Source organism: Cryptomeria japonica, chromosome 9, assembly GCF_030272615.1.
Source record: "Cryptomeria japonica chromosome 9, Sugi_1.0, whole genome shotgun sequence".
In the NCBI taxonomy this organism is placed as follows: Eukaryota; Viridiplantae; Streptophyta; class Pinopsida; order Cupressales; family Cupressaceae; genus Cryptomeria; species Cryptomeria japonica.
Window position 1 is genome coordinate 336,035,892 of NC_081413.1, and position 144,179 is coordinate 336,180,070.

General features: G+C 35.9%; 2 protein-coding genes across 3 annotated transcripts; one reads left to right on the forward strand and one right to left on the reverse strand.

Annotated features, from left to right (window-relative positions):
* Window positions 1-39,552: 39,552 nt before the first annotated feature.
* LOC131029721 (uncharacterized) lies at window positions 39,553-115,228 on the reverse strand. 2 transcript variants are annotated; one of them, XM_057960343.2, is made up of 5 exons: window positions 114,967-115,228; window positions 114,800-114,899; window positions 113,460-113,580; window positions 40,494-41,519; window positions 39,553-40,259 (listed from the first exon to the last, which is right to left on the reverse strand). In XM_057960343.2, exons 1-5 carry the CDS (start codon window positions 115,064-115,066, stop codon window positions 39,837-39,839), a joined length of 1,770 nt encoding a protein of 589 aa, XP_057816326.2. In that variant the 5' UTR covers window positions 115,067-115,228; the 3' UTR covers window positions 39,553-39,836. The 2 variants fall into 2 exon arrangements, with proteins under 2 accessions (XP_057816326.2, XP_057816327.2); XM_057960344.2 differs by having other exon boundaries at window positions 40,494-41,504; window positions 114,967-115,181.
* LOC131029722 (uncharacterized) lies at window positions 79,165-79,962 on the forward strand. The gene is made up of 2 exons (XM_057960345.2): window positions 79,165-79,477; window positions 79,587-79,962. Exons 1-2 carry the CDS (start codon window positions 79,216-79,218, stop codon window positions 79,886-79,888), a joined length of 564 nt encoding a protein of 187 aa, XP_057816328.2. The 5' UTR covers window positions 79,165-79,215; the 3' UTR covers window positions 79,889-79,962.
* Window positions 115,229-144,179: the final 28,951 nt, after the last annotated feature.

Sequence of the window (144,179 nt, forward strand, 5' to 3'; positions counted from 1 at the left end):
TGACACTTATTTTAGAGGTGTTTGGTATTATGTCTTGGTTTACTCTTGATTCTATATTTTAGTATTGGCATGATACAAGTTCTCTTGAAAATAAGTTACGTGCAATCATGCATGTGATTTCCTATGAGAATATGATAGATCATGATGTCATGATATATTCCTAATTCTATAATTTTAACTTTAACATCGGTCTTGTTTTTTATTAAGGATAAACAAGTTTTGAGGGGACCTAAAACCCCAAACAACACATTTTGAAGGGACCCAAAACCCTCAAATTTTACCAGGATCTAGAACCCACAGTACAATGCTTCTCAAAGGAATAATTATCAGAAAACGATCATCCCAACCACAGCTGAGACTGAAAAGACCAACCCCTAATACATGCACAAGGGTTTTACTAAGGCTCCCTTAACCTTCAAATGACACCATGGGTGTTTCCCAGCACCCATAACCTTCAAAGACACCAGATTGCAACAGGTAGGCATGCATTCACAATCTAGACTCAAAGGGTTTTGAAAGGCTCCCCTAACTTCAACCAGGGTTTTGAACTGGCCCCCAAAACCAACAAAGAAGGGTTTTCCCAGGCTCCCTTATCCTGCAACATAGACCTCATATCTCCAAAAGAAAAACCCATCCTTAACCAAAAACAAAAACAACAACTGGCCAAGTTGGGCCCTTGAAAACTACTAGCATCCAGCCTGCTTATGGGTTTTACAAGGATCCCACAACCTAAACCAGGTATCAAAAACATAAACAAAGAGCAAAAGCCAAAAGGGGATTTTGAAAGGCATCCCGAACCTTCAAAATGGGTTTTAAAATGGATCCCATAACCAGCAGAAGGATACCCATCACCACCCATCATCTAATCAGAGCCCACCTGCAATGTCCCGCCAAGAAACCCTAAAGGATTAAACTAAAACACTTGAAAAGAGTGAAAATGATTATTTTTTAAACATTACTAATCTAAAAGATGCATTAAGATAAACAATGCATTTAAATTGCACAAATAGAAGACTTAACTTAAAGCCCTAAAGGGTTTCCCAACATGGATTACTTAATTAAACTAAACATTACTAAAGGTCAACTTAGATATTTTAATTACTAAAAGGTAAAAATGACTTTCTCCTCTCTTTTTTGTTTTAATAAACAAAACACAATATACATCTACTATGTGATAAATCTTAAACAATTAATTTAACTAAACAACTAAGAATAATTGATTTATTTATTAACCATAAAAAGTGCCTATAATACTTTATTCTTAATTTAATTTATAAAATAAATACTCATTAATTATTAATAATCATAAGGTATTAATAATTAATTTCTCATTGAATAACATAAGAAGAGAATTAATAAAGTCACAAAACGCATAACACGCAAACTCAACTATACAAAGCAAAGACACGACCCACATACCAACATTGGGAAGGTTGATAGACAACTGACAAAGTCCACTATCGAGCAAGGCTAGGGATTATATTTAGGGATTTAAGACTATCTTCTCCACTTTCATCGGGTTAATTAGGTACGCTCAGCCCTGTGGAACCAAGTGAAGTCAGTACATGTACCTGCAATTCCTGTATCACCGAACCACACATACACACACACACACACACACGCACACATATACAAACACGGTAAACAAATTGATGAAGGAGAATCATGACTTTCCATGTCTCACCAAAGTGAGTGACGAGAAATCATCTCCTCGCACCCCATACAATTTCCAAACATACATGAAGACATATACATAAAGCATCTCATGCATAAGGTAAATGTGTTAGCCCATGGTCAATAACATATAATAAAATTAACATCTAATCATTCATAAATAAATGATGCATAACCAACATTCACTGAATCTCAAATCAAGGCAGAATCCAACATAGCATTATATCTGAATAAAACATCACCACATAATGTATCCACGATATCCACTGAAAAGTCAACCATGGTCAAAATAAATATCGAAAAAGTCTAATTGAGGGAGGGGTACTACACCACCTTCCAGTACAGCACCTCTCCACCTCTATAGGACAAGGAACCACCTCAATAGGAACTGGAAGGAAAGAGACCATTCGTAGAGAGAACCAAGCTTCTAACCAAAAAATATAGTCCAACAACCAACAAGTAATCTCATGATGCTTAGCTGGATGGAAGAGTTTTGAAAAGGCTCTCAAAACCTTGAACAGAAAGAGAAGCTAGCACCAGAAAGACTCTATACCAACAAGCTTCACCAAAATCTCCACCTCTATATGAGAAAAGGGAAAGAAACCCAACAACAAAGAGATAATCACAAGAGCACATCCAACCTCAAAAAATAGGGTATCCAATACCCCCAGCAAGAGCCATCCCACAAAACTCAACCCACAACTCTTCCCCTCTATAGAAGAGTGCTCCACCTCAATAGGATAGAGTGAGAGAAATGTAAAGAAGACAGCATGTGAAATACCAGAAAATCTCTTGAAATGAGTAGATCCATAAAAGAAATCACAATCTGCAAGAGAAAACTTTGAAAAACCACACCAAAAAGATGCAGGGACCTCCCAGATAGAGACCCCCATCCACACCAAATCTTTTCCAAAGGCCAAACAATAACCCATGGGGAGAAGGGACTCCAAGAAAACACAAACTCCACCCGAATCCAAAACAACCCCCTCACACCAAGGCTCAACCAGGAAAGAACAATCAATGGACAGAGCGCAGACCACCGTAGCCACCATATAAACCTTCCTGCGTAGCATAATGGCCAGCATCTTCATCTTCACCTCACAGACCCACTAGGTCCAAAAGAAAGCCCATCCTAGATCCAGAGCCAAGAAACCATAGCACCAATGTCCACCATAGATAGCATGGATAGGAAGAGAAGCCGAGAGGATAGGGCAGAGAACCCCATCAACATGCACAGCCTCATCCGCACCCACAACGCCCACTGCATAAAGCACCATTGGTTGAAAAAGTCTTACATCGACCACAATGTCACAACCCATGGGCAAAGAAGAGTTTGTGTCAGTAGAAGACACCTTTAGACACAAAGAAACACCACCCCCTCCTACCAAACAAAGAGTCAAACCACCAATTTGACACCAGCCGAGCACGAGCAATCCACGAGGCACAACACCATTGAACCAAGGGGCATAGCAAACAACATGAAAGTCTCAGCATGCAACCGATGAAAAGGGAAAACCCACACAATGTTGAGCATCTCCAAAAGACTCCACACTCTGCAGTCCTCTCATCGTCATTTTCGCTTTCATCTTCACTCCCCTCATATGTAGCCTCTCCTACCTTGCCATGGCCTCCAAAAACCCTAATGCCACTACCGCTAATTCTCCTGCCCATTTCCCAGAATGAAAAATAAGTAGATGACAATTATTGAGTTCTTTGGATTTACAAAATTGCTTTATCAAAGTTAGTAGCTTAGTTTGGAAATTAGTTGAACTGTTGAGGTTCCAATATTTTAACATCGCTCTTGTTGGCTCTCTTTGGATTTGAGTATTAATCATCTACTTGGAGGTTCATTTTGTTGAAAGGTTGAATTTAAAGTTGGTATGGATTGATTGGTTGATGGTCATGGATACTAGGGGGACTTGGGTGAGGCTAAGAGATCTCTTATGTTTAGAGATCATGTGTTGATATGGTTACTCTTTGATTAGATTCCAATAGAAAGATTGAGGAGCCTATACCTAGTTATGAAAGTGAGTTTTGTATGGACTTGAAGAGAATATCTCCCTTTATTGTAAGCTTGTATTTCTTAGTATTGTGTGCATAGGACAATCTTGTATCCTACTCTTGGTCCACTTGGTATGTGAATGATTTGATAGGTGTTTTCTTCCTGAATATCAAATGCATTCTTTAATTTGTATCTTGTATTCTAATATGAGTTATTCTTTTTTAAGGGATTTGTTAAAAAAGATGCATGAATTTAATGGATTTTTCATTTTTATTGTCATTTATGATCCTAAGCTATGAAACTAGTTCTGAGGACTTATTTAGAGAGCTATATGAAATAGTATGTGGCTTTGGGAATATTTGCCTTTTTTGTGGTAATGATTGGTTTGTTTGATATACCTTTGGTATGAGATGTTCACACCAAACGTTGCCATGTTTTCTTCATAATTTTAAAGTTATATGTTGATATTCTTTTAGTTCAAAAATAGTGACAAAAATATTACTTTACACAAATTGGTACCTGTTAGTGTGGTACAAGGATATGTTTTGAATTGTAGGTGAACTCTCTTCTTGAAAGATTTTTTAATAGATTGGTAATGTGTAGTGTCTCTCCTAGACTTGCATTTTGATTTGCATACTGATAGACTTATTTAGACTTATGATGGTTATTTGGATGGATGTTCATGACTCTTCTGCTATTTTGAGATGGTATATGTGATACTATGACCTAATGTGGACTCATGATATTTATGATGACTCTTTATGATTGGTTACTTTTATGATTGGTGATGTGAGACATATTATATGATATTAGATTCTTATGGATGTTGATTTGGTATCTCCTAGATGGATGGATTTATGACTCATGGATTTAAATATCATTATTGTTTATATAGATTATGAGATTAATGATGATACTAACCCTACTTCATGGTGATGATTCAATGCGTTGTTTTGATATTATATTGTGTGACTGTCTTTGTGAGTAGAGACGATGCCATATCACTCATTGCGAGCGAGATATGTCGCCGTGATTATCTATCACTTGTCTATTTTGTAAGGTATATGCATTGAATATGTCATGTTGGCTTTTGATGCAGGTTTGCAGGTACCAGACATCAACTCCACTTGGCTCCACAGGTCTAAGCGTGTCTTTATCCCAATGGCAAGTTGTCAGAGATGGCATAGTTTCCCTCACACACTCTTGGTCTAAGATGTATACCTTGTTAACTTATCTTGATGTTCTTTCTTGGTTGATCTTCCTTTAGGGTCAACTAAGAGATGTGGTGTATTGGTTAAGTCTCTTCTATCTTGTTTCATAGGTCATGAGGTCAAATCTCTCTAGCTTCTTATTTTGATCAGCCGTGGCTTGATTATTGGCTTTATTTCATGATTGGATTATTTATTTTAATTAATAATTTAATTTAGTGATTAATCTATTTAATTTAATTTATTGATATTTAATTGAGCTTTATTTATTGTTTAAATATTTAATTTGTTTAACTTATTGTTAAGATGACTTTTATTTATTTATTTTTAATTTAATTATTTATTTGAGTTCTATTTATTGTACTTTATTTTATTTTATTTATTTATTTATTGTTGTTGATATTAATAATGATAATTTTTTATAATTCATTATGTGGGAATTATTTAATAAAGTATGGGTCAATAATATTATTATTACCTACTGTCTAATTTTGAGGAAATATTTGTAATTCCCAATTAATTGTCATATATGTACTAAGTAATTGAATTTGATTTATTTCTACCTACCTTTATTTTTTATTGTAGAATTTTTCTTTTGGTCGAGAAAACTATAGTCTTAAATTTAATTTTTCTATTTATTTTGGCTTGTTGGTTTGTGCACGGGTTAATCATCTGGTAGATCTTTGCAAGAGGAATTTGGATTGCGATTTGGATTTTGGAAGGCTTGGCATTTTCAGATTTCTTCTTCAATCTTAGTTTTGCGAATTGCGGGTTGGTGGCTATTACTTTTGTGTTTTCTTTCCAGAAAATTTTGTCTTCTCCATGTCTGAAATTCTTGAATTTGATTTTCTCTTGGAGTTTGATTTGATTGTGGAAATGATCTTCATTAGTGAGTTTGAGTTGCTATGTAAGTTTGGAATGGGGGAAGTGCAAATTTGGCTTTCTCGGTTCCTTGTGAATTACAGTGTTTTCACTGTGACTGTTATGTGGAAGTGTGGATCTTTCATTTCACTTATCTTACATGTTTTCGGACCTTGTCTATCTTGTTTGAGTTCCTTCTTGATGTTGGTTACCTTCCTCTCTCTCTCCTTTATGGTTTTGGCTCCCATTTCTCAGTTTTTTATCAGTGGGAGAGAGATTTTCTTGTGCATCCTTTTACCAGGAAGCATGAGATGAATATGTTGATGGTCTATGATGACATTTTGATGTATCAGACCTCTTGTGTTGGTATGAGGATCGTTTTATACCCCTGAGTCTTCCTGAGACCCCTCCTAAGTCATATGCCTTTGTAATGAATTGATCTTTGCACTTTTACTAGAAACTCCATGGAAACACCCAAAAACAACATGCAAACTACCAAAAACACCACCCACCATAAATGCCAGGAACGCCACTTCTTGTACCATATGCTCAGTCAATTTGACTAGGAGAGTTGAGGTCCTAATTTGCAGATTCAATCATATTGACCAAAAATGCCATCATCTTGACCAAGAACACCATCATACATGCCAGAAACATTACCATACCTACCAAGAACTCTACCCTAGGTTTCAAGAATGCTAAGTTGTCTCGGGGGTCTCCGGAAGTCAGTTTTTAGCTTGTTTGAGTGCATCTTTGGTCTGTGTGAGTACTCCAAAGGCTTGTGCAGTTTGTATTGACATTTTCATAGTTGATTATGATTATTTTTTATCCCTTGTGTTGTTTCATGTTCTCCAGTAAGAAGGTTCATGCCTTATTGATGAGGTGATTCCTATGCGATTTGACGCTCCGACGAGAAGGAGAATACCTCGTTGTTGAGGGATTGATTTTATGACTCCAGTGGGATGTTATATGCCTCACTATTGAGGATTTGATGTTATTTGTACCTCTTTTATTATTTTCATCCATGATTGTCTTATGTTGATGTTGCATTTGTGAAGGTCTCCTTCTTTGAGTTGACCCTTGAGTCCTTGGTGCTCGGTTTGTATTTAGTTGTTGTTGCCGCTATTGTACCTTCTTGAGAATTCATGATGGTGTTATTTGTTCATTTAATTTGTATATTTACCCTATGTCCTTGGTTCATGGATGGGGGAGTGGGCTCTTGCATGTGTTGGTTCTAGGTTGAGAGTACTAGACCTTTAGAAAGGGGGTCTAAACCTAGGAAACCACATGAAGAGTTGATGTTATGATTGAAAATGATAACATAATAATAATTGATTAGAGGGTTGGCTATTAGGAATACATCTAATCAAGATAAATAATTTGATATTGTATGCCCCAATTGGACGGACCCAGGGAGATGTTTTTGGGATCCTAGGTTGGGAAGACCATTGGAGCAATATACCCGATCTCCCTTGAAATACTCCAAGGTGGAGATGAATGCCACATGAGGTTAGTATGTGATGACACTCTGCCCCACATGTATCCATTGTCCATATGCCTTGTTTTATTGATTTTCCTTTGGAGGATGATTGCATTGATTTAGCACTTGTTGTACTTCGGTATTGTATCCTTATGTTTGGGTCTCGTGAAGTCATGTTGTATCCTTTGGTCGATAGGTGTCAGTTTAGGTCTCGAGAGTGAATTGGAACCTTTGTCATAGCCTGCACGGGGGGTGGTTCCACATGGTTAGGTGGTTGATTGCCTTCTTCCATTTGGATGCTCTCCTGGGTGTTGCGTGCATGGATTAGATTCTTCATGAGATTGCACTAATGGATTCCCATGATTCATGAAAAGAAGACAATGTATCATAATGCAATATGCATGTAGAATAGATGATGTATTCTTATATTGTACTAACATGTATTTGAGAAAGAAGTTGTAAATGGACTTGTTGTTAGAATAAGTATTGATCTATGGACAATTCATGTTGTAGTAGATGCTTGTAGGAGTTTAAAAGTAATCATGTAAATGCATTGGTTTATTTGTACTTGAGATGTATTACATTCATGTGATGGATAGTATTATGTTATTAAATTAATGATAGTTAGATGAAATGGATAGCATTGATCTATACTTGAGTAACTAGATGATCATGGATACTAAAGGTTAAATGATTTGTGTAATATTATGTGTTTGGGACTTTGTATAAGATAATAATGATTATTTGATTATGTAAGAGATTATGCATTCTTGGTGATAGGTTTCTATATATAAATGTAGAAGGATATGTTGTGGAGGTTAGGAAGAATGCTTCAATGTCTCTTTAATGTATAGAATGATTAATACGTAAAAAGTGCTTATGGAATCTATGTGATTGTGAAATGGAGTAAACATGTGATTTTGTGTTGTATATATATATATATATATATATATATATATTCATGCTTTGAAGATTGAGTTATGTCATGCCTTAGAATGATTGATGGAAAGAATAGAGTAGTTGCATTGAATCTTCACTTGAGTAATTAGGAATTTGATCCTCTTGATAAATGGATATTATGATAGAATGTTTCTAGGTAGTGTCGTTAAGATACCCTAGGGAATAATTGTGTTGCAAGAGTATATTTGAAATATGATTGTGATAGAAAGTTTATTCCACTTGCATAGAATGTGTTTACAATGTTCTTTTTTATGTTACATGTGTTGTTGCAATTGGATAATGTTGTATCGATGTATGTTAACGTTGGAATAATGTAATGGATGTTTAAAAAAAAAATTGTTAGTAGTTTTTTAGTTTATTTCTCTAGGGTATTTTGGTGGGAATTACATAATGAGAGATGTTTTATGGATATCATTATATGGCTCTTTAGCACTATATAATAGAGTACTTAACCACATCCTTATGTGAAGTATTATAGGCATACTTGGTATGACTTAATCTACTTTCATATTTGACATTGACCATGCAATGGGAATTTTTGTATATATATATATCTTAGTTTACAAGGTACTAATTTCATAAGGATTTTGCATGATTCATTTGTTTGAGATCTTCAAGTTATGTAGGTTGTGGATTGGCTACCCATTTTCTTGGACTAGGATGACTCGTATGTGGATTGTTTATATCCACGTCTTTTTATTGGTGTTCTAAATTCAATTAGTTGGCCTTAATTGTTATCATCTGTGCATCAGTATGTTGCATTTGAGATAGAAGGATATGTAAGAAAATATTTGATTGCATTTTGGGTTGATATGATGATGGCATGAAGAATCATCTATGATGGTTTTTTAATCCTATTTTTTGAGGTATGGTTAGATTGAATGAGCTATCACCTTGTTGTGGTTGATATTACAAATTGGCATGAGTAAAGCAACTACTCAAAGCCTTTGTTATCATTTGAATTTAATTCTTATGTTTACATATATATATTGATGTAGAATTCAATAAAAATTGGTATACTTCACCTTGGCATGATGCTTTTTTCTTCCATAAGTGGCATGTCAGAGGATGTTACGAGTTCTTTCTTGATTGTGGTTACCTTGGCTGCTATCACAAGTATCTAGTTGGAGCATAAAAGAAGGTTGCAAAATTAATTAGTAAATGTGTGGCTAAGGGATGTATTTCCCTTGTTTGTGAAAGAATCCCACGGGCTATTATTATAATTTTAATATTATTTATGTTTCCTTATTTTTATAATTGCAATGTATAATATCAAGTGGGAGAATGTTATGATAAGGTGACATTTACCTTGCAAAATTTATGTCATTTTCATGTATCGTCGTGTTCCTTGGAAGGTGTATTTGGATGCTTAAGGACATGCTGGAAAAATACTTTGTAACTATTTATTTATTATATGTAATTACACATATAAGATGGGCACGGTCAGTGGTGATCGGGATAAGAGATTCTGGCAAAATGTTCTACCTAGGCATCCATTTTGGTGATGGAGCCACTTGGATTTGCATATCATTTCATGTCATTTGCATGTTATCCGTAGTGGGGTATCAATAGTCTTGTCAATTATTGGATCCATTGAGAATAATGTAGCCCTTGGAGTTAACTAATTCTAATTGGATATGGGTTGAGAATCCATGTGGAGCCCATGTTATAGTTTATTATGTTTTACTATCTTTACAAGTTGACCACTAGAGAGGGTATATGGTTTTGATGTGGTTTTTGTCTCTTGTTTTAAGATATACATTAGTATTTTGACCCCAAATTTCTCGTAAATTGGCATATTCAAATAGTAGTGCAGTATCATTGTTTGTGGGTAATGAAGTGTTGTCAAATTGATGATACAAAAGGAGTGATGAAAGCAGTTGTATTGTAGTCTCATATATTTGAATATAATAAATACTTGGCCTCTCTTCTTGGTGGATTTTTTTTCTCGCAAGTGTTTCTCCACACATATCCTATGTTGTGATATTTTTGTGTGTTGTGTAGTGCCACTCATTTCTATCTTATGGTGATACAATCTTTGATTTATCTAGTTTTTACATTCATATAAGCTTTATTAATCATGCTAAAGTGCTTGATTTAAGCATGAAAAAGAAGATGTATATCTATATGGCTTTTCCATATCAAGGCAACTTAATTTCATTTTTGTATACAATCAAATATTTTCATAGTGTGTGCTCTAAGCTTTGTATCTTAACCAATCTAATATTGGGTTAAAGATCACTATATTGTTCCAACCATATTTTCCTCTTTTCTCAACATGGTCAACATCACAATAGAAAAGAAAATGGTAAAATGTTGATCCAAATACTAAGTGCCAATACAATTGACAAGAATTCTCATAATGTGAATATCATCACAGATCATAGTCAAGCATAAGGGCAACAAAATATCAGCATTATTGATACCATACTTACATATCTCTAAAAATATACTGGGAAGGTTTCATTCAACATCAAAATCCATAAACCATAATGATGAACTCCTTAATTTGCAATGTGATAAACCACTTTGTTGGCCTCTTTATAGGTCTATATAATATTTTTTCTCTTGCTAGAAATAATCAATGGATTCCTTAATCAAACCTTCAATAGTCCAACTAATTTGATATTTCTTATTTAATAAATTTAGGATGTTCGTTGAATCACCATATAGAATTAGGAACTAAACTCCAATATGTTTAGTCATATTGAGGGAATTATAGGTTCTTATAGCTTCAATAAAATGATTGGTTTGATATTGGGATTGATTTTTAAAAGCTACAAAAAACCCTCATGTAGTACGCTTCCCCCACCAACAAGGCTCAGGTTTCCTTTGGATGCAGTATTGAACATCAACATAAATTAGTTAAGAGGAGGAAGGAACTGATTCATATTTTGACTTTGAGATTTACCACCTTGGATAGAAGATATATCAAATTCTAACTTCCATGTTGAGGCCACCTCCATCTCCACCTTAGAGAACCCCTCCTTAGAATTAGAGGAGACCTACTCCTTAATAGCTAGTAAGAAATTATCCTTTATGGAAAAGACTAATTTTAACACTTTTCCATTGTTAGAACTCTACTCCCAAATATTATGTTGTTCCTTCTATTATCCCTACATAATGTGAGGTAAATAAATGCCCTAAAAAAGTTGTAAATTTTTGAAAGGGATATGGCCATTATTAAATTAACCCTTGAAAACTAGCAAAGAAAACCCAACTTCACTTAAAGTCAAACAACAAAAAGCCTTAAACCTCTAAAGAAATGGGGGAAATCTACTATCAAATTAAGATAAACTTGTCAATTAATTCATATATACACCTATTAGGCATAGAAAAACCCCTTTTAGATAAATTTGCAAGCATCAAGATCTTCTTATGAGAAATCAACCAGACAAAAATGTGAATTTTTAGAAGTAGGAAGGGATGTCATAGCTTTGACCAAAGAGGAGAAGGGCTTTGACTAGCTAACAAAGTGAAAGTTGAAGCAACCAAAAAGGAATGTGGCAACTGCATCCCAAACCAATTAATCTATATTATTAAGCTTGAGGAATATAACACTTGATTGTAACAAGATATCTAATCTAAGCAAGGCATAAATATAGGAGAAGTAAAGCCCATGCGTTAATATAACTTTCAACTTTGTTTCCAAAATCAATTTTACATAGGTCAATAATGAAAGTTATATGTTCATCTTCAATTAAAGGAGAATTTAGCAACCAAGTATCCTCCTAAAATTTTGTGTTTCTACAATTACCAAGTTTTCAATTAGTTCTATTGTTGAGGATAAATCTATTAGAAATCATACTTTATAAAATGGTAGATCCATGAGGTACCTCATTACTAGTTGAAATGTCTCTATTTTTTCACTTGGGTACTTTTAGAAATAATGAAAATCCATTACTTCTCTTCATTTAGCATCTTCAAGAAATTTTGGCATCTACCACAATGTGAAAAAATATTTAATTCTCCTTAAACTTAACCCACCTTTACTTTTGGGTAGACAAATTGAATCTCGAGCCATGAGAAGGATACAAGTTCTCTCTTTTGAACCAAACCATATAAATGTTCTCTAAATACTTTTCACCTTATCAACAAATTTGGCAAAAAATTCGAGAAAACATGGGCTATCAAACAAAATATTTTATATAGAGGCCTTAATAAACTAAACCTTACCAACTTTCATAAAGAGAGAACCTTTCTACCAAACAAGTTTCCATTGAAACCAATCCAATAGTCCATTCCAAAAGGAATTACAGAAAAACACCTTGAATAGAGGAAAACTCATCTAATAAGAAGAGAACCAATTTGACAATCTACAAAATTTAAAATTTTCCATTGACTCACTAGAGGATTATTGAGGAAGATGGAGGTGCACTTAGGTAAGTTTATTATAGTAACAAATCTTTCTTATGATTGGAAATAATTTGTAACTTATTAGCTTTAGAAGCCAAGGCTTCACCTATGATAATGGTAGGCTTATCACCTTGAGAAGGAAAAACAAGATGTTGTAGGTTTAACATCTTGATTCTAAATATAGATATCTTATTCTAGAGACCTTTTCCCAAGGATTTTTCCATAAACTAGAATAGAGTTAGAAGGCTCCCTTGATGGATTTATCTATATCCTTTAAAGAAACCTAAAGGGATTCTATTAATGATGATTGAGAACTTCATAGGAGAGAAAAATTTCAAAATAAGTTTTAATAAACACCCCCCCCCCCCCTCTCACCCCCACCCACACAAAAAAAGAGAGACGGAAAAACAAATTCAATGACTTTAGTAAGAAAATCTCAAGAAACATGGTCATATGTATATATCAAGTTCAACTTCAAAATAAACAAGTCTTTTTGAAATCAACATCCAACCAATGGAGCACTTCACGACTGAAGATGATGAAATCATAAATTTACCTTCCATATACAAATTTGCTTTGCTATTGGAATTCAACTTAGGGAGAAATTGTTACACTCTAAAAGTGATGACTCTAGAAAAAAGTTATACACCAAATTGTAAAGGCTTATAGGTCAAAACTGAGAAAACATGGCAACACCAACCTTCTCAAGAATATGTACAACATAAGTAGAATCAACTTCCTTTAACAACCTTCCATTGAACTAGAAAAAAACATTAGTGGCCTCAACAAAATTAGTAGCAACAATCTCTCAAAATATTTGGAAGATTAAATGGGGGAAACCATTAATTATAGGAGCATTATTTCCCTCAAATACAAAGATAGTTGATTTTACATCTTCCATTTATAAAGAATTTAGAAAGTCTAAGTTATCCTAAACATTAATGATATTATAGTTAGGATCCAAGAAATCTTGCTAAAAAACAAAGTTTAACACATTGTTGATAAAAAGCATATTGCAAGAGAAATCAACATCTTTAATCCTTATGGAATATTCATCCTAGATACATCTATCATCCATCAAAAATTTCTTAACTATGTTATAAGTGAATATTCTTTATAATAGTCATGTGGAATTTTTTGGTATTCATATCACCCTGCTTAAACCACACCTCCCTTGATATCTATCTCCAAAATCCCTCTTCTTTAGCTAATAGAGAATGGAGATCACACAATATATGTCTTCCCTTAAACACTAATTCTTGATTCGTATATCCAAATTCTATATATATTTCTACATATTATCTCACTAGGATGCCAGTTTAGATTTTTTTAAATGTTGTCAAAAGATATCTTATTTTATTTTCTAACATTAATTTTGACATCATTGAGCTTCTTGGCAATCCAAAACATAGTTGAACAATCCAATTCAATGCTCCACCACTCCATAATTATTTCTTTCAAGTATGGGTGATGAGTCCACAATTTTTCAAAGTGAAAATGAATTCCTCTTCTTTTCCCCAACTTTTCAACATATACAACAATCAAAGAATGATCTAAATCAATCCTAGTTAAAGTATAATACAAGTTTAACCAATCAGGAGAAATAGGGGCACAATAAAATCTTACTAAGATCATAAAAGAGTCAATAATTCAGTTTGACCAAGTGAAGTTCGCACCCATGAGCTCTAAATCCATCAAAGCATTTTGATATATGAATTCAAGGGCCTCCCTACTTTCTGTCAAAGTTTTATATTCCCCTTTCTTCTCACTTCAATTTAAGGGAGAATTGAAATCCCCATAATCATCCATTGCATATTTGTGTGGATTATTCTTATTTGTTGTTATTTTCATGTTACTCTTCATTTATGTTATATGATCTATCATATGTACTATAATTAAAACCAATTGCTACATGTTAATGTTTATATTACATTATTTAACCAGTTAATCAACATGTTCATTGCATATAGTATCAAGGAAATAATATTTTCCCGAACATGGTAATAAGATGGTGATGAGGCCCTCAATGGCCAAACAAACATATGCAAGTATGTAGACTACTAGAGTGACATCTACTATTGCGGTGGAATCCAAGAGCACAAGCACATAATGGTGTAAGGAAATAAGTACCATGTGAATAAGGAGGACAAGGTAACATGTAGAGGAAGGCATGATGCCCCTAGTATTTAGAAACATATGATAAAAAATGTTCCAGGGAATGATGCTCTAATGTAAGAATGCACCGAATATAGAGGGAAAGCATGAATCCCCAAATGTAAGGATGTAATTGTGAAGATGCAAAGTATATAGAAGGAAGGCATGAAGCTCCATAATATGAGAATGAAACCATAAAGTTCAAAGTATAAAGAGGGAAGGGATGATTCTATACAATGATGTTGGCAACAAGGCAGCAAACTGAGAGGGGGGTGAATCAGTTTGCACAAAAACTTTACTCAACTTAAACACCAATTCAAATCTGATAATTAACAATGAAAGCATAAATCAACACCGCATCAATAACACACATAACACCAAGATTTTTGATGTGGAAAACCCGGTTAAGGGAAAACCCATGATGGGAACCTACCCACAATATGATGATACCCTGTTAGAAGTATATGGAATATTACAATGGGGAATGCACATGTATTTAGGAACATTGCCTAGAGCTCACTACTCAAACACAATAACAAAGAGGGATACAACCCTTGGGAAGACTCACTGTCTTACAAAAAGATTCGGATTACATCCAGAAGATCATGAACTAATAGAATAACATCTCCTCATGTCTAGTTACAGTTCTGGTTAAGCTCATATATTGATCTGCTACACTTCTTCTCTACTATGGAAATATTAAAGCATTATTCACTCATTACACACACTCACTAATATCGCAGGCACATCCACAACAAGACATTACATCAATTTATACATATCATCAACCTATATTTCAAGGCTGGCTAAACCCACAACACAAATTATAAAATATAATCATACATGCTACAATATTACATGCTAACCAAAACAATGTTGGCTAAGACATAGTTTGGACCCAAATCAACTCCTTGAACATGAAACACCTCCAAGAATTACACCTCGAACATTCGCAACACGCTACAATCAACATGTCGAACAAGAACATGAAGAACACCACCAGAATAAGGAAAATCATCAATAACACACACAACGATCAATGTGGACCATCAACATAAATAGGGCACAATCTAGAAACATCCACAAGCAACATGAATTACCACAACAACAATCACAACATCACCACTTACTAGAATCTCCATCAGCATTATATCAAACCTTAAGAACACTAACTGAATTGACTATCAAACTGAAAGATTCACTTGTAGACCTCCAAATCATGAACCATCTAAATTGAGAACACACCAGAACGTCTCAAACACACTACCAAATCCGTAAACCAAGATATTGTAATTCTGGAGCAATGCGAAGAAAAATCCAGAACATTGATCAACACTAAACAACTGAAAAACCAACCTCAATACTAGACCTCATAACCTGAACAAATCACCATGCGGACCACTAAAAATTTTGTTGAATCAACTAGAGATACTTATCACAAAACCCTTTAATCCGCAACAACTCATCTGCAATGCATTGGCCAAACAAACTTACTCAATTTGACTGCAACATTAAAACACATAGAGGAATATGTTGAGATCAATGACAACAACACATTCCAACAAACTTCTCAATAATATCCAACAATCTCCCCCTTTGGCATTGATGGCAACATATGAATGTGAAAAAAAATCAAAGCAAAGAAAGAAAACAACTACCAACAATCTCCCCTTACAATATAAATGTTCTCTCTCCCCCTTAGGATATTACACAATTTTTCACATGACTCTCTCTCCCTTTGACATCAATGCGAAAGGCACATACTACACAAATCTCTTAACAACATCCACAGTTGAAGATAAAACCCAACAAATTTGAACCTCTAAACCACAACACTGACTACTCCCCCTGAGTAGCAGCCACCACACATCAATCCGGAAGACAAGATATCTCTATGAAATCCACCAAACCAATGCAACTAAATGCATCTTAGTTCTCGCCAGGAGGGGCAATTATCCCTAGCTTCTCTTTGAGATACTCAAAAGTATCTTTAGGCAAAGGCTTCGAGAAGATATCTGCAATTCGCTCCTTTTTAGACACATAATCCAACCTGACTTCCTTCTCATTCACCTTCTCTCTCAAGAAATGAAACTTGATTGATATATGCTTAGTCTTGGAATGCAATACCCAATTCTTATAAATATTGATAGCACTTCAATTATCAAAATATATAGAAATAGGCACATCATAAACAACTCTGATATCCTTTAACATCTCCTTCATCCAAATTACCTGAGTATAGTTGCTAGGAGCAACAATGTATTCAGCCTCTGCAGTAGATAAAGAAATAGCATTTTTCTTCTTACTCATCAAAAGAAACCAATCTCTTTCCTAAGACAAATGCACCACAACTAGTACTCTTTCGGTCATCAACATCACCTGCCCAATCAACATTAATAAAAACACTCAAAGTAAAATCATCATCTTTAGGATACCACAAACCAAAATCAACTATCCCTTTCAAATATCTAAAAATCCTCTTCACAGCTAAAACATGAGATTCATTAGGATCATCTTAAAATCTAGCAACAAGACATACAACATTCATTATATCTGACCTAGTCTGAGTCAAATATAGCAGTCCACCAATCATAGACCTGAATCTAGTCTAATTTGCTTTCAGAGAATCATCATCCTTAGTCAACTTACATCCAATCACCATAGGAGTACCGACTGGCTTTGCATCATCCAAACCAAACTTCTTCAACAATTCCTTCACATATTTAGATTGAGATATAAAAATACCTTTATTTGACTGAGAAATTTGCAGTCCCAAAAAGAATTTCATCTCACTAATCAAAGACATTTCAAACTCATTTTGCATAACATCAGCAAACATCTTGCACAAGCTATCATCTCCACCAAAAATAATATCATCAACAAATACCTCAACAATCAAAACGTTATCATGATCAATCTTGAAATACAAATTACTATCAGCGGTACCTTTATTAATTCAAGCTTCATCAAATACCTATCCAATCTAGCATACCAATCTCTTGGGGCTTGCTTGAGTCCATACAGTGCTTTCTTCAATCTGCAAACCATATATTTTTCATTTGTCAACTAAAATCCATCTGGTTGCTCAATTAAACTTCTTCCAACTCACCATTAAGAAAGGTTAACTTGACATCCATCTAATAAACTTTGAAATCTCTGTAAGCATCATAAGCAAGAAATAATCTAATAGCTTCAATTCTAGCTATTGGAGAAAAAGTCTCCTCAAAATCAATTACTTCCATCTAAGAATATCCCTTACAAACAAATCTATCTTTATTCCTAACAACTTCACCTTGTTCATTCAATTTATTCCGGAAGACCCATTTAGTTCCAATCACATTCTTATCCTTAGGTCTGGGAACAAGAATCCATGTATTATTCTTTTCAATCTTATTAAATTCTTCTTCTATTGCTTTAACTCAATTTTCATCTTTACTTGCTTCATCAACATCCTTAGGTTCAATCTTAGAAATCAATCAATACTCTTCAACAATTATTATTCTAGTCATCACACCTTTATTCTTATCATATATGATCTGATTCTCTAAATCATTCAATCTTACATACCTGGGAGTCTTATGACTTTCTTGATTTCTGGACTCTTGAGCTCTTTCTTCTACACTAGCACCTGCACCTTATCCTTCATTCGTAGGCTTTTCCGAAACAATCTGAATTTGATTCTGGGTCTACACTTGCTTTCCTTTATCTGAACTAACATCCTAATAATCTGAATCATATCTGCAAGATTTGATTTGTCTTTCATTGCATTCATCAACTTTCACATTAGCACTCTCAACTATCTTCCTCAATCTCTTGTTATAACACCGGTAAGCCTTGCTTTTAGTAGAATAACCAAGAAACAATTTCTTCATCACATCTAGCATCAAATTTTCCTAAATCTTCATCTCTTCTAATATAGCATTTACTTCCAAAAATTTTAAAATATCTAACTATAGGAGCATGACCAAACCATAAGTCATAAGGAGTCTTACCGGTATCACCTTTGATATGCTCCTGGTTAAGAGTATACACAACAATACTCACAACTTATCTCTAGTTGATATGCGGAACATTTCCTTCAATCATCATGGTTCTAGCAGCTTCCTAAATTGTCATGTTCTTCCTCTCCACATCACCATTCTGTTGAGGGGTCTGCGTGTAGTAACCCACTTACTTAATCCAAAAACTCAACTAATTTTCTTTTTTTTTAATGTATAAAAATATTGATTTCTTATTCTTACTTATTCTTATTTATTTTTGATTCAATCACATACTCAGGTACATCTATCCAAACGAGATAGGCATCCATCCAACCAGGATGGGCATCTAACCATACGGGTTAGGCATCTATCCATACGGGACTAGACATCTAACCATACGGGTTAGGCATCTAGCCATATGGGTTAGGAATATGTCCATACGGGACAAGAGGTTTCATCTATCCAATCTGGGATAGGCATCTATTCATAAGAATAGGATATGCTCTAGCCAGAGACTTTAGACTCATCGGGACCATCCGGGTCCTAAGCCACTCTCTAAAGACTACACTCCCCTACTAGGAGTGCACCGAGGTCATCGTCCTTAGGAGTATAAAAAATAATTACATTAACAAGCTTGAGTTCTGCCTCGGAATTCAGCCTAAAGCCTCGAGAAGTCAAGCGAACTCATACGGGATTACTTCTGAGTATGCATTGAATTAATTTTAACATTTCAATTATTATTTGCACCATTTGATTTAAAAGATCAAGGAGCTTCAAGAACCAACTACTCACCCATAACCAAATCCTAACCCCCATCCCCGAACGCCTGAGTACAAGGGACAACTCCATCCCTAGACTGCCTACATACCCGTTTCGGCATAGGATCAAGGCGTAAAGTATGTAGTTCTGGTTTCTAACTATGGTTTAATGTAAATTGTTTGGTGGGTACGCAACCCTTTCTAGGGTCAATGTCTCAGACAGTTTCTCTGCGGTTGCTACCCACGATGGTAGCTCTATAGCAAAAAGGCTCAAGGTGACCTCATGCTTGTGGCCTAAAACAACTAGGTCCTATTTTCTATTAAATACGTCACCCTTAATCCATTATCATACTTTGAAAAAAAATCATCAAGATAGATAAATTCCAAATTATCACACACCGCCAAACCCTAATGGGGTTTTCTAAGGTTTAATTGAGCGTATGTAAATTCATTTAAAAATTAATCTTTTTAGATTATCGATCCAAGGGGGATTACCCGCCCCTTGGATTTTAGCTTCCAAATGACCCTTATTTCTCCCCGGCGATTTAGAGGGACGATGCCACAGACATCATTATTGCAGCTTTATTAGGAGTTAAGTGCAGTAGTTCAACACGATGGCATTACCCGTAAGTGTGACCCAAAGGCACCATAGATACCGAACGCCGCTAATTTTTGGTTTCAACTCCTCTTGTTTAGTTATCTAACTAGGAATTTAACTTTGAATTCATGAATCCTAAAAGAAGCAATATACCAATACAATTATGAAAAAGAAACTATTATATACAAGGAATTATCGCTTGAATTTAAAAACTAAACTATGAATTTTACGTAATTGAAAGAAACATAAACAAATCGACTACTTGGAATAGTATTTTCTCCGAAGGAAAGTTATGATAATTAAAAATTCGAAAACTTAAACTAAATACATGAAATTACTAATTGCTTGGAAACCATGATACTTTCAAAGATAACCTATGAAAAAGATTTGAATTACTTGCAAGATATAATTGTTTTGGACAAACCATTACATAATAAGTATGAATCCTAGTACTGATTTGCTTGAAAAAAATTAAATGATTGAATAGCAAGAATTTGGAAATGAATTTTAACACCTACTTGTTTGAAGTGAAAAGTACTTAATAATAATCCCAACTAATTCTCCCATATGAAGTAATACAAATTTCATCTACAAATGATAACACTACTTTAAATGTGAATCCTAATACTTGAAAGGTACTAAATTGCTTGAAATAGAATTTAAATTATCAAATAATTATATTTTGGAAATGAATTTAATACTCACTTGTTGAAGGGAAAAGGAAACAACTATTCAACAATAAGCTTCAAATTAACCACATTATTCTTAGTTACTAATTGTTTGAAAAAGAGATTAGACACGAGTGTAAACACTTGCTAGTTAACCAAGTAAATAATACTAAGTTTCCTAATAAACAATTTCAATCAATAAACTTCTAGTTGCTTTTGAACTAATACCTTTGCAAGATTATAAAGTGATAACTAATTACTCCTTCCACTTGAAGTAACGTTAACTTTATTGTTGGATACATTCTACAAATAATAGTTCTTTATCAATTTCAAATACTTCAAAGGGAGCTAATGTTTGCTCCTTAAATTACCCTCAATTAGAATTGTTATTTAATTTTCTAAGTGATCACGGAATAGGTTTCTTGAAACTCATTTGCTAAAACAATTTCGGTTTTGAATAAACTCTCTTTGCATCCTAATTAATACTATTACCATATGAATATTTAACTATGCAATTTACCTCTAATTTTAATGTTAATTAAATTTATCCTTACTAATTACTTGTATTATTAAGTGTAACTTTTCCTTTTTACTAGTCTTGTGTTTCTTTTAGCTAGAAGGTAAATGGTTTTAACTATTAAAAGAAGTGACTATTCGCAATGCTTTATATACTCATATCTTGGAATCTAATAAAGAAACAAATCAAATAATCAACCTTTCAAATTGAGGCAAAAATTTGTCTAACATTAACTCATATTGCTGAAATACCTAAAAGGGTTACTATGAATCTAAACACATCTACTTGTTAGGTAAACTCCTTTAACATTTGATGCTTGTACTAATTGAAATATACAAAAGATAGTTTGGAGTCCAAAAATTAAAAATAAATAAATAAAGAACTTAGATATTTGAAATGTATTAAATGTCTTGGGAAAATCTACTTACTACTAGGTACAATTTGAGACTAAATAGAGACACTTGAAGAAGAAAAAAAAAATACTATAGAATAAGTGTATCATTAGTGAAATATCATTTTTCCCCCTAAGGGATTAATCACCTCTTAAATTTTTCTTTAATAAACAAACTTTACTATACACTAAAGAATAAATCTCTTCTTATAAGAGTAGGTTATAAATTAAAGTTCAACTATATTGACATAAATAAATTTTAATTACCAAATTCTAATGAATAAATTTTAACTAAATAAACCCCTTAGTATATATACATAAAATAAATTTTAATTGTAAATCCTAATTGTATTTTACTTTTAATAAGGCCAAAATTCATTCATTCAACAATTAATAAATTATAATTTAATTCACTCAACTCGAATCAATGCAAATCAATTTAACATTAACAAGATGTTATTTATAATCAATTAGTACCAATTTTAAGAAAACATATACCAATATTATTTTATATCCTAAATTTATTATAGTCAACTATATATAATATATCAATTATATTAATAATTTATTAATAACTAAATTAAAAACAAGATTATAAAAATAACAGCAGTAATAACAATTGATATAACATGGATACTTATATTTTTTTTTAATGTATTTATCTATATATATTGATTTGATCTGAGTTTATAAAAAAAAAAACAGAGATATACTTGGGAATTAAATAATATATTCACTAAAAGATATAATTAATTCATAGAGAACAATAAGTGAAAGAAAATAAATAAGTAAATAAATAAATTTATCTCTGATGCATTCTAAGATGGGTAAAAGAAAAAATTTAAGTTTGTCAGAGAAGTGATATTATTCAAGGAGAAAGAAAAACACATGTTCCCAGGGAGCTGCAAATTTTTCTGAATAGATGAACAAGTATATGTTCATAGAAAAATAATTAAATTAATTCGCAGAAAGAGTAAAATTTATTTACAGGGAAGGAAAGATTATATTCACAGATGTTTACACAGAGGAACAATTTTATGCTTTATGCTCACAAAAAGAGTAAAACAAGATCTATACACAAATGAATAAATTTATATTCACAGAGAATATTTATTCACGGAAAAATAATAAATAAGAGAAGTAATATTTATACACAAGTAATCATATGCTCACAGAAATAAGTTTATTCACATGAAAGTAATAAAATAAATAAATTAAGGATTTATACACAGATGATCAACATATATTCACAGAAAGATAAGTTTATTCACATGGAGATAATTACATATGGAAAATAAGATTTATTTTTTTTACAAAGATCTTTTCTAGATTTTAAAATTCAAGAAAGCAAAAGCAAAGATTTGATTTTTCTTTCTTTTTCTCTAAAACAGATTAAATATATAAAAAGAACATTCATATGCATTTTTTTGAAAAAGAACTTTTATCTGTGCATTACTTTTTTTTATTTAGTTATTTTTATTTATAATGAAAGTAGATTTTCTTTTGATTAATCTTTCTAAACAATTAAGATGAGCACTTTTTTTTTTATATATAAATGAAGATTCCAGAGAGATAAAATCTATATATAAAAAAAAATACAAATTTTTCACATGTAAATGAGAGAATGCAAGGGACGAGAACCTGGATTGTCGAAGCTTGATGTTGATTCCAATCTTCCAGCTATCCTTCTTAGATCCTTCCTTGTAGCTTCATGAAAAATTCTTCAACCAAACTTAAAAGAAACCTACTATACAAGTGACTACCAAAATCTACTTCTACCAACAAGAACAAGAACTCTAGAAAATTTCTTTCCATTCCCAAACTATGAACTCTTTTTTTGAAAGATTTGCATACATTATATAGAAAAGATGCACCAATTCCACTATCAAGATAATTAATTGAAAATGGAGGTTCTTTTCTAAAATTGGTTTCATGCAAAATTGATTGATCACTTGGTGGAGGAGTTACATGCAAGAATATGCAATTTGAATTTTACCTCTAGAAGCTTCTATTTCCTCCTACGACATGTGCTAAATTAACATATTGAGAAAATAAGAATTTTCAAAATTAATTTCATGCAAAATGATTGTTGTCATAGTGGGGGTTACACTTGACCATGCATTTGAAACTCAAATTTGAATTCTCCCCCAAAAATGCATTTTGTAACTCCTTTGTCATAAAAATGCCATGAATAGAGTTATTCTTGTCATAGAATAATTTTGTAACTCCCATGTCATATATTTGCTAAATATAATATTTATTCTTTAATATTTTAAATTTTAAATTTATTTTCTAGAATCTTCTTATTTCTCCTACACCATGTGCTCAATTAGGATATTGAGAAAATAAGCAATTTTCAAATAAATTATGACCTCATGTGTGTGTCACCACTTAAATTCCTTTTTATTTAAAAACTTCAACCTCATTTCAATTTATCTTTTCTTTCTAACATTACTCATAAAATTAATATTATAATAGTAGTAGTAGTAGTAGTAGTAGTAGTAGTAGTAGTAGTAGTAGTAGTAGTAGTAGTAGTAGTAGTAGTAGTAGTAGTAGTAGTAGTAGTAGTAGTAGTAGTAGTAGTAGTAGTAGTAGTAGTAGTAGTAATAATAACAATAATAATAATAATAATAACAATAATAATAATAATAATAACAATAATAATAATAATATTATTATTATTATTATTATTAATAACAAGTCATATCAAGGTCCAAAAAGAGGGTTATGACACTGCGGAGAAGATAACTGTCTCTTCACCCCATGCTCTTCACAAAATGCATTGAACTCACTGGAAGTGAATTCACCACCTCTGTCAGATCTCAGACACTTCAGCTTCAACCCAGTCTCAGCCTCAACCATAGCTTTGAAAATATTGAACTTCTCCAATGCTTCAAATTTATCCCTTAAGAAAGTAACCCACGTCATTCTTGAATAGTCATCAATCAACAACATGAAATACATGTCTCCCTACAAGCTTCTCACTCTAGAAGGACCACACAAATCAATATGCACAAGATCCAATAATCCATTAGAACATAAATGTTTTCTCTTGAAAGTAACTCGTGTATGCTTCCCTAACTGACATTCCTTACATATTGGATTAGAAGGCTTTACCAACTTAGGCATATCTCTTACTGCTTGAGTAGAAATTATCTTAACCATGCAATCAAAATTTACATGACACATCCTTCTATGTCATAACCAACTTTCATCAACCTAGGAAATCAAACAACTCTTACCACCAGCATTCAATTAAAAGATATTACCTTTAGTCTTAGTACCTGATGCAATCTCAATTCTGGAACCACTCAAGATTTTACACTTGTCATTCTTGAATTAAAAAACATATCCCTTGTCAACCATCTATCCAACACTCAAAAAATTATGCTTTAAACCTTCAACATATAAGACATCATCAATATTATGCTTACCATCAAGAGAAATAGAACCTCTACCATGGATTATACCAGCTTTATCATCACCAAATCTTACTACACCACCATCATACTTTTCCATACTCACAAACTTACTCTTATCATCTATCATATGATGAGAACAACCACTGTCAATAACCCATTCATCTTTCTCTTCAACTTTAGCAGTCAATGCTTTCTCCTCATTAATGCAGCTTGTAGAATCAATAGTCATCGGAACATCTTCCTTGATAGCAATAAACAATCACTCATCTTCTGAATTTCCTTTCTTAGACTCATCATCTGTCACACCTTCATCAGCAGCATAATAACACTTCTTTTGATACTTAAACTTGTAAGGCTTAAATTGCTTCTTAGGAACTCTTTCTAAACACCTTGAAGCAAAATGTCCTATCTTATTACATGAAAAGCATTTAAGAGGCAATTTTCCTTCATACTTACCGACGCCTTTAGGCAATCTTCTAGTAATCAGGGGTTCAAGATCCTCAAGCTCTTTTTCTTCTTCTTCAAGTTCTCTCAACTCCTTCTCATATTTGCACACCCTTGTAGAACTTTCTCCCAGATCATATTTTTGCTTCCTAGATACAGTAGATTTGAATGCAGATTCATATTTAGGAAGAGATTCACCAAATCCGCTCAACTCAAAGGTAGCGAGCTTTCCAATCAGCATGTCTCTAGTCACATCAGTAATCATCTGAATCTCCTCAATAGCAGCAACTTATTGTTTGTAAGCAGGAGGAAAGGATATCAACACCTTAGCTACAATCTCTAATTCTTCCAATACTACACTGGCACATCTAATATTCAACACAAGCTCATTCACTTTCTACATAAAAGGAGGTAATATTCTCATCTATGCCCATCCTCGACATCTCGTATTTTCCCTTTGGGCTCTACAACTTAGCAACTTTCACATGACTGACACCTTCATACAAAGTCTCAATCTTCTTCCAGATCTCATGAGCGGTCTACAAATCCATCACATTACTCATCTCAAAATCAGTCAAGGCACTCAACAATGCTTCCTTCGCCCTAATACTGAAATCAGTTTCCTTTATCTCATTCGAAGATGTAGGACCATCATGAGGAACATTATACAAATTCTTAGTAATCTTCATCGATGCATCTCAAGTAACACTCCATCCAGTTGTTTCAAAGAGAGTAGTTGTTCCATCAAATCTCAGACTATCCTTCTTGTAAGTATAGGTTGCCATCCCGAATCACCTCAAGTAGTCAAGCTTCTTTCGGAGGATCTAGCTTTGATACCAATTGTTGGAAAAAAGGCAATAGACTAAGAGGGGGGGTGAATCATTTTGCACAAAAACTTTACTCAACTTAAACACCAATTCAGATCTGATAGATAATAATGAAAGCATAAATCAACACCACATCAACAACACACATAACACCAAGATTTTTGACGTGGAAAACCCGGTTAAGGGAAAAACCACAGTGGGAACCTACCCATAGTATGATCATACCTTGTTAGAAGTATATGAGATATTACAATGGGGAATGCACATGCATTTAAGCACATTGCCTAGAGCTCACTGCTCAAACACAATACCAAAGAGGGCTACAACCCTTGGGAAGACTCACTATCTTACAAAAATATTTAGATTATATCTGGAAGATCATGAATTGATAGAATAGCATCTCCTCATTCCTGGTTAAAGTTCTAGTTAAGCTCATATACTACTTTGCTACACTTCTTCACACTTCTTCTCTGCTATCGAAAGATTAAAGCATTATTCACTCATTACACACACTCATTGATATCGCAGACACGTGTGCAACAAGATATTAGATCAATTTATACATATCATCAACCTATATTTCAAGGTCAACTCAACCCACAACACAAATTACAAAATATAACCATACACGCAACATACTTACATGCAGACCAAAACAATGTCGGCTAAGACATAGTCTGGACCCAAATCAACTCCTTGAACATGAAACACCTCCAAGAATTACGCCTCGAACATCCTCAACGTGCTACAATCAACATGTTGGCCAAGAACATGAAGAACACCACCAGAATAAGGAAAATCAATAATAACGCACACAACGATCCATCCAGACCATCAGCACAAATAGGACATGATCTAGAAACATCCACAAGCAACATGAATTACCGAACCTTAAGAATACTAACTGAACTGACTGTCAAACTGAAAGATTCACTTATGGACCTCCAAATCATGAACCATCTAAATTGAGGACACACTAGAATGTCCCAAACACACTGCCAAATCCGCAAACCAAGATATTGCAATTCCAAAGCAATGCGAAGCAAAAACCAGTACATTGATCAACACTGAACATCTGAAAAACCAACATCAATACCGGACCTCATAACCCAAACAAATCACCATGCGGAGCACTGAAAATTCGTTTGAATCAACTAGAGATACTTATCACAAAACCCTTTAATCCACAACAACTCATCTGCAACACTAACCAAACAAACTTACTTAATCTAATTGCAACACTAAAGCACACAAAGGAATATGTTGACATCAATGACAACAACACATTCCAATAAACTTCTCAACAATATCCAACAAATGTAAGGATGTAACATGGTTAGCTAGCATTTAATATAGGAAGGCATGATGCCTCCATAATAATAGTAACTCTAAGAATATGATATCGCAAAGTATAATAAAAAATTAAGCTCTAGCATGACATAACAAGCTAAGATCAACAAGGAATTCTAGAAGTATGTATTATCAATGTACGATCAATATGTAAATGTTTAAGAAGAAAGATGTATCAACATAAGATCCATTTTCAAGATCTAGTAACTATGATTTTTCAATGTAAGATCATTATAGAATCTCTAATAAGAATGATAAACAATATGAGATTGATAGGAAATGCATAGTGATGACAAAACTAATGAAAAAGCATAAAAACAAAGCAAGAAATAGATTTATAAAAGAGAAACGGCTATAAAAGTATTAATAAGAAAAAAATGATAAGAAAAAGAAAGCGAAATAAAATCATAAGGTATAGGTAAGTAAAACTAAGCATAGAGAGTGCAGACAACAATAAGAAACCAAAACCAAAAAGATCCCCAAATTGGGGGAGGATAATCTTGGAAACAAATATAGAAGGTGAAATGAGTAGAAATGTAACAACCCACCCTTTTTTGTAATATAAAGACAAATATGCAATGTATTCAACACTTTTTTATCACCTAGATCCTAGAGTGGACAAGGTGAGAAAATGTGGTGTTTCCAACCAAACAAATAATGTAAATGAATGCAATTATAAATAATATGGTGGAAATTCAAACATAACACATAGACAAAAGAGCCAACCTAACCAACATCTCTTTGATGGATTTCATAAATGACACACAAGTAAAAAAGTTAGCATTAGCTCTTTAGCAGATTGCATGCATACAATGCAAGCCACTATAAGAATGTTTAAGTTGTATACAGACCAAATGGGTATTAATGTCAAATTGTTCAATGTGAAAATGGGTTGAATGAAATACTAAGTTGATTAGTGGTAAAATGTCTAATCTTATAATATGAAATGCATTACAAATTAATAATTCATGAAGTAAATTATTCTCATTAAAATTGATATATTATAAAATCGAACTACAACAATATCCAAATAAGGCCAATTAAGTTTGATTAACAATATAATCATGTGACTACTGAAGAATACCTTATAAGGGTGATGTAAGGGGATGATTTTGGTCTAATAACACTCTAATACTACTATCACACTATCAAATCAACTCTAATAAAAACTAAAACATGTTGTAAACACAACTATATCTTAAAGTAACAACCTCAAAATGAAGGAAACATGCCCCAAATTGAAACACATAGATTCATCCAAAACTTAAATATAACATTGTGAAATCCCTCTATGATTGATAATTATTGAATAATGGGTCTAACCATCACAAATAACACTCTAAAATCTTGCAAAGAGTATGCCCAACACACTACTCAACATACATAAACTAAAAACTACTCCAAAACAGACTAAAACTAAACTCAAAGCACCATGAAAACAATGGACATCAAACATATGAGAAATCAATTACTTTTTAGGTTTGAAATTGAACTCATTGTTTCTAGTACAACAAGTATATTAGACAAAATCCACATAAATCACTAAAAATAACAAACCCCAACTCCCCAAAAAGTATGAGAATCTATACTACTAAAACAAATTATATACTAATCCCAAACACATGAAAATCCCAGGTTGACAGATTGGGATAATACTCAAATCAGCTAGAAGTTTGAAATACAATATTTATGCTTACAGTATAATAGGCACAACTACTATAAAATTCTTAGAGATCACAAAAGTTCACCTTATTTTTCTTGGTTTTAAGAAGATGACTCTTTCAATCACTTCACAGGCCTACAAACTTCTTAAATTTGTATCATAAATCCTTTCATGTCAAAAAAACAATCAAAGCACATCTAAAATCTCCATTGAAACACAACTTAAAATATAACTTAACCTTATAGAACAAATTTGAATATCCTTACTTTCAACACCAAGGCAATCTTTGTATGAAATTGATCCAATGGATGTTGAGGTTTTTTGTCCTCAAAACCCAATATCTTATGCACACATGTGACTTCTAGATGCAATCATTTTTCCCAACGAAGAGGGGTTTTATCCCTAAAACTAGTATTTCAAGATTTCTTTGTCCTCGGTAAATTTGAGAACTCGTGTTCTTACTCAAAGCAAATAGACAATACAATATTCAATCTAATCTTTCTTCTTTATGCAACTCTTTCTTAATTAAGCACTTTTAGAGAAACTTTAGGACAATCAAATTAAAAAAATCACTTTATTTTTTAATTGTTGATTTCAATGTCACTCTTAAACAATAAATTTTTAAGTCATTTATACCCCATTCCTAGTGCTAACATCTTTTGACCCTCTTTTAAAAAAAAAAATTTAAGCCACCCTTATTTAATATAAATAAATAAGTAAACATAATGTTCCTTTCTAATATAAATTCATCTTAAGACAAGTTGAACTATTTATTATATATTTTATCCTTGCATCCCAAAGTCTTAGGAAAGTTGGTGCTCTCTAGGGATGTTGGAAATATCCAACAAGTGTGGAATGCTTCTTGAAAGTCGGTTCTACACTTGAAAAATATATTGTATTCGTTTTGATGCTTGGAACACTCTACCATTATTAGAAAATTATTTCGATAAAATTGATTCTCTCCAAGAATCTTGAAACTTTCCATGAATGTTGAAATGGATCAAAAAGAAGAACATTACAAATCATCCTTCCCAAAATCGCTTGTCCTCAAGCGATTCATTTTCAACCACTATTCATTCCTTGAATAATCAATGTGGCTCTAAGATCCCAAGTCAATCTAAGAGGTTTGTGAGTTCTATTTGATATACTATGTTGTTTTGCACCTACATAATTAGCCTCCTAAAAGTACAACAATATTTTACAAGAATTTGGTATATCCTCTAGAAAATGGTTTTCTCTACCATGTTCTTGTTGCACAAATCTAATAAAATTTGATAAATTTGTGCAATTATTATTTTTTCACTATGAAAACTTCTACATAATAGTCACAATTGTGCAAAAATTTACTATCTTGAGTTATTCTCAAAGACAAATTACTAAATCCACAACACATACCTTCGTAAGATGATCTTCATTAATAATTTTCTTGACTACTCCTTCCAAGATAGGGCTCAAATCAGATTTTTTACTAGCTGAAAATAAATATAGACAATTTTTTCCATCCAAATTGAGGCTATGTTGACTGAAATATGCATTATATTCAGCTGAAAATTTGTTTTCCATCATTCTCTAATGCAATCATAACCTCAAGAAGATTAAATTCATTGCTACTCAAGTCTAAAACTTTCATCTTAAAAATTTATTTTATCAAGTTTAGCAATCTAGTAGTGGAAGAGTAGCAACAAAAATTAATTCTCCTTGCACTAGTAAGAAATATAAGCATTTTAATGACTAAAAAAACCATTCTAATGTTTAAAATTCCTGCCCAAAATTCATTAATTAAAAAATGGTTCATTCATTGACTAAAATTACTTGTCAATCTACCTAAATGTATATAACTAAAGTCAAGTGATGGTTGATTGGGATGATAACAATTGCACAAAATTTGAAATTGGAACCCATGATCCTACATAGTATATTCCTTTTGTCACCATAAACCTCCAACAAAATTCATTGGTGAACTCTTGCATGAATACCTATTGATGAAGTAGCTCCATCATGCTTGTGCTGTGCTACTCCAATAATAACGAGAACTTGTAAAGATCTCATTGTGGTGCTTAAGACATCTACAATAGGAACAATGCTTTCCAAACAACCAATCTTTGACTCATGGTTATATCCATCTCTTTGTAGTGATTTTGTAAATGCAAATTCTATCACCAAATCATTTTGATCCAAAGTAAGAAACTTACCATCATGAGAAAATATATTCTCTAGCTCTAGTTTTTTTCACTCTTGATGCACTTTCCAACTGTTATCAACATATTGAACCATCATAGAACTAAGAATACTATACTCACTTTGCATTTTTTCATCTTTTTTGAATTCCTCTTCATGATTCCAAGGGTATTGTGGCTACAAATTAGAGTTCTTTAGGATCTCATCAAATCCTTCAATTATTTTCTTAATCTCCATAATTCTAGTGTCAACTTCTTGCTTCTTGGGCATGGTTGTGACAAATGACTTACCTTTAGCTTTATTGATTGCGAAGTGGGCTAAACTTAGCTATAGGTTAACCCCATCAACCTCCTTCTCCTTCTCTTTGTATGCGTCAAAGATATCTTATGCAAACTTGATGGCACTATCTCGATCTAAAAGAAAATACAAGTAATGTGATTTTATCATCTCAAGTGCATCTTTCAACCCTTTATGCCTTTATGTAGCTCCTCAACTTGAGCCTTCCAAAATAGGTCTTCAATGAATCTATGTGTGCTATCAATTCTTGTTAAAGCTTGCACCATTTCCTCTTTTGAAGACCAATAATTGTTTTTTCATTACCTGCAATTCCTCAAACCTTTGTTCTAAATCAACAAAGCAACCTTTCTCTCCACTCAACAAAATTTCTTATGTGCCTCCAATTTTAGGAGTAGCATGACTTTCAAAATTAATGATCTCTTAAAAAAATTCCTTTCAATCCTCTTGAGTAAGTGGTAGTACAATACTATCATCAAGTAACTCAATTGTTTGTTCTTTACTAATTGATATTTTTAAAAACTTTATCATTCTAAAAATCAACATGTTCTACTAAATTTTTTGAAAGGGCAAACTACCAACTTCTTCAAAGCTCATTTCCACTACACTTCTTTTTCTTGAAATTTTTCTTCTTCTCTTGTAGGTGCTTCTAAAGTTTCTTCTTTAGTTGTTCTTTCAATTAAGAGGTGTGGTCTCAAATTTTGCTCACGTTGTTTAGCAATATTTACAACGATCTCATATACCAAAAATCTATATCATTCTCTACATGACATATTAACAATAGTTTATAAATGCCAAAACATTTTAAGAATAATATCTTCACAATCAAGATCTATCATTAGAACACGTGATCTAGCTCTTGAAACTATTTCAATAATTTTTACCCTCTTAGCAAAAGAAGGGTTTCTTGTATCATCCAAACATCAATTTTTTTTTACAATCAACTAAAATGCTTCCCTCATGATGTCATCATTGTATGAAACTTTAGGAGTTGTTATTCTTGTAAATTCACTTATGCAAATGGTGACTACAAGTTTCACATCGTTATTTGGATGTTTCATAAGTTTTGGCTTAACCAAATAATTACCATGGACCATGCCAATTTGCATCTCCACAGATTCAATATGGTGTACCTTAGATAAACAATTCTCCACTTCTTCCAAAATAAGAAGTTGGTCATCTTTTGATTAAGGTGGGTAATCAAGTCTCTTATTTGCTCTATAAAGTTTCTTTTACAAAATTTACTAAATGATGCCATTATTCACAAACTAGAAGAATCAAGTTGTTGACAAACCTCTGAAACTCAATTGTTGAAACTAATATGTGATTGCAACAATTGAAGGCTCTGTCATGCAAGTGAAAATATGTAGTAGAGATTAAACACCAACAAGCTAGCAAGACCACCAAATTTGATATAATTGTAACAACCCACCCTACTTTTTTTGCAATATAAAGATGAATATGCAATGTTTTCAATACTTTTTGCTCACCTAGATCCCAAAGTGGGCAAGGTAAGAGTATATACTTCTTCCAACCATACAACTCTTCTAAATGATTTCAGGTACAAATGATATGGAAGCAAGACAAATAGAAAAAACAAGCACCAGAGCCAACCTAATTAGCACCTCTTCAAAAGGCTATGTAAAATCACACACACACACACACACACACACACACACAACAAAGCTAGTCTAATCGACACCTCTTTGATGGACTACACACATGGAATATAAGCCACTAACAAAAAGTCTAAGCTTTATTAAGGCCAAATTGGAAGATAATGTTAGCTTGCTCAATGCCAAAATGGGCTAAAGTGTCCAAACTCATAATATGAAATGCATACAAAGAAATCCTTTGACGATACTTCCATCTCAGGTTTACAAGATTAATATGAAATGCATTATAAATTAACAATTGATGAACTATTTTTTTTGTTGTTGAACCAATATAAAGTTTTGATTATAAATTTCAACAATATCCAAAACAAGGGCAATAAATATCGATAAACAATATAATCATATATCTAACTAAAGAATACTTTATAAGAACAATGTAAGGGGTTGATTCAAGTTTGATAACGCTTATAGTGATACGACACTATCAAATCACGTCAAATACAAATTTAAACACATTGTGCGTACTACTAAATGTTGATAGAACAACCTCAAAATAAAGGAAACACGCCCAAAATGGAAAGAATAGTTGATGCAAGCAACATAAATTTATCCTTAACTTAAATACAACACAATGAACACCCTTTGTAATTGACAGACATTGAATAATAGTTTTGATTGACACTAATAACACTTTGAAATATTGCAAAGAGCATACCCAACACTCTAATAACACTTTTTGGCCCTCTTTGATAACTAAACATAAGTTGCTTTTATAATATTAAGTAACATTAAGACAAATTACTTATTTAATTGATTTTATCCATACATCCTAAGGTCTTAGGTAAGTTACTACTCTCCAAGGATGTTGAAAATTTTCAACATGTATGGAATCCTTCCTAGAAGTTAGATTTGCACTAAAAAAACCATTGTATTCATATTGACCCCTAGAAGACACTACCATTGTCAAAAAATTGTTTCAATAAAACCATTTCTTACGCATTCTTTATTCTTAACTTATGGTTGTGGTGGAATGCTAGACATTTGTTGCAACATGACAAATCCTTTAATTTTTGAGTAGTCATTGGGAATGAAATTCAAGTACTTGTTGTGTTACTTATTTATTGCCATTATTTTGTTCCTATTGGATGTTTTCTTTCTTTGGCTCTTCCTTTTTCTATTTTGGTACATGATGTTCAAATCCAAGCTCTTGTAGTTTTGGTTGTCATTTCTTTTTTTTTTGTTCTCTTTGTTCTTGAAACATGTATTAAGATGCTTTATGAATACCCTATTCATCTTCATATGGATTTTGTTCTACACTTGGTATGTATGTATCTAATGTAAAATAACTCAACTCCAATAATTTGTTTGGCCATATCTCTTTTGATCCTTATAAACCTTCCTTCGTGAACAAATTTAACATGCAATTGTACCATTAAAGAATTTTTTAAGAATATTCTAACCACGATCAAAGTAATGTAGAGAACCAATCCATAGAAATGATGGCATAGTTTTATTGTTTTTGGTCTTAACTCAAGTGGTAAGATGATACAACCCAAATTCTTAAGAACATTATGGATCTCCCATTCGCATCTTTCATATGATGTACACTTGTCCATAATAATTTTTTGTGGGATCTCCTCCCCATAAAATGAAATAAGTGAATTATGAGAATAAGAATATGTAGCATTAGGCTCAACATTTCCCACAAAAGTTTTCTCTTCTAATAGATCGTATAAGGGGGTGATCCATTTAGAGCACAATGACTCAAACCAAATAACACAATCACTAATGTGTTCATATTTTGTTCTTGTGCACACTCAAATAGATCGGTAATTGTTGCTCTTAAGGACCAGAGTAACTTTGAAATTTTTTAGAAACACTTTAATGAGATCTATAAATAAACTTATAGATCCCTAAGGAAGTAAACAAGAACCGCTCAATAGCATAATCCTTTAAAGTGTTTGAAAATGGATTTGTTAACAACTTATCCTCATAAATAAAATCTAAATGTGCATGCTCTAAGACGTGTTTTAAGGTCACCTTTTCCATCATACATTAAAAATTAGGGTGAGACAAAACCCCTTAGGAATGGATATGTCACAATATCACAAGATAGTGGTGTATTGTCCATTTGGATTTGCATCCACTCTCTATTCTTCTTGATCTATTTTGTGAAATAGTGCATCTTGAGTGGAGGGAATGGTAACTAATAAGGATTGGGAATCTCTATTATATGTATCAACATAGATGGGCCTAGGTATGAGAGGTAAGAGGGTTGGATGGAGCGATGAATTGCAATTATGACATGAAAAAAGAAAGGTATTTAATGGTGTATAGGTTAGATAACAATAGGCCAAACAATGTTGGATTAAAGAGGCATGGAGGTGTGGTGCATCATTTGGGTAGTGGGTATCTTGAGAAGGGTATGAATGCGAGCTAGGTTATAATAAAGAGGGTAAGTTGAAAAGGGACATGTACTTAATGGTGGTACATTAGCAACCGTGGTACTATTGGGATGAGTAGTGGTGATAGTAGTAATGGTAGAAGATGCATTTACATATACAATTATAGGTTGGAAGTAGATTCACTCATCACAATAGATGAAGTAAAATTTGCATAAACTACTTGCAAAATCTCTAATCCATATGGCTTATTAGAAAACACATTATGAGCATCAAAATAAACTACATTCTTAACGGTTTGGCTCATGTTAGGGTTTAGACAAGCACTCCTTTATATTGCAATTTCGTAATCTTGAGCAAATCATAAAATAAATAAATGATAGGAAAAATAAAGCTTAAAAACACACTTTCAAATTGGAAAATTAGAAATATTAGTGAGGTATTAGATCTTAAATTGAAACCCTCATGTTATAGCCAAAGGTGGGTAAAGTAGATGAAAAATATATCACAATAAAGTTTGCAAACCCTGACTAAAAAAGATTTAACAATGTTAAAGCAATGAAGCTGTGAGAAAACAAAATGATTATATTTGAAAATAAGGTATAAATATCATATAAGAGTAGTTGTAGGAAACTCTCATATAAACAAGAAACCTTAGAAATAAACTAGGTCGTTGAAGGGTTGTTGAGGTTTAGAAAAAATGTAAAGGAACATAGACATTCCTTGGAGTCGACCTAGGCTAATTAGACTTTCCTTGGAGTTAACCTAGGCTAATTAAGCAAATGCAAGCAATCAATCACAAATAACCCAGATTAACTTTCAATGATAGTAGTTGGTGTTGATAATTGAATAGTAGTTGGACTCGCTATTTTAGGAAAGAAAATGTGGAGGATGAAGAATTACCTCTAAGTTTGATGACGACCAATTTAGATGTGATAATGGGATTAAGCTAATATTTATTATGAAATTAAAGCCTCTCTAACAAGGAAATGCTTATGGGTATGCATTGGAATGCACTATGTCAAAGATCAAGTTTGTGGATCTAGATAAGTCTATAGGTTTGGATCAAACACACTATTGTGGATTCATCCCCTATGTCTAGATTCAACTCTATGCATTACATAGTTCTACTATATTGTTTGCCTAAATGATATTTATCTACTTCACTTCTCCCTAATACTTAAGGGATGGGAGAATTTTGAAATATCTATGAAAATCTATCATTATGTCACAAGAAGACAAACCCTCTAAGGTCAATTCATAGAAATGTATAAAAGTTTGAGGATAACAAGCAAGGGCCCTAGAATGATGTATGCAAGCCCCAAAACCAAGTGTGTTGCTATTGATTGCTCTTTTAATGATCTAGAATGAAAAGATTTTAATAATTTGTAAAATGAATGCAATTAAATCTCTTTAAATAACATCAAATTGTGTTGAATGTATACTTAGCTTAGGACAAGAAAATGAATTAGTTCAATTGATCAAAACTTGATTTTGGATTTTAAAAAGGGTCAAGTTTGTGACCAAGGTGTTGAAATGTGGCGACTAGTCAGAAAAGTACTGTACACTCGACACGTATCCTCGCCGAGGTCTGGGGGTTCATGAATTTTTTGGGGTATTTTTTTTTATGAAAACCGACATTATAATAAAACCCTAAAAAGGCCGACTTTGTTTTTGCCCTAAAAACGCATGTTATAAGCGGCTGGGATGCTTAAGGCATTGTAAGGTTGATGTACTATTTTTGCTGGATAATAAGAAAGATTGGACGGTTGTGTATGGTGGACGTAACCCATTTTGGGTGAACCACGTTAAATCTCTCTGTTATCTGTGTCTTGTTTTATTCCTTTATCTTTTGTATTTAAATCTGCATATAATTGTTAGTTCATATTTGCTTCGGATCTGCTTGAAACCCTAACACAAGGATGGGGTCAAACTTGCAATTACAAAAATGACCTAGGTGAATAAATGATCAAATGTAGGTGACTAACAACTAAATCAAAGTAGTTGTATAATAAATGCATAGATAAAATAAATGTATATAGATGCATGTAAAGATAAATTAAGAGCTATGTGCATAAGAATACATGTATGGTTGATGTCTTTGAAATATCAAATACGATTTAATTAATATAGTTTAAACTTTTGCATGGCATTGTTCAAAACTTTTCAAATCTTTGGAGACGATAGTATGTAGAATGTGGCGGCATGGTAGTATTTGGATTTTTAAATTCTAATAACATCCATTGCATTATAATTTAATGTACTCTAAATGTCAATGCCTAAGAGTTGGCCTTGCTACCTATTTGGTTTCTTTGTTTCCCTCTGTTAGTTGTTCATCTTGTTTTCTTACTATTGTTCAATGTTGTCTTAAATTATATACATCTTATTTTGAGCTTAATTCAATATAAAAAATTACCATAAAAATTAAATAGCTTCTATACCTTCACAATAATATAATATATAAAGATGTCTAGAGTGTTGAGCTTTCATTCATTATGATCTATATTAAGGTGGGCAAATGTCATGCATATGGCAATAGTATTGGTGTTTCAAATTTGAAGTAGAACCCAACTTCTTTTGTGGGATTGCATGTTTATCCCTTGTTCTATATACACACTACTGTATCCATGTGCCATTCCTATTCTAATTTCTTTACTTTGGGATGTTTGGAGGAAAAAGAGAATCTTAAGAAGTTGGAAAGCTTTAAGGTTGTAGGAAAAAGAGAATGTTGGCAGGCTGGAAAGCTTTATATGCTCTCTAAAATAGATGTAGAGAGGTAGATTTATGAGTTCGGAAAACCATTCAATTCTTTTTGAGCTTTCAGTGCTTCCAATGGTGCTCTCTGGATGTGAATTGCAAGCTAGCAATACATCAAACTCTATGTGGAAACAAATTGAGAGAGTTCAAAAGTGTTTGATCACAAGCAAGTTCAAAATAAAAGATTCAATTCCACATGAGATTATGCTAAGTGAAATGTAGGTTGCGTCATTGAAGTGATTGCAATGTGTGTCTCATAAGTTATTTAAAAAGAATTGAACAAACGTAAAAGGTTGTAGATGAAACAAAATAGCAATTAGATGAAAAAATAGAATATTTATTTGAATGCTTGTCCTAAAAATAACAAAGATTAAAAAGATTTTGTTGTAGACAAGTTCCACAAGCATACATGGAATAAAGTGCTAGGGAGAAATAAACAAAGTATCATCTTGAAGAGTTCAATTCCGCATGTGAACATCAACAAAAAGTGCACATAAGGAGCTAATATTCCATGGAGAGCCAAGATTCATATTGCTCAATTAAAAATCAACTCTCATCAACTCCAATGTGAAATGGGGAGGTGGAAAAGACCTAAAGAAGCATGGGAAGAAAGGGTGTGTATTTTTTGCAATACTAAGGTATTGGAATACAAAAAAACACTTTATTATGGAATGTGATGCCTTTAAAGACATTGGAGACAAGCATGCCAATTTAATCACAACTGTTTTTTGGCACAATTTATTCAGCAAGAAGACCATTAAGAAGATGGGGATGCTTATCATGTCCTTGAATAAAAAATGGATTGAAATGTAGAAATTCAATAGGATAAAACTGGATGTCCCATAGACTATTTTTAACCGCATGAAAGTTAAATGATTGATCCATCTATTTACTTCATTTTAATAAATAAAAAATAAAAAATAAAAAATATCATATCGGCAAAAACCATTAAAGCAGCAACTTCGCTTCACCTTAAACTGCTTACATATACGTAGAGGAAGTTGAAGCGATTGGATGCTGGAAATCAACCAACCAAATTCTTATTACCTGAAAACTGCTACATGGATCCATCTATATTACCACTTATTTAAACCAATCATCAAATGCTCCACATTGACATTTCTGCAGCATTCAATCAGCAGCCACGAAATTTCAACAACGTTTGAGATTGTTTGACAGATTTCTCAGTCAGGCAATAGCGCTTTCACTTAATTGTTATGATACAACGGCATTATGTGCCTCTAGAAAGCTCCCAAATCTTCAAAATTTCCCCTGCTTATCTCACCCTTTTGTGTAATGAATCTGCACCCTTGCCTGTTCTAAGAGTAAAAGCATCAAACGACTCGTCAAACCTTTCAAATAATAGTGCCTGATCAAATTTATCCCCTCCATTCGTAGGGCCATGCAACCAGTTTGTGCTCAATTCATCTCCCTTGAAGAGAATTGATTCATGCTGACTGAGTGGAGAGAATATATTTTCTCTCTCTCCGAGAGTTTGAAAATCGTCCAACGTATTCCCTTGAGGATAAGGAGCAATCTTTGTGCTACGATCTGAACTGGCACTGCTGTTGGTAGCAATTGGTGACTCGGAAATTTTTGTGGCCTTGCTTTTAGTAGACCCCAACCGGACGCTATACAAATCAGATGTAGGGAAGTTGGTGAGGGGACGTGTATTGCTGGGCGCACTTTGCCGTATATCCTGCAAAGCAAGGAATGCCATCATTATTCAATACAGCAAGCCTCACAAATCTGAGCACAAATGTGTTTAAGTTTTCTTGTAAAACATTTTATTGATAATCTCAAGGGACAAAGAAGCAGCTTAGTAGACAAAAAACTTTAGTTAGCACACATTAACCGGATCGAAAACAGAGTCTTAGCAGTTTGCTACGGGCCATTAAACAAAAGTGAAGTCTATAGATTAAGAAGAACATACCATGTGTCTCAAGGCCATATCTAAGGATTTCTTTGAAATCGTTCTCCCAAAACCAGAGCTATCGGGAACTGATGTCGACTTCACCTGCCGCCTGGACTGCAAGTTGGAGATATTACTTCTAGGGCTTGGTTGGTCTTCATGTCCTTTGGTAGCAGATAATTTATCCACCATTTTGCTGCTAAGTAAAACTGGCATTGTGACTTCAGCCCCATTGATGTGCGGCTTAGTAGCTTGCAAATTAGGCTTGCCATTGCTATGCCTCTCACTCGAGATTCTCCCTCTCGTAACAATTGGAGAGCAAGACTTTCCTCTCGGCCTGCCGCTTGCACTGGGTATTTCTGTAGGAGGTCGTACAGAGCTGGGAGCTCCAGGTCTACTTCTCATAGCTGAGATTGGCCTATCGTGCATTGTGGTCCTTAAATTAGGTGGAGCATCAAGAGAAAAACCAGGCAACACTAAAGGTGGAGACGGTCGCGACATTTGGGCGGGAGAGGTTCCTCGTGAGGCTGGTGGATTTCTAGAGAGCATAGAGGAGATATTACTGGCGGGAAAAGATCGACTGGGAGGAACACAACTGCCATGTATAAGAGTTGGAGTTGATTGTTGTCTTGTTGGTGTTGATGGCCTGGATAATGACTTTGATGTTGGCATTGTAGACCTTGGTGTAGGTGCTGTAGATCTTGTTGCAGGTGTCAACGGCTTTGGTGAAGTTGGAATTGTAGATCGCGTAGTGGGAGTTGATGGTCTTGATGATGTTGGAACTGTGGTTCGTGTACTGGGAGTTGACGACCTTGATGAAGCTGGAATTGTAGAACGTGGAACGGGTGTCGATGACCGTACTGAGGCAGGCACTCTAGACCTTGTAGGGGTAGATGACCTTGATGGTGTGGGACCTGTGCTTGCCAGCATCGAAGACCTCACACTCCCAATATTCATCGAGTTATTCAACCCAGAGGAGATCATTTGACGAGATGTTAAATTGCCTCTCATAATCTTCGATGAGGAATCAGTCTGAGTATTAGAAAGCTGTCAGTGATAGAGCACCTATATCAGTAACACGTACTTCAAGCAAGGGAAAGCAAATGAATATTATCAATGTCTAACAAAGAATAAAAGAATTGGCACAGAATCGGAAAGAATAATATAAAATGACTGGTTTGTTTATTAGCAGACCTGGTAGGGTTGGAAACCAACATGAATAGCTTTGATAGACAGTTTTTAATGCTACATTGAGCTGTTCAATGGAGGGGGCTTCTTAAACAATAAAGGTGGATTTTTTAAGAAAATTTTAAAACTGTTGGTCTCATGAATTTTGAATTTTGTAGTGGAGTTCAGCTTAAAAATTTGAACTCCAAAATTTATGGAAGTTGGTAGTCTCTATGTACAATGATAAAACAAGTAAAAAAATTCAATTTTCTTTGCAAAACATATTTTTTATGGAAATCTAAACTTAAATGTTTGACAAGTGGCACAAAACATTCATAAGCTGGTAGAGCAATTTCTAGCCCCCCTCCATTTTCACTGGCTCAAATATGCAGGCCTAAAAAGTAGCTTCTATATTTTTTAGGAAAAGATTCCAAATAATCCTGTAGCACAAAAAAAATTCTTCATGAAACATCCTCTTCCTAAAAAATAGAAGCTCAAGCTCCCTCATGAGACCACACCCTTATGTGGAATTGTGTATGGTAAAAAGGCCTCTAAAACATTAAGCATAACAATGTAGAAAAAATTGTAACACCTAGGTGAAGGGGCCATGTTTTTCGATTATATATTAAACAAATGATAATTAAAAGTTCAATAATATATTTAAAATATATTAATAGTTGTCCACTTATATTCTCATAGTTAAAATTTTAATATTTAATTTTAAAAGTTGTGCAATTTTATTGGTACCCCTATGCATAACTACTTGATCATTTGTGCATAAGTATTTGTAAAAATAGTTATTTGAGGAAAATGTATAGATTATTATAGGAATATGTATTGGATTAGATGTGCAAATTTTTGAGATGGTTGTAGTGCATGTTTATGGAGGCATCTTTAAAGAGGTATCGAGCAACACTTCTAAATGACCATTTTTTTCCCTTGTGTACATAACAAATACCATAGTGTTCGTCTTGACTACCCAAAAACTAGAACAATAACTCTAAACAATTATGTCACATACGAAAACATTAAAAAAAATCGTCAAAATCCAATATATCAACGACTACTAGTACCCTTACCTTACAAACATTTAGGTTGTGTCATTATTGTTGCAAATAAAATCAAGGTTGTCTTTTTGTCTTTGGTATTGTTACGCTCCATTTCAAAACAGTTATTGTTTGAGGAAAGAACTTGAACTAATATGGCTCATTATAGTTTTTGCATGGTATTATCACAAGCTAGGTTACCGATCTTAATACTAATTTGGATTGTTAGCAACAACAAAAAAATGAGAGTTAAGTTTATTTTGGGTTCACATATTTACAATCTAAAATAAAAAGTATTAGACCTTATATACATATTTTTACTATTTTTAATGAATAGTAGTATTTTTATGTCATATATAAAATTAATATAATAAAAAAACTATTTATAAAATTGATATCAATATATTATTAATTTTAAAAATTAATTAACATACATTATAGCTATTTATTTGTTATCATCAATGGAATAATAATAATTTATTTACATACATTTCTATCATTAAAAATAAACATTATTTCCTCTTGCAGGAAGTGAGCTCTTCGATATCCTTTATGTTTAGATATCTTTCCTGTTCGGATCGTGGGATACTATTTACAACAATCATGTGCACATATGCGGTTCAGATAGCAAGCTGCAATGGTATTATGGCCTAGAATGTTGCGCTTTTTATAGCACTACAAAAGTTCACATTCACTCAACAATTGATTGGAACAGTAGGATTTGTCTTCCTGCAGGGTTTTTGTTTGCGTCTGTGTTTCTGCCTACAAGTTTAAGGTTTTCTTTTACTCGTTCTGCCTCATACAGACGCAAGCATAAACTTCTTGCTCATGAATGTACTCAAACAAAAAAGACAATAGATTTTCAAATATTTTAAAGGCTATTTACAGAGGAAAACTTGCAGGTTCGTTCCAACAATAGAGAAATGTGGGGAAACTTGTGACGGGTTCGCCCAACTTCGTCCTGAACGAACTCACAGAGAATTACCAAACCCTGCCTGCATTCCCCACTGAACCGAGACCGAAACTGGATCCAGGCTAGATTAAAACTAATCCAGTAACTTAGATCACAAGTAGTGAAAGAGAGGATTGCATTTAATGGGCATGTGAAATCTCTTAGGAATTTAGGTTACTCTCGGATTGAAATCTCTTGTGAAAGCTTGGATTGGATGGTAAGGAGCAATGTTGGTGGATTGAACCCCTCTCATAAAACTTTTAAGTGTATTGGCAAGCAAATGTTAGATTATCATTCTAATTATGCAATTAAGTGATTAGCACCACATAAAAAATGTCTAATTTCTGCCTGTTTACTGTTGTCATATTAGTTTTGTTCTTTGGTAAAAAACTCTGCGCTATGGAGTTGCGATCATTTGAATTATGTCAAACATAGATCAGCATTATGGAAGTTGATACGCTATTTCTGGGAATTTGAATGACATTAGTAATATTCTCCTAACCAATTCTATATTTTCACTTTTTTACTTAATTGATTGAAGAGAAGGCTGTAAAACATTTTTAGCCATAAACGTTTAAGTTCTTGATACCCTCTAAAAGGTCTTCAACTAACTATTGATCAAATGCGAAAGAACACGCACATCAAAAACATAAAATATTTTTAAGGCAATTAAACATTGAAGAGTTGGCAAAATGCTCTTTTAGAGGCCCTATAGATCTGTAATCCCTTTTTATAGAAGACTAGCGAAATAAAGGCTCCTGCTCTGTGCGAAGTACTCGGAAGAACTTCCAACTATGCGATAGAGCAAAAGAGCTTCACATCTATTTTCAAGTGTTTTTGTCGTGCATCATTATTTAATATGACTCTGGGCTTTAGCTGCATAATTTCAAGTTAATTTACATCGACATATATTTCATTACAGTGCTTCACAATAATCCATCTTTGATGAGTATGAATAGTTCAATTGACACTTGCTACATCTATGTGATATTCATAGGAATGAAGCACCATGAGTTCTCAGATGTTTACCCATCTCAATACCATTCATCAAGCCCACTTAACTTGCTGCACCATTTGCACATATATTGTGCCTTATGGACCATTCATTATGGAGCTGCTAGCTGTTACTTAAATATACATAGTGCTAATTCTACAATGCATCATTATTTGAAGATAAAACCTCTGCTACTTCATTAGTTGTTTTGTTTACATTCTTCTGTTTAGAATATTAAATGAGTTAGGATATTATTTTTTGCTTTCATTTGTTTATAATGTGTTGTTTTCCAAACTTGTTGCTATAGGGATTACAATGGCAGCTAGTTCTAGCTGCATGGACCAACCTAACTTCAAATAAGACCCCAATTCACTAATGTGGAAGTATGTTAACATGATAGGGCAGGTTCTAGATCATGGGGGATATGTTTGGATTTGCAATGGGTGCGATGTAAGGTATACAAGCACATATAGTCAAGTGAAAGCCCATTTGTGTGGCGTTCTATAAATGGGCATCAAAGCTTTCCTCAGTGAGTAAGAAAGATGTACCCATACCAACATTTCAAGTGCTGCAATATATTAAAGAGCGAGAGCAAACAAATGAAACAATTGCCTGTAAAACAAGTCATCCTTCAGCAAGACAAGGATCTCGAGGATCTTCAGGAAGCCCATCAAAGATTTGTCGAAAGAGATTTCCAATGGATGGAAGGATTCCTAAAACCACCCCTTGATTAATGTGATTGCAATGACCCCTAAAGGATCAAAATGTGTGAAAGTTATGGATCGTTATTAGAATCATATTCTTTATTGTTTATTAATGGTCAATAATGTAAATATTGTAATTTTTAGATTCTTTCTATTAACGATTGTTTCTTATTTAGAAACATCGTTCTCTTGTACAACATTTAATGATCGTTTGATCATTTGTAAATACAATCTAAATTTTTACCAATTACTTCTCAGTAATATGGTGTCAGAGCAGTGAGAGCGGGAAAGAGAATAATTTATTTTTTCTCTCTAAATTTCGAAAGAAATTTTGTAAGGTTTTCTGAAGAAAAAAAAAAATTGAAACTCTTTGGGAGGATTTTTTTTTGGGTAATCTATGTGCAGTTTGCGTGATTTTTTAATCGCGTCGCGTCTTTCTTTTCCGGTGGATTTTTTCTGTTTGACACGACTTTCCTCCACGTTTTACCTGCAAATCACCGCTCTCGCGTTGTTATTGTTCGCAATTTTTTTATCGCGACCGTGTGCCTGTCGCGACCTCCCGTGCGACCCTCAGACGCAATTTTTCGCATTCTTCGGCAATACTGTGGAAATTTTCTTATGCGACGGCTCCTCCAAATCTCATTTTGTGGTTTTATTTCGCGGTTTATTCATTCCACGGGTTGTGTGTAGACGACGGACTTTCTGCAAACCCATGATTTTATTTTCACAATTTTTTTACCCATGTGACCTACATTTTCGCCCGACCGTCAGATTTCTCCACTGTTTATTTTGTGACGACCTACAAGGTTTTCTTTGGCACCAACGATTCGGTTTTCTGCACAAGGGTTTCTAGATTTTTGTTGCAGATCTATTATTTTCTGTGATTTTCTGCAAAAATCGCCCTTTCATTCTGATAAGACCTAGGGTTTTCCTTCTACCGGCTAGGGTTTGTCGTAAATCCTTCAATTTTGGTCAAAATAAATTTTTAACCACAAATTCTTTTTGGGTTGTCATCCAATTTTTCTGGGTCAGCCCCAAAAAAATTTCTCAGGTTCCATGCCAGTCATACTTCATATTTTTCAAAGTCTGTACTTGACTCTACCTCTGTTTCAGATTCATGCCTTTTCAGATTTCTCATTTTTTGTGCATTGGGAAGCATGCAAAATGGCATCGATAACCAAATTAATGTTGGAAGGTAGTCAACAATTTAATGGCAAAAATTATAACACCTAGAAGCAACGCATGCAAACTATTTTCGAATATCGCCGCCTTGATGATTTGGTTTTGGGAAAAGAATCTCGTCCTTAAGCAGCCGGAGCAGATCAGGGCAAATTTGATGACCGCAATAGGGAAAGCCGTTATGCTTCTCAAGCTCTCTGTCACAGATGACCAGTTGCCTCAGATTCCTTCTGGCAAATCAGCCTCGAAAATTTGGAAGCATCTAAAGGAGTTGCATGAGACATCCAACAAAAGTCGAGCGTTCTTCCTGAAGAACCAGTTGTTCTCCATCATGATGGATGAACGCATGTGCTTATATGAGCATCTCACGAAGATTAAGGACATTCGAGATCAGCTTGAAGCTATTGGTCGAAAAATGGAGGAAGAGGATATGGTAGTAATAACCTTGAAGAGTCTACCAAAATCCTACAAGCACTTCATAGAGACACTCAACATTACGTCTACGAATGTTGATTTGAAATTTCCAAAGTTGTGCACCCTGCAGCGGGATCGTTGGAAACAACAATTTGGTAGTGGTGCCACTTCATCCTCCTCAGAACAAGCTTTTGTAGCCAAATCCTTTCACAAGGATAAAGGCAAAGCTCAGTCATCTCAGTCATCTCAACAGAAGGGCTCCAGTCAGTCACAAGAAGGTTCGAAGAAGAAGGTTCAATGCAATTATTGTCACAAATATGGCCATATGATCAATGATTGTCGCAATCGCATAGCTTCCGAACAACGGAAACAGGGGGGGTCTCAGCCTAAAGCCAATGTCGCTAAGCACACAAAGCAGAAAAAGTCTGCTTTTACACCTTCATGGCTAAAAGACCTACAGACCACGTGAAATCTTCTGCTTGGTATATTGATTCTAGTGCTTCTCGGCATTTCACTAACAGGCGTGATTGGTTTACAAAATTCTCTCCTTATACTGATTTAGTCATATTTGGCGGAGGTGAAGAGTATACTGTTGTCGGCAAGGGCAACGTTCAGATATAGTCTGGTGGGAGGAATCTCATATTCCTCAATGTATACTACGTTCTTGGCATGGAACTGAACCTTCTCTTTGTGAGTCAGAAAATGCGGCATTCTCCTCAGCTTGATGTCATCTTCAGTGCACATAAGTGTTCGATTGTTGATCATGCGACACGCACCATTGTAGTTGTTGGCATTGAGGATCATGGTCTTTACAAACTTGTGGATACAGGTGATTCTCTTGAGCATGCCTTCGCAGCCAAATCATCCTCTATTACCAGTCTATGGCATCAGTGATATGGTCACCTAAACATTCACTACCTTGCTCCCTTCGCAGCCAAATCATCCTCTATTACCAGTCTATGGCATCAGTGATATGGTCACCTAAACATTCACTACCTTGCTCAAGTTGTTCGGGAAGATTTAGTACATGGCCTACCTGAAATTCAAACTCAGAATCAGTGAGTTTGTGAAGCTTGTCAGGCTGGGAAGCAGCACAGGACATCGTTCAAGGATGGTGACTCATGGCGAGCATCTAAGGTACTACAGTTGGTCTACACTGATGGATGTGGTCCAATGAATACTCCTTCTGTTACTAGGTATAGGTATTTCTTACTTTTTGTTGATGATTACAGTTGTAAAATGTGGGTTACTTTCTTAGACAAAAATCAGATGTGTTTCTTGTATTTCAGAAATTTAAGGCCTTGGTAGAAAAAGAGTCCGGTTGTTCTATTATTACTCTTAGATTTGATAATGGGGGGGAGTTTTGTTCTACTACCTTCTCCACTTTCTGTGATACACATGGCATAAAACATCATTTAACCACACCATACACCCCTCAGCAAAACGGCATTGTAGATCATCGCAATCGCACCATTACAGAAATGGCTAGGTCTATGCTGGAACACAGAAATGTTCCTAAGAAATATTGGGCAAAAGCAGTGTTTACTGCAATCTATCTCCTTAATTGGTCTCCCACACATGTTGTTAAGGGGAAGACTCTTGAGGAAGCCTGGACTGGTCGCAAACCCAGGATTAGTCATTTGAAAGTTTTTTGCTCTCTCGCCTATGTATGGATTCCAGATGCCAAGCGCTCTGAGCTGGATTCCAAGAGTCAGAAGCTCATGTTTACAGGGTACAGTGACAACCATAAGGCTTACTGGCTGATTGATGTAGACACTAATCGTCTTATCTTCAGTCGTGAAGTCTCTCATGGCCAACATTCATAGTATTTATGAGCCTCAAACCTATACAAAGGCAGAAGGGATTCCAGAGTGGGAACAAGGAATGGACGCAGAATAACAGAGCCTTCTGAAAAACAACACTTGGGTTCTCTCTGATCTTCCTCCAGGGAAGAAGCCCATTAGCTGCAAATGGGTGTATAAGGTCAAGTATCATGCAAATGGTACTTTAGATAAATACAAGGCCAGATTAGTTGCTCGAGGATTCACACAGCGGGAGGGCATTGATTATGAGGAGACCTTTGCTCCTACTGCCAAGATGAGTTCAATTGGTCTTCTTCTCGCTATTGCAGCTCAATTTGGATGGAAAGTCCATCAGATGGATGTTAAGAGTGCCTTCCTCAACGGGGAGTTGCAGGAAGAAGTCTACATGACGCAACCTCTTGCTTTCAAGGTTGTCGGCAAAGAACATCAAGTATGTAGACTCAAACAGGCTCCTCGAGCATGGTACATCAAGATTGATCAGTACTTGGTTGCTCATGGTTTTCAGCGTTGTCCTTCTGACAGTAATCTGTATATCAAACACTCTGGTGATGATATTTTCTTTCTTGTTGTCTATGTGGATGACTTGATCATTACTGGCAGTTCAGTACCTTTGATTGCAGAAATCAAACAGGACCTGTGCAAGGCATTTGATATGACAGATTTGGGGCTTCTCTATTATTGTTTAGGTGTTGAGGTTTGGTAGACTGATGGTAGCATTTTTATTTCTCAATCTAAGTATGCCAGGAACTTGCTTGACAGGTTTCGAATGCAAGATTGCAAACCTGCTTCCACACTATGGAGACAAGACTGAAATTGTCAGCGAAGTTTGATTCTCCTCCTGTACATGAAACACAATTCAAACAACTAGTGGGCAGTCTCATCTATCTTACTGCTACTAGACTTGGCGGTGAGCTATATTTCACGCTTCATGACAGCCCCCAAGGCTGATCATTGGGTAGCAGCGAAGCGTGTGCTGCGTTATGTGAAGGGCACCTCTGATTATGGACTTCTTTACACTAGGAATCATGATCCTAGACTCAGTGGGTTCACAGATTCAGATTGGGCAGGTTCGGTTGATGACAGTAAATCAACCTCTTGATATGTGTTCAGTTTGGGATCCAATGCAGTCACTTGGAATGGTAAAAAGCATCAGACATTGGCTCTCTCCTCAACAGAAGCAGAGTATCGAGGAGTAGTTAAGGCAGCTTGTGAGGTAGTTTGGCTTCGCCAGATGCTTGCAGACATGCAAATATCTCAAGCAGGTCCGACTCCCTTGTTCTCCAATAGTTAGGGAGTTCTCAAACTTTCCAGAAATCTCGTCTTCTATGAAAAAACCAAGCATATGGGAACTCACTGTCATTTTATTCGGAAGCTTGTTGAAGACGGATCAATTCAGTTGTTGTATGTCCTAATAGCAGAGCAGCCAGCAAACATCCTCACCAAGTATCTTAGTCCAGATAAGTTTGTTAAATTCAAGGAGCAGCTTGGTGTTGTTGACCGATTGACCATTAAGGGAGGGTATTAGAATAATATTATTTATTGTTTATTAATGGTCAATAATATAAATATTGTAATTTTTAGATTCTTTCTATTAACGATTGTTTCTTATTTAGAAACATTGTTCTCCTGTACATTATTTAATGATCGCTTGATCATTTGTAAATACAATCTAAATTTTTACCAATTACTTCTCAGTAATAATCGTAAAGGGCAAAGAGGATGCACAATTATTGTTGACAACCTAATAGGTGCCATTGAGAAAGTGGAGCCTATTAACATTGTCCAAATCATAGTAGACAATGGAAAAAATTGTAGAGCAGTTGGGACATGTTACTCACACATTTTTTGAAGACGTTGATAACAAAATTGATAGGATCAAACAAGTGTATGTTGAATGCCAAAGAGAAACAATATAAAAATTTCTGTTTCGCTTTGGTAATTTATTTTTTGAATTGAAGTATGTTTTCTTCCTTGTTTTAAATTTTACTTTTTAGTTTTAAAGAAAAAAGTTGTTGAGACCTAATTCACCTCCAACAAAATCATTTTGAGACTACTTGTGAAGGTCTAAGAAGCACTTTCTAGCATGGTCATTAAACACCTTTGATTTGTACAGAAACAATCCAATAGTGAAAGGGCAACAAATATTCAGCAAACAATGACACTTCATGGGATCATGTGAAATATGTCTTAGTTTCACCAAAACTATCTTAGTATAATCTATTATACTAACATAGATAAGCCATGTTCGAGTGAAGTATATGATGGTATTGACTCACTTATTGAAAAGTTGATTGTCATAAATGAGAAGAGCAAAATCCTTAAAAAAAATTCTTCAAATAGGTGCAATCATTTGTTGGGCAGTGGAACCAAATGATGTAAGAACCCCAACCAAATTCCTTGACCAATAATTTGCAATTTTCACTAGTTTGGACACAGGCATTTTGTTAAACAATTTGTATGTAGATGAGTATGAGAGATTTCTGAGCGTAACCACTTGAATAACTTAATTTAGATAATCATCAGATGTCTTTTCCTTTATTAACGTGCCATTCATAGATTTGATGAGGCAACATGTTCACATAAGTCTGATACAGAAAATTGAATAGACTGGATGTAATATGCTGTGTTGTACTCAGATTTGTCTCTTTATTGATTGTATGTTGCACACAAAAATGTCTTCAATCAGTTGTAACTTCTGTTCAGTCCAATCTTCATAACCATTTGATTAGAACAGGTAAGCAAGCACCCAAGTTGACTATTAATGATACTGTGGATATCCTTAAATTTGTTGCAGGATTAAAATGAATAACTAATTTTAATTTTGCAGCTACAGAGTGAACCGATTACTGCCCAGAATATTTGTGTATGTTGCAGCAGACTTAAGAAGGGAAAATAAATGAGTATCATGTCTGATTTGCATCAAGAACTACTCCCAAGAATGAAATGCACCCATAAATAATGAAAGACGGTTTCGATGAGGAGCAATCAGCACTGTATAATCAGAAATCCACTAAATATGGCTGCACACAGTCTTCAATCTGCCAGGAATATGAAACGCCCAGCAATTCGTGATTTTAAATGCCTAACAATATGGAGCATTGTCTTCAACAAATCTTCCCCAAAAATGGTGTCTCAAAACAATCACTTGAGATTTCCAAAAGGATTGTACTAAGAACGAAAGTCTTTGAATATATCTTTCACCTGTAAATTTGGAGAGAACTAATAATTAATTGTTTGCCTGCAAACCTCCAAAAAAGTATTTAATCTTCAAGTGTTTGGTGCCTTTGTGAAACATGTCTAATTCCACCTGCAAATCGGGTAGGGTACATGTCTCACCATTGAAACCAATTTTCTCTCAGTGAAAGCTTCAAGTCTCCATGAAGAAAATAAAATCAGGCCTATGCAAATGAGCTTCTAATTTACCTTTTCTATTTTCCCATAGAACCTTAAAATAAATCAATAAAGTACTTTTAAAAAGTGACTTTGTAATAGAAAGTGACTTTGTAATAGTTGTCCTTTTAAATCACTTAAGTCACCTTTTAAAATAAAGTCATCCTTGAAAAATATATTTAAAAGTCACCTTTAAATAATAATTCACAATTCTTTTCCCTCTACAAAAGTGACTTTATGTTGTTTTATTTTATTTTATTTTTGCATCAGGTAAAGTCACTTTATCAAAATAAAATATTCAACTCATAACATAACTAATTAAATATAAGTTGCCTGAACATTATTTTGGACAAATTAATCTAATTATTGAATTACTTATTCTCCACAAACCTAGGCCGAAAAATGGGGGCACTACAAATGACAACTCCACTACATCTTAGTGCTTATATTGACTGCAAAATATTGTAGTGTTGAGATCCTCTATTTTCAAGAAAGGCTGGACCATACAAAGATTCGGAAAAAGCGAAAGATACAAGCATTTTCTAGGATCTTCACTAATCCTAATTTGGAGGATGTAGTCATGTACAAGTTTGCTGATTTTGTACACTACAATGGTAAAAGTATCTACATTCTTTGTGATAAATATAAGAAGGATGCACACAATTGATGGTACCTCCATAGCCAAGCATTCCAACACCTCATGTATCTTGCAATCAAAGATTTAACACAAGTTTCTTATTTCTTTATCTAAAACATTTTAAAGTTTGAAATTTCATTTACAATTTTATGACTCTCTTTGTCCCATTAGTTTTCCAATCTGTCTTCATCTGAGCAGAATTGGAGCACATACTTCTTCACCCATTCGATAAAGCACCATAGATTGAAATCAAGAAAAGGTAGAGGAGTTTGTGTACATGCATCCAACTTGCACCTTCTTTTGCATAAATAAAAAGTGATTACAAGGAAGGGGCAACAAAATTGTGGGACATAGAGCCAAAGCATATTGGAGTGGATGCTTCCACTTCCCAATGTTCTGCATTTTTGGAATCAAAAGCCAGCAGCATATCTAAGCACAAGTGCCATTGGCCCTCTTTATGGTTAGTCTAATCTACCTATTTCATCTAATGTCAAGGTTGATGATGATATTTATGAAGGACCATATGACATTGATTTTTAATTTTATTATTTTAATAGTGAAAAACGAATATCTACCATGACCTTTGAGTTTGACAAATTGACATTGAAGTAGGTATTTTGTACTTTTATGGTGGTTTTGTTTATTTTATGATTCAATGTAGTATTGTGAACTTAATTCCTATGTTGCATGAAGATGTATTCCCTAGAGAAATCCTAATGTCCACATCCCTAGGATGTTGTAATGTCCCCTTTTTTGGGGTTCTCTTGTACTACAACTGGTACTAACTTTCAAAGTTTGTGTTAGCCAGTGTAGAGGAATATTTTGATAATGCCAATGAGCTTAGAGGATTTATTGTAGTTGTTTGACACTTTCAGGAGGGATTTTGGACAATTTGTTTGTACTTAATACATGTAGTAAGTGTCAGTCTAGTCATCGATTTGATTAGTTGGCAAAGTTACTATTTCTATATAGCCAGTGATAGCTAAAATTGATGATATCTTGGTGACACAAGCTATTTTGAGATATTATCTTGAATAATGTTAAAATGTTAAAGTTAATTAAATATTTAACTAACGTTGTTTAGTATAAATAAAATGACTTCAAAATTAAGGTGAATTTAAAATTAAATTAAAAAGTGCAAAACCCTAATTAGGGCACTGGGCTTGGAGGAGTTTATAAAAAGGGATTTTGAAACTCATTTGGAATATGCTGAAGATTATTATTTATGACATTTGTCATTGAGAAAACCCTGCATAGTTCTCGAGATTTGGATTTGGTCCATCTCAGCCTTCCCAAGGGTGAAATCCCTCTTGAAGAAGACTAGCTCCGGTGGTGAAAGATCTACCCTAGCTGGTATTTGTTGGAGATATCAAACAAGTATTTCACAGTGCTTTTCATATTTTATATTTCTTTGTGTGGTTACTTTCCATGACAAGATTGCAGGAGATTTTTGGTGTGGAGTTTGGAGGATTAGGCAACATTGTTTTGTCATTGGCTTGGCATGAGATTCTATGTTGAGCATGGATTTATTTCCACCTTCCTTGGCATGAAGCTAGTTTGCTTTAGTGTGGAGTTTTGATTATCTTATAAAGGCGTGGGAGTTAAGTTTATCACTTGGACGTGGAAGTTGGACATTCTTGGCGCAGCATCCTCTTGCATAGCAGTGAGTCACAAGCATCCTTGGTGCATGTTCATGAACTTAGACGTGGTCTCCTATTGGCTAGAATTTCTTATTTGGCAGTTGCTCTATGTTCTTGGCTTTGGTGAATGCACTTGAAATCTGACCTTGTCACTAATCTACAATGTATTTGAAGACACATAAATATTTGGAGAATGTTGTTTGCAGAAAATCCTACTTCAGAATTTGGGTGCCTGAAGATTGCATTACACTTGGACGTGGGAGACCTATTACAGTGATTGGACACTAAACTTATTATTGCTATTGTATACTTCTGATTACTGTATGTAATTATTGTTTATAACTTCAGAATTGTAAGGGGCAACAATATTTCCTGGTTCAGCAAAATAAAGGTCACAAGTTTAATTATTTTGAAATATGCTCTATGATATGATTTATGGCATCCTTTCTTGATGAAGTTTGCTATTTCTGATTATGCATTTTCCTATGAGAAAAATAATATTCCAAACACACTGCAAACTGAAAACAATACACTACATCTGCAAGCAAATTGTTTGACGAAATTATTCAGTTTGGGGAAGTGAAAAAATTTAGTGCAATAATAGGGTGGGACACTACAGTGGTATTAAAACACAATTTTTCCTGCCAGCCAGTTGGGTGGCTTCAAGATTTGGTTTTCAGATTGAAGCATGGCATCAAAGGACAGACAGTGGTTGGCCAAATTACTTTATAAAACAAGTAGAAAACTCAGTTTAGAATCTCAAACAAGGAAAGTTGTTCCAACACTCTGATCCAATTAGAAGGATGTTTGATATTGTAGAGAACTTGCCTTCTGATTTGTGGTAGATAGCTCGTGTTCCTACAATGACTTTTGAGTCAACATGGGTGATTGAGACATTCAAATGGTGAGATATGGCTGTTGGTTACTACTTGTTTGATGTAGATCATGAGAATTTTAGCACCTCAGGGACCTTATGAATATATCACAATGAAGGAGAGGTAATCCAACTAATTGTGGATGGTTTCCAGGATCTTGGGGTCATCAAAAGTCATCACATTTCTAGAAGGGCTGCCATACTTTTTGGGATTACATGATTTAATCTATAGCATGTTTGACCATTTCTCGGTCACAATTAGATGAAGATGTTATTGCAGACATGAAAACTATTATGGTTCTGTCTATAAATGAGAGTGATATCATTTCTCAGCCCGTTGTGTCTATGTTGTTGACTATTTTGAGGCAAGAACGGGATGTTTCTAAAGCTGCTTATGAGTTGGTCAACAACGTGTTCAAACAATGTGAGGAAAAGCTGAAACCTTTCATGGATATTGAGGAGACTAATGCAATGAAAATTGATGGAGAGATTGCCTTGGTAAAAAAAACTTAATGAATTATTTACAAAGATCGGAAAGATCTTATAGAGTTAGAAAGAAGAAGTTTCTAAACAACAAACAATCGTAAATAGAAAGAATCTAATTACTGATGCTGACCTACTAGAGGGAATCTGAGGCAATTGGTCATCTGTGACAAAGAGCTTGAGAAGCATGACGGCTTCTCGATTCCGATCATCAAACTTGTCCTGATCTGATCAAACTGTGGTAGGACGAGACTCTTTTCCCAAAACAAGATCATCAAGGCGGCGATATTCAAAGATTGTCAGCATGCGCTACTTCCAGGTGTTATAATTCTTGTCTTTGAATCTTTGACTGCCTCCCAACATTAAGTTGGTCAACGACGCCATCTTGTGCGCTTCCCAATGCACGAAAAACAAATAAGAGGTGATAGCACAAAATCCAAAGCATGAACCCCAATGCAAAAAAACGGAGGTAGATGCAGGTACGGACTTCAAAAAAGATGAAGTACAACATGCACGGAACTCAAGATAAAAATTTCCAGCATAACCAGAAAATTCTCATGAAGACTTAGATAAATTCGCAAAAAACCCAAAAAGAATCTGCAGTTAAAAAAAATTCTGGCAAAAATCTGAGGATTTTCTGCAAAACCCTAGCCGAAATACACAAAAAGAATCCGTCGTGGGTTGAAATAAGCAAAAAACGACAAACCGGGTGCAAAAGAAAAAACAAAGAAGCCGGAAGAAGACCAAAATCCACAGGTAGAATGCAAAATCACGTCATGGAAAGAAGAAAAGAGGGAATTTGTCACCAAAAAAACCTGCCAAAAATGCTCACGAATTCACAAAACATTGCGGGTTGCAAAACAAAAAGGACGCAAAATCACATCACATCATCGAAGACCCGTGCAGTTGCAGAGATCGCACAAGAAATAAATGCAAATCACAAAAAAAAACATGAATAGAGAAGATGCAGTCGTCGCAGAAAATGAAAAACCCGTCAAAAAATGCAAATCGCATCGCAAGAGACGAAAATGTCGTCAAAGAAGAAACACAACACGTTTTTTTTTAATTGCGTAGACCCTTCGCATAGAAAATCCCGTCGAAAATCACAGGTTTTGAAGAGCCGAATCACTGAACACGAGAAACTCACAAAGCAGAAAAGCAATATCGTGTGAACCCTTGAAAAAATCCTGCAACCGCGCACGAAAAACTAAGAGCCGAACTCAGAAGGTTGCAAAATCAGAAAAAAAACGTTTTCTCAAAACTTGATTTGACCTTTTCAATCAGATACTATATTAGGAAGAAGTAATTAGTAAAAAATTTAATGAATTATTTACAAAGATCGAAAAGATCTTATAGAGTTACAAAAATGATGTTTCTAAATAAGAAACAATCGTAAATAGAAAGAATCTAATTATTTTCAATATAATACATATTTGACCATTAATTAATAATAAACAATATTATTCTAATATGAGGAACATGTTACAGAGCTTCAAGATGATTCTTTGATTATGCATGCAGCTACTAAGGATGAGGATGTGTGCAACAAAAAAGTGACAAGGCAGCAGCCTTGAATACACCTACTTGATGTTAGTGAGCTAAGCTAACATCCAAGCAAATCTTATCAACCTCATTCCCCTTCTCTTGGTATGCATCCAAGGTCTCTAGAAAACTTAATAGAATGATACCTATCAGAAAGCAATTGCAAATATTCTGATTTTATTGATTTCAATGCTTCTTTGATAGTTTACATATTAGAAAGAGTGGTTCCATCCCAAAACTCTTTTTTGTCTCTCTTCAATTTGAGCCTTCCAGTAGAGTACTTCAATGAAACTGTGTGCTATCAAATCTTGATAAAGCCTTCACAACCTTCTCTTCAAAAACCAATAATTGATTATTCAAACTTTGTAGTTCTTTAGATCCTTGTTTCCAATCAGCACCAAACAACCAATTTTCTGATTTGTTTTCACTAACATGATTTCCAACATGAGCTTCCTCTCTAATCTTTCCCTTGCATATTTTTTGAGATGAAGTTAGGACAGCTCTATGCTCAAGTAAAGAATCTTCATTAGCAATACTCATAATTGAATTTTGATATCAATGAACAGTTGACCCTAGTTTGGAATTGAAGGCTCAATTAATTTATCATGGATAGCTGATTTCTTCAACATATACTGATTTGCATTATGCACTGACCACAAACTAAAATCAGCTCTTCCATCAAGAACACTTCTCTCAACAATTTTGTCTAAAATCAATTGGGTTCACGTGTTTCTTGGGTATTTCCCAATCATATTCTTATCTTTTATCACAAAAATATTGATATACTCATCACTAATTGTTGATTAGAAAAATTTCAACATCATAACAGCATTCTTTTTAGCTAAAAACTCACAAAGGGCATTATGTGCATCTCCCCTTCCTAAATACTTTAGTTTGTGTCCTATTGGCCTATGTAGTAAGTTCCCGTAGGCTAAAAAGTTGGATTAGGGGACTCATGATTATAGTTGTTCCAGTAGAGACAGAGTTTCTTTGAGCTTAGATGGTTGAGATGTTTGCAATGCCCTTTTTTGGAGTGGTTTTGGATGGTTTTCCACACTATTTTTAGCAAGTCAGTTTTAGGCACTGACTAAGCGAGTTGATACTTGATGGTATTAAAAAAAAATTGTATATTTGGTGGATGCAATTAATGATGATATCTAGATATTTGATATAGTCCAATATTTTAAAATTAAACAATGATAAGTTATTAACTTATAGAGTTAAATTAAAGAATTAACTTTATAATTATTTTAATGTCTTACAAAAGGACTATATGAGCGCCAGTACTAATGTAAAGTGCAAATTATTTAAAAATGGAGGCCTTATTGGAACAGGCGCCACTTTGGAGACATAAGGGGAAACAAAACTAAATTAAAAAGTAAACCTAAAGGGGGCGTAGCTTTTTAGGAGCCTATTAAAGCAAGTTTTTGTAGCTCTTTTCATATGCTTGGTTTGATATTTGAGAATCCTTCTTTGCTGGTTGAACTTGTTCATCCTGTGGCTTTGTGTGAACAAATCCCTTGCAAAGAACATCTTCCACATTGGTGAGAGACCCAATTTGGAGGATTTGATGATTTCATTTCAAAGACCACATTGTGCTTCAGCAATTGATATTGGTTCAGATTTCTCTTTCAGTTTGCAAATTTTATTTGATAAGATTATTCAAAAAGACTAGGAGAGAGGGGACGTGGAGAATACATTGCAGATTTTGAGTGTTTGTTCTTGCTTTTGCAAGCCGTACTACACTTGGTTGGTCATACAATTTGATTGGGAGGTTGTGAGCTTCTTGGATGAGGGCAATTGGGTTTGGTGATTCATGTTTGCACATTTGAGGTGTCTAAACCCAGCTGCATCAATTTTGCAGCAGGTTGTACCATTTTGGAGGCGCTCCTTGTTGGCACCTAGGGTTTCTAGACTCTAATTTGCTGGTTATTGTTGTTGTTGCTCAATATTTTGTATTATAAGCAAATGGATATGTCAAAGAAATGTTTGCAATGAAATTTAATCATCTGGGTATCTCTAGTTTAATTTATGTACTGAACTCTCAAAATTTAGTTGGTTGTGGGCATTGTATTTGAAAGCAATCTCCTTGTTTATTTGCTGTTATAAATCTATTGCACTTCTATCTTCTTCTATCTTCTTCTATCAAACACAATCAACAGAAAACAAAACAAATAAACAAGGAAGCATATTATAGTAGCATCATAGCAGTGTATCCTGCCATCCTGAAGGGTTCAACATGAAAGAGCAATGATATGTCATGATTCGACCAGCAACCTTTCACACATCACTATATTACTCGCAGGAACAGATGTAATACAAATTTGGTTGCAAAAGAACAAAGGGAAATAGAAGGACAAAGAATAGGTAACCTAGGTGACAAAGATACTAGAGATCCAAGGGAGGAACATTTTTTGAATTTGATGGATGCTCTTATTAGAGGGCAACAAGCTGCAGATGGCTCTTGCAAGATGGGTCTGGGATACTTTGGGAGATCATTGATAGGAGATGGCACCCTTAACTTCACAAGCCCCTCCATGCAGCCACTTATTTCCTAAATTCGGCATTCTAATTCCGTCCTGATTTCAAGGCAGATGATGAGGTTCTTAATGGGCTCTACTCAATGATAGAGCAGATGTTGCATGGTGATACCAGCCATATAGTCCACGAGATAGAGGCCTTTACTAATGCACAAGGAGAGCTCTTTTCTCATCAAATGTGCAAAGATAGAAGGACGACATTGCAACCAGGTGAAAATATATTTAAGGGCATAATTTTCCTCTTTTTATATAATTATTAAATGCTAAAACTTGAAACTTAAATTGGAAATAAATTTTATTTTTTTCTTTTTCTCATCTCAGATAGATGGTGGCAATTGTTTGGTGCTAAAACTATTGAGACATGGACCAGCTAGGACTCGAACCTAGAACCTTCCATACGCTGTTGGAGTGCTCTACCACTGAGCTACTGGCCCCTCTTGGACCAGTCCATCGTCGGTCCGGGTGTGGCTTATTTCCAACACCAACACCCCCCCCCTTAAGCTACACCTCTCGTGTGCTTGGGGCTCCTAGCCTGGACCTGGCTCTGATACCATGTTGAGACATGGACTAGCTAGGACTCGAACCTAGGACCTTCCATACGCTGTTGGAGTGCTCTACCACTGAGCTACTGGCCCCTCTTGGACTAGTCCATCGTCGGTCTGGGTGTGGCTTATTTCCAACACCAACAAAACCTTCTAAGGATTGTCATTCGCATATTGAACCAACCATGCAGTGCTTTGGGTTGTGAGCACAATTGGAGTATATTTGAGCACATACACTCCAAGAGGCACAATAGACTATCCGTGGAGAGGTTGAATGATCTAGTCTATGTCCATTACAACCTTCGTCTTAAACACAAACATCTTTTCGACCATGAATCCACCCCAATCACGTTAGAGGAGGTTGAACCAAAATCTAAGTGGATCACTAAGGCTATGAATCCTATCTTTGGTGACGAGGACCTTGATTGGGTTGACCAGGCAGATAGAGAGACTGAGGTTGTAGCCATGGCAGAGGAGGAGGATAGAGTACGAAAAAAACAAGCACAACTAATGTTGGTGAGGGTGGCATGGAGTCACAAGCAAAGATTATGGTTGTTATATCATCTAGGACCTACCTTAGAGACCTTCGTAGGAGGAACATAGGCTCCTTTGAGCCATAGACTTGTAGTAATTGTTTTGATATTTGTTTGAAACATTTGATGTCATGGATTTCATATTCCAAGAGTTTTGCATACATTCGACAATATTTATATATCTAAGCATGTTATTTCCTTTAGCTACAATTTGTGTTTATAGTTTATACTTATGTGATCAACGTATACTTGTGTATGTGATCAAATTAACTTCTATTTGATGATGTTATTGTGTCTTTAAGGTTTATTTAATAAAGGGTGCATGAAACAAGTTTTAAATCCTTAAAAATCTCTAAATTTCTTGGGTTTTTCACTTTGCCGAGTCCTAAGTCCCGAGTCAAGTCACCCTCCTCGAGTCCATGCCAAGTCCAAGTCTCATAACTCTGATAAGAAGACAATATAAATAAGGTATCCCATTCCAAGGATTGATGAGTTGATCGATGAGTTGCATGGACCTTGCTACTCTTCGAAGATAGATATGAGGTCAAACTATGATCAAATATGGATGAGGAAAGAGGACAGAGAGAAGACAGCATTCAAATGCCACTTTGAAGTTTTGAACACTTCGAGTTTTTGGCGATGCCTTAAGGTTTGACAAATGCACCAACTACTTTCTAGAGTTGCATGAATCAGGTTTTTAGAAAATAGTTGAGGAAATTTGTGTTAACATTTTTTAATGATATCCTAATTTTTAGTAAGACATGGGAAGAGCATATGAGGCATCTTGAGGAGGTCTTGAGCATATTAGAGAGTGCATCTCTATATGCTAAGAAGTCCAATGTGATTTCGGTATGATAGAGCTTCTCTACCTGTTAACCTATTTTACTCCTTAGTCGAAATAGTCTTTCAAGTGGGGCGAGTTTTTTAGATTGAAGAAATTAGACCTAGCGATTTTGTGAGTTTTTAAATGCTTAGTCTTTTCAAAAGGCATTTTTAACCTTGGCTCGGGCCGTGGGTTTGCTCCCCATTGGTCTCAGGCTCGACTTTGAGGGTTGGGTTCGCCCAATGCACGTGGCTTGCGCGCAGCTACATACATCCCTAGAGGACTAGTCTTGCCTCAACTTGCCCCATCCTAGCCCCAACTTGGCAATAAGCACAAGGTAAGGCAGGCTAAGCTTATAACCTCTAATCTCATCAACTTTGCCATACAATTGAACAAGGCTTTTCCAAGCATCTTTAACTGTCTTAAACTTATTGATGTGAAAGATAAGATTAGCTGATACATAATTCCTTAATGTTCCAAGAGCCATAGTACTTTTAACCAATAGGTCGTTGGGTTGCAGGGATACGTCTAGAGTACAATGTCCATGCAAGGATATGCACGCAGAAATTTATGGGCAGTTTGTTTCATACAAAACCCTTGCAATTGAGTTTTTCAATGTTGTTTGTTATATATAAAAAACCTTACCTAATGATGGTGATGCTTTGCCTGTGGAGTGTATTCTATGATCAGCAAATACGATGGTTTACTATTACCAAAACCCCGCACATATCCCCATTACATTAAAACAACGGATGAAGTGTAAAGCTGTTAGAGTGTCTTTGTGACAAGTCTATTAGGGAGGAGCCCAAAAAGATAGTTTTCAAGATAGGGATTATTGATGTATTACATCTAATGTTTTACTGTAACCTTACCTAATGATGGTGATGCTTTGCCTGTGGAGTGTATTCTATGATCAGCAAATACGATGGTTTACTATTACCAAAACCCCTCACATATCCCCATTACATTAAAACAACGCATGAAGTGTAAAGCTGTTAGAGTGTCTTTGTGACAAGTCTATTAGGGAGGAGCCCAAAAAGATAGTTTTCAAGATAGGGATTATTGATGTATTACATCTAATGTTTTACTGTATCCTTTGGGTACATAGAACATTTCCAAGACTGCAGTGAAGAGTGACAACAGTTTTGGTAAGGAGAAGTACTAAATGAAGAAAAGGTGATATTCTAGATGAAGACAGTCGCTGAACAAGAGGACATGTCAAAGCAAGGAGTATAAGACATCAGTGAAGACAGTCAAAGAGAATGCCAAGTCACTGTCCTTCATGAAAAATGGGGTACTGAGAAAGCAAGGATATGAGTCGATAGTCATATCAAATTTTTAAGGCTTTTGGTCAGAAAAGTATATATTACATGGCAGGTGACAAACATGAAATATAAGTTTGAAGGAAGTCATGAACCTATAGTCCAAGACCGAAAGGTGAAAATGATAAATGATCTCCAAAAACTTCCATTGGTGACAGCAGACAAGTGATGAAAAAACGGAGTGATTATGAAGTTATAAAAGGCAATCATGACAAAGGGTCATGAAGAGACCACCGTAGCACTTGAAGCCTTTGTGAAGAGACTAGCATCCTGAAGGAAGAAGTGTGTGACAGTGCTAGAGCCTCAAGTGTCAATGCATAGAAGGTCCAGTAGTAGAGAAGAAAGATAAGGATTTTTCATGACCAGTTTTTAGGACATGGTAAAAGGGTAGTTAAAAAAGACAAAAGGGCAGATCTTTAAGAGGACAGTCACATGGGATAGCCTTTGTCAAATAAAAATCAACACATCTATCTAGCTGGTCTATGTCAACCCTTACCCATTCCTAATCAAAAATGGGAATGTATTTCTATGGAATTCAATTTCGAGCTACCTAAGGTATAGGACAAGGATTGCATATATGTTGTGGTTTGCAGGTTCACCAAATTTGCACATTTCTTTGCTATTTCTGCAACATATAATGCTACATAGATAGCTGATCTATTTTTCAAGGAGTTTTTCAGATTGCATGGGATGCCCAAGAGTATAGTGAGTGATAAGGACAGCAAGTTCCTAAGTCTCTTTTGGCAAGAGCTTCTCTGATTGAATGGGACTGAGCTCAGTCCTAGCACTAGCTACCACCACATTACAGAGCTTTGGTAAAATGGTTTCACCTTGGAGAGTATTGCTACAATTCTACCTATCACATGCCTATCAAGATGTCATCATTTATGGCATTGTATGGGTATGAGGCACCCAATTTCATTGATTTGCTCTTTGGGTATAGAAGAGTGTCTAAGGCAAGAGATTTGTTGCAAGAAAGCCCAAATATCATGAAATCTTTGAAGGAGAACTTGCAGCAGGCAATAATCAGCAGAAGCTATATGTTGATCAGCATTAGTTAGAGTGCAGTTTTGAGGTGGGTGACATTGTGTATTTGAGGCTCCAACCATATAGAAAGTCTACTCTCAAGAAGAGTAGAGAAGAGAAGCTTAAGACCGGGTTCTATGCTCCCTTCCAAGTCTCCAAGAGTATTGGAGAGGTTGCCAATGAGCTTGAGTTACCGACTAGTAGCATAGTGCATATTGAGTTCCATGTCTCCAGACTCAACAAAGCGCTTGTGCATAATGTGGTTCCCTCATTAGAGTTGCCACCATTGGATAAGGAGGGGTAGCTAATTCTAATTCCACAAGCCATCATAGAATACAAGAAGTGCACTTTTTAGAAGAGGGTCATCAAAGAATATTTTCTCAAATGGAAAAAAACAATTGGTGGAGGAGGCAACATGGGAGAATGAACAAAGTTTGCAGCATCCAAATTTGAGATTGCTTGAGGAAAAGCAATTTTGGGAAGTGCAGATTGTAATGTCTCCTTCCTAAACACTTCAATTGGTGGAGTATTAGTGTTAATTTTAGTGATCAGATTAGATATAACTTAGAAATAACACAAAGCAATCACGCAAAAGAGACAAGACACCAAGAATACCCTGGGAAAACCTCCCTCTTGGAGGAAAAACCCAGCATCAAGTCCAAATCAAAATCCTTTAATCATGAGCAAATTACAAGTACAATGAAGATCAGATCACTTATCTGATTAAGTCACCAACCTAGGGCAGAGCTTTGCCCAATCTAAATCACTGATGTGCAGGCCCTAATTCACTGATCCCACAAGTAGGGTTTCGGCACCACAAAAGAGGATGCTCGCTGCTCTAAATTAGTGAGTTAGACAACTCAATATCGCCCAACATAGTCGCCCATAATTTGCACAAGTTTGCTCCACAATGGTGATCAGATTCGGGTCTGGAATGGAGCTCAGAATGATCAATAGTTCGCCCAGATATAAGGTAGATTCACAACTCAAATTCCACACTAATTCGCCCAGCCACAAGAATAGATTCGCATTAATTAGGATGACAAATTTGCTAGTAGAAGACCACGGATAGCAAAGCAAATATTCGTTGATGATGGAATGCTTGTCCTTTGAATGTATAGATTGAGTCTTGTTATATACAAGATTCAATCATCTTCTTTCCCAAGTCGGCTGACCTATTTGGCCGACTTGATTTCATATTTTATTCCTTTACATCAGCGCCCAAATTTGGGATTATAATTGAACTACAAGTTACATTATTTTCTCTAATTGGGCCCAGCCCAATACTTTACAAGTAATTGCTCATGATATTGTTGTTATTACAATATACATTAAATTTTGATTGCCATTTAGGCAACATAAAAATTTAATCAACATAATCCGATCTAGCTATCACATTTCAACACTCCCTCTTAGCTAGAGAGGATTCTATGAAAAATAGAGTCACATCATGACCATGCTCCATCATGCACTTCTACAAAGGATGGATCCAAAAATGTTCATTATGCACACCTAAAAGAAATGAATACACAAATATATATATATATATATATATATATACATCATGAACTTCTTTCATGATATCTATCATACACATCCGCAGAGGATGGATCTGAGATACAACCATAGATATCCATCATACACATCCGCAGAGGATGGATTCAAAGAATACGATCATGGATTCCTTCCATGATATCCATCATGCACACCTGCAGAGGATGGATCCACCTTGCATTGCCTGCAGAGGGTGGAAGAGGTCTTACACCTCAAAATTTCTCTACAGAGAAGAATAAACTGCCAACTTGCACTCTGCAAAGGGTGAACTTGGAAGAGGTATTATACCTCAAAGAAACTACCACCTTGCACTCCGCAGAGGGTGGAAGAGGTATTATACCTCAAAGAAACTACCACCTTGCACTCCACAGAGGGTGTTCCCACCTTGCACTCCGTAGAGGGTGGAAGATACACACAATGTATCATAGGAGCTGAAAACTCCCTCTTAGCCAAAGTATATTCCAAAGAAACAAGGAACACATGTTAGTTTTATCATAAAACACATAATTATGATCAAGAACACCCTTGTAATAATCATATAGCAATTATAAATTCAGAACTGATTTGAATTCAAATGTTTAGTCATACTCTCTCAAATCCAACACTAGAGATGTAAATCAGATTTCAACATCAATGGTTAGAAAACAACAATATGTTTAAGCTTTACTAAATATAATGCATTCACTAAGGATTATGGGGAATATGTAACTCCCTCTTAATCCCTATCCAAGTGATAAATTCAGAAAACTTGTTGATTTACTCTTACTTACAAAATGGATCCATAGCATAGTTTAAAAAAAAAAATCTATCAACTATATCTTTAATTGAAAGTGAGAGTTGAAAGCTTGTATAGGCTTTCATATCTAATCCCGATGGCACGAGTTGATTTGAGGTTGGACTCCTTAGGCCATGCAAGAACTCTCCCTTCATAAAATACAACCTGATAACCTTTATCTTCTAGAGCAGATATAGAGATTGGATTCCTTTTTATTTCAGGTACAAACAAAACATTACTGAAATGAAGGGAAATACTAGAATCTAATTTTAACGAAGTAGAGCCAAAACCTTTTACTGCATAACGAGCATTGTCACCAATAGTCACATGAAGGTTGGACTCCTCTACCAAATCTAAGAGATGTTCCCGATAGCATGTGATGTGTCTAGATGCACCACTGTCAATCAGCCACGTGTTACTATCTGACTGAACATTGCTTGACAAGGCTGAGACAAAGAGGAAATCTTCATTATTCTATTGTTCTGAGACTTCATTTAGGTTTGCTTCTCCTTGCTCGAGCTGAGATTGACAGTCCTTTGCAAAGTGACCAAACTTGTTACATCGGAAACATCGGATGTGAGACAAGTCCCTTGGCTTCTTCCTTGAATCAAGAGCAGAGGGTCTGAAATCTCTGTTTCTCTTGAAGTTATTCTTCTTCCAATGGCCACCTTCCTCCTTAGCTGTGAGGACATGATGAACATTGTCATGAGGGCTTCTGATTTTTCCTTTAGCAGCCAAGTGTGATTCTTCTTGAATGCAATCTCCCCTCAATCGATCAAATTGAGGAAGCTCAGCTCTTGCACTGATTTCTTGAACAAAAGGTTCCCATGATGGAGGAAGACCATTTAGAGCCATCATAGTTAGGTCACTAGCTTCAACAGTCTTTCCAACAGTAGAGAGCTAATCCTTTAGCTCAGAGATCCTCATGAAGTAAGCAGCTACAAGTTCTTCCTTCTCTAATTTGATGTGATTAAGTTGCTGCCTTAATGATAGTATATGACTGCTGTTGTTGATCTCATACATCTTTTCCAAAGTGCTAAACATTTCTTTTACAGTCTCCATTTTGGAGATGCTTGTCACAATATGATCTTTGACGGAGTCTATTATTATCCTTCGCGCTTGGTAGTCCTTCTTCTTCCAAGCTTCCTTTTCTTCTTCGCCACTAGGTTCAGCAGCATCCTTACTGACATATTCAACAAGGCCATTCAAGGCCATCATTATTCTAACCTTCCAAGAAGTGTAGTTGACAGAACCTTCCAACCTATCTTTAGTCCTAAGATAAGAAGCCATGAAAACTGAACTTTGAACAATAGGTTAGACTGAAAAATTGATAAACCTGATCACAACTATTTATGAACCAAGCTCTGATACCATGTTAATTTTAGTGATCAGATTTAGATATAACTTGGAAATAACACAAAGCAATCACACAAAAGAGACAAGACACCAAGAATACCCTGGGAAAACCTCCCTCTTGGAGGAAAAACCCAACATCAAGTCCAAATGAAAATCCTTTAATCATGAGCAAATTACAAGTACAATGAAGATCAGATCACTTATCTGATTAAGTCACCAACCTACCAACCTAGGGCAGAGCTTTGCCCAATCTAAATCACTGATGTGAAAGCCCTAATTCGCTGATCCCACAAGTAGGGTTTCGGCACCACGGAAGAGGATGATCGCTGCTCTAAATTAGTGAGTTAGACAACTCAATATCGCCCAACATAGTCACCCATAATTTGCACAAGTCTACTCCACAATGGTGATCAGACTTGGGTCTGGAATGGAGCTCAGAATGATCAATAGTTCGCCCAGATATAAGGTAGATTCATAGCTCAGATTCCACACTAATTCGCCCAGCCACAAGAACAGATTCGCATTAATTAGGACGACAAATTCGCTAGTAGAAGACCACGGATAGCAGAGCAAATATTCGTTGATGATGGAATGCTTGTCCTTTGAATGTATAGATTGAGTCTTGTTATATACAAGATTCAATCATCTTCTTTCCCAAGTCGGCTGACCTATTTGGCCGACTTGATTTCATATTTTATTCCTTTACATTGGCGCCCAAATTTGGGATTATAATTGAACTACAAGTTACATTATTTTCTCTAATTGGGCCCAGCCCAATACTTTACAAGTAATTGCTCATGATATTGTTGTTATTACAATATACATTAAATTTTAATTGCCACTTAGGCAACATTAAAATTTAATCAACATAATCTGATCTAGCTATCACATTTCAACAATTAGCCTATGCAACAGGCTCCCATTGGCTAATAAGTTGGGTTAAGGACCTCATGATGACAGTTGTTCCAATAGAGACGAGAGTTTCTTTGAACTCAAGTGGTTGAGATGTTTGCAATGCTCTTTTTTGAAGTGGTTTTGGATGGTTTTCCCACACAATTTTAGTACATTAGTTTCAAACACCGACTAAGCCAATTGACAATATTACTATTAGTATGGTCAGTATTAATGATGATATACCAATATTTGATATAGTTTGATAATATTAAATTAAATAATGATAAGTTATTGAATTATAAAGATTTAACTTTATTGTTATTTTAATATATCTTATAGAAGGACTATATGGGCACCAGTATTAATGTAAAGTGCAAATTATTTAAAAAGTGAAGTGCCCCCATTTTTTAGTTTTCTTGCACTGCAATTGACTTCGACTTTCTCGGTGGGTGTATGTTTGGTCAAACGAGTAATTTGATGTTTCCAGTGAGCTCAGGTGATCTAGAGGACTCATATGCATCTTTCAAATGTTATTTCCAACTTTCGGTTTGGTCACCAAGATTCTTGGAGAGGCCTTCTATTTTTAGTAAGTTGTCTGATTTGCTCCATTTATCATTATTCTTCATTAGAATCACTCCAATACAATCAAATTTTGATTCCGATGTGTTTAAACAATTCTCACTAATTTGGTGCATTAATGGTTTGTTTTAATTATTTAAATTACATTCAATATTTTACAAGCACCTTAGTGTCATAGCTTGTCGAACTGAGGCAAAAAGTTTTAAATCATGGGTGCATTTAATAGGGACCTTATGTGTCAAGTTTTCATTATTTTAATGAAAAGGTCATTTACGAAGTTAAAAGGAAGTTTAAATTAATAGTGTTTTTAAAATGGAGCTTTTTGTAAGTTGGTTGGAAAAAGTATAAAATGGCATTTGAGGAGTTCATTGGATATGTTAAAGATTATGATATGGTCTTTGGAAACCCTTGGGGTTTGCGGATTGTTGTTTCATTCTTCTGGAGGACAAAAAACCTTCTAAAGAAGATCAACTACAGTGGTGAGAGATCCACCCTAGTTGGTCTTGTGGGATTCGTGTAGAGTCTCAACTTGGGTGTGATTACATGTTCGAAGTTGACTTTGGTATTGCAAGTCTTTTCAAGTTTGAAGTTTCTGTTTGATGAAGTTTCTTGAGTTGCATGCTTGTGTGCTCCATAGAATAATATTTTATATTTGATAAAGTTTGAGATTGTATGCCATTGTTTTGAGCACATTTAAGTGAAAAAATTTAGTATAGTAGAATCAAATATTATTATGCAAAGTTTTGGCATAGCTAGAGGGAAAAGACATATGATTTCTATTCATCGTGGACTGCATTATAATATTGGGATGCTATTCATTGATTTTGGTGTGGTCCTTATTAAATCGAGGGTTTTGAAGACAAAATAGAGTAAAGATCAAATTACAAGAAGGCAAGAGGGAATCACTAAGACAAAAATGACTCAGCATTGGTCTTTCCAAAGAGTCGCAGCCTTCTAAGGAGTAGTGTTTGATTCTTTTTGGACTCTTGTAGCCACCTGTTATGACCTTTTTCACCCATCGCCCCATTGCAAATGGGGACCCTCCCTTTTTCCTACTTTCTAGGGTTTTTGTTAGTGCCCCGTGGCCTTCCGCTTCAGTTTTGCCAAGTGTCAGTTTTGAACGGTTTGAGTCCTAGAGATTGAAAGTCAGTTTTTGCAAGCCAGGTGATAACAGAGTCTGGATACCGTCAAAGTGCCCAAAAAGGCCAAAGGACGAAGAACACAATTGATTTGAACGAATTTGAACAACTTTCTATTTTTAGAAAGTTTGCTTTTTTGCTTTTTCCTATTTTTTAGGAAGTTCTATTTTTGGCATTTTTAGCCCAATCCCCGGTATGGCTATTTTTAGAAAGTTTTCCCTATTTTTTGGGATGCCTTCTTTTTGCTTTTTTGGAGTGGGGGCCTAGGGTTTGCATTGGTACCACTGGCATGCATCGAAAGCTATCAAAAAATTTCAAGTTTTGACCCAAAAAACTAAGTTCCTATATTTTAGGGGGGTCATGGCACATTCAAAGGATAATCAGCTCGAAAAATCATCTAAGTCTGGAAATTCGCATATCTCATCCTGATTTGGCCTGAAATTTGACTAAGTTTGAAATTTTGAAAAATCTCCTAAAAACTAGAATTTGCATTATAAGTCCTAGAGATCTGAACCACTCTCAAACATCCTGACAATATATATGAAATATAACTTAAAGTATAAGTGGTATTTCAATATAACATTTAAGTATAAGAAAGAGAAAAGACATATTGAAATACCACTTATACTTAAATGTTATATTTCATATATAGACAAAACAGACTTGGTGTCAAGAGTTGTTCCGCCCTCATGGAGATGCCTTCAAAGTCCGCCCTCTTGGTAGTCTTTCAAAACTCCGACATGATGGTGATCTCTTGAAACTCCGCCTATGATCATGAACAGGAAAAAGTCCGCCCAAGCTGTGGTCAGAAAAGTCTGCCCTCATGGATGTAAATCAAAAGTCCGCCCTACTTGGTGAAGTCAAAAAAGTCCGCCTTGTGGAGAGGGATGAAAAGTCCGCCCATGGAGAGGCATGAAAAGTCCACCCATGGAGAGAGCTAAAAAGTCCACCCTATGGAGATGCTATAAAAAGTCCGCCCAAGGTGATGATGAATGGATGTCTGTGAAAGTCCACCCTTGAAGCATGTGTCTCAAACTCCGCCCTACTTGGTGATCTCTTGAAAGTCAAAGTCCGCCTTGGAGGTAGTCTTCAAAGTCCGCCTTGTGGGATGATAGCAAGTGAAGTAGTTTCAAAACTCCGCCCTATGGAGATGCCTAAAAAGTCCGCCCTAAAGGAGCACTCATCAAAGTCCGCCTTGGTGATGGTCTTGAGCTTCCAAAAGTCCACCTTTTTGGTCTCTCCAAAGTCAGCCTTGGAGCATAAGGTAGAAAGTCCGCCCAAGTTGCATACCTCCAAAACTCCGCCCATGATGCCAAGCCTACAAAAGTCCGCCCTATGAGACGATGGTGAATGGTGTGCACGCTTCTAAAAAGTCCGCCTAAGGTGATGAAGGCAGATGCCTATCTCTTCAAACTCCGCCCTCCAAGCAAAGTAGTGGAGCCTAAGAATTAAACTGCACCCTATGAAGTGAAAGGTTCTCAAACATGAAAAGTCTGCCCTAGGAGGAAGACATTTGAAGAGAACAGGAAAAAGTCACTTGGAAGTAATCACTCAAAACTCCGCCCTATCCAAGGTGATCATAGAGATGCTTCAAACTCCGCCCTACTCAAGAAGGATGATGAAGGTCACTCAAAAATCCGCCCTACACTTGGAGGTCAAGCAAAGTCAACAGCAAGTTCAAAAATAAGTCATTGCTAACTGATTTAGAAAGTTTTGGAAGAAGATATAGTGCAGATTGAGAAAGAATTCGAACTGTGGATGGAATTAGAAAGTTTTGAAAGAAGATAGCTCAAGATCAAGTTTGAATTTATGGACTAAAAATCAATTTAGAAACTTGCACTTTGTGAACCAAGAAGAAGATTTTCGAACTTGAAGAGATGACAAGCCAACTAAAGACTAAATTAGAAACTTCTTCCATAAGCAAGGTCGAATTGAAGTCAAGAATGGAAGTGCATTTGCGTGTTTCTAACTTTGAATTTAAGTTTGAATACAAATAAACAATCTCTCCTCTCATTATTGCACAATAAGAGTTCGAATTTTATGAAGAGTGAGAGCATTTTCAAGCAAGCTTCTTGCAGGTCTGAGGGTTTATTACAGATTGGAGGTGTTGCAGGGTGATCTCTTGCAGATTGAGCATAATTTTGAAGGAGTTTTAATTTTTCAACTTCATTCTTATCAAGTATCTGCAGATTTTGAAGTCCAATCAACTAATAGAAGGCAGAACTTTCAAGTTTTCTGAGTTTTGTTCCTTCTATATTCTCATTTCTGTCAAAGGTGAAGTTGATTGGTGGGTAGACTTATCAATTTTCTAATTTTTTATGAGTGTATTGGAGGTGTCTTTATCGGGTTTATCTAAAATTTTGATAAGAGAATCATTTTGGATTAAACATTCTTTCTTTCAAGTGTTTGCAGCTTGTTTCAAAGCTAAAAGTATTGAAAAATCGGAAGATCAAAGCATTCTGCCATCTAACCTTTGAAACTTTGCACTAAAAGATAGATTTCTAACTTAATTTCCTTTGGTTTTGTAGGTCGCAGATGGTAGTAGAAGCGGGATCATCTTAGAGATCGCAGCTGGAGTTTCAAGCCAAACGGAGGATTGAGGACAAGTTCACGAGCAAGGTTCATCTGAGCGTGAAGATAGCCAAAATTTGACGCTGTATGGGAAATGTTTCACAAAGAAAATTCCAATTTCCTCAATTATGATGAAGGCATGGAGAAATTCTTCTCCAAATTTCAGGGTATCTAGAAGGAGGACATGATCACAGCGAATGTCTGAACAACTTGATCCTATCATTTCATATTTGCAAGGGGTCATTTAGAGATTTCACCCTCCTCTCGCGCCAACATAAATTGGAGCCACGAAGAAGCAAGCATAGAGTCGTCAACAAGAAATCATTCTAAGAAATTCAACAATTTTCCTTCTGAGCTTCATGGGCCTGCCAATCATTCCTCCTGAACCAGTACTACAACCAGACTTGAATTTCAACGACGAGCAGGAAAACATCATCACAGAATTATACAGCTTATCTTGGAGTGTAAAAAGAAATTATCCTGACTGGTGTCAAATGTGTTTTATCCTTGAAGAGGAGGAAGCGATTGCTGATCGCATTGAAGCACAGATTCAAGGAAGAGAGCAACATCCATTGTTGCCCCAAGGAGTTGATCCAGCTCCCGTACCTACTCCTGCGCCGCCTCAGCAAGATTAGGAGTGACTCACGCTACGGTGGCGCTCGTCATCTTCCGACCAATCAGATTGCTCCAAGTCAACATGCCCAGATTCAATGAACCTGACTTATCCAGAAGCTTCTAGAAGGGCACACTTCACAGTGCAACAACTTTCTATTTTCAGTGATGGTTCATATTTAGCAAGAAGGACAAGTGTCCCCAAATGTAATTTTCTTATTGGTCGAGGGGTAGTTAGTTTTGGGAAACCCTAATTAGGGTTTTAACTTCCAATCTGGGCCCTTGATCACTGTTTGATCTCGGTCGTTCATTTATTTTCTGGAAACTATATAAGGCTACCTCCTCTCATTTGGAGAGTGTGAAGTTTTTGACATATTGTTGCGTGAAGGTCATTTTCAAATAATATATTGCATGTGCGCTTTCTCTTAAGGCTTTGTAATCTCTATTGTTTGAATGATTAGCATGGTTTCAATTTCCTCAACACCTTAGTTAAAATTAATTTAGTTTTGCTTTCATGTTAGTAGAATTGAATGAAGGATTTGATAAGTGTTAATTGACGGTGTATCTCCGCTCATACTTTTGGTGAATGGATGATTTCCATCTCACTATGCAAAGTTAGTCTAAGCCTATCCTCTGTGCATGCCAATATTTCAATCATAAGCACAACCCATTGAATATTGCACCCGCTTTGTGTAGTTGTCCTCAATGTGGCGAAGCAAAATGTGGTTTCCCGAGAGCACCCAATTGATACCATCTCCGGAGTTCGTAGGATTAGATCAACTTTCTCAAACCCTATCCCTTTTTCCCTTTTTGAAAGTCTAAATCCCGGAAAATCTAAAAAAAAAGAGAGCCTAGAATTGATAAATCCGTTTAAGTCCAGCAGCTTCAAAGACAATTGTTAACGTAAGTCCCCCTTGAGATTTTCAGCAAACACTACCCGAGTAGCTATCCCACTAAAGTCGCTTGTTCGCACATATAGACCTTGGAATCAGTAGTGATTTTTCAGGAGAGGATAGAATACCTTTGGGTATCTTATTCTAATGTTTGGTAGATGATAAAACAAACACCAACACCACCTAGCATCTTGAAGAAGTTGGAAAAAGATATAAGCAGCAGTGTCACTTTTTGGAAGAGTTTGGACCCCTTTAGGACTCTAAAATCTGCCGTACAACTTCTTATTGGGTTTAAATGTAAAGGCAGCTCCACTTTGGAGAATCCTAGTCAATTTAGGACCTCTAAAAGTATTGACCAGCTTATTAGAGTAGTGTGGGGTAAGGAATGTAAAGAGGTTAATAAATAAATAAATTAACTACCATGCAGCCAGGCCAACAAAAGAGAATGCAATTTGGAGAAAAAAATAGACACCTCTCTGGAGTTCTATTGTAACTAGGACTCTAGTATGATCTGCATGCAGTCATATATAGCTGTATATTGATTTTTGTGAGATTGCTATAAATAATATCAGAAATCTTAGTGAAGTCTGTCGCATCGTATGCAAACTGGGCAGTTTGAGGAACATTTCAAGACCTCAACAACAATATATAGTACTTATGTGACTGCTGCAACAATATTTAATTGGTATTTGGTGACACCTGGAAGTGATATTTGCATCTGGACATTGAGTATTGAGGGGACTGCATAACATATCAAAGTTTTGATTGACAGTTAGGAGATTCTAGAACTATACTGCTGCCAATTGGAAGCAAAATCAATGAGGATTATCCATACCTTTGATGCTGATTCACTATTCATGTCTTCTGTGACTTGTTAGAAGTCTATTGTTACGAATCTACTTCTATTTGGATTTTTTGTTGCAATTCTGAGAGTTTAAATGAAGGTTTCATGATGTATTAAGGAGCACAATAATCTTGGTTTTAGATGCTGTCCTTGTCTGTACCTTGCTGCATTAGTAATAGAGACCATTTCAGATTGTTTATCAGACTTGTGCAAGGTTCTTTTCATCAAATTAATGTCAGATTTGAATGTTTCGGTTCTGTCATTCTTAAATCTGCTTTTCTTGATTTGGCAATGCTAGTGGAATTGGTTAATTTATGTCATGCTAATGTTCAATCAGCAATCTGTTAATGGATAAATATCTTCCAAGATTGAATGTGTTTGAGTTTTCTTTGTTTGAGCAAAGTGGCAAGTTTACAAGGGATTTGTGTTTAGAAATTTAATTGCAAATACTACAGAAAACAAATAAACAAACATCATCATCTTGCAAAACTGAAACTACTCAGAAGAAGGAAATCTGCAAACTGTTTGTTAAAATGTCATGGTGAAGATTGCTTTCAGTAAGGTGCCAAATGTTTGACAAAATACCTTCGTAGCGGATTGGGTAAAAAAAGGCAAAAAGATTTAGTGCCAAACAGGGGTAGTATATACAAAAAGGGAGGCCTTATTGGAATAGGCCCCACTTTGGAGACAAGGGAATTAAAATTAAATTAAAAAGCAAACCTAGTGTTTATGGACTCCAGTTTGCTGGTTATTGTTGTTGTTGCTCAATATTTTGTATTATCAGCAAATGGGTATGTGAAAGCACCATGAGGCTCAACAAGATCATTTGAACTCACTACCATGAACAACATCACTACTTGAATAATCATGGGTTCTCCAAAGACTTTGGAGTTCTCCCTTGCTTACCAATTAGCCCATGGGAAAACTCAGCAAAAAGACTAATTGTTCACAAACCAGTTATGCTTGAAAAGGGGACATTACATGATACAATATTTGTTGTTGTAGATATATTTTCAAAGATGGTTCATTTTATTATATGCAAGAGAACCAATGATGCCACTAGAGTACCAGATCTATTTTTCAAAGAAGTTGTGAGGTTGCATGGTGTTCCAAAATCCATTACTTCAAGCTAGAATACAATAAGTTATTTTGTAGGGCTCTATGGAAGAAGTTGGGAACTAAATTGCAATTTAGTAGTGCGTACCACCCTTAAACAGCTAGTCAAACTAAGGTAGTAAATAAAAGTTTGAGAATTCTGTTGAGGTACATTGTTTTAGAGAAGCCCAAGCAATGGGGCTTGGCTTTAAAACATATTCAATTTGCATATAACACTTTGATAAATAGTTTATAGGAAAATAACCAATCCAAATTATTTATGGTAGGAATCCTAAGATTGTTTTAGAATTGGTCCATGTAATGTCCCCATTTTCGGACTAGGCGTTGTGAGAGAAAATAATTTAACTAATATCATTGCCAAAGAAACCGAGTGTCATCCAAAATTTGTATATCATAAATTTAAACAATAGAAAGAACACAAACAGAAATTATCCATTTTCTTACGCATGTAAACTGTTTGACGAAATACCTATTGTATGAACAACAAAAAAAGTGGAAAATTTTGGTAAGGGATTTTACAGCTACCAATTGCAGAACGGGCCAGTGATGATGCAAATGTATTTGCAAAGCACATATAGCAATTGCAAAATGGAGTAAGAAGAATGCTACAAGGCAACAATAAGAAATGTAAGGCAATAGCTAATGCAACAAGAAGGCCACAAGTATTTGAAGAGAGAGATTTAGTGATGATATATTTGAAAAGAGAGAGATCTCCCTACGGAACACACAACAAGATGAAGTCTATGAAGATTGTTCAGTGCAAAATTTTGAAGAAAATAAATGACAATTCTTATGAGGTAAATTTGCCACAAAATTTTGACATTTCTCCAATGTTTAGTGTTTCAACTTTATATGCATTTCATGAAGAAGATAACGAAGATGGAGGGGAAGAAGTGAATTGGAAGCAGCAAGTACCTATAACAAAAAAAGAATAAATGGAATAGGTATTTGGTATAGTGGGAAGAATTGCAACAAGAGAATAACACTTGGATCTCAAAATGGGAATCGAAAAGGCTGAATAGAACCAAATGTTGGAAATTTAATCAAGGCAACTCGTAGGAGCTGAGTTTCTTTTCAAATAGAGGAGAATGATGTGAAAGCATAGCTTTTAGAGGCCATAACCTTTGGCTCAAGTAGCCAACAAAGCCTTTTTTTTCCAACATGATCTTTTAGAGTTCAGGATCTCCATGACCTGCTCACTTCAATTACAACCGTTTTGAGAAATATTGAGGCCTAATTTGACCGTCTAAAGCATAGATGATACACTCGCCGAAAACTCGGCGAGTGACAAAAAACTCGCCGAGTTTTTGGACCTGGCGAGTAGTAACAACTTCTACTCGCCAGGAAAACTCGCCGAGTTTTTGGCGAGATTTTGCCAAAAACTCGCCCGCGTTTCCTTATCAGCCGAAAACGGCTTAAAAATGCTTTCATTTTTTGTTTTCCAATATTGTTTTGGGCTGAGAAGGGGGAAACTCACTTGGAAGGGCTAGCAAGGTGATTTGGGGTGATTATTGAGTGATTCCAAGTGGATTTGAAGGGGATTTGAAGGGAAAATCAGATTCCAGGTAAGTTTTTTAATTTTTTTTTCTATGCTTTTTTAAAACAATTTGTTTATTTTTTGTTGCATTTAGATTGATTACAAATGATTCCTAGGTAGTCTAAATCATTTCTAAGTTATTTACACAAGATATAACACAAGTTTTGTTGAATTTTCACAATTTTTTTGAAGAATCTAGTTTTCAAAAAAAAATTCAAACCCTACTTTTTTTAGAAAAAAACTTCGAATGATGTCTAAATTTATTTAAACTAATGTAGATAGTTTGCTTAGTGCTAAATTGTTTAACTAAAATGTTAAAAAAAAATTTCACTTTGTATGTGTAGGTTAAGTAAGCATTAATCATGGCAAGGGAGCAATGGCCACTAGATCCATGCCCATCTGGATTTATAGGCACCCGTCCTAGAGGTGCTAGAGATGGGGCATGGAGGTATACCTATGAGGGACCCGATCCTGGGTCAATTATATGCATAAAGTGTGAGAGAATACTTCATGGAGGCATCAACCGCCTCAAATACCACCTTGCAGGAATAGATAGGCATGATGCTAGAGCATGCCCTGGGACCAGTGAAGAAATTAAAAGACAAATGAATGCCCTACTTGCAGCTGGGGAAGAGAAGAAATTGCAAAGGTAGAGGGCAAAGCTAGCCATGAGATCAGCCATAGCTGAATCTCAAGGTGTTTCTATTGACCTTGAAGAGGAAGAAGAAGCACTTGAGGGCATAGTGGACTCTCGGCGTGGCCCACGTATCCGCAAACCCACCATCAGCTCGCCCATTGCTTCTGCTTCCTCTAGTAGAGTACCTGGCACTGTTCCACTTCCATCACAATGATCAGGGTCGATAGGTGATTATTTTGTGCCCAGAAACACACCTGGAGCACAACCATCATTAGAGGCTAGTTGATGGAATAAGGAGGTACATGAGAAAACTGACATTGCAGTTGCTGATTTTTGGTACTTCAACAATATTGCATTCAATGTGGCGGAGAATGCTTATTGGCTGAATTTGGTGACTGCTATGATAGTTTCAGGAAAGGGGTACAAGGCCCCTTCTCGCAAGGATTTGAGTGGGAGGTTAGTAAATTACTACATAGTCCACTTGATTTCATTTTTAATTATTTTTTAGATTTCTTGTTTATTAAATCAAAATTGTGTACTAAGGCCTAATTTCACTTTGCACTTACAGGTTGCTCACAAATGCAGTTGCTAGGGCAAGAAAAGTGATGGAGGATCAAAAAATTGATTGGACAAATTATGGCTGCACCATTCTTTCTTATGGGTGGACAGATGGCAAGAACCGCACCATCATCAATTGTTTGGTCGCTTGCAAGGACAATGTAGTGTTTTTGAAATCTGTTGATGCCTCCAACAAGGTGAAAAATGCAGAAACATTGGCTGGAATGTTGGAGCATGTCATCATGGAGGTGGGGGTAGAGAATGTGGTGCAAATCATCACAGATAATGCAGCAGCATATGTGTCAGCAGGTAGAATCCTTTTGAATTATCACCTTTAGGCATTAGCAATATTATCATTTGTTGTGGGCTTTGTTTTACTTGGTTGCATATTTCTTAAGAATAAATTCTTCTTTTGCAGGAAGAATCCTCCAAGAGAGGCACCCCACTCTTTTTTGGACACCTTGTGCAGCACATGTCCTTGACCTTCTTTTGGAGGACATAGGAAAACTTGAGTGGATGACTCTAGTTGTGGAAGATGCAAGGAGGATCACCAAATATATCTACAATCACCCTTGGGTCCTAAATTTGATGAGACAACACACGCAAGGGAAAGATTTGGTGAGAGCTAGTGTCACAAGGTTTGCAACGATTTTCTTGACGTTGCAAAGCATTCTTGCTGCATTGACTTCTTTGAAACAAATGTTTGTGAGTGGAGAATAGCTTTACTCACCTTATTCAAAGAAGCCTGAAGGAGAGGTTGTCGCATGCATAGTCTTCGACAACCAATTTGCACAAAGGGCTACAAAGATTGCGAAGGTTGTGTTGTGACCATTTCACACATCGCCCCATTGAAAATGGGGACCCCCTCTTTTTGCTCGTTTTTCCCTCGTTTTTCGCCTTCGTTTTTAGGATTTTGTTAGTCAGTTAGTTGTCTGGATTTAGGGTCAAGCCTTAGGGTTTTAATTTCTCTCTTTTCAGGCCAAAATCCAATCGTTTTTGAGAGCTTTTGAGCTTCCTTTTCTAGGATGCAAATTTTGAATGCAATGAATTCGCCAGAATGGTCTAATGTTCAATTGGAATGTTGATGCAGAGCTTAAATTTGTCTAAGTATTGAGAGTGAAGTGTGAATTTTTGTCCGATTGAATATTTTGACTAAATTTTGACTTTTTTGATCTTTGATCCTGGGCATTGGAAATGATTTGTTTTTGCCTTGTGAAGTGTTAAAATGTGAAAAATCATGTTATTTTGGCATGTAGGAGCAAAATCGCTCCTGTCCCTCAGTGAAGGACGGGAGCTCATTTTCAAATATCTCACTATTCCTGCAGAGTCAAGACGAATTTCAAATTGGAAGTGATGGAGAACGGCGAGATCTTTCCATTGAATATAAATTGAAGATTTTCATGAGCACCGAAACGCCTCCAGGAGGAAAATCGCTCCTGTCCCTCAGTGAAGGACCGGAGCTACAAATCAAATTTTGCCTTGTCCTTGCGAGATTTCGTTGATTTGATGATTTGAAGAGGTCCAAAGGAAGATGCTTTACCAAATGAATATAATTTGAAGTGCTAACACAAAGGAGAATGGTCCAGAATGCAAAGTTCGCTCCTGTCCCTCTCCAAGGGACCAGGGCGAAGTACCTTATAGCTCCCGTCCCTCTCCCAGGGACCAGAGCGATGTCCTTCATTGAGCAAAATCCAGGCAAAAATCAAGATAAGTTTACGTCCAAAGGCAAGGAAGAGCGTGAGATGAACTCATTGAATACAAATTGAAGATTTTTAAACGTCCACAAGGGTCCCAAAATGCCCAGTTCGCTCCTGTCCCTCAGGAAGGGACCAGAGCGATTTTGTTATAATTAATTTTCTTGCCAAGTTGCAGACGATATCCAGGCATGGATGAATGGAGTAGAGCATGACGAATCCGTTGAATATAAATTTGGAGCCTGACAAAATGAAATGAAGGCCACAAGAGATGGATCGCTCCTGTCCCTCTCCAAGGGACCAGGGCGATACAATGGTTATATTGCCTTTTACTTAAGTTTGAAATCGATCTAAGTCAAGACGAAGGGTGGTATGAACATCTTAAGGCATCTTCATCGAGCACAAGCACTTAAAGGTCATCACAATGAAGAAATTTGCACCCTAAGACCTAGTTCGCTCCTGTCCTTTGGACAAGGACCAGGGCGATGTTGGATATATTGGCCATTTCATGCAAGATTTACGTAAGATCAAGGGTTTGCAAGGTCTTAGAGGGTCCATGGTGCCTTTTGAAGGTGATACACAAAGATTTTGAACGTAAAATGATCACCAAGATGTACATAGGGACCATATCGCTCCTGTCCCTCTCCAAGGGACCAGGGCGATTTGCCTTGGACTCTTCGTTTTGTTTCGAGTTCATGCCAAGTCAAATACTCCACAAGATCATACAAGGTTTGAGACATCGTTTGAAGATCACATGCAAGAATCTTGAACGTCCAAACATCGTCAAACATGCTAAAAAGCTCACATCGCTCCTGTCCTTTGGACAAGGACCAAGGCGATCCCATCAAAAACACTCATATTCCTTCAAAGTCGAGGCAAGGCGAGGATGAACAAGGTAAGGGACGGCGTTTGGAAGACATCACAACGAAGATTGGAGTTAAAGTTTGCTAAGATTAAGGAGAAAGACATGGATCGCTCCTGTCCCTCTCCAAGGGACAAGGGCGATGATCCCTCTAAATGTCCAAACACCACATGCAAACAAATGGAGCGAACATAGAAGGAACGAACAAAGATGTTATTCGCTCTACAATGAAGGATCGAAGATCAAAAATGCGAGGTCTACGTGAAAACATGGAGATCGCTCCTGTCCCTCTCCAAGGGACAAGGGCGATGATACACCCAAAGGCACTTATGCGCACATGCAAGGCAATCAAATTCGAAGGACCCATCAAAATGATCGATATTGAACGTGGAAAGGAAGGAGATGAACATTAAAATTGCAAGAATTATGACAAAAATCTTGGATCGCTCCTGTCCCTCTCCAAGGGACCAGGGCGATGAGGTACGTCCCTTTCGTTTTCATAATTTTGGCGCCAAATAAACATTTCAAATTTTCCTTAAATGCTAAGTTCGATAAAATTGAAAATCCTATTTAAATTAGCATTTAATATGGCGTTGATCATTTATTAATTATTTTGCCTTTATTAAAAAATCGAAATTTATAAATTAAAACGAAAGGCATTTAATTAATCATTAATTAATTAATAAAAAATCGAATTGGAGCGCTCATATATGGAGGTCGGCCTTGCTATTTAATTAAAAAATCATTTTAAAAAATTGTTTTATCTCCAAGTCGGCCTACGGGCATGGAGAGGTGCAAGCGCTATATATGGAGGGTGAAAACTATTGTTTTCACATCATTATTTTTATCCCTCTACATGCGAATTAAGGAGAAGGAAGGAAGTGCGAAGTGTGGGGTGTGAATTCCATTCAAATCCAAGGTGGCGCTATTACATCAAAGGTGGTGCGATACTTCATTTGAGCGAATTTGAAGACCACACCAGAGGCGATATTTGAAGATCACGTTCAATCCAAAGGTGGCGAAGTTGATCTTTTGAGGAGATAACTTTGAAGATCATTTATACATCAATTTTGCCTAGGCGATCTTTTGTCTTTTTGCATTCTAGAGCTAGCTCTCTATTGAGGTATGGCGATTTGATTTTATTGTTTTATTTGTTGATCGTCATATTTTAAATTTTGAAGTTTTGAATTTTGAATCTCTTAGCTCAATCATCGTTGTTTTTTAGGAAATGATAACTCTAGAGACTTATCATGACGTTTCCTAAAAAATTCTCTCTCTAATCTATGTTATTTATTGCAAAATCTAGTCCTTATAATGAAATGTTGTGTAGGTATGGCGACCCCGAAGGCGGGAGCATCCACTAGCCGCTCAGCTCTCATGAAAGAAGATCAGAAGACCGAAGAAGTGGAGACCAAGATCGTGTCGAAGTGGAGCAACATTGGAGATACAAACTTGGGGAACTTTAGCACGAAGAAGTTTCGAGAGGTCCCCTACATTGGCAAGCCATCACCTGTCGCCCGGAGAATAATAGAGAGTGGCATCATTAAGGCGGCCGGCTTTCCTCCAGCTGTTCAGTGCCACGAGTTGATGATCGAGTGTGCTCGTCACTATGATCCACAGTCCAGGACAATTGTGTCCAATGAGGGAAACACTTTGGCGTACCTTTCAGAGGAAGCTATAAGTGAAGCTTTCCATCTTCCAGAGCACAGGGACATGATATATAAGAGCATTGAAGGAGCCAGATCAGTGTACGATGATGATCCAGATGCTTGCCTAAGCATAATCAACAAGAACTGGCTACTCAAGAGTTGTCCCCGTCTAAGCAAGGTACCGAACACACCGCACCGGATTGATTTCCAGGAGGAATACAGAGATTTGATTACTATGCTCAACCAAGTTACAGGAGCACCTCATGCCTTCTATTTTGAGAAGTGGATGTTTTACTTCATCCAGGTGATTGTTCAAGGAAAGGGTACGATACATTGGGCTAGGATAATTAGCCATTGCTTAGACGTACAGTTGAGGAGACTCAGGGCTACTAAGTCCTTCCACATGAGTTCATACGTCATCTATGCTTTGATCAGGAGTGTTGAGTACGCAGGACTACCTCACAGAGGAATGATTGGAAGAGGACCCGGTGAGGTCAGAGCTTGTGAATCCTATGCCTACTTGCATCATCCGCCAGGGAAAAACTACAAGTTAGTTAATGATACTTTCACGATGAACATCACAAGGACGTTGCAAGGAGGGATTCACAATAGATTATCTCAGGATGCCCAGGAATTCATCAAGAGGTACGGTGCTTGGTTCATTCAGTTTCCCAAGTTCACTTACATTAGAGTGCATGGATGTCCTTTACCTCCATACATGTTGCCGAGATATCCAACAGACAGAATTGTGTTACTTGAGGTAACAAGGCAGTTGGCAGCATATGTGAAGGCATTCAGACACAGACATCAGAATGGAGTTCAGGTACCTATTATTTTGGGTAATTCAGTTGAGGTATGTCCTAATGTCTTAGCCATGGATGACGCAGAGAAGGAGTTAGCCTTGTATTCTTTTTCATCTTTTGCTTGGAGAAATAGTTTTGATCCACATGGACATTTAGAGGAGACGATCGGTAGAAGATTTAAACATGAGCACCAAATTGAAGATTTTATGATGAACCTCCTAGATGATCTTGAAGTGAAACGAAAGATACATTCTAGATTGCCTTTGGATTTCATCAGGAAATGCAGGATTTACAGAGTGGCCGACCAAGCTCAGGACAATGGCAGGCACATCCAGTCTTCCTATGATAGAGAAAGCAAAACAATAAGTTTGAATTGGAATGAGCCCGAGGTCGTGGATTTAGATGCTTTGATGGCACCAGTCTTGTCTTGTACTCGCAGATGGGTAGACGTTCAGCATCAGAAGTTGAGAGAACAAGGCATAGCTATGTCTTTTACTTTGGAAGAGAAACCAGCCGAAGGTGGAGCAAGTGTGAGTGAAGGCAATCCTAATCCTAGGAATTCAGGTGAAGGTAACCTTCGATGTGCCAGTGAGGGCAATCTCCATCCGAGAGGTTCGAAGAGAAAGGAAAGATCAGAAAAGAAAGAGTCTTCCAAGAAAAAGCAAGGTGCCAACAAAGATCAAACACCAGGTACTTCTTCTAGATCAGAGAATAGAACAATTCAAGTGGAAGAGTCCATGGAGTCTATGGTACAGAATGACAGGCAGGAGGAAGGACAGGCACAGCATGTTTCATCAGATGGATCTCTCCAAGACTATGAGTTAGAAGAAGATAATGAAATGACATCTCCTCCCAGACAAGAAGAAATAGTGCATAAAGAGATTCAAGTTCAAGAGACAAGATCGAATATCCCAGATTGGTTGAAGGAAAGATTGACTAAGGTGATCGTAGTAGAGGACGAGGACAATGCAATTGATTTAGAGAGCCTTGTTGGACGCTCACATGAAGTAACAGAAAAGAAGAAGGCTACCAAGATGTCCAAGATGATTCGAGATGAGACTGGATCCAGAAAACTGCAGATAGCTACACCGGCAGCAGACAAATATGAGGGTGAGATCCTAGCAGAGGAATATGATATACAGACTTTTGAGTTAGGACCATCCACAGCAGAGCAGACTTTAGATGATGCCACCGACACATTTGAGGCATTGAAGGACAAGCTTAGAGAAGAAATGGAGAAAAATAGAAAGCTTGAGAGAGAGGTCGGTGCATGGAGGACATATTTCAGTCACATCAATGAACCTTTGGGACGTTAGGATCCAGTTAGATCACCAGTGCAGGCATTGCCACTTCAATCAATCAATGAAGCAGAAAGATTCAGGAACCTGGTTCAACGTACATGTAGTTGGATGGATAGATCTCATACAGTGGCCATAGAATTTGTTACAAGGATGATGAAGATCATTCATCAGGCTATCCAAGTTCTTGAGATAATCCACAAATTGATGACAACAGTTGCTGCATTTGCCCATACCAAGGACGTTGTCATTCCTGTCTTGAGAGTTATTAGACACACATCAAGAAAAATTTTAGCGCAGGAGAGGATCTTGGAGGGTGATTCTCACAGTTTGTTCCAGTGGTCAACCTTACTCCATATGAAGAATGTTTTCTTCGAGGACATCAGTGTTAGATGTGGCCAACTTGAGGAAGTGATCAATCCGATCCAAGACAAAGTATTTGAGGTACTTCGTACCATTCTTGGCAGAGGGATCGAGGTCGAGACAGATGTGGATATGCAGGAATTTGAGGATAGAATCAAGATCATCTTTCGCAAGGACGCAGATGTTACAGATGAGCAGTATGATCAGATGTTTGCCACCATGCTCCTGATTGATAGAACGAAGGAACTTGAACCTTCATGGGACGCAGCTCTTCTAGATGCATTCGATCAGGTCATCCACTTAGAGGAGAGTATGAAGAATCTTCCCGAGATTCCAATCACAGAAATCGAAGGAATCGTGACAAAATTCATTGCATATGCTAAGAAAGAGAATTGGAAAGGGAATAAGATTCTAGATGAAAGGTTGTTACAGATGACATGACATCTTATTTCTCATTGGTTGATACCTCCTAGGTTTTTGTGCCGAATTTAATATTTGGCTATGTATTTAATATTGTTCAGTAAAAAGGAGGTCATTTGTAACAAACCCTAATTAGGGTTTAGGTGTCATGATCTTGTCCGTTGATTTACTTTCAATCTGGACCTTTCATTGTAACTGGGGATGCTATATATACCCCCATTTTTCATTTGTAATATATAATAGTGTAATAGAGGAATAGAGTAAGAGTCAATAGTTGATGTAAGAGAGATTAGAGTTAGAAGCAATTTTATTTTGTAGCAAGATTGAGTTTTGAAGAGAGACATTCAAGCAATTGTTGTACATGATGACTTGGACATCAATAAAATATTGAAGTTATGGTGTTTTGTTGCAAATTTCTTGAGTTATCTTCATGGTTGTTTGATCTACTTGAATCGTGCTCAATCAAAGTAGTTTGTTAAATTTGAAGGACAAAGTGTGAAGATTTGATATTTGGTAGGATTCGTAATCCAAACCACTAGCTTCTTGCTGATTGTAGGAACGCCTTGCGTGGTCGACTGGAGAATACTTTGAGTCCCTTAATCTTCAATCATTATTGTATCTTGGATATGTACCTTCGTAGTAGTGTCCTTGATCTTTGATGCATTGAGTATCATTTTATTACCTTAGAAGATCGCACTAATTTCAATTGAGTTGTTATCTTATGGCGAAATTGAAGTTGGTTGAATCTTGCCAAATCTTGTCCATACTAAGTCATTCATAGGGTTAGGCTAGATTAGACCTCTTTAAACCCTATCTTTTTGCTATTTTTTGAAAGTTCCTTTTAGTTTAGTAAAATCTTCGAGCTTTAGAATGCGTAAGACCCCTTGGAGGAAACAGCAAATCACATCATACCACTAAAAAGCTTGTCCACACGTAGAGACCCTACTAAAAGAACCTTGGAGTCTACCTAACTGATCCTTTACGCGAATCTTCAGCAGTTAGAGACTATTTTCTCAAGAGAGGATAAGATGCCTATTGGTATTTTATTCTGTGTATGATTGTGTACAAAATACACGTCAACAGGTTGTTACTTCAAAACTTTAATTTTTAAATTTTAGTTATTCTTGATTCAAGTCTCTCATTACTAATTTGTAACTTCATTATTTAAATTTTGATCTTTTTGTAATTTGTATTTTTCAATTGTAGGTGTCAGAGCCCTTGGTTCGAGTTCTTCGCTTGGTGGATGGGGATAAAACCCCAATGGGATATCTTTATGAGGCCATGGATAGGGCCAAGGAGTCTATCAAAAATTACTACAAGGGGGATAGGCTCAAATTTGATCCCAGTTGGGAAATTGTTGATAGGAGGTGGAACAATCAGCTCCACCAACCCATTCATGTAGCAGGGTACTTCCTCAACCCTCGTCTTAGGTTTGGGGGTTCTTACTCAGATTCGAATGGAGAAGTCATGGAGGGCCTCAGTACATGCATTGAGAGGATGGTACCTGATGTTGAGGAGAGAGACCTCATTGTGAGTGAGCTCCAAAATTATGAGGGAGGAAGGGGTAAGCTATTCTCTTCAGAGCTGGCTAGGAGAGGAAGAACCACTCAAACCCCAGGTATAACATTTGCCATTTGGATTTTGGGATCTAAAGACTAAAATGATTGATAAATTATGTTTTCTCTTTTCTCTTTGCTTTCTAACTTTTCCATTTTATTTATTTTGCAGATGCTTGGTGGCAAAATTGGGGTGGAAACACCCCACATCTCAAAAAATTTGCCCTCGGAGTCTTATGTCAGCCTTGTAGTTCATCCAATTGTGAGCGCAATTGGAGCTTGTTTGAAGCAATCCACACGAAGAAGAGGAGCAAGTTAGCGCAGAAACGGCTCAATGACCTTGTCTACGTGCAATATAATCTTCGATTGCGCGTAAAGAAGGTAGAGGAACTAGAAGGTGGTCCAATTGACTTGGATGATATAGATCCTTACAGTGATTGGACATCACAGGAGCAGCCTCCATTGTTTTCCGACACTGACATCACTGATTTGGAGAGGCAGGCTATGGAGGAGGGGGGTGGATTTGGTTTCAGGCTGGATGACATTGAGGAGGATGAGGATGAGGATGAGGATTCATTGTCAGTGCCAGAGGCAGGTGGAGACATAGCTTCATCCAGGATGGAGGATGAGTCTCAATCAACCATACCGAGCGAAGAGGCACAGTCACGCCCAGTCCCACAGCAGAGTTATACGACTAGACAGTCTAGACCCTCTAGTTCTACCTCTCCCCATGATTTTGCTAGAGCTGGGAAGAGGAAGTTGTAATTGTAATTTGTAATGATGTATTTACTTTTGTTTTTACAAAAACTATTTAGTAATTTACTATTTTGCTTCAGGCTTCCAGCCATCAGCATTCCTCATGAGGATGCGATTTTGTAGACACTTTGCATTTAAATATATCTAGAATCAGCTTGTTTCTTTTGTGTTATCATTTATTGACTCATTGGATGCATCTTCTCATTAAAAATTGCAAAAAAAATGCATTTTTTACTAAGTTTAAGCGTGTTTTTAAGTTGCCGAGTTTTTCGCCAAGTTTTTCTTGAGTTTTCGCCAAGTTTTTTTCCCAGGGGCTTGGCGAGTCGAGCCGAGTTGCGAGTAGTTCAACTATGGTCTAAAGCATCAAAATTATATTTTAATGTTCTTTTTAAGCATTTTTAGAGGTTTATCTTTTATAGGTTTGTATACGAGCATGATCAGGTTGCAAGTTACTCTCAAGACATATTAGGGGATAGGGAATAGTTAAGATGTCATTTTTGGTTGAATGTTAAATTGATAAAAATGGCAATTTATTAAATTCGGAAATTTCAATTGCTCTAGATGGTTTTTTAGCTTGAGTACTTCTTTGGTGCATCTTAATTATGATAGATATTGGGTTAAGTGGCAAATATATTTCGAAGGAAAGACTGATCTATTTGGGTTCAATGGTTGAACAATAATATATATATATTGGTGTTTCAATTGTTAAAAATAGGTTAGATTTTTGTTGCATATTCGGATACATCAATGTACTCTTCTCTTGTGTCCAAAAAAGTAAAGTTTTCCTATTGTTGCATCCAAATTGAACAAAGGAGGCAAGATCTACAAGGGTTTGAAGGAAGAGTTTTCTATTGTTGCATGTTGAGGCAAATTTGACCTTTCCATTGCATTTGAAAGTCTCAAAAACATATAGATTGACTACAAATAATTTAAAAAAAAGAATAAATCATCAACAAAAAGTTCTCTTTCTATAGCCCAGGCCCCAAACAGTACTGTGTAGGCACATACAATAATTAGCATCATCACTGGGTATAGTTGACAATATATTCTACCTACATAGTGCAAGCGTCAACAATCATATGGAGGTAAAAAAAATATAATTAATTTTTTATTTTTTAATTAAAAAAAAACAGATTTTGAAAAAACTAGGTGTGGTGGTACACAAGGTACCCCCATATTTGCAACTCTTGTACAAGCCACCACATGCAAGGAGCCTTGTGCTCCCACCACCCCCATACTAATGGCTATGTAAGAGGCCACCCCAGTTTACACAAACTAATTTGTGCACTTCTTACCAAGACAATTTGCCAAACAGTTTGTATGCATTGAAGTAGAAGTGTTTTTAGACTGGAACTTAATGTGAACTTCTGGTTGTTTGTTGTCCTTGGTTCATTGATGGAATTTTCTGAACATGTTTGTCTTGGAAATGTTTTTAGAATTGATAGAAATATGTCAGATTCTTTTAATAAACATTCATATAAGGTTTGACATTTCTCTTACATAATGGGTATTAAATCAAACATTTGCCATGCAATCCTTTTTCATTAATAGAGACAGACATATAGAATGTATATTGATTGCTCAGGAAAATACAGAGATACTGTTGTTATAAATGGCAGGGATATACAACAGAATTCTGACCTACTTTCAGATTTTAATCCACTTTGTAGTTGCAAAAGTAAATCACCATTCAGATCTGCAATCGCTTCCTTAGATGAAAGGCCTGGTAATGAGGACAATAGTGACTCAGACTTGTTATGCAGCACACGTCTCCTTCTGGGACAGATTTGAATAGTTGCAGCACCTCACACTTTCAACAGACATGAATTTCTTCCCTCGTCCAGGAATAGAGGGTTAGCAACTACCAAAGGGCCATTAAACACCGAGAAAATCTGTTTTTTACCCTCATGTCCAACTACAAAACCATTCGATCTGAAATAATCTATAAACTCGCCCAACAAGGTGCTAAATATACAGAGAGATGAAGGAAAATGGCGCTCAAAACATTCTAAACAGCAACATTAACTTATTCACCCAGCTCTCTGCCAATCTTCTTGTTATCATTTTTGAATCCTTCCAGTCCAAACTGCTATCTTAAGGTTTCACAATCTTATTTTTTGCATAAGTTCTACTGCATTTGACTCATGTTTTCTAAGGTTTTCAATCGAAGCTTAATGTTTTATGTATCTTAAATATTTTCTTAAAAGATTCATAAGGTCATGTCTCATCTTTCAAACCTTCACCTTAGCACTCTCCTTAGCCATTACCCACATTGCATTTCTCCCTAGTGGTTTTGAGTTTTGACTTAGTCATTTTAGCAAAGAAGCCACGTTGAGCTTTATGGACCTTTGGTGGGAAACATTTTATTCAAACAAACTTGTTTTGTAACCCAACTCAACATGAGGGATGGACCTTGATTGGAAAAACGCCTAACCTGAATTAGTTTATCAACTACAGTTCATTTCTCATGCAGGGGAAAGGAAACCTAGTTTTCCTTAATTCTTTTTTCAGCTGTTTCGAGCTATAATGGTGGCCAAGTTTATGTAGAGGGCTTTGAGGAGGCAGTCGAGCAGCTTCAGTTTTGCAAGGAGAGGTGAATAAGTCATACAAGCACATGTCCCAGTCACCCATCCATATGCATGTGGAAGAGAAGGAATAACCAGGTTTGAGGTTCTAATCTTATCATATGGAAGCTTCATGTTATCAAAAAATGAATGATCTCTCCTCTTGTTACACCTGGTAGTTGTTTGCCTATTGATATGATTTCATTTTCAGACTGTCATTAAGTAAATTGCAAGCAAAAAGATAGTAGAAGCTTCATATCTAGTAAGGGATTCAAATCCTTCCATTGTTTTATTGGTTCCATCTTCATAATTCTAAAGCATCATTGAAGATTCTATTGGCATGTAAGAAATCATTGAAAAGATTAAGGGCAGTCCTGGAAGGATTCAAAAGAGCAATGACAATTTTGTAGAGGTGTTTATTAGCCTATGAGATCTCCAGATTGAGCTTTGAGGTTAGCTGGTTAGAGATTGTAGCATGAAGAAGACATACAAGACAGTCAAGAGCTAATGAAAAAAGCTTGGGAAAAACCCTAAAGGACAGCCAATAGAGAATGAGCAAAGGCACAGGAACAATGATCTATGAATGATCAAAAAGAGATTGGAAACATTCAGATCAAGCAGCATGAAATGAGCCCTGCTACACTTAAAAAAAAAGTCAGTCTCATAAGCCTTGACAGCCAGAAGTTAGTAGATGATAATGATTAAAAGGTAAAGAGGACTGTTGTAAGCTAGGTCATGAGATCTAAAGGAAACAGAGTTTATAACAGTCCAAAGAGCAAGAATACCCTATGCATGACAGAGACACAGAGGCAAAAAGAACAGTCAGCATTAAGAAAGCTTATGAGTCACATGGTGCATGATAACTCATTGTTCATGAAGCGTGAGAAAGGCAGTCTAGGAGCCAGTGGATAGCAAGATCCCGAACACAAGCTTTCAGGCTGACTTCTTGATGAATAATAATCAGGCAAAAGTGCACAGTGAATGTTGAAGATTGAAGACAATACAAGGCAGTGATCCCAATGAGATGTTGCTCAGCCAATACTCATTTTTGGTGTTAATAAATCAATAGTGTTTTTTTTGTAAATTCAGCTTTGGTTGATAAAGGATTTGATTGTTTGCTAGTACAGTTTTCATGCCATGTTATAGTATCGGTTCATGAGTTATGGCAAAATTGCAACAATAATGTGAATGGACTGTTTGATGAGCCACTTTCTGCCCTTCATAGCTCTGTAACATACCCCTTTTTGTTATCAATTTCATGCACTATATGTCTTGGTATGTGGGCAATATAAGAAAGGAAATTAGTGCTACGAAAAGACATGAGAATTAGAATGACAGATTGAAAGCATAAAATCGCCCAGCTATATAATATGCCAACTCAATGACCAAAGAGCTCTAAAATGATAATCTTTAAACCCTCAAACTGAATAAACCAAGGCATATAAACAAGATCTTACAAATAATCCACTGGAAGGAACCATACAAAAATCTCAAACTAATTCCCCTGTGAGATACCTGACTGTTATCTCCAACAAACCCCAGCTAGAGTAGATCTTCCACCATGGAAACTGATTTTCAAAAGAAGGTTTTTGCCCTCCAAAGGTTGAGATGAACCATCTCCAAAACCATGCAGGGTTTACTCTATCAAAGAGTAAAAACTAAATAATCTTCAACATATTCCAAATGAACTCCAAAAAACCTTTTTATAACACCCCCAAGCTCAATGCTCTAACTGGGGTTGTGCAAACCTTTTAATTTAACTTTTTCGACTCCTTATGTCTCCCTATGTTGGTGTCCACATCTAAAAAGCACTTTATTAAATAATTTAAAACCCTATAACTCCCTAGGTGCCAATATAAATTCACCTTATTAAATTAAATATGCAATTTAACTTTAATACTTTCTTTATTTAAACATAACCTCAAAATACCATCAGTCACCAGGATATGATAATCAATGTAATTGTCAACTATCCCAAAATAGTAACACTGCCTGAACCAACTAAACCTATCAAAAGATAAGTGATGTCGACACAATCTCATACTATTAATAGTAGTGTTCTTCGAAGACCAAAGTGAACAAACCCAATAAAAACCAGAAAGATTGGCACCATGCAAGTACTTCAAATAGCTGTGTCTTTTGGGGACCAAAGCAGACAAACCCAAAAAAACCAAAAAAAAAATTGGTGCCATACAAGAACTTACTATAAATAGCAGTGTTATCTGGGAACCAAAGAGAACAAACCTAGAAAAACCCAAAAATATTGGTGCCATGCAAGCACTTACTATAAATAGCAGTGTTCTACTAGGACCAAAGAGAACAAACCTAGAAAGATTGGTGCCATGCAAAAACTTACTATAAATAGCAGTTGTCGACAAAACCCACTAAAACTGAGAACTGAGCTCACTGAGAATATAGGAACACTTTGCAAAACTAGAAACCTCTAGGAAACCCTATAAATTGGCCAACACTAGCAGAATGGGAAGGTGTAAGAATGGGGACATTACAAGCTATTACCAATCATCAACCTCTGAAGCCCCACTACCAATAGCTAGTTGGGTACCTTCCTTGCAATGGGTGGTCCACATAAATAGCAACCAACCACATTTAGTATAGGTGCCACCCTCCTCAATGACATTTAGTATGAATAGCAATTTTGTGCCACCAACAAGTGGTTTTTGTCAACCAAAGGGTGTTTTTCCATTGCATAAATAATTTTGCAAAAAAGCAGTGGTGGTTTCAAAGCAAGGAGGAACTTTCCATTGATTTGTGAAATATCCTATCAAGGGATTTGCTGACATCAATAAGGATCTTTCCCCAACCACGCCCCTTAGCAACAACCTACTCAAATTTGTTACTCAAATTTAAAGGCCCTGTTCTTGCTCATACAATGTCTATTTTCAAAGCAATTTTTTAAATGGACCAATTTCTTATCTACTTCATGATGGTGCAAGCGATTTTAGATTTGATGCCTACTTTTTTACAGTTTCAATTTTCTCAATGATCTTGTTATGTAGTTCTCATTTTAAAAACTTTGAACGGCCATATCTTGTGCGTATAAACTCCTTTTGGGTCCAAATTTTTTGAAGTGTGTATTTTTCCATATACTTTCTAATGTTTCCTTCAATTTCCTCTCATCTTGTGGCTAAATTGTATTTTCAGCATGTGGTCTATATTGGACATTGTAAGCATCGACTGATTATGCTATTTGATTTGCAAATGCACTATAATAAAGTGTCACACATTGTACCTCTATTTTGGGGATTTTGCACATCACAAATGATACTCACACTACCTTAGAAATGTCATGAGAGGTTTGTTGTGTACCTTTTTTGTCATGACAATCATGTCTACCTTCATGTGTGTGTTCCTTGTTATCGAACACCCTTTTTGAATTGCAAGTACATTGTATTGGTCATTATGATGCTACTTTTTCACCTTCTTGCACTATAGTATGACACAATTTCAGTGGAGCTGCCAAACCTCTCCCTTGTCAGTATTATGCCTCAAGAAACTGCTGAAATGTTGATATGTCCATTTAGGATAATGATGCCACAAACCAATTAGGTACATGCCCAATCAATGTGGCTGCGAAAACTGATATAGAGAAAGCTCCGTGAATGATGAAGATGGGTTGACAACACTAATGAGGCAGTCAACAAAGAAGAGATTAATGTCCTCAAGATAATCCTCCATATCTACAATCTGAGACTCCACAAACCAAGGATGATATATCTGCAAGATACAAATCCCAAGTAGCCATATCTAGAAGAAATGGGGATGATGGGCTAAAAGTAATGATGTGGCTGCCAGCAAAGAGGAAATTGATATCCTCAAATAATCCTCCACATCTGCAATCTGAGATTCCACAAACAAGGATGATATATCTATAAGATTTGAATCCCAACTAGTTGTGTCTAAAAGAAAAACGTCCGCTACACTGAATCAACAAGGGGTCATGCATGTGCCAATGCCAAGGTCATTAAGAACAATAGAATATGATGAAGATTGAGATGGGGTCTCAATATGAGGAGTAAGAACATGAAGACATGTCTCTGATCCATTAAATCAAGACCTCTGTTATGCTCAAGCTCCTCTAAAGTATCATCAACAAAGGGTATGCAAACTGCATGTGCAAGGGGAACAAGACAATCTGCTTGAAGATGCTTTGAAAATGGAGAGATATGAGGGTCTCTGTGCATCTTCCAAAGTCTAGTCCAAGCGTGCAGGTACACTCAAGGTCTGATATAGCACACATAGTGTCATGATCAACTCTTGAACAAATCAATCCTACAACATGATCTATGATATCCCAAGCTGATGTACCCCCAAGTGTGGCGGGTTTGGGATTGAGTCCATACAAATAAGGCAAAAGGTCTAGCCACCTAAGATGTGTCAAGATGCCATTTCACCAAGACTCATAATTACCCTTCACTAGGATGAGAAGAGCAGGATGAACAAAAAAACCCATGACAACACTTCAAAATGAAATAATTAGACCCTCCAAAAACCTCAGTACATGTAAAGTAGATCTAATGATGACATCTCATACAAATGGATCCTTTTTGAGTGACAAAATGTCCAAGTAATTGACAAGTTTGTGAAAACACAAAAATCTGAATGAAATATATCCAGGGAAGATTCTCAAAAATTGTACGTACGAATCTAAAGAGATTTAAATCACCTTTCCAATGCCATATGAATCACAAAAATCAAAGATACTGGTGAAAGATATGAGCTCATAAGCAAAAACGGTAGATCTAGCTTTGACTAAGAATAACTAAAAACTGGAGTAGAATCTGAATGTGAAACACCACTATTGGAAAGTTCTCGAAACGACATTTCCAACGATATCATGTTTTCCCAATTTCAACACCGTATGTAAAAGTTATGGCAAAAAGAAAAACATGCTAAATTTAGCCAGTCGATAACCAATTTACACAACCCTTCTAATTTAATTTCTACAAAATTTGCTCATTACATTCAAAATCTAATAGATATTAGATGGTAATTCAAGGTTGTGAATAAAATCCAGAAATCTTTTATGAAAAAATTATAGAAAAAAGTTATCGCCGAATCTTGTTTTCTTTTGCTTTTTTTCTCACAAAATTTGACAAATTTTGGAAAATTGAGGACAACCCAGATGGCTTTTTGTGATGGTGAATAAAACACCCAAAAATTGTATTTCTCCAAGATGAGCCATTTTTTCTCCTCAAGGCTAAATCTTTTAGAAAATGGACAAGAAGTCACAAATCTGGTGCTCAAATACCATATTGGAGTTGATAGCTAACCCCACAGCTCCCAATATTTACCTACAACCAAAACACCTATCACATCTAAAAAGAAAAAGCCACGATTGATGCTATGCAACATTCTAAAAGAATTGATCCAAAGAGGAATCCAATATTGAGATTAACCTATAAATGAATTGGATGGATTACAATGAATGCTTATGAAAGCATAAAGATGAAACTTTATATGTGAAACCTAGGACAAGACTAAAAGAGAGCTTATTAAGTGTCCACATCATAATGAATGAAACAACATGTGCTAAATAAAACTCAATCTAATAAAAGATAAAAACACTCCTAAGTTTAGCTTAAGTGAATAAAGTAATAAAGGACCTAGTTATATAATTAATTAGATAATGTCCTAATTACTCCAACACCCACCTTGAGATTAACTTGGGGATGAGCTAAAAGATAATGATGAATGCAAGTATGAATGGATGGGTCCAAGCAACAAGGCCTAATGAGATACCCATGTACAATCTCACAACAAGAGAAAGGGAGAAAACCACATGGGAAAAAACTCATCTCCAAAAAGAGAAAATGAAAAAAATGCACTAGTGAAAGAAGGAAAAGACTCAATGTGATCCCTTAAGGACTTCTTTTGTCACACAAGTACAATGAATGTCCCCCCACAAGAGAGAGAAAATAAGGATATGAATCCACCTGATGAAGAAGTAGCTCTTGTGCCAATAATGAAAGCCTGAAGACAATACATGATCCATTGCTTGCAAACAACATTTCTCCCCTTGGGAAAAAATAAATTCATTTGTGATATGAGAAGCTATACTCATAAATTGGAAGAAGTAGGAATCTGAATCCAAATAGTGTGTGCCTCTAGAAACTGTTCAAATGTCAATATGTCCGGGAAGGATGATGATGCCAAAAACCAAATAGGTACAAGCCCAATCGATGTAGAAGGTGACAAATCAAGACTGCAAAAATTGATGTAGAACAAACTCCATGGATGATGAAGATGGGTTGACAATGCTAATAAGGTTATCAACAAAGAGGAGATGAATGTCCTCAAGATAATCCTCCAAATCTACAATCTGAGACTCTACGAACAAGAATGATATGCCTACAAGATACGAATCCCAAGTAGCCATATCTGGAAGAAATGAGGATGATGGGCTAAAAGTAATGATGTGGCTATCAGCAAAGAGGAAATGAATATCCTCAAGATAATCCTCCAAATCTGTAATTTGAGATTCCACAAACGAGGATTATATGTCTGTAAGATTTGAATCCCAACTAGCTGCGTCTATAAGAACAACATCTGCTACATTGAATCAACAAGGGGCCATGCATGTGCTAATGCCAAGGTCATCAAAAACAACACAATATGATGAAGATTGAGATGGGTTCTCAATATGAGGAGTAAGAACATGAAGACAAGTCTCTAATCCATCAAAACATGCAAGACCTCTATTAAACTCAAGCTCCTCTAAAGTATCATCATCAAAGGTTATGCAATCTGCATGTGCAAGGTGAATAAGACAATCCATTGCAAGATCCTTTGGGAACAAAGAGATATGAGGGTCTCCATGCATCTCCCAAAGTCTAGTCCAAAGTGTGTCGGTACACTCAAGGTCCACTATTGCACACAAAGTGTCGTGACCAACACTAGAACAAATCAATCCTACAACATGTTCTATGATAATATCCCAAGCTGATCTACCCACTTGTGTGGCTGATTTAGGATTGAGTTCATACAAATAAGGCAAAAGATCTAGCCACATAAGATGTGTCAAAATGCCATTTCACCAAGACTCATAATTACCCTTTGCCAAAATGACAACAATAGGATGAATAGAAAAACCCATCATAACTCTTCAAAATGAAATAATCAGACCCTTTAAAAACCTCTATACATGTAAAGTAGATTTAATGACATCTCATACAAATAGATCCTTTCTGAGTGCCAAAATGTCCGAGTAATTGACTAGTTTGTGAAAACACAAAAATCTAAATGAAACACCCTAGGAATATTCTAGGAAAATTGCATGTATGGATCTAAAGAGCTCTAAATCACCTTTCCAATGCCATAAGAATCATGAAAATCAGAGATATTGGTGAAAACTATGAGCTCAAAAGCAAAAACAATAGATTTTACTTTGACTTAGAATAACAGAAATCTAGGGAAGAATTTGAATGTGAATACACCACCACTGGAAAGTTCTCAGAACCACCTTTCCAACAATATCTTGTTTTCCCAATTTCAAAACTGTATGCAAAAGTTATGGCAAAAAGAAAAACAAACTAAATTTAGGCAATCGATAACCAGTTTACACAACCTTCTTGATTTGACTTTTGCAAAATTCACAAATTGCATGCAAAATCTAACAGATACCCAAATGTTTTTCAAGGTTGTGAACAAAACCTAGAATTGTTTTTCCAAAAAAATTACAGAACAAATTTATAGCAGAATCTTGTTTTTTTTGCTTTTCTTCTTTTTCGTTTTTCTTGCAAAATTGACGAATTATGGAAAATTGACATCAACCTAGATGGTTTTTCGTAGCGATGAATAAAACCCAAAAATTGTATTTCTCCAAGATAAGCCATTTTTTCTCCTCAAGGTTGGATCTCTTATAAAACGAATAGGAAGTCATAGATCTAGTGCTAAATACCATGTTGGAGTTGATAGCTAACACCACAACTCCTAGGATTCACCTGCAACCAAAACACCTATCACATCTAAAAAATGGTCATGATTGATGTTATGCAAACTTGAGAAAGAATTGATCTAAAGAGGAATCTGATATTGAGATTAGCCTGCAAATGAATTGGATAGATTACAATAAATGCTTATAAAAGCATAAAGATTAAACCATATATGCAAACACTAGGACAAGATTAAAAGAGAGCTTGATAAGTGTCCACATCATAATGAATGAAACATGATGTGCTAAATAAAGCTCAATCTAATAAAAGATAAAAGCACTCCTAAGTTTACTCTAAATGAATAAAGTAATAAAGGACTTGTGACCTTTTCACACATCGCCCCATTGCTAACGGGGACCCCCCACTTTGTTAGCTTTTTGCGTTGTTAGGTTAGGGTTTTGGCTGCTTAATGGGCAATTTGGCGTTTCCCGTGCCCAAGTCTCGGAGTTTTGATCATGCCTAGTGTCGTCTAGGGTTTTTGAAGTTATAAGATCAAGTTGCAAACGTTGATATTTTAAAGATCCTAAGTTTTGTCTAAGTGTAGACCTTTTGAACGTTAACGTGTTTATAAACACACGCATCGGTGATTTTAAAGTGCCAAGGTATTCCTTGACCTTTTGGAGTTGTTTTCTCACTCCTAAGGTATTATTTAAGTTGGTTTCGCACTTTATTCCAATATTTTCCTAGCATTTCGCTCATATTTTTGGAAAATTTGCCTAAGTCCAATCTAAATTTGAAGTTTATAAGTGATTTTGAGTGGTTGAAATGATAAAATCCTAAGGGAAAACCAAATTCCAAGGGTTAAAGGGTCAAATTCCATGCTAGAGGTGCTTTTCCCCTCACATTCCAGACTACCCAACCCATTCCCCCACTCAAAATCCATACTACACATGGGTTTCCCTTGAAATCCATACTGGCTACTATTTTCCCCCATTGTTTATCCATACCCAAGTCGAATTTCCCCTGGAAGTGCTAAAATTTGGCTAAGTGTCAGGATTTATCCAGACTGCCATCGATTTTCCACCAGGAGTGCGGACTAGAGTGCGGATGATTTCATGCCTGGGTCGATTTTCCACCAGGATTTTTGTGACAACTAAGTGAGGATTTTTGTCCGGATTTTCATCCAAACAAGGATCGATTTTCCACTGGGAATATTTTGAAGTGTTTTGAGTCCGGATTTTAATCCAGACTGAGGTCGAAATTCCACCAGGTTTTCCAAGTTAAGTGAGTTTGGAGTGGATTTTTCAATCCAGACTGCCATCGAATTTCCCCTGGGGGTGATTTTTTGCAAGTAGAGTGTATTTTTGTCTGGATTTTTTGTCCAAGCTCATATCGATTTTCCCCTGGGAGGTTTTTGTGTGCATTTTGATGAATTTATGCATGGATTTTTGTCCAAGCATGGGTCGAATTTCCCTTATGGGGTAAATTTTGACATTTTAATGATTTTTGAAGGGATTTTTCAATCCCAACCCATATCGAATTTCCCCTGGAGGCTTATTTTGGATTTAATTTGCAATATTTTAATAGATAAGCCCCATTTAATTGCTTTTAAATAATTATTAACGACTATTTAAAATTTAAAAGCAAAATTTAATAACTTGCAATAATCATTTAATATTTGAACCTTCTAGAAGCAAGTTAGGTTTTCACCAAACAAGTATTTATACAAGTGTTTTATCCCATATTGCTTGTGTGGTGAAAGTAAGAGGTGAAAGCAAGTATATGAGAGGAGACTTAGCATTATTTTATTATTAAATCTGCCAGGTGTCTCCATGAAAGCGATTTTTCTCCAAATTGGGTGAATTTTAGCAAGGTGTTTTTTGGTGAAGTGTGGGATTGAGGATTTCTTTTCCTCCATTTTTTCCAGCTTGCTGATCTATTCCCCTTGGCTGCCATTAAAGACCAGTTTCAGAATTTCGATTTTGCTAAGTTTGGCGATTTTTTCAAACTTTAGCATTTTTTGGTGAAAATTGGCAATTTTATGTTTGGAGACTTAGGCTATTTTTCCTCCACCATTTTTGCTTGCTATTCAAACCTTTATTACTGCAGATCAAGGCTGCCATTGACAACAATTTTCAGATTTTAGTATGGTGCCATAGTTGAAAAAATTCGATTTTGCTTGGGAGGTGATTTGGTGCCACATTTTGATGATTTTCATGTATTCTTGATGGCTGCCATCATTTCTAGCCTGCTGATTCGCTTCAGATCTGAGGTTTGCTCCAAATTTTGACCTTCATTAATGGCTGCCATTAATTTTCAGACTTAAGTTTTTATTGCCCAGCCAATTCAAACTTAGACATTTCACATTTGGAGGTATTTTATGGAGTTTTCTGTGCATTTTTTAGACCATTTTATCATTGTTGCAGGTCTGAAACTCCATTGTTAGGCGGTTGTCCTCAGAAATTTTCATTTCCAGCCACCTAACCATTTTTGGCGATTTTGTTTGGGGCTGTTTCCTTAGCCATTTTTCATCATTTTCAAGGATTTTTGACTAATTTGCAAGGTGCTGGTAAGTCTGAAGTATCCAATTTTCAGACTTGTCCTCAAAAATTAAATTTTTTACCAGCCACACTTACATTCCTGAATATGATTGTTTTGATCATTAGAACTGATTTTTATCAAGTTTATGCACATTTTGAAGATTACAACATGTTTTAAAAGTTTGATTTTCAGGTTGTCTTCAAAATTGTTGACCTCCATTGTTGACTGCGGAAAGTGTCTTCAGACATTCATTGCATGAAAACACAAACCTTTCACACCTTTCCTTAGTCATCATTTACCCTGTATACTCCTTTGCATTTTAACTTGCATATCTTCTAAGCATAAGGAGGTATTCAATGAATTTTATGGAAGGCTTCCATGCCTTAGTGGTGTCACACTTTGAACTTAATTGCTAAAATTTACCAAGTGTATGGATTATTTTCCTGACTCCATGCTCTAAATTAGCTAAATCTTTAGAAAGTCAGGAATTTTATCAAGTATTATTTATTTTCCTAAGTCTAACTTCGAGCTTCATACAAGTGTGATGTCAATATCGGGATATAAGGAAAGGAAAGAACTATTGAAGACTAGATTTTATCCAGAGTTTAGGATTTCATCCAGATGGAAGGAGATCGCTGATACAAACATGCATTTCCTAGACTTCAACCAGATGCAGCGTCAGATGTTCGGAGTCAGAGATCAAGTTCCTTCCCCAGCCTATGCGAATATTTTGAAGAGTGGCATTTTCCATGCTGCTGGATTTCCACAGTCCATACAGTGCAGTGAGCTTATCCTGGAATGTGCACGATGTTACGATCCGCTCACAAGAATGATTAAGACTACTAAGAGCATTGTCATCGCCTACCTTGCTGAGGATGCTATTGCAGAGGTGTTTGGAATTCCACGCGGAACAGACATGAAGGATGTGACCAAGGAGGATTATGCAGAAAGATACACAAAGAAGATGGGTGTATGCAAGAATTTAATTAACAAAGAGTGGATGATTGAGCCTAGGTCTCATCATTCCAAGGCTCCCAAGACACTCATGTGCATAGATTTTAAGGAGGAATATAGTGATTTGATATTCCTACTCAACAGAGTGATGGGGATGCCACAGGGAGCAATATTTGATGGATGGATGTTCTACTTCATCTAGGATTGTCTTAGAGGAACACTAGTGAATTGGTCCAAGATTATAAGTAACAACCTGGATTTTCAGCTGAGGAATGTAGAGCGGTCCAAGTCATTCGCCATGACTTCTTATCTGGTGTACCTGCTTGCACGGTTTGTTTCATACAGAGGATTAATATGCAAAGGTGAAGTCGGGAATGGGCAAGGACAATTCAAAGTTATGAATGCTACCCCCAGCTAAGCATGCATAGAATTGAAGACTATAAGAGAGTGAATGATGCATTCACTATGTATATCGCACGGATGCTGCAAGGTGGAATCCATAGAAGATTGTCCAAGGAGGCAACAGAGTTAATAGAAAAATATGGATCGTGGTATATACAGTTTCCCACTTTCACATACCTTAGGATTCATGGGTTTCAATCCGAACCCTACAGACTTCCCAGGTATCCTACCGACAGGATGATATTGTTGGAAGTGGTGAGGCAACTTCTAGAGTTCAATGTTATCCAGAGAGAGAAGCACAAGACAAGAATGACATTCCCTATTTCAGTTGGGAAGACGTCAAAGGTTTGCCGATCCGCCATAGCCGCCAGCACTACGAGTGAGGAGCTTGCATTCTATCGATTTGCTACATACAAGAAGAGAGAAAGATTCGATCCAAACAAGAAGGTCGGAAGGATCAGAGGAGAGGAGTTCACTCATAAGATTGACATAGAAGATTATTGGGCTAACTTGATGGATGAGCAAGCAGTGAAGAGAAGAATGTGGTCCAGAATGTCAGTGGATTTCATGAGGAAGTGTGGACTTTTCCTCATTCCTGATCAGGTATTAGATGATAGAGATCATATGCATCCACAGTATGAGAGTGAAATGAAGAAGGCAAACCTATTGCCAAATTGGTCAGAGTCAAAAGAGATTGACTTGAATATATTGATGAGAGAGGTCTTGAATTTCTCCCGCCTATGGGTGGATATACAGATGAATAAGTTAGTTGACATGGGTGTTCCCTTCACTTATGAAAAGATGAAGTCGGAAGAATCTACTTCCGAGGATGATCAGAGGACTGTCAGTGGTGTCAAGATTCATGCAGACAAAGAGAGTCAAGCTCCCAAGAGAAGGAAGAACACGTCAGGAGAAGTCAAGGCCAGAGGGAAGAAGATTGAGGATGTGAAGAAGAAACAGAAGACTATCATTCCACTTGTCATTCCTTCACCCCCTCCCAGTGTCTCATCAATCGAAGTGATTGAAGTAACAGAACAGAATAAGGAGACTCAGCAGTGTTCCAACACAGTGATACTACCAGAGAATATTCAGGAGTTCCATGCCACAGCGACATCTGCACCTCCTGATGAGAATAATGATCGACCAGAATCCCCTACTGTCCTTTTGGAAGTTAGCTTAGAAAATGAGGTATATGATTGGACCAGGGATAATCCTAATGACAATGAGGATGTTATCTCGGCATTGAAAGGACTTAATCGAGAAATATGTCTCAATGATGGTATGGAGATGGCCGCTATTTCTCAATGGCTGATGAGAAGTATGGAAAAAAGTAAACAAATGATAGAGGTGCAGCCTATTGATGATATTGATGACTACCTAGCTAGGAGTGCTAAGGGGAAGGAGCCCAAGAGAGCAGAGATTTTGTCGTACATAACTAGAGATGAGACAGGAATGCGGATTGTGCAGATTGTTGTTCCTATTGCAGGCGTGACAGCGGACATTGCTACTCCTATGGATTTCCAAATCACTTCTGTCGCCCTTGGTCGTACATCCAAAAAGCAAGAATTCCAGGAGATTGGTGAAAACCTCCAGGCAATCAATGCAAGGTTAGACAGAGCGGTTGCGGAGAATGAAAGGTACAGAGAAGAGAATATTAGACTCAGAGAGTATATTGCAGGGACAAGGTGTGAAAATCCCACCCTTATTTCCCCTATTGCAGTTGACCATGGAATACATTCACACTGTGAGGTACCGAGAGGTACACACTCAGAGGTGGAAAAGTGGATTGAAAGCACAAGAAAGCAGGCAAATGATTTACTTACTCAGTTTGTCCATACATATGATAGGACAACAGGGCTTGTATTCAAAATCCAATATTTGGAGGGAGTTTGGGAAGAATTCCGGCCTATTCAAGACAAGACTATTCCACGCCTCCAGGCATTGAAGAAGATTCCTAATTCCACCTTGGTCAACGAGAACATTGTGCACAGTGGAGACAAATACGATTTCCATGGCTGGTATTGTTCACTAGCCGTGAAGAAATCAACTTATGAGAACGCCCAATCGAGTTGCATGGAGATGGAAGGATTAATTCAAGACATTCAGATGACGATCCTTGCCGCGATTGAGGAATTATTGGGTGTTGATGTTAGTGATACTAGTGGTTTACACTTAGCCGAATTAAGAGACAAAATGAAATTTATGTATTTTTGCCAATTGGACTCTTTGAAGAGGAGTCAGATAGATGACTTGGTCTCTTTGTTGATTCATGTTCATAGTTCGCAGAAGCTCATGCCAGAATGGGAGAACACTTTGAATGCTTGCTCGGATTCACTGGACGTGATTGATTTACAGCAGGATACCTTGCCTAGCATTTCCATGGAGGAGTTAGATTCAGTATTGGCTAGATTCTTGGAGTATGCTAGGAGAGAGAGAGATGCAGGGAGGAATATTCTAGAAGATTCCCTATTTGATGACTAGATATCTTTTCATTGGGCCATATGTTGGTGGCACCATTTTTTATGTAACCCTAATTAGGGCAATTCTAGGGTTTTGTTGGCATGATCTCGGCCGTTGATCTTAGATCAATCTGGGCCATCCATTTTGTAAGAGACTCTATATATGCCTCCTTGTCTCTCATTAGTGAGGGAGAGTTTTTGTAGAATTGTTGGTATATGCTACATGTATTTGAATCCTAATCATTGTTCAATTGTTGGTGATTTTGCTCTTCAAATGTTGTATTTGCATTCATGGTTCTCAATTCCTCCAAGTTAAATTAGAAGTTAGATTAGAATTTATTTTCATGTATGTTAGATTGAGTGGAAGATTTGTTACATTCATTTGTGTGGAATCCTTAATCCATACCACTAGCCTCTTGCCGCTGGTAAGTGCGCCTTGTGTGGTCAACAAGAATTTGAGTAAGCATAACTCAACTATTACGCGTCCGTTGACAAGCATCAACTTGGATGGTGTCTACGTTTGATGGTGATAGCCTGAAAATCTTTAAGTATACCTTAGACGATTGCACTAAGCTTGTGTCAATACCTGATTGTGAGACCTTGCCTGGTTTGATTCCACTAGATCCATTCATCATTTCCTACCTTCTTAGGTTTAGAATAGACTTCCTGAACCCTATTCCTTTTGCCCATTTTTTAGTAAGAAGTAAATCCAAAGCCATATTGATAAATCTTGAGTTGTCAGCACACCTATTCCGCATCATTCATGATAATCCAAACATTTGCGTAAGCCCCCAAGTGAAACACAGCAATTCACATAAACCACTGAACTTACCCACTCATCAAGACCTGACATGTAGAAACCTTGGAATCATTTTAGTTGATCTCATTCTTAGCATCTGAGGTGATTTTGTTCAAGAGAGGGTAAATTACCTTGGTACTTTATTCTGAAATGTTTTGTGCATAAAAAACACATCAACGGGACCTAATTATATAATTAATTAGATAATGTCCTAATTACTCCAACAGTAAGTGCTTGCATGGCACCAATCTTTCTAAGTTTTTTTGGGTTTGTTCTCTTTGGTCCTTAGAGAAAACTACTATTTATAATTTTATAGTAAGTGGTTATATGACACTAAGCTTTCTAGGATTTTTTGGGTTTGTTCTCTTTGGTCCTCAAAGCACACTGCTATTTATAGTATGAGCTCATCTCAACATCAGTTACAATCAATCAACTTCAGTTGATTCTACCATGTTTGACTCTTTGTTTTTGGCAGCTTGGCGAGTTTCCATAAGGTGATAGAAATTATTTAAGTATTTTCATGTAAGTGTTTCAAAAGTGACTTTAAGTGTTGAAGATGTTTTAAAAGTAAAATGAATCACTTTCTAGAGTTATACGGTTTATTGAATTAATAAAGTGATTTCATAATGGAGTTTCTAGAATGTTCTTAAAAAAACCTATATATAAGGAGTTTGAGAGCTCATTAGTATGTTGAAAATTATCATTTCTCTATATTAAAAATCTTGCGGTTATAGAGATTGGACTTGGTTCATCTCGACCTCCTTGAGGACGAAAACCCTTTTGGAGAAGATTTATCTAATGTTATGGCGGAATCATTTAGGTTTCACAGCTGCACACCAAAGTTTGAGGTATTTGGGATTTTTTGTGAAAATTTATTCTAAAACAAATTTCAGTGTTAATTGATTTTGAAGAGTGCTAGAAAAGCTAAGTTTGGATGCCAAGATTTAGTATTGTTTGCTGGTCATTTGGGAAGTCTAGGGTTTATTTTGTTAGCAGTGTGAGCTTATGGCTAATTAATATTTGATTTGGAGGTCAACTTGAATACTTTCTATGGGGTGAGATTATACAGAGGCGTGGGTTTATTAGCTGGTCCCCATCACCTCTTTGTTTTACATTGAAGAGAATTTGTTTAACTTAAATCCTGTGGGCATTTGGCTTTCTTCCTTTGAGTAAGTGTGTGGAGCCCTTGTTGGGCGATTAAATAAAATTATTGAGTTTATTGCTGGGTGCAATTTCTTTGGATGTGGATAAATGCGCATGCTTGGGAGTGTTTAGCAAGTGTTAGGCAATCTCTTGAAAACATTTCTCTTGGTCTGTGTAAGTTTCATGGTCGCTCCATTGTGCTGTGTTTTCAGTCGAACATCTCAAAGCTGGTCGCTCCATTGTGCTGTGTATCTTTTTCCCCTGATTCATGGGCCTGCAAAATAGAGGATACAAATTTCAAGGGCAGACATGGGAAGGCTTTCCTGTAGCAGTGAGTGAACATTGCCTTGATCAGTCATTGAAGATTATGCAAATTTTCTGAATTCCTCACATTTCCACGCTTATGTTTGAAGATTGTTGGAGACTGTGAATGGCATCATATTCCAGCTTTTTCTGTAATTAATAACAGATTAGTATAAGCATTGCAGGGTTGCTGTTGTGATTCTCTGAATGCTGCAATGATGTTTTCAGTTTGGTGTATGCCATGAAAGGTCAGATTTTTGGTAACACTGCTCTTGTAATCTTGCTCAGTTTTTGCATTTAAGAAATAACAATATCTATTTCGGTTTGTGCATATATGTCTATGTATGCATTATGTGTCTTATTTAATATGGAAAGGAAATCTACAAAAAACAAATAGCAACACCATTGCCAAACTGCAATCTCACATAATCACCATCAAGTAAACTGTATGACAAAATTACAAAGTGGAAAAAAAGTCAGAAAAATTGGGCATAAACCATAGGGAATCCTTCAAGAATAAGTGGCTCCAGTACAAAACTAGAACAATGTGACTGCAGTACAACTGATAGGGCTTAGAAAGTAAGAGGCCTTGGGCTAAACCTTGTCCCTCTAGTGTTAACAATTATTTTCCAAGGTGGATTTTTTGTAAAAGCTTTTCTGTAGCTCTCCACACTTCATCTTTTGCAAATAACATGTTCCACCAAATTGCATGCTTCTCAGAGCTTCCAAATGTTCAAAAAGAGGACTGCTAAAGCCCCAATAAAATAAAAATAAGAAGGAAAAGGAAGATGTATAAAGCAACATCATGTGGCCGGTTCTTGGCCATCCACGCACACATGAAGAAAGCATCATAAGTCACTTGGCTAAAAATTTAGAAATGCCCCAAGAGAAAAACTAAAAAGAATCCGTTTTCATTTCTTATGCATGGGCATTGATGCAAGATAAATGGTAGATCTCTAATGAATATGGGATTCAATCCTTGTTCCTCCAGTAGGAACAATTCCACAATAGTATAGATGGCTTCTTTCAAGCATCTAACCATTTTAGTAACTCACTACACTTATTTTTCCAAAACCGAGTACTGTAAAATTCCATGCATTTTAAATCTTTCAAATATTCAAAAATACAAATAATGAATCAAATGTTAGAATTTTTGTAATCTAATTTTTTTTCAGATTGGGAGACATGTTTCCAAACTCTTTCAGCTCTTATTCTACACATGTTGGACATATAATGCAAATTCTACAAATATTATGACTTTGACATGCTGATGCCATTTCCCGTGCACATCCATACTGCAGGTTTCTATAGCTTTGGAGACAAAATTTCCAAATGGGAAGGACATGTACTTAGATTCAGCACTTTTTCTTTACGTAACATGATGAGTTATCTTTTGACAGCTTATAATGCGATGTTATGTTCAGATTCTAAGTAGATAAGGCCATATGTATATGATTTTGGAGAATTACTCCCTTAGTGTCATATTGATGACAACTTTACCACAGCTATCATGTCCCCTTTTTAGATTAAAATGATTATAATATATTAAAAGTTGGGTCTGGTCACTTTTACTTTTGGGGCAATTAAAATAATATTATTTTAATAAATTTAAAAAAAGAGTGTTTTTTAAATATTTAGATATAAAAAATACTTTCAATACTTGGAGGGAAAATAAATAAATAAATGAAATGCTCGAAAAATGGCAACTATAAAGGAGCACTTTTCCTCACTTCATTATCATTCAAGTTATCCTCTGCATACAATTTTCAGTTTGGGCAGTTTGTTCAGTCTAGGGCATCCAAGGATGAAAAGTTGAAAACCCTTGGTTTGTTTGGGGTTTGAGAGGATGAAAACCCTCTTGGATTCCACATTTGGGACCAAGGACGAAAACCCTTGCTTCCAATATTGGGTGATTCAATCCATAAATCACAGCTACACTAGTTTGAGGAGGATTTGGAGATTTTCTAAATCTGTTATAATGTCACTACGGTGTTTTATGCAAGTAAATATTATCATCTCATTGCCAAAGCATAATTGAGGATTTATGTATTGATTTTAGATTTTTGGTGAATTTTTAAGTATTGTATGGAGCTGGATTTGAATTGTTTCAGTCAACTCTAGCTGAACACCACCTTAGGAGAGAGAAATTTAATCATCTGGGTATTAGATCAGTCGCACCAGCTGCTGGTTACATTATTTCAGTCATCCAGCATAAGCAACCAGCCTTTTGAGTGAAGGGCCTTCATTTCTAGGAGGATACCAATCAGATCTGATTAATTTGCTGATCATCTTCCTTGATTGCTGGACTTTAATCATTGGCAATGCCAAGGATTTGAACTACAGTAACCTGGTTATAGCAGATTACACATATTTATTGTGCACAGATTGCTTCATCAAGGGTGCCGATTGGTGATAGGTGGTGTGAATCATAGGGTAAACAGTTTAGAAGACAACAATCACTCCCATCACAACTCAATATTCAACACTACCAACACCTCATAGCCCTTATAATCTGAGTTGGGACAGCCAGCATAAAAAATATCCATCTAGGTGGTTGCAGCATATAGTCCAGTCAATTGTTTGCAGATCTGTGAAGCATTGACAGTCACTTATTTGCAAATCTGTGGAGTTTGTAAGTTGCTGGTTAACATTCCAGTTGCAGATCTATTAATAAAAATTCCTTTTATCTACGTACATTTGGAGCTGTATGTTTGTCATGAAACAATCAAATATTTGTAATACTTTCAGTTGATAAACTTCTCACAAAATCAATAGATCTAAGATTATAAATAATGATTTTCTCTGAATATTGGTGATTGATGTAAGCATACTATAGCTGTTCACATCTCTCGGATTTGCAAATTTGCAAATTTCATGTGATGGGTTTATGCCAGCAATCAGTTTGTGTGGAGTAGATAGCAGATTGGCTTTGGTTTCTTTGTTTGTTCATAACCAGAAAACACAAATAAATCAAACCCTTGTTTGGAGACATTATAATAGGTGTACTGCTATGATTGATTGATGGACATGATGAGGGACACCTCTAACTATAGCATGAGTTCACATGCCAATTCCCAAAAATACATATCATATTCTGGAAAAGACTGAAATTGATTCCTCCATTATTCAACAAAACCCTTAAGGTGTGCAGATATTTACCAACCTTAATTACTTAATTAAGTATAACAGAATGATATTCTAAATTATATCATTCAAACCTCAAATTTCAATCTACAGAAAGTTGTAGTCCATGTCAGATATTTTCCAAAAGGACTCTTCAGAAGCATACAATTTCTTCAATACGGTTTTGTGAGGATGAAAACACGGAAAAATTCTATCAGAAATATAATCTTAAATCTTAAGTCTACAACTTATTTGTGGAGAACCTGAGTCCAGCAGTCTAACCATTCCTAGATCAAATTTTATCAATTTGGGGCCAAAATACTCCCTGCAGTAACAACATGGAGCCAACTATAAGAGAACTCAAAGCAGACTCAGCTATACATTTATTCAAAAAGGTCATAAGAAAATATATAATAGAATTTTACAGTGTTTTCATCCTTGTGAAAACTGCAGGCTTACAACAGCATAATCCTTCTACATTTATATGGTGACACCTTGTCATTGCTTAATGTCTCCATAAATGACACACTTTTCCAATCTGATGATATTTATAATTATGATGATTATGATGTAGAGCATGAGGACTTGCATGCAACTTCATCAAATTTGGCAAGTTGTGATGCAGTTTGTGATGCATTTTTTGACACTTGATTCTGTCCAGGATCTTCCACTCATCAGAGAGCCACCTCTTTGGAACTCTAAATTATGTGATACTGGTCATTCCTTCTGTAGAATCTCATCTTGATGACTGTCCTTATCTCTTGGAGGACATTGTCTTTCTGTTTAATGTGAATTCGCATCTAGATATTATTGGGACTTTTTCATTGCCTCTTTAGGATTCCTATCTATCTGACTTTAATCATCCTTTTATTGAGAATTGTATTGATGATTGCCCTCATTTCTTGGAGGATAATGTTTTTCTATTTGATTTGTGTGCTCCCAAATGGATATTTTTGGAACTTCTGCATCAACTCTTTCACTTAGTGATCCACCTTATCTTGTGGATCCTTTTTCAATAGATTTAATGAGGATACCTATTCTCAACTCTCCTCTTTCACATTGTGATCAACCTTGTATTGTAAATCCTCATTCTATGAATGTAATGAGGGTATCTATTATCAACCCTCTTTCACTTTGTAATCCACTCCATCTTTTGGATCCTCCTATGGATACAATGTGGATACCTGTTGTAGACCTTCCTATTGTGATGAGCATTCCACTCTTGGATCATTCATCTTCATTTTTAGGTTCCTCTTTAATGGCAACCTTTCCAACCTTATGTTTTAGATGTTTTCACCATAATAATCAAAGTAAAGTGAACCGATTCCAAACGCTTTGTGTTACTTCCTTCATATCCAAAGGGTAGGAATGTTGTTTGATGCAAGTGAACATCATTAAATGTCAAACTCTCGCTCATCTTAATCAGCTTATACCTATTTGGTGCATTAATCTACCTTTCCAAACTTTTAGAGAAGCAATACTGCACTCTTTTCAAACATCCCCATTGAACCCTTGATAAATTGTTCTTCAAGCAATTTAACAGGTCATGGAAGTCGTCCTCAGGAGGCAGGGGGAATATTCTACATCTTCCTTCCTTCTCCACTGAGTTTTATTGTACATGGGTACCCAATCAAGCCTAGTTGTCAGGACCCATTTCAAAGGTTTTAATTCTCTTCTATGTAACACTCTATAAGTTAAACTAAAGGGAGGATATTAGTTCAGTCATGGACACATTATATTGCTTAAGCTTTCTTAGGTAGTGGGCTTTATCATAGGTTATACACAATTTATTTTCCTATTTTAAAAGATTAAAAAAAGAAGCCAATATAAATAGGAGCGTTTTTAGAATAAGTTTTAAAAATATATAAATTAGAGTCGCATGAGAAATGGAATACTGGAATAAAAGAGATAAAGTCTATGAGAAGAGCTTATCAGTGTAAAATCTAATATTCTCTTTTAGATTCATAGCATTTGATTTGTATTTATAGTGATTCTTGCATAACACATAATCTTGCACTTCTCACATGGAATGAGAACCTGCATGCCTTTTCTAATAGTTTACTAATGCGAGATCAAGGCCAGCTCTAGGATCAACTCTATGCTTTACCTAAAGCAAGTTCCATGCGCTTGCTCTCAAGTAGCATCTTCTTGGCTGGTAAAAGAAGGAAAATAACTTAAGTAGAAATTTGTTTGGAGGGATCAAGATGCTAGATTTGTCCTGGAAAATGTGTTCAAGGATATCCCTATACCACAGAAAGATATCATGATTGTCCAAATGATTTGATTACAAATAAGTCATTTGTGTGACCTAATGTTCTAGTGATGTTTACTTGGTGTGGCGATATTCACATTAAGATAATAAATCATCAATGATTTCATTGCTTCACTAACATGGTACGATTGTCTTTTGGAAGAATGGCATTGTGCTAGGAATGACTTATGTGTTTACCTTCTTCAGAATGGCATCCTCCATATGGAGTAGAAACTACCCTTTTCAGATTTCTGTCTTCCTCATATCAAATATTTATTACCCTTATATAATCAGCTATTTTAATTTATCTTATTTCATTTACCCATACTGAGTCTGATTGCATTGAATGCTAAAATCAACACATGTTAATTTCAGATTAAGCAAACTGCTGAAAACTAACAGAATCTTTGGAAAGTAATATTCATAATGACTTATTAGAACATTTGAACAGACACTCACCCTCGAGCTCTTCAAAGCATTAGCTGCATGAACCACAGAAGAAACTCCTTGAGAAAAACCTGCAGTTCGATCCTTCGTTTCCATTGAAGGAAAGAGAGGAGTCTCGGGTGGTGTTAGTAGCCTGTTGGGAAACAAGGGTAAAAAATCAGACTCAAATAAAAGCCTGCTTCAAGCCAATAAACAAATTAAATTGCAAACGGTGACAACAGACAGGAACTGCAAGAAAATAAAATTGATTACTTAAGAAACAATAATTAGGATTCTTATGGTCCCTCTAGCTAAGAAGAAGGGTCCAGTTAGCCCATGTCTATACTTCTCTAATCTGACAAGCTACAGCTAAATTCAGAAAGGGTGGAAAATTCTTGCATGATTGAAAAAGATGTTCTTTGCCGTATACTGTTTTACTCCTAGAACAAAATTAGGAATCGATGATTTAAGATTTCTAGAGGTAAACATAATGCAATTCATCTGGGGATATTTTTTTAAGGATTTTGCTTCCAAAGTTTCGAGTCTTCTTGCAGAGGGATCTTGAAGGAGACTCAAAATGTTGGACGAAAAAATCTTTAAAGTATTAGGAATTGTCTGAATTTGTTGAACTTCAAAAACAGATTTTTAATCAGTCAAGATAAAGCAGTTAAACGAATTGCCTATTGAGAATTCTAATCAATAGTTTATCGTAATAAATATTAAGCTAAAAGAAGAAGATAATTTGTCCAAAAACCATGTAATTGTGACTAAAAGGTTACAATACGGGCCAAAAAATGTTGTTTGCATAGAATTAGGTCTCTTGTTGCTTCTTAAAGATTCGTATATGTCTGCTAGCGCCCAATGGCCGTTAGGTTGGGAAAGTACATGTAGGGAACAGTCCTTTGCTAAGCTCAGAAAAGCAAGGTTTTCATTGGAAAAAAAATTTAAACTCAATTGCTTGTATAATGATTTATAGGATTCAAAGCATTTTTTCACTCAATTTTCATCAACCCATAATTCATGAGTATGACTCGCAAGTAATCACCTCTCAAAACCGTGAGATTGACTCAAAAATATCTATTATCACATAATAAATACACTGTAAAATGCCATCTATATGAAATCATTGATTATATAAGCAGTTTTTTCAAAGGAAAAAAGAAAATGGCTTATTATTAAATGAAGCGACTGAATTTGTGTATGGAAATTAAGACTCCTTTCATTCATTGTTGCAATTATGAATCTCAGCTCCACGCACAAGCAATGAACAATTAAATGCTCCTTCAGTCTGATAGCTGAAGTTAAATTGATGTTTTCGGAATGATGTATAAGTTTCAATGATCCGATCGGATCCAACAATCTACTCTACTTACCATTCATAGTCATTTTTGTCCCCATCTGCCCTCAAGAGATCTTCGCAACCTCTTCCACTCGGTACTTTGAGTTCGGGAAAGCCATTGCCATTGTCATTGCCTGCAATTACAGCATAATTAGCTAATATGAATGGAGCACAGGGAGATCTGGAGAGTGAGAATGGTACCCGAGTCCATGTCATTGAAGAGTGCGAGATGATCATCTTCCTCTTGTTTCCTACCCATGCCAATGCTGGAGAGGCTGCGCCCGCGCCTATGCGGATGCATTTTCCTCCTCCTCCCTCTAAATTTTGATGCCACTCTCACTCTCTTTCATTTTATGGCCCCGCACAGCATTGCTAACAATACAAGCAAACACCGCCACCTACCGAATCATTTCTTTAATAATTTAGAGTTGCTGTAAATACGTCTTACGATGTGAGCTTGCCAAAACTGGACTCTCTACCTGCACGATTTTTTATTTATTTGTATTTTATATATTTCCAATTAGTTAAACATTTGCATAAGACCATGATGTTAAAACTTTGATCAAAATCTTTTGGCATTCCCTCAATGACAAATCACCAAACAAGCCCCCCACTCATATGACCTGCTCCCTAGTCCTCTCATATTAAAAGGGAGTATAATATCAAAGTGTCAATAATCATGGTAAATATTGTTTACTATAAACCCCACTTATTGGTATGATTTCAAATGATGATATTTAGATAGATGTTTATGTTAGTTTTTTATTGTTGATTTATTATCTTTTATTATGTGATGTAAAGTTAGATGTTTATGTTAGTTGTTTATAGTTTTTTTATATGATTTTATGTTTATTATAGATAATTGTTATAAATTTGTATTAAATTAATTAGATTAATTTAAATTCTTTTATTATATTTTGATGTTAATTTTCTTTCAAGATTAATTCTTATCATTTTAAATTAATGATGATTAAGATATTGAATGAAAATTTGATCATATTTATCATTAAAAGATTAAGGGCTAATAAAAGTAAAAGTAACAAAATTGATTTAAATTGCATTCTAATAGGTGAGTAAAATAAGAATTGAGAGTACCCTTAAAAAATTATAAAATTGAATTTTGTTGGTAGACTTGCACGTGATCCGAGTAATACATATGCAAAGACTTGTTTTAAAGGAGTAAAGATGGTAATTTTGTTTAGGGAGGTTCACACCTTTTGGATGTTAGAACTAATGATGAATTACATTGAAGGTATGATAGCAAGAATGGCTATAGCGGCTTCTAGAGGAGTGCAAAATTTAATTGTTGAAAGAGACTCATTGTTGGTCATCAATATGATTTTGAAGAGCTCCTATCCAACTCAAAAGCTTAGGTGATATGTCGATGGAACTCTTACGCTAATATCTACACTATGAAATCAAGTGTTAGCATTGTTTATAGATGATGAATACTACTATTGGTTTCCTTGTTAACTATGGAGTGGATCAAGGTCCCATAATTGCTTTATATAGCCACATCTCAGGGATAGACTTGTTTCTTATTTGTAAGCATCTATAATGTGTTTTAAGACCTAATGCTAGATCCTTTATTATTGATGGGGAGAAATTATTTTACATGGAGTACTAGGCATTGGCTGAAGGTATTAGTGTTGCAATGTAAAAAAAAAGAGTTTTTCATTAATAAAAAATGTGTGAAGTTTTTACTTCGGGTCAAGGCTAATATAGAATGTTTTGTATTTGTGATGGTGGTTTTTGGCTAGGCGGTAAAGTAACTTGTTTAATATTTGGTGTGTCTATAATCTCTATAAGCTAGGTGGCATTATGACCTATAAAGACTTTTCTCTATAAGGGAGGGATTATTTAAGAAGGGTACATTCTTTTATATAATAGGCTCACATCCTTTTTTAAATATTAGTCACATATGGATTTAGGGTTTGTTAAAGTTTTTCTTTGGAAGGTTGAGTTAGGTTGCAAGTACTGTCGAGTTCCAAAGCTACAATCTAACGAGATTCATCTTCAAACTTGGTCAATGCATCCTAGATGTCACCCAAAAGATCTGGCTTCTTCAACTACCACTTTCAAACTACTTTGAAGCTAGGATAATGTTGCTCCCTATGGTGGAGTTGAAAGGTAACAAGATAAAAGTAGGAAATGAATTTGTGGAGCAAAGCCTCTAGGAATGCTAAAACTTCTTGATAATTGACTACAATTTCCTCATCTAAAGGTACAAGTTCTTAAGGCATAATATTTAGACATGGGAAAAATGTGTTAGGCCTTATGGTCACCTATAGTAAAGGCCCTTTGGAGGTGTTGCCTACCATACAATTCCTATTTTCTATGGTAAGTTCATATAAAGAGCCAAGTGTAGAGTCAAATTGATTCATGACATTCACATCACTTCATTACAATTGTTTAGTAGGAGAAGGAGTAATGCTCTTTAATTTCCAAATAAGGTATTGGTGGAGGAAATAGCTAACTAAGAAGGTGTTGTAGCTTCTAGCATGGGGTAATGGAGTGTTTGTTGATCATGGAGGTTTATTTGTTTTACCTTTTATGACTATGGGTTCTTAGTTGTCTTTAGGTGATGGGATTATGATTTTGTAATTTTTTTATTGCTCATGGTCTTGCTTGTATCTTCATTCTTTGCCCCTTTTATTTTTTGTATCGTTGTCTATGTAGTTTATGCTTATTAGTGGGAGCATACTATATATTCCCAAAGAATTAATCTGAAGAGAAAATTGCTAGGTCCAACTTGTTGGATTAAATTAAGCCTACATGGTAAATAAGATATTTATTTAGATGTGCGAGATTTGAATTAAAAATATTTAGATGATTAAATTTGAGTTAAATGTGAATAGTAAAATTTTACTATAATCAATTTTGATTTCAATTACGTGTTATTTTAATCATAATATGAGATGTACAATAATGTGATTTAAATTTATATGAGTATGAATATGATGATCTTATAATTGTTGGTATTTTGATAATTCGTTATATGTGAATCAACCTATGTATATGAAAATACAAATTGTGTAATCTAACATTATTGTTATTTATGGATGAATTATATGATAAGGTTCAACTTGTTAAATAAGTGTTTCAATGGGAGGTGTAGGAGGTTTACTAGGAACCATTTACTATCCCACTCCACATCATAAAATAACGAGATTATAATTTTTTGATGGAAAAAAAATTTCTTGGTCTATTGTAACCAAGACCCATTTCATTAGCTTTATGATGTTTAATAGCTATGGTCTGTTGTATTTATTGATTTGATTTTTGTATGTTTGACATGGAGTATATTTTTAAAAGATTTAAGCTGATAAAATTCAAATTAGCAATGTGACCATTTTTTAATATATATGTAAAAATTTTGTTTTTATTATTATGTTCATTTTTAATCTTTGTTTAGGACAAGTATTTTTAGGCTGGGTGCTTTTGGGAGTATTTTTTTAAGTATTATAAAAGTATATGAGTACTTTTTCCCTTGAAAAAAGTTGCATTTAGTTTTCTATAGGGAGATTGAATGAGAGTACTTAAATTGAATCATTGTTATCCACATTAGGGGAGAGGAGCCAGTGCATGCTCACCCTAACTTCATGCTTCTCAAAATCATATGTGGACATTTAAAAAAAAAATCTATTTTACACAACAACTTACTTGTCAAGTCCCCTACTCAAAAATAAAATTTCAAGTCCATATGGTCAAATATGATGCCACATTAGCATGCATTTTTGTGAAGGTGTCCAAAATGGTCCCAAATTGTCATAAGACCCATAGGTGTGCACTAAGTCATGTTTACTTGTGCGCTGATGTGACATCACTTCATTGGCTTTTTTTTTTAATTTTAGAGTTATTTTATTGAGGATAAGCATTGACATGACATTTTTAGGGAACCACTATTGGTATAAAATTATCTATGTACTATAACATGTATTGGTACCCCTATTACCTATTGGTCCCTCTCCCCTAGTAGACAAGTGGAATACACTCCACTAATCCCTGCTTGTGTAAGGTGAGCCCATGTTAATCCACATGTAGAACTATGGTGCTTAATTAATTATTGTAAGAGGTTTATGTGTTTGGGTTTGTGGGGTTGTCTTGTATCCTAGATGACATCGCACTCCCTTTTAAGCTTCTTCTCTTGGCTTAGGAAGAGGACTAGTCATTTTTTATTTTTCACTTAAACATTATGGGATTTTTAGAGAGCTTTAGAGTTAAAAAATAGTGAGTGAAAAAATTACTTGAGTTTTGGAGGAGAAAGTGTTGAGAAGAGAAGAAAAAAAATTATTCTCACTATTCAAGCTTGGATTTGAAAATAGGATTTTAGAAAAATTATTTTTCTTTAATTTGTAATGATTGCACATTTCAATAAATGATAAATATGTTTTTTTCTATTATTTTGTGTTTAACTAGAAATGTATTTTTTGTTTAAATTTTTTAGAAAAAATATGGAGTTTGAAGTGAAGTTTCTTATACGCCTTGTGTGTTACTTGAGAAGAAGATTGTTTGTGAGTATTCTCATTACCTTGTCATTCATTTTGTGCAAGATCTATTTGAGTTTGATTTGAACTATTGCTCTTACCTTTGGGTTGATGGGGCAACTTGGTGGAAATGGGAATTAAGAAGGGATGATGATTCCATGGAGAACATTAGGGAGGTTGGAGAATGTTGTAGCGACGATTTATCTTGCATGTATTCATTATTACTTGTATTATTATGGAGAAACAATTATTATTATGTTCTTGTTGTGGTTTGGGGGAGATAAGTATGGTGGATGGTTTGGGGCAATTTGGTAGTGATGAGAAATAAAATTTGTTGAGTATATCTATTGAATCATTAGATATTTTATTGACCTTATGGGTTGGATACCTAAAGTTCTTATTATCAAATAAGGATTAGTACCCAAATATTATGCTATCTTATCGATTTGACCCCATACATGTACTAGAAACAAAGAGTTGATAGATTATGTTTTTACATCCTTTTTTGAGTATTCATTATCATTTACTGGCTAAGAACTTATATCGGAAATGTATATGTGTCACCAAGTTCCTTAGAAAATCCCCCAAGATGAGGATCCATAGTTGAGGTAGTCATATGGTTGGGAGGTCTTTATCTCCATTGGCCCTATTCTTCTTTTGGAGCTTATAAATTTGGGTTCCTTTGTATCAGTTGATGTTGTTCTTGGTATAAGTTGAAAGTGTTTGTAAGCATATATTATTTAGCGAGTGAAATGTCATCATGAGAAACATATTGTTTTGTTCAAATATGAGGAAGAAATAAGACCTTGCTTCTTTTGAAAATGTATATTTTGTTAAAAAAATAAATACTTGAATGAACATTTGGAAGATTATGTCATTCAAGGAAAAATGATTAAAAGCTTGAAGGGAAAATTTCATATAATTGTGATTATTCTAATATGAAGTTGGATTTCTTGGAAATTGAAATGAAGAAATAAAAAAGAGATTTCACTTCTATTTTTAGAGTTTTATGTAAAATATAGTTTTATAAGGGTTAAAAAACCTAATCTCCCAATTTGATTTCTTAAAAAATTAGCCATGAATTTATTTATTTTGTTGATTTAAAGATTAAATACAAGTTTAGAATGTGATAAATAAATATATTAGACATTTTGAAAAAAAATCAACTAAAGGCTAAAATTTTAGAAATGATAAAATTGAGTCTATATTTAGGATTCATGGGCTCATTGTGATTTTGTGAATTCACCACTTGTCACATGTGGCAAATTCATCATATACCATGACATTCTCTATTTTTTTTGTTACTTGAACACGGTGTTCTTGCTATTTGTTGTGGCAAGTTCTTAGTTGTCATGGCAAACTTTGAGTCATTGCAGTGCTACTCTGTACTATGACAACAAAAATTTAATTTATCAAAATTATCTTATTGATACTACAAACAAACAACAATATCAATGATGGTTGTATATTTTATATTTATATATTATAATTTTATATGTATAAACTCTAGCGATGTTTTATCTTTATTATTTTCACTTCTTTTTTTTTTTTATCGGTAATTGGCCGAAGCCTGAATAGCTTTTGACTGGAGCTATGAACCAGTGGGGACACAGTAGGGGGGCCCATCCCCATTACATATCTTTGAATTATTATTATTATTATTATGTTTGATTAGATTGACCCCAAGACCTTCCCCATCCTATGGAAGGCCAAGAGTCATAGCTTAGAATTCCACTTCAGATGTCCCTATTGGGAATTGAACTTGGGTCTCCATAGTGAGAACCCAATGTTTTAGCCAGTTAAGCTCAACCCCTTGGACATTTTCACTTTTTTAATTATGATTATATTTTTTAGTTGAACATTGTAGATGATTGGTTTGTGTTGGGATAAAATTGAAAATTCTTTTCATGGCACTAGGTTTGGATAGTGGTTTGACATTTAGTTATTTGGTTTAGTTCGCCCAATATCAATCTAGGGGTATAGAATTAATGAAAGATGTATCAAAAATTTTCTCAAGGGTTGAAGGATAGCAAGATGAGTTTAATGAAATGCATCTTACTTTGAGAAATGGAGTTTAAATATTGCAAAAGGTGGAAATAGGATTCACAAGTTTATGCATGCAAACTAGGAATTAAATGTGTTTCCAATAATCGCATTTAGAAGGAGAATGAACTCGATAGGCTTAAACTCAAACTTATTATGAAAGGGATGAGAACAAGGTGAATTCACTACTCCTTGATTGAGTTGAAAATGAGCTATAGAAATTATGAGAATTGAGTGCATGAATTAGGATAAATGACGCAAAATTGACAATATTTAGCATGAACAGATAGTTTTAGATCATATATTTAGACATAAAGTATAAGTCTACAAATAGGAAGCAGAAAGGAACCTCTATCTGAAATCTTAGTTTGGAAATGTGGGTCATGACGGAAATCGAGCTCAACCCAAAAGTGTCGGACACAAATGATAGAAATAGTTTTGGGATTGTAATATCCCCTATTGTTATGTGACTGAAAGGTGTAGGGAATATTGATAAATAGTTGTCTGATAGCCTTTAATCAGTTGTTCTAGTTTTCAGACTTAATAACTTGTGTGTTATGCAATTTGGACATCTAGCATAATTCTACATGTTATGCAGTTTGGACAGCTAGCATAATTATGCGTGTTATGCAGTTTTCTTTGAGTTTTGTTTGTTTGATCATATGAATGCAATGCAATGAATATGAAAATAGATTTACCAACTAAGAATGCATACTAATATCATATTCATCTATTTGACATTTTGTCAAACATATAACATGCATCCTGAGTTAGCCAATATGCTCCTACACCTTTCAGTCACATAACAATAGGGGATATTACAGTGGTATCAAAGAGGTTTCCTACCATCCTATGTGGGAAATATGGCTTCTAAATTTGTTGATGAAGTGATGATTGCTTATGAGGAACATAGAGCACTTCCAGATAAGACCAAAAGTTTCCTAGATTTTGACTGATGTATGGGGTATTGGATGGATTGTGGCAAGTAAAAAAGAAGAACAAAGAATAGAGTTACTTCACCCACGATAGGGAAAATTTATATGATGACTTTGTTAGGCGTGTTGATTTAACTCAAGAGGATATGAGGATAGTCATGGGGAATGAGTTGTCTACATCATCGTTGCAAAACATTTCACATGAGACTTCCACATTGGAGGCTATTATAGAGCATGCTAATGATATGGATAGCAATTGTATGAACTCAATGGATGATCAGACTACTTCTTCACCTTCACATGATGAAAAATCAAACTATGACAGCCAAGGACAGTTGGAACAAAAGCTCTTAGTTTCAGAAGATTTGCAAGCTCAAATGTTGGTAAGGGAAGATGGAATAGCTCATGCATTGACAAGGATGGACAACATTCACAAACATCTAGAGGATCTCATTCAGACAGTTCAAAGAGAGGAAAGACAAAAGGGAATGGGACATGACACTCCACATACACATTTGTATCCTTTCAAAGAAGCTTTGGAGTTGATAAAAGAGGACTATCTACAAATGGTTAGAGTCAGGGACAGAGCCATCCAATTGGTAAAAGATCAAGATAGAGATAATTCTGACCTTTGTCTACTTTTGGGTGGGCATAGTCACTCCTCTCATACTCTAGAAAATCAGTCTCTTGTAGCAGCTACTCCTAGAGAAGGAGATGAGACAAATCAAGATCTGATAATAATTGATGACTACAATGAAAAAGAAGATTCCAAAGATCTGAATTGGGACAGTGATATTCCTCCTCATTTTTATGAGATTGTAGTCCTTACACATGGAAGAATTTGTGACAATGAGTCTACAAGTGTGGGGCACGAAGCTTGCATTGAAGAGATAATTGGAAAGGGTGAAGAATTTACACAATGGTATGATCTGGAACAACATGGAGGTGTTGTTTAGTTTGTGAACAATCCTTTGTTTGAGGCAGATGCTACATGGTCAAGTGATAATCCACTCTTTGAGATAGATGTTGATCGCTATCACGACCCCAATTCTGAGGTGAGCATTGATCGTAGTGTTTGGAATCCTAGTAGTGCATCAAGATTTTAGACAGGACTCATAGAGGAGTTTTCAGCAGTTTACATGGTGAGGAGTGCATACAGCTTCACATTTGATCCTCATGTACATGATTTATTTCCAATGCACAGTTCAACAACACGTGTGTTGGACAGTTTGTATGACAACATACCTTGTGCTAAGTTTGGAAGCAAACAAGATCAGTGTTTTGAGTTGCTTCCACTCGACTCTTACTCTAGTGACACTTGATGATAAGGATGAGTTGATTCAGCAAGTTCAGTTTGATGTGCCAATGTTACAAGAGTTGTTTGGTGACAATAGGATATTGCACAAATTTTCACTTGGGATCCGGGTGGAGTTTATTTGCAGTCGAGATTGCTTGGGGACAAGCAATTTCAAGAGGGGCGGACTGTAATGTCCCCTTTTTAGCATGTTCCTATTTTTGAATGATTATCCTATCATTATGACCCTCGTAGGATAATGAGTGTGGATAGAGGGTTTTCTGTGGCAAAGATTTGGTCAACAGAGGTTCTCATCTTCTCCAATATTCAGTATGTTCTATTTTGATGTTCGTTTGGCTTAATTTGGACTTCATTTTCTATACTTACCATTTATAGTGAGTCAGAGGTTGATCAAGAAGGACCCTTTCTATTTTTAGCAAGAGCATCTGGTCATATGATGATTAGCAGTGTTGACTCCCATTTCAGTCGGTATGGCTAAATAATAAGTATTTTGGGAGTTATTAATATTTTAGTGGCCAAATTAATATTAAATTATTAAATGACTTATTATAAAGTTATAATTTAACTTTATAATTTCACTTAAAGTCAAGGGTTGAGTCATCATGAAAGGGGGCCATTATTACAATTAATTATGGGGTCCAATATTAATGAGAATTTAAAACAATTCCCTAATTTTAAATGTAATACCATTTTAAATGTTATTTAAAAATACTTTTTAGAGGAAATTAAACTTCATGAGGAGATATAAGGCTTTGCAAGAGAAATTCAACACATTATGTGATTGTTATTTCTTTCAACTTGATATTGGAGAGCATTGGGATTTGGAGAGACCAAGGGTTTCTGCAAGTTTTCAGAGCTTTTTGGCATTGGAGTGCATAGCTACTTCATTGTGAAAGCTACTTGAGGTGGTGAAATATCTTTCGAGGTTTGCTTTTGAGTTGGTTGTAACCAGTAGTCAAATTTGTGCAAATTGGAAAAAGATTGATCATGGTTTTGAGAAAAAATTTTATGAAGTGCATAATAATTATGGGGATGTGTTAATTCAACGTTGGGCATAGTAATTATAGGTCGTACAACCTTTTCATCGTACTCTTTTTTTTTCCCTAGCCGTACTCTTCTAGAGGTGAAGTGAATATTTCTAAAGGTGGAGAAGTTAATTACTACAACAAGTTGGAATCTAAATCAGACCCAGCAGTGGCTGCCAACAATCAGGTTTTAATTTAATGAACTTCATCTTCCATTTGGAAATGCATTTGGTTGTAAGAATTGTTGAACAAGTTCAATGAAGGAAGGAGAGGTTGCATGATAAAAGTTTGATATAATGCCTATGGTTATAATCTTCATAGATAGCATAATAGTTTGCATGCCAACTGTTTGAGTTAATGTCTAGTTGTTGTAGGTGCATATTTACATTGTGTGGGTCATCTATTTGCATCCAAAAAAGACAAAGAATAAAATTTACATCTTACTTATTCAATTTAATGATCATTCAAGCCTTCAAACTTCATTTACATCCATCAAAAGTAATTGCAAACCAAACTGAAGTTAAAAACCACAAATACAAATATTGTATGCAAAGTGTTTGACAATAATCCTTGGAGTTCAAATAAGCAAAAACAGGGTCAGATTAGCGAAGGGATACTGTAGGGATCAGGATGTCGCTCTATGTATCTCCCTAAAATTTTGTCGAAAAAGTGTTACATATTATTGGTAATCGACCTTAACCCTAATTTTTTACCTCTTCAAAAGTTGGTTTTGTGCATCTAAGTTTGCTTTGTCTAGATATATATTTTCTATCTCTAGATCATGTCACCTACAAACACAAGAGGAATTTTTTTTGTTGGATTAGTATGGGTTTGCCTAGGTAAAATCCTAGGTTTGGAATTAACCCTATGATGAATTGGAATAAAATTAAAAGTGTGCCTTGAATGGGCAAAGGCTAGATTTGAAATTGAAATGTTATACCTTCTTGAATCTCCTTTATCTTGAAGTATTCATGGAAAGTTTTATGTTTTCATGTAGGAGTTCATAAATGTCTTCATAAGAGCTTGATCATGGATGTCATCTTGAATGCTTGAAATCTAAATACTTGACCTCTCCTTCACTGCCTTGATGATGCTTGATTGCTTGCTCACTTGAATTTGAATAATTGAATTGGAAACTTGTAGAGAGATGTTTCAAATCAGGGGTTAAGACTTGCTTGTATACTTCACACCATGATACTTGTTGAAAATTATGAAGAAGGATAACATGGGAAATATATTCCCAACCAAAAAATATTGACCATTGGAGGTCCCAAAATTGGGACCTTTTGGTATGAACAAGGGCACTAGGGACCCTTGACTAGTCTAGCAGGGATCAATTAAGGACTAAAGAGCATAACAAAGAATGAATATTATAGATATGACATTTGTGTGAGCGAAAACAAGCACAATCATGGCATAAAAGGAAAAAATACCAAAGTGAGGGCTAAATGAGTATGAAATTGTATATGGATACGATTTACAATGCTACATTTAAAATCTCCCACTTTAGTGGGAGTATGAACCTACTGTCATACTCTTGGTAAATTATAGAACAATATTGAAAAAAAATCATCAATATATTAAAGAGATAAGAAACACCAAGCCCACTGGGACTTGGGAAGTTATGAATCTAATGTTGAGATCAAAGGAGCAATACACGAAGGGAAGAAAATATATGACTTTCTGGCTTAGTAAGGCTATGCCTACTATGAGTTGTATCAAGAAAGAAAAATTTGACTGCAAAATCAATGCATGAAGATTATAAAACAAGGCCTCAATTTGCAAAGTAATCTAGAATAAAGATCAACTACAAAATGGGTGCTACATGCACCAAACATGTTGTGGTGTGCAATAAAAGTATATAAACCAAATCTCATGATGTATGAATAAAGTTTAACAAAGAGCAAAGTGTATACCCCCACATTAAAGTGATTGTGTATGTCTTACCAAGAGTAATTTCTTTAAGGTAGCATGCATGCATGGAAAAGACAATCATGCTGCAATAATCAAATGTCCCCAAGAAAAGACAAATCCAAGGTGATGGTTCACATGACATAAAGAGAGAAGATAATGGATCCATAATCTGGGGTTAGTATGTACATTATATAAATCATGTATACCAAGTATGATTGTAATGATTGACCTCATCCCCCAAAGGCAGTGGAACTATGAGCACAATGGAAGAAGAGCACATAAGATGGACACTAAAAGACTTTTTGGGTTGACATGGAAGAGACCAAAAAGAGATATCTCAATGCTTTACATCATTTCCAATTAGACAACACAAAAGCACATTTACAACAATAGTATGTTTATGATATAACATGAATATGACATATAGAAGAATGGAGATACAAATAGAAGAATGTCATAACAGGTTTAGTCCATTCATTTTATTTCAACACAAGTTAGAGTGGTATAATAAGGTGAGGTTGGAGACCACTGATAAATTTTGCAAGCCACTGCCAATGCAATGTTGGACCTATGAGTGGGATTCAAAGAGCCAAAATTATAACTTTGTTGCTTTTCATGAGTATTTTGTTACTGTAGCATCGTAAATTGTACACCTTTATTAGTGTGTCCAATTTCACACTCTCCTAGCACCTATTTTAGCATTTACCTTTCCTCTATGCATTATAGGACCTTTATTGAAATTAATTAATATTTAAATTAATATTGTGGGCCTTATTTCATTTTATTTACATCATCAAACACTTATTTGGGCCCTTAATTCTAGGTGTGTTCTTTATCTGTTTATCCCAATTTATCCTTTATACTAGCCCAAATTCAACTTCCAAGACACATTTCACATATCTATACATTATGGTTTGAGCCAACGAGCTAGAATCATCATTAGAACCTCGTTATCTCATATTCCTTGAGAGTCAAGAAAAAATTGTTGGGACCAAGGCAACCTACCACCATGGCCCCGCACTTTTTCCCCAAATTTTGAGAGGATAATTTGGTGGTCTTATGTAACTCAAATCTAGATCCATGCGAAAATACACCAAATCTAAGTTAGCCTAAGGGGGATTTTATAATAAGGGGGTTTTAATTATAAAATCCCTATATAAGATATCCTTCTTCCTTAAGAGCAGGTTTGATTCAAGGAGCAACAAACTACATCAAGGCATCTTTCATTTATGTTTTATCTATGATTTTGTGATGGATTTTATGTGATTTATCATGTTATTGCATCAACACATGGAGAACTTATCCTAAGAGCATTACATCAACTATTTAAGGTATAATCATTTACAATCAATCATTTCAATTCATTGCCCTCAAAAGGCAAGCTTTCCAATTTAATTCAAGTTCAATTTCTATTTCAATTAGGACTAATTCCAAACTTGGGGTTTCACTTAAGGAAAACCCCTATCTACAAACCCCATTTCTTTCTTTTTGTGTGTAGCTACAAGTACCCAATAAAGCCAAAAGACCTCAAATAGAATTAGGAGCCCAATACAGACCCAATCCCAAATTTTGGACCTTGTTTTTAAGGACCAGGGTGCTGGGGTGTTGGCATATGTGCAGAGGATGACATGATGATATTGTATGTTGTCATTGATGTCAATATGCTAAAGAGTGAACTGGTATATTGAAGTAAACAACTTCCAAGAGAACCGGTATGATGTTGTGAACCGGTATATGTGAAAAAGTGAAGCGGCATGTTTGTCCAAGTGAATTGGTATGTTGGAATGTGAACCAGTATATGGAATGTTTTGTATCAAGGTTTCATATGGTATGACTACTGGTTGGTAGTATTAGCTTCAGGGTTTTCGGTTGAAGTATTCCAAGCCTGTGTGATTCAACTGATGACATCATGTGATGAGTTAGCATTGTAATGAAGAACAGATTATGTTGCCACGTCAGCCTTGTGCGCGTGAATGATCTTGCATGAAGGAGACTGATCCTATCTACCTCGAGAATGTGTGAAGTCTCTGTAAATGGTGGAGAACATGTGATGGGTTATCAGCCTCCAAGAAGCGGTGAAGAACGAACATTGGAGAACGTCTTGAGATCTGTTCAAGATTGTTGTAATCAATGCAATATGTTCAACGGTTAGGATTGAATCGACTGAATTGCTTAACCTAAATGTTTATGGTTTAGGGTTTATGCTACTGACCTATCTTTCCTATAAGGTCGATGTTGTCTTTCATATTGAAGTTGTTGGCAAATGTTGTGTGTGTATCTAAGTGCAGAGATACGTGATTCTTGCCAAACAAGATAAGAGAATAGATACCTGCAGAGTGTGATTGCAGAAGGAAGGAACTAAAGCAGATTTGCATTGGCATTGAAGTGCTATTACCAGATCATTCTAATACCTGTTGACCTCTAACCACTTCAACAGTTGGAAAATCCCTTAACAGGGTAGCTTTAACCGACTTGTTGTAAAATCCTTTAACAGGGTGACTCAAAATCATTGAGTTCTTAAAATCCTCTAACAAGGTAACCTTTAACATGGTTTAACCCTTAACCTGGTATTTTAGCCATCCCTTAACCGGGTGATCCCTAACAGGATCAGTTCCTAACAGAACCTATTATAAAGTCTTTAACCGGACTAGGATCCTAACAGAGCAAACTTCAAAAGGGTTCAAAGAACAACTTGTGGGTATTCATCCCCACCGTGGATTTTCCCAGTTGGGTTTCCACGTGAAAAATATGCATGTTATGTGTGATGCTTTTTCATGTGATGCTTTGTTATTTTCTATCAAGCTGTAAAGCATGTTGAACCAGTAAGTCTTTACATTTCTGTTGATGTATCACTAGTGTATGCATGTGGGTGAAGTGGAAATAAGATGTTAGATTGTGTGGAAAGTTAAGAGCTACCGGTTTATGTCTTTCACATTCTTACTAAGTTTAACCAAGAGTAATCTGGTTTAGAACGGTGTTATTGCTTGCTAGTCAAGTTCAAAGTTTTTAGTCAAAACCAGTTTAAGTAAATGTGATTTTTGCCTGTACTGATTCACCCCCCCCTCTTAGTACCGGTTTGGTACTAACTGCTCATCATTTATTCATCAATTGGTATTAGAGCATCCTCCAGGTCCTCTGTGTTGTAAGCTTAACCGCTTGAGGTAAAGATCCTACTCTAATGATGAAGAGGGAAGGTCCAAAGTTCAACAAAGACAACTTTAAAATATGGAAGGACATAATGATGATATACATCAGAAGCATGGGTGCTCAACACTGGAGCTATTTTGAGAATGCTTATGTTATCCCTATCGGTACTCTCACCAATGATCAAAACAGAGAGATTCAAGAGAATGGGCAAGTCATGGAAGCCCTAATTAGCAGTTTATCTGACATTGAGTTTATTGATGTTCAGGATAAAGAGAATCCCAAAGAAGTATGGGATGCCCTTGAGAATATCTATGGCGGTGATGAGCATGTGAAACAAGATAAGGAAGAAAGCCTTAGGGAAAAGTTTGAAGACATGCAGATGGTTGAAGGAGAGACCACTCAATAATATGGAATAAGAATTAAAATTGTTGTTGGAGATATCAAGAGTGCAGGTGGTAAAATGGAAGATTCCACTGTTGTTAGCAAAGTTTTGAGATCCTTGTTACCGATCTATGCAATAAGGGTTGCTGCTATTCAAGAGTTGAGGTCTGTAGACAAGACAAAGGTATCCCTGGACTCCATCATTTCAAAGTTAACAACTTATGAGCTAAATAATTATGATGGCAGTATTCAGAAGACTGAATCAGCCTTCAGAGCATCTACTGCACCATATAGAAAAGGTAAAGAAGCTAGTACCAGTGGTGAACCAAGACAAAGTAGAGAAATGGATGATAAGGAGATCCTGATGGAGTTTGAAGCTCTTCTTGCCAAGAGACTTCCCAAGGGAATGGGTAAATACAGAGGTAAGATTCCTTTGAAATGCTTTTCTTGTAACTTGATAGGACACATTGTTGTAAACTGCCCTAATGGTGATAACAAGGACAAACAGGAGAGGTTCAAGAAGTTCAAAGGAGAAAATCAGAGAAACTATTTTGTAGCAATTGATGAAGGTGTCACTGATGAGGAATCAGAAGATGAAGAAAGCGAAGATATTGTGTTTGTAGCAGTCAAGGAAGATGTGTCAGACAAGAAGGCTCTTGGCTCCCACTTTGATAATTCCAATGAGTGGATTATTGACAGTGGCTATTCTCACCATATGACTGGTGACCAGAGTAAGTTTCTATCTTTGGAAGAGTATGATGGTGGTGTGGTTCATTTTGGAAATGATGCACCATGTATGGTAAAAGGGAGAGGGTCCATCTCTCTAAATGGAAGAAGCAGTGCTGACAATGTGTATTGGGTAGAAGGTCTCAGACACAACCTTTTGAGTGTTGCTCAACTAAATGATAATGGACTCACTCTGGAATTCATAAATGGAGTATGCAAAATCAAAGGAAAGAATGGTGAACTGATGGCTACTGGTATGCAGACCAAAGGTAACCTATTTCAGCTAAATGCTAATGTCAGTACATGTCTAATGGCTAAGTTTGAAGATAGCTGGATATGGCATAGGAGACTCTGCCATGTAAACTTTGATAATATTGTGAAGGCCAGTAAGATCAAGGCAGTTAGAGGATTGCCTATGCTGAGCAAACTGGTGAATCCTTTGTGCAAAGAGTTTCAACTGGGGAAAATGTCTTCCTCAACCTTCAAAGGTAAACCTTTCACTGCAAACAATTTACTTGATCTTGTGCATACTGATTTGTGTGGTCCTATGAAAACTAGGAGTGTGCAGGGTGATAGGTATTTTATGATTCTTACTAATGATTGCTCAAGAATGATGTGGGTCAGATTCTTGAAGGACAAGTCTTAAGCCTTTGGAAAGTTCAAAGCCTTCAGAGCACTGGTAGAAAGAGAAAGCGGTAAGAGGATTAAGTGCCTGAGAACTGATCAAGGAGGAGAATTCACTTCCAATGAATTCAACAAGTACTGTGAAGAGAACGACATCAAGAGGAAATTGTCTGCCCCCCGTACTCCACAACATAATGGTCTAGTAGAGAGGAACAACCAGACTGTGGTTGAAGCAACTAGAACTATGTTGATCAAAGGGAAGGTTGCTCACACCTTTTGGAGAGAAGCGGTGAGCATTGCAGTCTACACAATGAATCGGGTACTCATAAAAAAGGGTAAGGATAAAACACCTTAAGTGTATTGGACCGGTAAGACACTAGTGGTAAGCTACTTTAGAGTGTTTGGTAGCAAATGTTATATCAAGAGGAGTGAACATCAGAGCAAGTTTGATGCTAAATGTGATGAGGGAATATTTCTAGGATATTCCACAAAGAGCAAAGCTCTCAAATGTTTCAACAATAGGACTCAGATAATTGTTGAAAGCATCAATGTTAGAGTTGATGAAACCTCTGAGAAATCTGAGGAAACTGACAGTGAGCAAGTAGGAGATGAACCGGTTGTAACCTTCTGGGAATCGGTTGCAAAACAGCCTAGCACCAGTAACAGTGCTCCTACATCGGTAGATGCTGATGCTGATGAAGATGAGGATGAAGAAGAAAAGCAAGAGGAAACAACTAAGATCATTCCTAGGTATGTAAAACTGAATCATGATCCAAAGCAGATCATAGGAGACAAGGATGCAGGAATTCTTACAAGAAGAAAAGTCAAAGAAAACTCTTGCATGATCTCTGAATTCAAGCCTAAAACATTTAGAGAGGCACATAAAGATGAAAACTGGATCAAGGCAATGGAAGAGGAACTTGACCAGATAGAAAAGAATGGCACATGGTCTTTGGTACCCATACCGGAGCATAAAAATGTCATTGGCACCAAATGGATTTTTCAGAAATAAGCTGAATGAAGATGGCTTAGTGGTTAGAAACAAAGCCAGACTAGTGTGTAAAGGATATGCCCAAGAAGAAGGAGAAGACTATGGAGAAACCTTTGCTCCAGGAGCCAGATTGGAAGGATTTCGTATGCTTCTTGCATATGCAGCATTCAAGGAATTCAAAGTATATCAAATGGATGTAAAATCTGCATTCCTGAATGGAATACTAGAAGAGGAGGTATATATAGAGCAACCAGATGGGTTTGCCCTATCAAAAGACAATGACATGGTGTGTAGGCTACATAAGGCCTTGTATGGACGAAAGAAGGCACTAGAGCATGGTATGAACATCTGCACTCCCATCTTGTGAAGATTGGATTTGAGAGAACAAGTGAGGATAGTAATATCTACCCAAAGTCAGAAGGAGATCAGATTCTAATCTGTGAGGTATTTGTTGATGACATAATTTTTGGAGGAGATGACAAGATGAGTCATGACTTTGCAGATGAGATGAAAAAAGAATTTGAGATGTCACTTATAGGGGAGATTAAGTTCTTCATTGGACTACAGATTCAATAAATGAAAGATGGAATCTTTATCACTCAGTCCAAATATGTCAAAGAGGTGTTGAAGACTTTTGGCATGGAAGACAACAAACCGGTTCGTACACCGATGGTGACCGGTTGTAAGTTATCAAAAGAGGATGACTCAGGGTTGGTAAATGAGAAGGAATTCCGATCAATGATTGGTAAATTGCACTATGTAGTACATAGCAGACCAGACATTGCACATGCAGTGGGCATTACTGCACGGTTCCAGAAAATCCCAAGAGAATCCCACTTGGTAGCAGTCAAGCAAATTCTGAGATATCTGAAGGGAACTATTGACTATGGATTATGGTATCCATACAGTAATGATTTCAACCTGAAAGTGTTTACAGATGTTGACTGGGCTGGTAATGTGGACGACCGAAAGAGAACAACCGGTGGTGCATTCTTTCTTGGTGGCATACTAGTCTCATGGATGAGTAAGAAGCAGAGCTGTATCTCTTAGTCTACAGTAGAAGCAGAGTATGTTGCAGCATTTATGAACTGCACCTAGACAATCTAGATGAAACATGTATTAAATGGCTTCAAAGTTCCTGTATCTGAACCGGTAAGTATATTTTGTGACAACACAAGTGCGATTAACATCTCCAAGAATCCGGTTTTATATTCTAGAACCAAGCACTTTGAGCTTAAGTATCATTTCTTAAGGGAAAAGGTTCAGAACAAAGAAGTTGTACTAGAACATATTTCCAGTAAGGAGTAGTTAGCAGACATATTCACCAAGCCTCTACCGAAGGCTACCTTTACCTATTTGAGAGGTTAATTAGGGGTGTTGCCCCTTCAAGAGGTGAACTAAAGGTATGTGCTCCACATTTGTCAGGACTTACATCGATATATCTTTTTCAGGATTGGTGTGTTGAAGGATGCTACTCCTTAGGGGGAGCAGCATAGTAGAACATATATGTATATGCCTCCACTTTGGCATTGTTGTCAAAGGGGGAGAAGATGTGAAGCGGAGAAGCTATCTGCAGTGTTGGGGGAGAAGATGTGAAGCAGAGAGATATCTTTGTATATTGCCATCAATTCCAAAGGGGGAGATTGTTGGCATATGTGCAGAGTATGATGACATGATGATATTGTATGTTGTCATTGATGTCAATATGCTGAAGAGTGAACCAGTATATTGAAGTAAGCAACTTGTAAGAGAACCGATATGATGTTGTGAACCGGTATATGTGAAAAAGTGAAGCGGTATGTCTGTCCAATTGAACCGGTATGCTGGAATGTGAACCGGTATATGGAATGTTTTGTATCAAGGGGTGAATTCACAAAGCTGGTTCCCACTTTTGCCAACGAAGGAATTTGGCGAAAGTGGGAATTTCGGATTTGCCAGTGTTTGAGCGAACTACAAATGTTCGCTCGGACTACCCCTAGGAGTCCGAGCGAACCAAACTGTTCAGTTGGGTTCGCTCGAACATCGAGTGGGTTCGCTCGAACATCAAACGTGCCAAAATGAGCTCACTTGTTCGAGTGAATGGGGGTTCGCTCGAACCCCTTTTGGTTCGAGCGAACCCAATCCGATTGAACATGTGTTCGATCGAAACCCCAAAATTGGAAGTTTCTCCCAAAAAATTTCAGAGTTCTGAAGAATTAATGACTTCGGAGCTCTGGTTCAGTACACGAATGAAATAATCTTCATAACCCAAAAATATTAGATGGTAGTACTCGAAACAAGCTTTCCAACGGATATAATTTTGTTATATTTTGAATTTATTATGTTCTTGATTTTTTAATTTTATTAAAAGTTGGTTTTTAACCGAACATGAACTTCTCTGTTCAACGCATTGGGAAAAATAAGAAACTAATTCAATTTTTTTTTGAAAAATATCTATGCCCTTGGTATTGATGTCTTCTTTCTAACAAAAAAAAAAAAATTGAATTTCGATTTATATAGAACAAGTTATGTGTTCAAACGTAAACCTATGTTTGAATTATGACTAGTTGGACTTCAAAACTTTATAAAATGAAAAATATTGAACATATCACTATAAAACCAAATGCATACCCTGGATATTGATGTTACAAACCAAAATTCGAAAGAATTGAGTTTTTATCATTTATAGAAAAAAAGTTATGCGTTACGGAAGGCACATCACTCTTAAAAAATGTAGTTTGTTGTAAAAAACTACTTTTCGAGGGAGATGGAAATTTTTTTAAAAAATCTTTCAAAAAAATTTGAAAAAAATGTATATAGAATCTACAAACAAAATGCTAGAAATCACTAATTTACATCATCTTCAAATTTTTAATAGTTTAAAAGTTATAGTTCTCGGAAGTTGAAGATTATTTTAAAAATGTACATCTCAGTGTCAAAAGTGGCAAAAAAGTGGGAACCATTATTGTGAGTTCACCCCAAGGTTTCATATGGTATGACTATTGGTTGGTAGTCTTAGCTTCAGGGTTTTCGGTTGAAGTATTCCAAGCCTGTGTGATTCAACCGATGACATCGTGTGATGAGTTAGCATTCTAATGAAGAACAGATTGTGTTTCCATGTCAGCCTTGTGTGCGTGAAGGATCTTGCATGAAGGAGATTGATCCTATCTACCTCGAGAATGTGTGAAGTCTCTGTAAATGGTGGAGAACGCATGATAGGTTATCAGCCTCCAAGAAGCAGTGAAGAACGAACGTTGGAGAACATTTTGAGATCTATTCAAGACTGTTCTAATCAATGCAATATGTTCAACGGTTAGGATTGAACTGACTAAATTGCTTAACCTAAATGTTTAGGGTTTAGGATTTATGCTACCGACCTATCTTTCCTATAAGGTCGATGTTGTCTTTCATGTTGAAGTTGTTGGCAAATGTTGTGTGTGTATCTAAGTGCAGAGATACGTGATTCTTGCCAGACCAGACAAGAGAATAGATACCTGCAAAGTGTGATTGTAGAAGGAAGGAACTAAAGTGGATCTGCATTGGCATTTAAGTGCTGTTACCAGATTATTGTAATACCTGTTGACCTCTAACCACTTCAACAGTTGGAAAATCCCTTAACATGGTAGCTTTAACCGACTTGCTATAAAATCCTTTAACAAGGTGACTCAAAATCATTGAGTTCTTAAAATCCTCTAACAAGGTAACCTTTAACATGGTTTAACCCTTAACCGGGTATTTTAGCCATCCCTTAACAGGGCGATCCCTAGCAGATCGGTTCCTAACAGAACCTATTGTAAAGTCATGAAACCCTTGTTTTTGAGGGTTTGAAGTGGTAAATTATGGAATAGGGCCATTCCATTAGTGGAAATTCTACAAATCAATAGAATGGAAGATTTTTGTGTGTACTTAGTGTCTCATATGTTTTCAAGAGAAAGCAAAGAAATTGGAGGCCATTATGGTGATACCCTAGCCTAATATCCCTATGTATTAGTCTTGTTTTGCATTAGTAGACAAAGAGTTTAGTGGAAGGTTGAATTGAGGAGTGTTCCAATGGATGAAACTATTTGATTCAAACCATTTAAAACATATATAGTGCCTTGGAGTAATAATTGGGAGTTGGGATCAAGAAACTTGACACTTGCTTTGTAAAGTGACCTAATCAAGCCTTGTAGCTGAATTACCGGTCAATTATTGAGCCTTGTGTTCCAAGTAACCCTATTCACAAAGTTTATATGTTAAGATATGGCCAAATGGGTACTCAAAAATGTCTTCATCTTTGTTGAAGTTGTGCGTACATAAAGTTATGTTCCCAAAACCCATTTTGGAGGGCTATAAGGATTGAGGCCTAATTGTGGGGCATTCGCCATTGAATCAAGCCAAAGGTTTTGAACCAATATATGATTGAGTTTATTTTAATTTCCTAAGCCACAAGGGATGCAAACACCTATTGTTGGACTTGGGTTGAAGTCTTTCCTAACAGATATGGGAAAAAAAGGCTTGGTTTAGAACACTAGAAAGGATATTTGAACAATTTGTGAGAAACCATGTGACGTCCAAACATTTGGGAAAAAAACACAACAACAATTTTTTTTAAATAACACTAAACTACTTGTGATCTATGTTCAATTAGATGTGATAACTCAATTAGTTTCACTAAAAGATATCCTAAGTGTCAATTTGAATGGGTCTCTAATGCGAGCGATAAATTATTTTAACTAGGAGGCTTAAAACTTTTCCCAAGCTCCTAAGCGATTTAATAATCAAATTAATTAAATCTATGTAAGTGTTGAAAGCCATCCAATAATATTGAATATAGTTCCTAATAAATTATATTTAAATTACTTAACATTTATAATAATTTTCATTAACTAAAGATGAATAAATTAATCCTATAAATCGACACAACCTTTATAATTAATTAATTCGCTCAATAAATTCTTCAATTTTAATTACATTAAGTGTTAATATTATTTCCTTATAATATTTGAATAATTCCAAATCCGTTAAATTAATATTAATACAAATTCATTGTATTAGTATTAATTAATTGAGCAATAAATATAAAGTTCTAAAAATGACATTATAATAATTAAACCATTAATAATGTTGCCTAGAAAATAAATCTCCCATAATTGATAACTAATTCCCCCTAAAAGATTTAAATAATTATTTACAATTAAATACCCTCATTAAGTTATAACTTCTTTTTAAATTTACATCTCACTAAGTCACTGAATTACAAATACAAACTCCTTTTTAATAAAATTTTACTCCCTTTCTATATATTCACAAATTATCCTCTTTCATAAATACATGACCTCTTAAGTTAAAATAACCACATTTAAGCATTATAAAATTAAACCACTTTGTTTGAAATGGGGTTTCCTCCCATTAACAATATTTTAAAATGTAAGTCTCGTTTATGAGTCAACCTTAATTTTTAAATTATATTTTTAACGAACTCTTTTTAGGGCTTTCCTTTTAATTTTATTTTTATCATACACAAATCTATCTATCTTTTTTTTTATCTATACCTAACCAAAGTTAGGGTTTCCATTCTATGTTTTCCTCTTTATTATTTTTTTTTAACAGGGTTTCTAGAAATAGAAACTAAAAAAGGTGGTTGCAAGGTGGGTAAGTGCACCTAAACACCAAAAGTAAGGTTGTCTAAAAGTTCAATTTCGTCCATATTGGAAAACCCACTTTTGAGGTGACTTGAAAGTCACATGTGAGTGGTCACATGGCTAAAAATGACCCTTATCCATAGGTATATCATATGAGCCTTCGAAAGTGACCTAAACTCAACCCTAAGAGTTAGTTTGACCCCCCAAAAACCCATCTAAAGTTTCTCTACGGGTCAAACTTGATTTGACCATACTATTGGCTCTCCCACCAAGTTATCTTTTGGGACCACAAAAAATTATTTGAAAATGCATTGGGTTGCACACTTTCCCTCCTAAGGACATGTCATTTTTCAACTCACACACATCACAAGTGTCAAGTGACACCATAAAATACACATCACTAAAATACACTTGGCATGTCCTTTTTGGGAATAATAACATTAACAACTACAAATATGAAATTACACTCAAGCATCACTATTACGAAATTAAATACATCACATACAAGGTATTGTCTCTCTAAATAGACAAACCTTGGCTTTACTAATTCACATAAGTTTGGTCTTAGTTCTCTGTAAAATTCCATAGTCACATGGATTAATTTCCTGCACATCTCATTTCACACATTAGTAATCCAAAATCACATGCATATGTAAGTATATGAAAGGAAATACATATCAGACACATAACATCAATTTCACAACATCTCATCAATTGATCCAAATCAAAGAGAAATAGAGATAGTACCCAATTAACATTTATCCTAGGAAATCCATATGAAATCAATTACTAAATTGCATCATCATAAGCATCATATAAATCAATTTCTCATAAAGACATGTATAAATGTATCATATCATCATCACAATAAGTGCTGAAATCAACGTAAGATGGAATACATCATATCCCATGATATCAAATCACCTATCAAATAGTATCTTAATCCATAATGCATCAAGATAGTATATCAAATAATAAGTCTGACATTAAAATCAAAGAAGTTCTATGACGGGCTCGGGGTAGGGCATCACATCCTCCTCCTCTAGGCATGAACTTCCTCCTGGAGTTCATAAAAAAGATGGGGGTATTGAGATCTCATCTGTGTTGCGTCCTCCCATGATGTTGTAGCCTCATCATAACAATCCCACTGGACCCTAACCTGGTCTAGCTCTCAGCCTCAAAGAGTCAACATTCAGCGAGCCAAAATGCGAATGGGCTCGAAAGACAATTGCCTTTCCAACTCCACCTGCAAGGCATCCCAATCTATAATATGAGACTCATCATAAATATACTTCCTCAGTACAGACACATGAAACACATTGTGGATGCGTGACAGGCTAGGTGAAAAAGATAGACGATACGCAATTGGTCCTATCCTCTCAAGGATCTCAAATGGTCCAAAAAAGCGAGATGTGAGCTTAGAACCCTTTCCATAACAGATTGGACTTTTATGCAGTCACACTCTCAAAAAGACTCTGTCTCCAACCATGTAGCTACGATCTATCCTCTTTGCATCTGCATACTTTTTCTGTCTATCATGTGTCTCTCTAAGCCACTGTCTAATCAAATCCACCTGCTGCTCTATATCCCGAACTAACTCAAGACCAATAGATACTCTATCCTCAATATGATCCCAACTCAAAGGTATCCTACAAGGTCTGCCATACAGTGCTTGATAAGCTGGCATCCCCAAGGAAGTGTGACACTCATTATTATAGGCAAATTCTACCTCTTCCCATATAGATTGATGATCAATGACATACATACAGAGCATATCCTCTAATACCTGGTTCACCCTCTCTGTCTGTCCATCCATTTTTTTATGATAGGTTGTGCTAAAGTTGATTTTGGTACCCAATGTTGCCTGCAATGCCTTCCAAAAGGAAGAAGTAAAGAGGGAATCCTTGTCTGAAATGATCTTGCGTGGAATGCCATGAAGTCTGACAATATACCGCAAGAACACCTGTGCCACTGTTGGTGCTGTGAAAGTAGTTCGGATTGGTGAGAAGTGAGCTACTTTGGTCAACTTTTCAACTGACACCATGATGGCATCATGACGGTGAGATGACATAGGGAGACCAATAATGAAATCCATCGAAATCGTATCCCGCTTCCACTCTGGTATAGCATGAGACTGGAGAAACCCACCTGGATGGTGGTGATCCGCCTTAACTCTCTAGCACTCAAGGCATCAGATTACTAGTTCTACAATGAGTTGCCACATACCTGGCCAATGATACAATTGTCTCAAATCTGCATGCATCTTCTTAACCCCAGGATGTGCTACATAGGGAGCTCTATGAGCCTCTAACACAATGAAGTCACCCAATTTCCCAGAAGAAGGTACATAAATGCACCCTCTATGGCATAGTAGGCCATCAGACTCCAAAGAATAATCTACATATCTCCCTTTAAGGGTCTCTTGAGATCGCACTACCTGACACACCTCTAAATACCACTCATCCTCGGGCAAGTGGTGCAATATGCGATCTATCAAATTTGTATCTATAGACATGGAGTATATCTCATGACATCTCCTACTCAAGGCATCTGCAACTACGTTCTCTTTCCCCTTGATGTAGTGAACATCAAAATCATACTCACACAAGAACTCCATCCATCTTTTCTCAACGAGCATTAGGGTTAGGCTGAGTAAATATGTATTGCAAGCTCTGATGATCATAATGAAGCTCAAAAAGATGTCCTACAAGAAAGTGTCTCCATCTCACAAGTGCCTGCACCACTACTACAAGCTCAAGGTCATGAGTAGGGTAGTTAATCTCATGAGTCTTAAGTTTCCTAGACTCATATGTAATAGCTCGACAACCTTGCATAAGTACTACTCACAAACCATCCAAGGAAGCATCTGCGCATACCACAAAATCGGCTAAGGGATCTGACACAACAAGAATAGGTGCGCTAGTAAGTGCCTTTTTGAGCTCCTGAAAGACCCTCTCACACTTTTTTGTCCACTCAAATTTCTTTCCCTTTCATCGAAGAGATGTGATAGGGTGTGCAACCCTAGAGAACCCCTCAACGAAGCATCTATAATAACCTTCTAAACCCATGAAACTCTTGACCTCTGCCACACTAGTTGGTGCTGGCCAATCCATAATTGCTCTAATCTTGGATGGGTCAATTGAGATTCCATCTCCTGAAATGATGTCCCAGATATCGGACCTCTGAATGGAAGAAGGCACACTTAGACAAGCTACCATACAACTGATTCTCTCTCAAACATTGCAATACCTTCCGCAAGTTCTCTTCATGCTCTTCCTCATTCTGAGAATATATCAATATATCATCGAGGAACACTATCACGAATTTGTCAAGGAAGGTGCGAAATACATCATTCATGAGACTCATGAACACTGCTAGAGCATTCGTAAGGCTAAAAGGTACCACGGTGAACTCATAGTGGCCATACCTAGTTCAAAAAGTGGTTTTATGAATATCACTCTCCACTATCCTCAACTAATGATATCCTGACTTCAAATCTATCTTTGAGAACACTTTGGCACCCTATAACTGATCAAATAATTCATTGATCTTGGGCAATGGATACCAGTTCTTAATGGTTACTTTTTTTAGTTGTCGGTAATCCATACATAATCGTAGGGATCTGTCCTTTTTCTTTATGAAGATGACTGGTGCGCCCTAAGGGGAGATGCTAGGATGAATGTGCCCTTTCTCTAACAGTTGCTCAAGTTGCATCTTGAGCTCATTAAGCTCATTACTAGTCATTATATATGGTGCTCTTGAAACTGGCTCAACTCCTGGTACAAGATCTATATGAAAATCAATCTCTCTACGAGGTGGCATACCAAGTAGCTTGGAAGGAAACACGTGTGCAAATCCCTTAATAATAGGATGATCATCAAGTGAGGGTTCCTTCTCATCGTCTTCTTCTCTATAACTAATGGTGATGGAAAATAAATGACATCACTTTCACATGCTTCGCTTTAGCTGCATAGCGCAGATCATACAAAGTGATACGAGTATCTGAACTCTTGAAATCACTATCAAAGTACCATGATCATCCACACACTCGATCTTTTTCTGTCGATAATCCATCTTGGCTCTGTGGGCGTATAGCCAATCCATTCCAATAGCAATGCCATAAGATCCTAGTGGTGTAACTCGAAGGTCTGTTATGGTGTTCATACTTCCAATCTGAAGGTGACAATCCCTAACCATAGATTCAACAGACACTCTAACTCCTGAAGCTAACTTAACTTCCCAACTAACATCTTGCCTAGTTGCCACTAGCTCGCAATGCTCCACAACCAATGGATATATAAAATAATATGTAGCTCTTGAATCAAATAGGATAGTAACACTACTACCTCTGATCATACCTATAGCCTCTATAACTGTGGCCTGATGCTCAACTTGGTGGTTGTCAACCACTGCGAAAACTCTGTGGGACTTACCCATGTCCCCAACTATAGGTTTTGAACCTGCCATACGCTGACTACCTGCCATCCGTCCTTGTGGGCACTCTCTCACCATGTGTCCCATGGCTCCACAAGTAAAGCAAGCACCACGTGTTTGAATCTGAACACCCTGTGGCCTAGAATACTATTGTCCTCCTGTCCTACTAGATACACTATAACCACCCCTGGTGGATTGCTGAGTCCGAGTCGGAGGTGTGTATGGAACCTATGGTCGCTGATTACATCTAGGACCCTATGTCTGCCACTTCGTAGGCTTAAATCCCTGTTGTCCCTATGGAGGCCTTTGCCTCTGATTCTGCAGAGATTGTTGCCGACGGTGAGGGGATTTGTAGGACCTCGAAGATTGTCTATGATTTCCGTTCCAATGGGGTTTCTGAAACCCGAATGACTATGGTGCAGGGTTTCAGTTTTGAAACCGATCTTGCGTATCCTGTGGTTTACCCTGGATATCCTTTGATAATAAGGCCTTCTCCATGGAAACCCAAAGGCTTCCTGGAGCTGCCATACGTACTGGTCCTGCTATCCCGACATTCAGTCCTCTAATAAAATGGTTCACTGACAGTTTTTGATCCTTCATGTAATCTACATAAGGTAGGAGCTCATAGAACTTACTTGCATACTATGACATTGATAGTCCCTTCTGCTGAAGGTCATGAAACTCATCAATGTGACATTGCCTAAAGTGCTCTCACAAGTATCTATCTTTGAACTTCTCTAGGAAGGTACCACAAGTAATGGTGTCAACAACTATGTCATTCTTATACTCCTCTTGCCTCCACCATGTGGAAGCTGACCCTCTCAAAATATGAATAGAAAATCGTGCTTTCAGATTTCTCTCATAGGGGTGCAATCCGAAGAACCTCTCTAATCTCAAAAGCCATGACTCAACTTCTACCCCATCGATAGATCCTGCAAATGATGGTGGCTGAAGGCGTAGAAGCTCTCTGATTTGATATCCCAGATCATGGGGTGCTCTCTCTACAATCACAAGTGCTATACCTGGTGGTGGCTCAAGTTGGTGAACCGACTCAGGCTCATGCTCAGCCTGTCCCTCTATATGGCTAGGAGGTGGACTCCTACTCTGTTCCCTAGTTGCTGATCTATGACTCTCATAAATCTGATGTTTTGCCTAATGAACTGCTAGAGGTAGTCTATCTTGGACTATCCCTATCAGGTTCTGCAATGCAATCAAAATGTCTCAGTTTGGGTCAATAGGTTGTTCGGGAGGAGCCTCCTCATTCCCTTCAGGAACCAACTCTTTCCACCCAACGTCTTCGTGTGCCATGTGTGCACGTATAGGACCCCTTCCGTATCTACTTGTCACATAGTCGGAGGCATCCTACACAAGTAATAAAAATAAAATAAATAAATAATTTAAAAAGAAAATAATAATTTAAGGGAAACGTAATAGAGAAAGGTTCCTATAGTGTTGGAAACCTTGCTCTGATACTAAAATGTGATGCTCAAACCTTTGGGCAAAAACACAACAACATTTTTTTTAAATTAACACTAAACTCCTTGTGATCTATGTTCAATTAGATGTGTTAACTCAATTAGTTTCACTAAAATATATCCTAAGTGTCAATTTGAATGGGTCTCTAATGCGAGCGATAAATTATTTTAACTAGGAGGCTTAGAACTTTTCCCAAGCTCCTAAGCAATTTAATAATCAAATTAATTAAATCTATCTAAGTGTTGAAAGCCATCCAATAATCTTGAATATAGTTCCTAATAAATTATATTTAAATTACTTAACACTTACAATA

Bases quoted from the DNA above. Each gene is read 5' to 3' on its own strand.
- LOC131029722 (XM_057960345.2), top strand. From the start codon at position 79,216: ATGGAGGATCAAAAAATTGATTGGACAAATTATGGCTGCACCATTCTT. The intron at 79,478-79,586 runs GTAGAATCCTTT...CTTCTTTTGCAG, and splicing joins AGCAGCATATGTGTCAGCAG to GAAGAATCCTCCAAGAGAGG.
- LOC131029721 (XM_057960343.2), bottom strand. From the start codon at position 115,066: ATGCATCCGCATAGGCGCGGGCGCAGCCTCTCCAGCATTGGCATGGGT. The intron at 114,900-114,966 runs GTACCATTCTCA...CTGTAATTGCAG, and splicing joins CTTCAATGACATGGACTCGG to GCAATGACAATGGCAATGGC. The intron at 113,581-114,799 runs GTAAGTAGAGTA...GTTTCCCAACAG, and splicing joins GACAAAAATGACTATGAATG to GCTACTAACACCACCCGAGA.